The sequence below is a fragment of the Orbicella franksi genome, chromosome 11 (assembly GCF_964199315.1).
Source record: "Orbicella franksi chromosome 11, jaOrbFran1.1, whole genome shotgun sequence".
Taxonomy (NCBI): Eukaryota; Metazoa; Cnidaria; class Anthozoa; order Scleractinia; family Merulinidae; genus Orbicella; species Orbicella franksi.
The window spans coordinates 22,923,273-23,034,227 of NC_138155.1; the positions used below are offsets into that span (position 1 = coordinate 22,923,273).

At 38.9% G+C, this 110,955-nt stretch overlaps 10 protein-coding genes, 1 long non-coding RNA gene and 1 pseudogene across 17 annotated transcripts in view; 3 read left to right on the forward strand and 9 right to left on the reverse strand.

Annotated features, from left to right (window-relative positions):
• LOC145502648 (uncharacterized) overlaps nt 1-3,851 on the reverse strand; it is a 9,657-nt gene extending 5,806 nt beyond the window's left edge. For both annotated transcript variants that reach the window (XM_081481992.1, XM_081481991.1), the window contains exons 1-3: nt 2,845-3,851; nt 772-1,013; nt 300-432 (exon numbers count right to left, since the gene is read on the reverse strand). In XM_081481992.1, the coding sequence (XP_081338118.1) occupies nt 300-432; nt 772-1,013; nt 2,845-3,181 (712 nt within the window). In that variant the 5' untranslated portion in view covers nt 3,182-3,851. The remainder of the gene's footprint in view (nt 1-299; nt 433-771; nt 1,014-2,844) is intronic.
• A 3,028-nt stretch (nt 3,852-6,879) lies between these two features.
• On the reverse strand, nt 6,880-7,787 carry LOC145503024 (uncharacterized). The gene has a single exon (XM_081482450.1). It carries the CDS (start codon nt 7,768-7,770, stop codon nt 7,252-7,254), a length of 519 nt encoding a protein of 172 aa, XP_081338576.1. The 5' UTR covers nt 7,771-7,787; the 3' UTR covers nt 6,880-7,251.
• Nucleotides 7,788-7,918: 131 nt separating this feature from the next.
• LOC145503022 (uncharacterized) lies at nt 7,919-40,938 on the reverse strand. Of its 3 annotated transcripts, none has more exons than XM_081482448.1 (9): nt 40,394-40,938; nt 37,552-37,784; nt 36,970-37,090; nt 36,804-36,889; nt 35,214-35,353; nt 34,756-34,795; nt 34,240-34,333; nt 33,433-33,770; nt 7,919-7,970 (listed from the first exon to the last, which is right to left on the reverse strand). In XM_081482448.1, exons 1-8 carry the CDS (start codon nt 40,713-40,715, stop codon nt 33,454-33,456), a joined length of 1,353 nt encoding a protein of 450 aa, XP_081338574.1. In that variant the 5' UTR covers nt 40,716-40,938; the 3' UTR covers nt 7,919-7,970; nt 33,433-33,453. The 3 variants fall into 3 exon arrangements, with proteins under 3 accessions (XP_081338574.1, XP_081338572.1, XP_081338573.1); XM_081482446.1 differs by lacking the exon at nt 7,919-7,970 and adding an exon at nt 32,467-33,193 and having other exon boundaries at nt 33,492-33,770; XM_081482447.1 differs by lacking the exon at nt 7,919-7,970 and adding an exon at nt 33,114-33,193.
• On the reverse strand, nt 8,397-16,422 carry LOC145503023 (uncharacterized). Its single transcript, XM_081482449.1, has 9 exons — nt 15,936-16,422; nt 14,827-15,077; nt 13,039-13,159; nt 12,860-12,945; nt 10,425-10,472; nt 9,810-9,857; nt 9,435-9,583; nt 8,973-9,012; nt 8,397-8,521 (listed from the first exon to the last, which is right to left on the reverse strand). The coding sequence occupies exons 1-9, from the start codon at nt 16,258-16,260 to the stop codon at nt 8,411-8,413; spliced, it is 1,179 nt and encodes a 392-aa protein (XP_081338575.1). The 5' UTR covers nt 16,261-16,422; the 3' UTR covers nt 8,397-8,410.
• Nucleotides 18,369-30,202, reverse strand: LOC145503020 (uncharacterized). Its single transcript, XM_081482445.1, has 8 exons — nt 29,628-30,202; nt 27,597-27,829; nt 26,669-26,789; nt 26,503-26,588; nt 22,156-22,244; nt 21,727-21,766; nt 21,200-21,293; nt 18,369-20,550 (listed from the first exon to the last, which is right to left on the reverse strand). The coding sequence occupies exons 1-8, from the start codon at nt 29,947-29,949 to the stop codon at nt 19,817-19,819; spliced, it is 1,719 nt and encodes a 572-aa protein (XP_081338571.1). The 5' UTR covers nt 29,950-30,202; the 3' UTR covers nt 18,369-19,816.
• A 3,971-nt stretch (nt 40,939-44,909) lies between the features above and the next one.
• LOC145503027 (uncharacterized) lies at nt 44,910-49,382 on the forward strand. Its single transcript, XR_014051413.1, has 2 exons — nt 44,910-45,582; nt 47,129-49,382. It is a non-coding gene; the product is annotated as an uncharacterized LOC145503027 (long non-coding RNA).
• A 728-nt stretch (nt 49,383-50,110) lies between these two features.
• On the forward strand, nt 50,111-51,640 carry LOC145503021 (uncharacterized; annotated as a pseudogene).
• A 1,631-nt stretch (nt 51,641-53,271) lies between these two features.
• On the reverse strand, nt 53,272-73,238 carry LOC145503015 (uncharacterized). 3 transcript variants are annotated; one of them, XM_081482438.1, is made up of 9 exons: nt 65,143-65,701; nt 62,954-63,204; nt 60,269-60,410; nt 59,092-59,750; nt 58,951-59,049; nt 58,411-58,553; nt 57,541-57,586; nt 57,124-57,214; nt 53,272-56,693 (listed from the first exon to the last, which is right to left on the reverse strand). In XM_081482438.1, the coding sequence occupies exons 1-9, from the start codon at nt 65,429-65,431 to the stop codon at nt 53,698-53,700; spliced, it is 4,716 nt and encodes a 1,571-aa protein (XP_081338564.1). In that variant the 5' UTR covers nt 65,432-65,701; the 3' UTR covers nt 53,272-53,697. The 3 variants fall into 3 exon arrangements, with proteins under 3 accessions (XP_081338564.1, XP_081338563.1, XP_081338565.1); XM_081482437.1 differs by having other exon boundaries at nt 58,951-59,750; XM_081482439.1 differs by lacking the exons at nt 60,269-60,410; nt 62,954-63,204; nt 65,143-65,701 and adding exons at nt 68,796-68,937; nt 70,977-73,238 and having other exon boundaries at nt 58,951-59,750.
• Nucleotides 73,239-76,291: 3,053 nt separating this feature from the next.
• On the reverse strand, nt 76,292-85,368 carry LOC145503019 (uncharacterized). The gene is made up of 8 exons (XM_081482443.1): nt 84,932-85,368; nt 82,957-83,252; nt 81,831-81,960; nt 80,837-81,288; nt 80,059-80,207; nt 78,447-78,495; nt 78,254-78,341; nt 76,292-77,100 (listed from the first exon to the last, which is right to left on the reverse strand). The coding sequence occupies exons 1-8, from the start codon at nt 85,251-85,253 to the stop codon at nt 76,673-76,675; spliced, it is 1,914 nt and encodes a 637-aa protein (XP_081338569.1). The 5' UTR covers nt 85,254-85,368; the 3' UTR covers nt 76,292-76,672.
• LOC145503025 (uncharacterized) lies at nt 78,782-101,740 on the forward strand. The gene is made up of 3 exons (XM_081482451.1): nt 78,782-79,484; nt 95,748-95,825; nt 101,122-101,740. The coding sequence occupies exons 1-3, from the start codon at nt 79,264-79,266 to the stop codon at nt 101,123-101,125; spliced, it is 303 nt and encodes a 100-aa protein (XP_081338577.1). The 5' UTR covers nt 78,782-79,263; the 3' UTR covers nt 101,126-101,740.
• LOC145503016 (uncharacterized) lies at nt 86,056-97,813 on the reverse strand. Of its 2 annotated transcripts, none has more exons than XM_081482441.1 (8): nt 97,356-97,813; nt 94,759-95,000; nt 93,635-93,752; nt 92,628-92,725; nt 91,835-91,971; nt 90,707-90,755; nt 90,542-90,617; nt 86,056-90,018 (listed from the first exon to the last, which is right to left on the reverse strand). In XM_081482441.1, the coding sequence occupies exons 1-8, from the start codon at nt 97,654-97,656 to the stop codon at nt 88,670-88,672; spliced, it is 2,370 nt and encodes a 789-aa protein (XP_081338567.1). In that variant the 5' UTR covers nt 97,657-97,813; the 3' UTR covers nt 86,056-88,669. The 2 variants fall into 2 exon arrangements, with proteins under 2 accessions (XP_081338567.1, XP_081338566.1); XM_081482440.1 differs by having other exon boundaries at nt 92,475-92,725; nt 97,356-97,811.
• Nucleotides 98,229-106,123, reverse strand: LOC145503018 (uncharacterized). Its single transcript, XM_081482442.1, has 7 exons — nt 105,619-106,123; nt 104,302-104,519; nt 103,533-103,662; nt 102,892-102,998; nt 102,203-102,351; nt 101,771-101,877; nt 98,229-100,850 (listed from the first exon to the last, which is right to left on the reverse strand). The coding sequence occupies exons 1-7, from the start codon at nt 105,908-105,910 to the stop codon at nt 99,871-99,873; spliced, it is 1,983 nt and encodes a 660-aa protein (XP_081338568.1). The 5' UTR covers nt 105,911-106,123; the 3' UTR covers nt 98,229-99,870.
• Between the last annotated feature and the right edge of the window lie 4,832 nt (nt 106,124-110,955).

The window sequence follows — 110,955 nt, forward strand, 5'->3', positions numbered from 1 at the left end:
TCTTTGTCTGAGTCCTACTAACCTGCGAGCAGGCTCACGTTTGGGAGCACACCCACCTTCTTCGGGCTTCCGCGCCAAGTTCCTCCCCGTCGGATGGCTTCGCTTTCCGACTCGTCCTTCTCGAACCTTCTCTAGCAGGGTTGACCCAAAGGTTAGCCTGCTCGTAGGCCACATCCATACCCCTCTACCCCTCTCCTTCGAACACTTATCAATCCTCAACGGGTCATTAATCATATTTTTCTTGAAAGAGTCAGTCCTCATTTTGAATGCATAAAACACGCAAGAAACGTAAGACTCACACGTCATGTTTCCTCCCAGTTTAAACAACAGACAGCCTCGCTGAGTTTGCATTGTACTTGTGTTTCTGCAGTAAATGCCCAAGTTGATAATTCTTCCTCTCAGTAAGTGCGTATTTAATACGTTGCTGCCAACCTGTACGGAAAAATATTAATGAAGATCTGTTTGTTAGTTCATGATATGAATTATACTACTTCTAGATAGAAATACTGGCGAGAGATTACGTGTGAAAATTTCACGACATTCTGGAAGAAGAACATAAAACTAATTTCTCTAGCCACATTGACTGAGTTATATCCCCAACTGGCCATTACAGTAAAAGCAATGAAAGTCACAGTCAACGTTTGTGACAGGCACGCCTCAGAACACTTAATTTTTCGATATTTTCACATAGGAGGGATTCTTTGAACGGGGCGACAGATTTTTCTCCACAAATGATACCGAATATACATGCATACAACTGCAATTTCTTACCTTTAAATTAAAGTTAAAGTCGCCTTTTGTCAAGGTGAGCAAGTTCATCATTGTTTGAAGGTAAATACTTGAGGAAAGTCGCGAATCACTACATCCAAAATACCACGAATGGTTAAGATCCAATTCACAGCTACTCCAGGTGCTACCTATAGAAATTGCTTTCTCGTCTCCAGCTTTTAACACGTGTAAACTGGCATTAGAAAACTCGTTGACAAACAAGGTCTCCATGTCCTGCTCACAAGCTAGAAAAAACATAAAGGGGCTTTCAATCTCCGAAAATACCTTAGCATTCAGTGGCAGGTCCAGACCTTGAGCTAAGCAAGGGGGGTGGGGGTGGGGGTGGTTTTGTTTTGCCCGCCCTGCCGGCTTTTCTTTCTTCTGTGATATCTTATTTTTTTAATCCAAATTAAGGGGGCCCGGTCCCCCGGGCTCCTTCCCTAGATCCGCCACTGGCATTAAATTGTTGCATCGTATAAGCGTTAACCCTTTCAGCCTTAGTACTTGCGCTTTGCGCATTAAGCCAAGTTCTGACTAGCGACATAAGCCGACATAATTAGAAGTACGTTATGTCCTTATGTTTGTAGTATCAACATTTTGACAAAATGACATAACAGCATCATAACGACAAGACCATCTCAGCATAAGGGAAAAAAGATCTTTTCCTTATGTCGTTAAGTCGCTAGTGTGATCAAGGCCTTAATATAATGGTCAACATTTGGTCAATTTACAGGTTACCTGATTTTATGGCACCAAAATTGATCATGATTTGAAAAGATAGGCCCACGTAAAAAGCACTTTTTCGTATGTTAATTCTTTATTTTGATGAAACTTTAGGGTTAGGGTTAGACTGACCACTCCTATACTCCTGTCATTCCTAAGAGACACGTCAGTCCATAAAATCGTAACAAAATCGTAAAACTGAGTTAAAGCGTGATTTAGTTTTGACAATATTGTACCAAGTGTTAGAGAATATTGCCCTACCATGCAGACTCACAAAATTTATTTAGTCGACGCAAACACTTCCCGTGGGAAACCGGAGCGGCAAATATGAATAGAGTGGTCAGGAATGACGTTTACCGTACAATCCGCGGCAAATGACAAAACTAAACCTTCAAATTTGCCGTTCCTTATAGTCGTTTGTACACTAAAGTGAGTCAGTATAGTTGGTGTTTACTGTGGATGGGAGACCGTTTTTGTACTTTTGGGTATTAGTGGAACACTAAACAAAATCGAAGGCGGTTTTTGCCGTTTGCCATTCTTGAACTTTCTATTATCTGTGAACGGAACAGAGCCGCGTCACTCCTGTTGTTGGCTTGTTTATGGCGGAAAGTTATGTATCAGTTAGAAGTACGCATATGACAAGACTTTTTTGTTTACTAGAGAGTACAATATTGCTACGTCTTCTAATCAAATCCCTCCAAAAAGAATCTTACGGCGGAGCATGCAAACAACAAAGACCATACGTATACATGTTTCTGTCTGATAACATTACGAGTATGTTTCAAAAAACTGTTCAAATCAGTTGTTGTTTATTGTGGACAATGCGCTTAGCTACAACTAGTTAGTTCTCGGTCATGCCACTTAAAATGAAAAAAGAAAACATAAACATAAATTTAAAACATATATCTAATCAAAAAGACAGTAAAAAAACATTCAAATGTCGCATACTCTTTCACGAGATATAATTTTCAGAAACCCCACTATGTGTTTGAAATTCACACTGTATTAACACTGGAGATATGTTTCGGATGAAATATCATCCATCTTCCGCTTCGTGCGGAAAAGAATACCAGAATAGAAAATGAGCAATAAATAGTTTGACTGTGCGTGGTGAAAATAAGAATGATTAAGGATTAAGGTGCGAAACAGAATAAAGTGAAAATAAAAAATAAAATAACACAATCTATTTAAGTAAATAGGTAAATAACACAACTTATTCAGAGAAGGCTTCTCCCAAAGGATGTGCATGGCTTCCTCGATTTTTAATTGGAAGCCGGTGGAAGCTGAGTCAAGAATTTCGAAACATTCTTCTGAACAAAGAGAGCAGATACAGTAAATACTTAGTTCAGTTACCTTTTTCTCCTGGTTTGCTATATTGTTGTGATTGTAGATTTGTCCGCACATCACCATTTTCAATGCATTGCCATTGGTTTTCAAACGAAGTGAAAGTAGATTTCTCCCCGGGACATGTACAACTGCAGTTTGGAGCTCCATTTAAGGCATTGAAGACACTGCACTCATAATCTGAACTTCCGCACAATGAAGTAGGAATCCCGAAGTAGTCTATGCCATTTTGCCAGCCTGAACGTGTTTGCGGTCTTGTTCTATAGATCTGAAAGGCTTCTGATAAAATGAAGCTAGTGTTTAACTGGAACACCAGAAGTGTTGAGAGCACGATTACCCCCTTCATTAGATAAATCTTCCCAGTGATTATCAAAGCTATTATTCTGAGGTATTCTTTTTTATCAGCGCAATCAAATTGAACGTTTCACAGCAACTGAGCTCACTTAGCCCTCAGACGTAGCGGCGGACCAAACTCTTTACTGCTGTAAACCGCTCTTAAACCAATATTTTTCTCCTCAAAGCTTTCCTTTGTTCACACCGGTTTTAAAATTGTCATCCACTACTGTAATACCGCTTGTTCACGACTGTTACAACAGGTCAGTAGGTTGTATTGCGTCAAAATGACGAATCATTAGCCCGTTACGACAGAGCGCTATTATACAACACTCATGACTCAAGTGTTTAATTGATTTTATGTTTTTTATTACTCACTAATCACTGAAGTTTCAAGCTTAACTAACATACTAATAAGAGCATGCAGTTCAAAAAAAAGCACTCAGTTCCCGAGTGTAAGGCGCATTACATGGGGTGTGTGCTACTAAACACTGGGACATGCTCTACAAAATGTCACGCATTCCAGTTCTACAGAGCCATGAGAGCTATCGTGCTCGCCAATTTATGTTTTTCTGCTTCACAGAGCTCTTAAATAGATGAGCCAGCCAATATCTCGAAAGTTTAATTTGGTCACGTTAACAGGCCACGTTCGATATATCAATATTCTAACTTGGCTCCGAGGTTTTCAGGACAAACTTTTATATTTGGTGTTGTTTTCTTTCTTTTCTTTGTCATCGTAACCAAGATTTCTTAAATCGAAGTCACTCTCCAATATCTTAACTGCTTTCACTGTTATTTTTCTCTTTCGTCATCGACGTCAAATGGATCGGGGCCTACATATACGTCACAGTTGGTTCCTCCGCACTTTCTTCTATCGGAATCTTTCTAAATCTTTTTCTTCCCTTAACGGTCCTTTTTCTATTTTTACTTTGACGTTCTTCTACATGAATTAGCTGTTATTCTGTGGATGTATATTCGTTAGAGCGTAATTTTGCACGTCGAAAACATGACTTCTATGCCATCGCTCTGTGCCTGTAACGACTGCACAATACGGATGAGTTAATTTTTACATCAATGAACAATACAAGTGTTTTTGGAAGCATTTTTTGTAAATGTAACAGCTTCGAACCGTGGTGGCGGCCATAGACAATAAAGGCCAAATCTGCTTGCCTTACGACTCAGTTACTGATAATAAGTTGACGGTGCGCCAGGCGTGCATGTTTTGAAACAACAAAATTGATAAACTACTGATAAAACTGAAACCAAGTTAGATTGTGACGTACAAAACCTAAATGAATTTACTACGTACAGTCGAGCCTCCACTAACGGCCACCTCTCCACAGCGGCACTTGTTTTGGTCCCCAAGGTGGCAGTTGTAGAGAGGTTCCACTATTTATAGTTTGAAAAAGCGCCATCACTAAGAAAGTGAATCACTTTCTTTATTTCTTTTGTTTTTATGGTTTGTTTATTTCATTTCTTTATATTTAACCAGAATTTTAGAGAGCGCTGGAGACATGTACAAGGACGGCTGACGTCAAATGATTAAGTTATGTCACTTGACTGCCCTGGGGTAGATACAACTGTTTGAATTTGGCCGTTTTCTACCTCTGGACAGAATCTGTGAATTACAACCCCTCTTTTGCCTCTGACTAGAAGCAAAACATGTCTAGCTCTCAGAAAGGTAAATGGTGCGATTCTCAACCCAGGGGTCACTTGAAGCTGCACGTACAACCTGTGAGGGGCCCCTAGGGGTCTGCGGGAACAAGGGAACGTGATCATTTATTCTACGGGAACAAGGGACATTTTTGGGATTAATTTGGGATATACTCTTAAAGGGAACTTTGACAAAACGTTTAGGGAACAATGGAATTTATTTACAGGGAACAAAGAAGAAAAACTGTGTCGTATACATTAAAAGCCACCTTCACCACCCCACAAGTGCAAAAACACTGGTCCTCTTGACTTCTAAAGCTCACAGCGAGCATGAGGGGTCAGGGGCTTCACCTCATCTATAAGTGTTTCCCCCACAACAGCATCATGCACCAGCGCCGATTATGCTCCTGTCACACTAGCTTAGCAAAATGGGTATCACCGTTTTCTTAGTAATTTACTTCATGTTGAAAGGTTATGTCAATGAAAATTGAAAATCTACAATCGAAACTGTTGAAGCTACTTCATTCCAATATACATTAACTTAACTTAAATACTTGTGCCCAATATTTCTTCTAGCCCCTTACTTCCCTATAATGGTCAACTTGTTTTGAATGAAGTGATCAAAATCCCAATGACAAGAAGTTATTTATTAATACTCCATTATTTCAAAGATTACCTAGCACAAACGCGCATATATTCTCTTTCTGACTTCAGGATTTTATTTCAAATTGTAGCCTTAGCAGGCAAAAATATACAGTGGCCGGAAAAACGGCTCAATTCCCAAGTACGTATCCTTTAAAGACACTATCGATTATAATATCGCTAAATGAAGCGTTAGGTTCTCACGCCTCGGGAACTAAAATGGAATACAATTTCTCACAGGAACTCATTAGAGGCCGGAAAATACTCAAGGATAACTTAATTTAGTTTGAAAATAGACATACATTAAGGTGGTCAAAAAGCAATAAACGTCGCTTGAAATTAACTACATGTACTTGCCGGATTACGTTGAAGTTCGTTAATCTCATTTATTAGAGGACATGGGTGAAACACTACATTTGAATAAAATGTTTTTGACGATAAGTTTTTCACTTACAAGTAAGGTCAAGCGACGCATATTCTTGTTTTACAAGATTACCTTCTAACATGTAGAAAAACTCAAATTTCCGGTTTATGACGCGTGAATGAAGTAGAAAATGATAAGATACAATATCCTAACATGGGAACTACCCTTGAAAGTCAGTACCAAGGCTGCTTGCAAGGTTGTCGGTCTCAGTCAAATGCGATCTGCGCGAGAGGGGTTTTTTCACCGCTTCAGCCCATTCGCTCAGTTCCTGACCTATTACTACGCGCGTTAGTTATTTGTGCGTGTCCGTCTTCGTTATCATGCTCTCAGTCTACTGACTGGTACTATTGCTTGCGGTCAGCACAGTTCTAAGATGGACATAGCCTGAAAGTGAAGAATGATCATCGCAGTAAATTTTCCAATTTAAGCAAGTGGAAAGAAGAGGCCTGAAAAAATCAGGGCTTCAACGAGATTCGAACCCGTGACCTCCGCGATACCGGTGCGATGCTCTTCCAACTGAGCTATGAAGCCACACAATTAATTGACCTCGCTCCCAATGTGTATATATACTTCATATGGACATAGCCTGTTGCCCCTCTCGTCACCCGCCCTCTTTTTCGATTCTCCCCACTAACCGAGAGAGGACACGGCTGCCGGGACCGTCCCCAGTTGTCCGCTTATAGATTAAAGAGAGTCGAAGCAAAATGGCGAGAGTAATTCTGAGTTAGTAAAGGTGAACCTATAATATGTAATAGGTAATAGGTGTTGAAGAAACGTCTATCGTTATAGTGTTCTTTTGAGCAGCGATGTTCGTATTTCAGCTGTAACATTAAGTACCTACATTTCCGTTTACTTAAAAAGCACTTCTAAAGTATTCGTTTAGGTTTTAAAGTGTCAGTTGTCCGTCTTAGAAAGTTTAGTTACAGTAAAATGACTGAGAAATGGAGGGGACAAACACCAGGTGTCTGTCTTATGAAGGTGTCTATTAAGAAAGAGTTGACCATACACCGAAATCAAACCATTCTTCATGTTTCCTATATTTAGTAATGGCACATGCATTCTGAAATATTTGACTATGTGCAGTATCTATCCATTCAATTGTTTGCAATAAACCTAGGATTTTTTTTTTCAATATAGGCCCAACCTTGCTCTTTTGCTGTTTACTATTATCTCTTTGGTGTTTTATGATGAACATGACGGCAGTATGATAGCAGTATATTATAGTATAGTTCCTTTGACTTAAGTCACTGCACAAAATACTATTTTTAAGTAAATCAAAATGTTAAGAACTCTCTCTCGTGTCATGTTCTTTTAGTATTAGCCACTTGAATCTCCGAGCTGTCTCATTACAAGCCATCTTCACTTCATTCATCTGTCTCTGGGCCTTCAAGAACGTCATACTCTGGGTCTCGGAAACTTGCTGGGTCATAACCATCAGTCGTTTTGGCCCCACTAAGACCAGGCGCCTCGAGAACTTTATGAACCTGTTCATTTTTGCATGGATAACCAGCGTAACGATTAGGTTCCTCCAAGGTGTTGGGAACTGGACCTTCCACAATTACATTGCCATGACATCCAGGTTCTTCTGCGTCTTCTGTGTAAGGTTCGTCCAGAACGTTGTAGACTGGTTCTGGCTCAGTAGTGCCATCATTAACAGACTCCTCTGACTCCTTAACTGATACGTCCTCCAAAGCATAGTACAAAGGTTGGTCTATGCCAGAGCCATAATTTTGGAACATTACTTCAGGGTCTTCGAGAACGTTGTGCACTGGTTCTGCATTAGTAGGGCCATTATTATCAGACTCCACTGAGTCCTTAACTGATAGGTCCTCCAAAGCATAATACAAAGGTTGGTCTCTACAAGAGCCATAATTTTGGGACATTCTTTTAGGATCTTGGAGAACGTTGTAAACTGGTTCCTGTACATTTCCAGGCCCATAAATATGGTGTCCCTCTGGGATATTAAGAGCAGCGTATGCACCGTCTGAATGAGAATTGCCCTCTGAGGAGATGGCCTTTTGGTTGCATAATGGTCTTTGTAAAACCTGCTGCTGAGGTACTTCATATCTAGAAGCATAAATTGCTGAAAAGGACAGCACAGCATAAATTAATATCACTATCTGTAAGCATAATAGAAGTACAATAATTCCGTAAAAAGTATCGAGTGATTAATTAAGACACCATTTTACAAAGTCATAGTTCGCTCCAATCCTATACCTGCAGGGAGCCTTATTGATGTTGATGCTTGATTCCCCACCCCCCCCCCCCTCCCGCCCCGTTTTATGTCAACAGTCCCAGTGCTTGGAGTAGCACTGCATGATGACTGGAATAGCGACCTTTGAGGGAGACTGAGCCATTCCCAAAGTATGATATATGGTAAATGTTGTTCACAAGGGAGAACCAAACGGTGCCTTACAACATGTACAAGCTTAGTTCTTGATATTATGAGACGCTTTATGGCCGTTTTCCAGCCAAAAAGAAAGAAAAGAAGTAACCGATATGACTGATTTGTAACCAGCCTATTTAATGCATCGGCCTACATGTTAATGGTTCCTTGCAGATTTCGTAACCATTCTGTTCCTCTAACTCCAACTCTGAGTTCGTCGTCGTATTTCTTGACACTGTACATGTATCCTAGTAAAACAATTTCAATGCAATAACAAAAATATCATAAAACAATTTAGAAAATAACGCAATCATAAAAATTTCAGTATTGACTGACAACAATGGTGAGTCCTTTTAGGCTAAGGATCGAAACTCGCAGTTCATCAAGAAATCCTGCTTTTTGACAAGGATGAAAACTATAAGCACCTCAGAAGGTTGGAAACTGTAAAACAACTGTTATACATCCCAATCTTTTTCCCAGACTCTTTGCTCCCAGGAGGAGGAAGAAGTCCGCTACGAGAGGTCCATTGAGGTAATCGCATGTTCCCGGATGATGCTCATCCATATCGGAAGAACATGTAATCCTAGATCAGTTGCCTAATTCCATCATGATCTTGCAATTGACTAAAATTTTAATTTTAAACGTGTAGATGCGGCTAGAATTTGATAGAGTAAGTCAAACTTAAACTCACTTATTTACCTGGTTGGTTTGATCAGAGGTACTTGTACGAGTGTTCTTTCTGTGAGTAATAAATAATCGTGTCAATCAAGCCGAAAATCAAAACCAAGCTGCGCGTAAGCCAAAAAACACATGCCTGTTACTCTACAAGAGAGAAATATTGTAGCAATCCTTTTTTTGGCATTGTAATAAACCCAAAGTTAGTTTTCAGCAATGTTTATTGTTAACAATCCCTCGGACACTTCTTATTTAAGTCCTGTTAAAAATTGTCACTGAGATGGCGCTGGATTTAGTGTAAGCCATGAAAGTGTACAGTTTTGAAGCAAATCTCGTGCAGGTATGGACAAGTTTTTTCGGATAGATACATTGGTGTGCCACAAACATAACGATATTTATATGTTTAGAAATTCTTGTTCTCGTTTGTTATTTATGGACAGTCAACCGCGTTCACACGAAGCCCTAAATTTTATCAAATGGCCTTACCTTAATCTGCGACGTCGCCAGATAAAAAGTACAGCAACTAGTAACAACACAAGTGCCGCGGAAACAGTCACTCCCACTACGAGCCCTTGCTGCGAAGACGAGCTGACTTGATCATTCCTCTGTTTTCCTCCTGAGGTGGGTCGGATGGCCTGAGAACAGAAACGCTGATCAAAAACTGGTGAAACCAAGAAACCACTTTAAGACTACAATATTAGAGAACGGCCTAACTAGCCCCCTATCAAACACAATTCATTTAAAGCACTGTACTGGCGGCTGGTCAGTTAATTCTTTGGTAACGAACCGGGAAAAAAAAACGAAGCCCAAATTTAGTGTCCCCATAGTCGAAAGGCATGTAGCAGGCTTGGAGATTCTTACCTGAGTAGGTCCAAGTGTTGCTGATGGAGAAGCTTTATCTAAATATGTCTGTAGAGAAAAGGGTCAATTTAGAGTTTGATTTTTCTTCTTCTTTTTATATTCTTGGAGTTTATTTTCGTGATACTGTACCTTGCAGTTCTAAAAAAACACATACAGCTATCGGTTTTGAAAAAGGCAGTCCTACACATGCGTACAAGTGTGCGCTACACTATACAATGTCCAAAGGTATTATGGGTAATGGCGCGCGGTTTACTGTTGCTTGATTGAAACTAAAGTTGTTCACAGAACTCACAAACACGTGTATTCACGCTTCCCCTTCCTTTCTGCTGAAACACCGTGAACCTCAAACAAGCAACTATAAGCTGTCACAACTCATAACAAGGTCATAACACCAATCGGATTGTCTCGCATACGCTTTTTCGCTTTTGTGAGACAGCCTTTGTCGAAACAGCTGTATGCAACGCCAAATTCATTGATCATCAGCACTACCTTGTCTACAAAATGAAGGTCTTTTATCGGAGAGGAATTTAAGAACAAACCGGCCTGCATTTGTACGCATGCGTGAAATATACAATTTGTACTGAGATAGATATAGATCGGTTACAAAGCTCGTACCTGGGTGGGATCAATCGTTACCGACGCAGTGGCTTTCTCAAAATACGTCTGCGGAGAAATAGAAGGATCTCTACAGTTATTTTTTTATTATTATTTCTTTTTTGTAGTTTATTGTTTTAACTTGTCCTTTTAGATGTACATTTATAATATAGACAGGACCCTGCGCACGAGCTCTAATTGGCCCAAAACCCATGTTTTACTTAAGCAATAGACCACTCTTTCTATGGGTTGACTGGCGCAATAAACCACGAGCCGTTAGGCGAGTGATTTGCAAGCTTTTCTCGTGAAATAACTATAGAAAAAGTCTGTCAATGAGAGGAAAATTTATTGTACTTTTGTGATCGAGTTGCTTATTCTCATCAAATTCATGAGATGACGCGGCAAACCAATCACAGCGACTGAAAGAATGAAAGCACAGACTCCGCGCCGGACACGAAATCCGCAGAGCAACGCGACGGAAACATTTCACGCTAAGAAAGTTTTCAGAAAGGAATGGAAAAGGTTAACGGTGAAAGGCAAAAAGACGGGAAAATGCAGGGATTCGTACGTGGAATCGGTCATCACGAAATTAAAAGGCTGTACGAAAAGTGTGCAAGTAGTCCAGACTTCATGTGCTTGGCGAAGTGATTCAACGCAGTGTTTAAAGGTAACTTTCCAAAGTTTTGCGAATGAAATAAAGGTTAGTTACAGAAACGCTCCTTCCCAAATTTATCCAGAATTTATTTACTTATGCTCGCGCTGAAGGCTATGAAGTCAGTGTTTCTCTATATTTTGCTAAATGAAAACTATTGCTTGAAAGCTAAGCTTATGCCGGGATACCAAATTCATTTATTGTGTTATGCATGCATGCATTGAGTTTAAACTCAAAATTTCTGATAGAAAGAAATCTTTTCCCTGCTTTTTCGACAACCCAAATTGATCAGTCAAGCCAGGCTGACTTCGTCCTCCAAAGACCGTGGAAAGCACCGAAAAAAGGGGTTAAAACTTCCTTAATTTTAATCTCAAGCGTAACCGGAGTCGGCGTAAAATTTTTGCCGTGGAAAAGATAAAGCTTTATATGACGACCAACTTCTGGTCCTTTTGTTCCTTGCAAATTCCACGTATATGTTGAATGAAAAGATATTCCTGTTATTGATCTCTCAGCCAGTGAAAGGCAAAACTGTTTATTACATTTGTTATCGCTAGAGTTCCGAGTTCTCTAGTTCCCGCATGGAGCTGCCATAGATGGTTTTCCGGTACATGTAGGTTTAGCAACTCTATTGATCAATCAGAGCGTGCATAGTATCTCAGTTATTTTATAACAGAATATAAAACATACATAAAGAGTGTTTCCTTGTTTTTCGCCACATTACCTCTATATCATAAAGCAAATGAAGAAGCCTAAGCCGTGTATTACACTGTGATAAAACATTCCGGACAGTTGAGAACACTCGAGAAATGTAGAAAACACTCGCCTGCTGCCCGTGTTTCCTACATTTCTCTCGTGTTCTCAAATGCCCGTCGTGTTTTATCGCAGAGTAATACACGGCTTCTTTATTTGTTAAATAAATATTGATTGTCAGTTCTACCAAGCCTGAAAAACGAAAGTCTGTCCGGCAAAGGGATGAATTCAAGAACAAATCTGCGTGCACCAAACTACCTGAATTGGACTAACTGATAACTTACTAGCTGTTTTCAAAAGCGTCTGCATAGAAATAGTATTAATTTCCTGTTCCGTTTTAGCTTAAATTAAAAGATATCCAATATACACATTTTATGCACACTTTATTACGATATGCTGTACTTGAGAGTTTTAACTTCAGACATATCAATTTAACATTTTGTTACATCGATGCATGAATGACCTAAAAGCGTTGAGGTAAAGTGACTTGCATTGGGAAAAAGAACAGTCCGTTCTATTTTATGGAAAAAAGAACATTGCCGTGGAATACCAGACTGTAAGCCTGCGAGCGAAGAAGAACGGCCGTTTTTGTAGGCTACCAGATTGTCATCAGTGTGCACTTAACTTCACTTTGATTTATGTAACATAAACAGCGGAGCAACTACTAGGGGCGCCATTAGACATGTACTATCCCCCATACCCGATGGGAGGCTGCACCAGCACAGATTACCCCCTCCCTTCACCCCTCCACCCTCTCAAGAATTCTTACAGGCCGTGCTAACAATTCACTTGTAGAACTACCCATTGATACCTTCTCACCCTCCACCTTCCCAAGAATTCTGATAGGCTGCACTAACAGTTCGCCAGTAGAACCACTCATTTGTATTTTCCATGTGGAAAGAAGTATCTTAAACCGTGAAAATAAAGTTAATGTAACCAAACAACTGTGAACGAACGCGGCCAGGGCTCAAACCTGAACCTGGTAATTGGCACTGATGTTTAGACCTCCTTGCTCTCTTAACTTGTAATAATTTCGAGGCAATGCTGCCCTTACCGTAGATAGAGGCGTTACTACTACAGACGAAATGGTAGGATTTATCGTTGAGGAAACGATGGGTTCTGTTGATCTATCTAGAGCACCTGCCAACGTAAAAAGATAATTTAAAAACTATAGAACATCGTGTCAACCTGATATAGATTTACCGTAAAGATGAAATCACACGCGATACATACATGTAAAGCTTCCTTCTAGTTTGAATAGCAGACAACCTTCCGCGATAGGGATCGGCGGCTTGCACGTGATGCCCAGGTTGATGACCTTTCCTCTGAAAATGGGAGCAGTTGTGTAATGGACCTGTTTAAGTAGAAAAAAATTACCAGGTGATTTTAGAATCAGAGGATCACCTCGAAGTGTGTTATCTTCCCTTTTCTATTTGTCTATTAGAAAACAGCCTTTAGAAAATACTCACGCTGATTGGTTAAAAATCGTGTTTCTATAACTCGATGGAAACATAGAACTAGCACGAGCTGTTGACGTAATGATGGCGCGAGCAACGAGAATTTACATCTTGATAATCAAAGTTATCAAGTTGTTTTCCATTTTTTTGGTCGAGTTGTTTTCTAAAAGAAATAGAAAACATGTTCTCCGTGTTTCTATCGAGTTATAGAAACACTCGCTACACTCGCTCACTAGAAAAGGCTGTAGAAACACTCGTGTTCCCACAGCATTTCTCGTTCTCCCAAACGTCCACTCGTGTTTCTATAACTCGATAGAAACACGGTACATGTTTTCTGTTTCTTAATTATTATTAATTCTGGCCAGTGAAAATCGCTCTATTAATTTTTTCCCAATAAGGAAAATCTGATGGGGATAAGCTTCTGTTAGAATAATCACAATTGTAAATTCATGTAGATAATCCTTAAGATAAGTGTTTTAATGATATTTAAAATAACTAAGTCGCTTCTAGTCTTTGAGATCAATATTAAATTATCTGAATTGCAATAATAACTTCTTTTTGGCTATTTTCGTATTTTAAAGCGTTTGTGTGATTACGATAGAAATATCATGGCTGACAAATTACTCCTTGATTTTGGCGCAAAATTTCAGTGTTAATTTATAATTTTAGATATAAAATTGCAAAATTGCCATGGCAATGTTCGACACAAAATTTCTCCATACAATAAACAAGTCAAAAAAACACGATTGTTAGGGTAATTTGTCACCCATGATGTTAACGGTAATCAAATGGTATGCCGGTGAAATTAAGAAATACTTTCATTTGCGTTTTGTCAAGATTCTAATAATTTCCCTGGCCTTATCGTTATTTGAATACTTATCCGCTGAGTCCACAAATTTAGGTCAATATTCCACCACTGCGGAAGGATGGCGGAAGTAAGTATAACCTGAAGCATGGCGCTTCATAGCCCTTTTCTTTGTCAGTGAATTAACGAAAACCAACCAAGGCATGACAGTCTTCATTTCGAATGAGTAGTCTCGAATACACTCCTTTCTATAAGAATATTGTTTTATCTGGCCGAGGCTCAATATTCTTATTTTTCTGCTGATATCGATGTTAGGCTAAAAATATTCGAATATTCTTAGGTTATAACGTATGACATTTTTCAGTTTTCGAATGTATTTGGTGTCTGGATGGTGTATAAGTAATTTTGGAGCCACACTGCAGGCTATAAAGCCTGAAATGGCGCCCATAACTTCTTTCAGAAATGTTTTTGGCATTGAACATACGGCTAGTGATGTTTTTGTTGCTTTCTGACCAGGTTTGCCGTTTAGAGAAAGAAGAATTTCATACGGTTTAGTTAAAAACACATCATTGTGTTGTATTTACAAATTTTCATCAAACAAAATTATATTCTTTGCAATATCTCAACCCCGGGTTTATTCTTAAAATATCCTTAAAATTTGGCAAATTTCAGTCTCGATATTCTCCTAAAAGGAAAGAGTGTACCAGCTGCAAATCATAGTATATGTACAGACCATCGACAGACTAAACCAACTCTCACCTTAATGAAGTAAGCTCCGTTTTCACGCTGCTGAAGAAGAAACATTTCCGTTGTTCTATTGGCGTGCAGTCCAAGAGGAACCTTTTTACCAAGACATTCAATGTACCAGGAAGAACTGACGTTTATTGTGCATGAGCCGTTAGGATTTTTAAGCTTTGTTTTCCTGGCCTTCTTATTACTCACAGGGGCGAGCGTACGTAAATTGCTTTTTTCCGTTTCATCATCAAATAAGGTCGCATTTATCTCACAGCCTATTGCCAAAAGAAAAAATCGCATGGATTTAGTGGTTGGCGAGAAAGAAAAACGAGTTTTGTTCACAGAGTCTGAATGAAAACGTAACCATTGACATCTCATAACATGCAGGATCATGTAGCACCCGTAGATCCCTATCATATACATACAATCGTTATTCCACACTTCCCAGGCTAAAGTCTGTTACTCCAGTGTGGGGTAGGGTTGTTATCAATGACGCAATTGACAAAACGAATTATTATTGGATTTGAACAAAATGGAGAATATTTTCAAAAGTGAATTGGACGACCTTGAATAAGCAATGCATCCCGCCTTAAGCTTCTAGTCAGCATAATTTGTCTAAAACCCAGCCAGTCGTGAAAATCTGATCAGCATCATCGTAAATAGCCCCGTTGTGCATTTGTAGTAACTAGGAGCTCAATGAGTCATCAAACCAGTTTTGAACATGCGCGCTCGCATGCATTTAGGTAGAGAGATCACTTGTAGTATTCGAACTCTTTCATTAATTAAGTCTCGCTGTCGAGACCGCGCGTTTCGATTTCAATTTCCGGATAAGCAATATCGAAGAAAATATTAGCAGGTCGATACTTATCAGTGATGACTTAATTAAAATATGTCTAACTAAAGAGTCGACAAGAGCTAGGAAACATCCTGAACTATCCAGCGATATGTGTATCACAATGTTGCAAAGGAAACATAAACTACCTCTATAACTAGATTCAAAACGCAGGGCGAATCATCAATTTCAGTCTTGAGTTTGTTGAAGCAAAACTTTCATTGTCATCGTTATTTCATGACCATCAGATGATGAATATCAGTCATCTACTGTATTACAAATAAAAAAACAAATTACTCACCGAGTTGTTTTCGCACCTCTTCATTTTTCAGGCATCTCCATTTGTTCTCGAAATAAGTTACTGTAGAGTAACATCTTTTGGAGCAGGTACAGGAGCACAAGCAACGACTGTGATTGTCTGTTTCATCTGTGGTAAAGGATGTATTGCAATAACTGCTACATCCAGTATTTTCATGGTAGCATACTGACTGAAGTATGTGAAACGAATCTTCGCCATTTTTCAATTTTTTTCCTTTTAGAGTCCTGATAATTTTGATGGATTCTGGGAACGTAGTCTCGATGTAAAATAACATCGTTATAAAGATCTTCGCCAGTGATATCTTCATGATATGTCACCAGCGCACAAGCTTATATTTTAAAAGACAAGAGCCTTTCGACCTGAATAGTTCCGAATGATCCAGAACTAGTGAAGTTGTGAAGAGAGCAGAAAAGTTAACTTCCAGATGTTGCTCCAGCTTGTTCGCACAAGTTTACAAGATGAATCTTGACACGTCTTCCCTCCCAGTCGAAAGTACAGCGACAATTCTGAGTTCGAAACAACACTGTCATTGTTCCCTTTGTCTTCAGCAATACGCTTTGTCCCTAATAAATAATTTCAGCTACTTTCGATCCATTTTCGAAGTTGAAAATTTACTTCCGCAGGCTTGTTATAATTAACAAGGCAAGACTAATATTTCTTTACCGATAATGATTAGACCTGGTTGAACTTTGTTTCAGTCGGTAATTCTTTTCTTTAAAATTTCGTAGAGTGTAATGCAGCATTGAGTATTTTTGACGGTGATTCAGTTTAGGTCGTACTACAGTTAACTGAGGCTAGTCGTGCGCTATGTAGAAAACAATAGATCAGTCAAAACCCGCAAGTATGAAAGCAATGTGTTTGTTTCCTCTTTCTTCAAAATGACTCAGTTCTGGTCACTTCCATATTTTAATTGCAATAATAGCATTTCTATACTGCATAGACTTGTCAGAAAGAGTTTAATTCTGTAATTTCTGAATGAAACGTTTACTTTAAGCTCGGATACGATTGCATGGCGAAGTTTCCCGAACAGCACCCGACCTCATTCCTGGGATCTCTTTTCTCTAGGTGCAGCCGAAAGAAGTGAGAATCTGGGAGCCAGGTTGCTCCTTCCATAGTCAATCGGCCATTTCCGAGTTTCCTTGTGCCTCTGTTTCATAACTAATCTAGGGACGAAAATGACTTTGACTTGCATAAAAATATATGAACCTGTAGGCAGAACTCATTTTCATATGAATGGTTTCGCACTTAGACTCGTTTTGACACAGAGGCAAAAAACAACTCGGAAATGGCCTATTACATGCAGTTTCCATGATTATCCAAATATTTGAGACCATGGTAAAGCTCAGATATACAAATTATCACACGAAGATTGCCGACGATATTCAGAACACCAATTAGCGAAGGTCATACGGTCATCCAAATACAGAGGTTTCGACAAAGGTTGTCCCACAAAAAGCATAAGCGTAAGCGACGATGCCTATTGGTATTATGGCTAGTTATAGTTTGGCGCCGTGTTTGATTGAGGTTCAAGTTGTTTCGATTTTCAGCAAGAAGGAAGGATAAAGCATGAATACACTTGTTTGTGCTGCAAAAAACGACGGTCAAATGGTCACATGAGCTAGAATAGGGTATAATTTGCCGGAGAAGTGGCCAGTGTATAAATAATTTAATCTAAAATAAGGCTCTTTGCCCGGGGTTCTATAATAGAAACTGAAACTCGGAAGTGTCGACTTTGTAAGACATTGGTTTAATTTGCTTATGTTGGACTCCGAAAGTGATGAAGTTTCTGGAGGAAAATAGCTAGTCTGGGTTAGGGTAGGGGTTTTTGGTGCCTAGTCTAGAATAGGATTTCAAAATCAAGGTGATCATGGTCTAGTATGGGGTAAGGGTTTCAGAGTCCCAGTGGCACACCCCTAGCGAAAAATCTAGAGAGTACCGCCGGCGGTTTTGATGTCTGCCTTCTCTGACGTCTGTCACTGGCTGTATGACGAATTCCGACTGAATCATCTCGTAAGCTCTATTTGTCGTGATTGGCTAAATACGATTGCTCTGGGTTTGGTTAAACGACTAAAATGAAAAACTAAAAAGCTCAATTAAAAATCAGTTTATGAATTTCGATCAACTTTGCTGTAGGCAATCTTCGGTTTATAAGTCCATCCAAAACCCCTTACGAAGTTGTCTTAACCCAGAGCTTATAAGCAGCAGTTTAAGGTCTGAAACCACTGAAACCTATCTTGAGGACTTCCACCCACGGCCACTCCGCTTACTTTTATCTTTCTTTCGGGATCAGTCAAAGGGATGGGAAAATAAACTTTTCTAAAAAGTCTGATTTCGCTGTTCAAATGGAATGACGACATTTTCAAGGGTCTTTTAAAAAGTCTCTATGTTGGAGAGCGTTTTCCGGGAAAATTTCCGTTTCTGTGAAGAGAGTGAGTGAGTCATCGTTTTCAATCTTTCAAGTGTGAATGTTATGTCCACAAATATTCCAAAATTAAAGGTTTTCATTTTCCAAGGAACGTGATCCGGCTTAAGTTTTGGCTGCAGCCCAACAAAAACTGAGCACACATAACATTTCATAAAGGATATTTTATTTCTGTCATTTGGTTTGTGAAATCGCAATATTTAGAATAGAATTGACCCTTCAAAGAAACTTATACTGGTTAAAATTCAATTCCTTCCTGCCGATATGCAGAGGAACAAAATACATGCACTTAATTGTAACAGTACACCCAGAGCTAAATCATCTCACAGCAAGAGACATTTTAGTTCAATGGAACGAAACTCGTTAATTTTATACGTACCTCGGCTGACTGAAAATAAGTACAGTTTCATTAAAACGGTTTCGTTTCTCATATCACAACAGGAGTAAAATGTTACCTATCTTACGTTTGTTTCCCTTTCTCTTGGCATGATACTATAGTTAATCAGTTTTATTTTTTGGTTCATAAATTGATCTTTGATTTATAAATACGTATTACGTAGAAAATCATAATTTGCTGTAACATTCAGCATCTACATTTCCGTTTTGAATAATTTTTCTCTTTTAAAGCACTTCTGAAGAGTCCGTTGAGGTTTCAAAGTGCGCGTTTTCTGCCTTCGAGATATGTCCGTTTTATAGACAATTTTGTTACATTAAAATGACTGAGAAATGACGGGAACGTCACCAGGTGTCTGTCTTATAAAGGTGTCCGTTAAGAAAGACTTGACTGCACACCGAAATCAAAGCGTTCTTCAGGTTCCCTATGTTTAGTAATGGCACATGCATCCTGAAATATTTAACTATGCACATGTACAGTATCTATACATTCATTGTTTGCAATAAGCCTAGGATTGTTTTTCAATATAGACCCACCCTAGACTCTTCAGCTGTTTACTATTACCTCTTTAGTGTTTTATAATGAATACGATGGCAGTATAACCTAAGGGACTCTGAGAATAAACTCAATGTTCCATTACCGCTCACAAACTATTACAAAAAATAGCTTCAGCCGTAGTGGCGAAATTCTTTGGAACAGTCTTCCTTGTAACTTAAGGGAAGCAGAGTCCCTTGGGCAATTCAAACGACTACTCAAAGAAGAACTGTAAGGCACGGCATTCGTGGAGAGCAGCTTTTTATTTAAATGTTTTTCATTATATTAGTATTAGGTATTTTTTAAAGTTGACGAAGTTTGTACCGTGGATAAATAAAGATTATCTATCCATGATGGCAGTATATTGTAGTATAGTTCTTTTGACTTAAGTCATTGCACAACATAGATGAAAGTTGTACTATTTTTTAAGTAAATTAAAATGTTAAGAATTCTCTCTCGTGTCATGTTCTTTTAGTATTAGCTACTTGAATCCCAGAGCTGTTTCAATACAAGCTAGCCATCGTCACTTGATTCATCTGGCTCTGGGCCTTCTAGAACGTTATATTCTGGGTCTTGAAAACTTGCTGGGTTATAACCATCAGTCGTTTTGGCATCAATAAGACCAGACGCCTCGAGGACTTTATAAACTGGCTCATTTTTGCATGAATAACCAGCATAATGATTAGGTTCCTCCAGGGTGTTGTGAACTGGACCTTCAACAGTTGCATTGCCATGACACGCAGGTTCTTCTGCGCCTTTTGTGTAAGGTTCGTCCAGAACGTTGTAGACTGGTTGTGGTTCAGTAGGGCCATTATTAACAAACTCCTCTGAGTCCTTAACTGATAGGTCCTCCAAAGCATAGTACATAGGTTGGTCGATACCAGAGCCATAATTTTGGAACATTACTTCAGGGTCTTCGAGGACGTTGTGCACTGGTTCTGGATCACTAGGGCCATTATTAACAGACTCGCCTGAGTCCTTAACTGATAGGCCCTCCAAGGTATAATACAAAGGTTGGTCTATACCAGAGCCATAATTTTGGAACATTATTTTAGGATCTTGGAGAACGTTGTAAACTGGTTCCTGTACGTTTCCATGCCCACAGATATGGTGTCCCTCTGGGATATCAACCTCAGCGTATGCACCGTCTGAATGAGAGTTTCCCTCTGACGAGATGGTCTTTTGGTTGCATAATGGTCTTTGTAAAACCTGCTGCTGAGGTACTCCATACCTAGAAGCATTAATTGCTGAGAAGGATGTCACAGCATAAATTAATATCACTGTCTGTAAATATAATAGAGGTACAATAATTACGTAAAAAGTATCGAGCGATTAATTAAAAGACCATTTTACAAAGGTGTAGTTCACTGCAATCCTCACTGACCTGCAGGGAACCTTATTGATTTATTGATGTTGATGCTTGACCCCCCCCCCCCCCCTCGCCCCCTTTCATTTCACCAGTCCCTGTCTCCTTCATAATAGCGGCTATTAGAGTCACGCAGTGCTTGGAGTAGAACTGCATGACGACTGCAATAACGACCTCGAGAGTGAAGTGAAGTGAAGTGAAAGACTTTATTTAATGAGGGTGACCCGCGACAGCAACCCAAGCCACTGATAAACTTGGGGCCCTCAGCTTAAAATAATTAGAATGCTAAAAATATATTATTTACAATAAAATGCTAAAATACGATATTATTTAGAGAGACTGAGCCACGCCCAAAGTATGCTATTGGGTAAATGCTGTTCACAAGGGAGAACTTAACGGTGCTTTACCACATGTATAAGCTTAGTTCTTGATATTAGGAGGCGCTGCCCGGTTTTCCAGCCAAAAGAGGAAGGGAAAGAAGTAACAGATATAGTTGATTTGTAACCAGCCTATTAAATGTATCGGCCTACATGTTAATGGCTCCTCGCAGGTTTCGTAACCGTCATTTTCCTCCAGCTCCAACTCTGAGTTCGTCTTCGCATTCCTTGACACTGTACATGTATCCTAATAAAACAATTTCAATGCAATAACAAAAATATCATAAAACAATTTAGAAAATAATGCAATCAAACAATTTCAGCACTGACCCATCAAGAATGGTGAACCCTTTTAGGCTAGGGATTGAAACTCGCAGTTCATTAAGACATCCTGCTTTTTGACAAAGAAGAAAATTAGAGGTTGGAAACTATAAAAAAATTGATATACATCCCAATCTTTTTCCTAGACTCTTTGCTCCCAGTTGGAGGAAGAAGTCTGCTACGAGGTGTCCAACGAGGTAATCGCATGTTCCCGGATGATGCACATGCACATCGGAAGAACATGTAATCCTGAATTGGTTAGCTATTACCATCACGATCCTGACTAAAATTTTTATTTTAATCGTCTAGGGGGTGCTAGAATTTGATAGACCAAGTCAAACTTAAACTCACTTATTTACCTGGTTGGTTTGATCAGAGGTACTTGTATGAGTGTTCTTTCTGTGAGTAATAAATAATCGTGTCAATGAATTAAAAGGCGAAAATAAAAGCCCAGCTGGTCGCCGTGAGCCCCAAACCACATGCCTATGACTCTGAAATAGCGCAAAATCCTTTGTCTTGGCATTGTAATAAACCCAAACTTAGTTTTCAACAAGGTTAACAATCCTCGGACTCGTCTTGTTTATGTCCTATGAAAAATTGTCACTGAGAAGGCGTACAGTTTCCCTCTGCAGCAAATTTCGTGCAGGTATGGGAAACTTCTTTAAGATAAATACATGGTCGTGCCACAAACATAACGGGATTTATATCTTAAAAAATTCTTGTTCTCGTGTTATTCAGGCCAGTCAGCCGCGTTCACACGAGGCCCTAAACTTTTATCAAATGGTTACCTTGATCTGCGACGTCGACAGATAAAAACTACAGCAACTAGTAACAACACAAATGCCGCGGAAACAGTCACTCCCGCTATGATTCCTAGCTGAGAGGATAAGATAATAATAAACATAAGAACTTTATTAACGTGTCATTCCTCTGTTTTCCTCCTAAGCTGGCCTGAGAACATGAAACAGAATAAAAGCCCTACAAAAACTAGTTTGAAGAGACCACTTTAAAGGCATGCGCAACATTATTGAAGAGCAGCTTTAAACTATTTAGCCCCACACAAATACACACACAAATACGGACACCTTCGGACTTGGGGGTAGGAGCGGTGACCTCATTGCCCGAAAAAAGTTACCCAATGTCCGAAAGAGTGTTGTTCAAACGCAGTCAAATCGCAGTAAAAACAAAAACGTTCATAATTCCGACAGACGTCTAATGAAACTGTTATCATTCCAAAAATAGTTATTTTGAAACCTCGCATACTCTATTTACCTTTATCGACAGACTAGTAAAATCAGAAACAATATATAGATTTAGGCCAGCCTAAAAGCGTAGCTCCTGGGCCGGGTTGTTCAAAGCCCGGTTAAGCTAACCCAGGAAAAGGTAGAATTTTGATTTGAGTTTTGTAACTTTGCGGTGAGGTTTTCTGTATATTGTTTGGCCTTCTGTTTTGTGTTTTAATAATCACCCTGTACACAAAACAAAACAGCAAAAAACACTTGTATAGAAGAAAAACTTATAATTCGGTTAACTTTTAATCCTGGGTTAGCGTTAACCGGCTTCCGAACAATCCTGCCCTGTTAAGGTGAATTAATCAACATGACACGAGCATGGGACAAAGAAAAATTTTGAGTCCCAGACAGGAATCGAACTCATGACCTCCCGAACACCGGGCAGGCGCTCAGTTAAATGGCCTCGCTCTCCGTGAGTTCTCGTTGCTCAGTGGATAGAGCGCCCGCCGGTGTTCCGGAGGTCATGGGTTCGATTCCTGTCGGGGACTCAGAATTTTTCTTTGTCCCACGCACGTGTCACGTTGATTAATTCACCTTAACATTTCATTACCGAGCTTAAAATTCACCATCTTTATTAATTTATCAATCCTGCCCTGTTTCCAACGAGTTAACCTAATATGAGCCCGCGATCCAATCGATAACCAGCACTTAGTCAGCGGTCAACTTTAAAAATAACACGTGCCCTCGAGGAGCTGTAAACTTGAGCCCGCGATATGGTCACCTGATACTGGTCAGCGTATACCTTGTTTTGACAGGTGTCAGTTGATCATAACATGGATGTCCAATATCAAAAAAGTACAAGGTAAACCAAGGCTGCATGTCTGTCAACCTATTATTTGGACTATGGCCGCCATGTTGGGCAACTCCGCCGTCGTCGCGCGTACGCGCCCACGAGCAATACCGCTAGCCATGATAACCATGAGAAAATCAACTCATGGGTTTACTTTCTTTCCTATATGAGTATGGGGCTTCGCTTGGCGGCCCTTCGGGCCGCCGGTGCTCCGCTATAAAAGAAACAGTTAGTTCTCCTTTGTACGAAAAGTTCGAGAAAATTTTAAAAAGGCTCTTTGTGGAGCGACCCTGGAGCCATTCAAAACGGCTCTTTTCAGAGCCACCATAAAAACAAAAGTCTTGGACTTCGTTCACTTCAATTGTTTTGTCATTGTTTTGTTGATGGAAATAATACCCATATCGTGGATTTCCACGATAATATATATGGCTTTTCCAAAACAGAATATAACTGCAACGAACGAGATATTACGTTGAACACGAGAAGAGGTATTCCATATCTACAAGGAACCATGTATTATTTTGTTCATTATAAAGACTTACTGATAACGACGTTTATGAAGATTTTTCGAAGATTTCCGACCACTTTCCGAAGATTTCTGAAGATAACCGAAGATTGCCGAGGACTTTCGAGGAAGATTCGAAAATGTTTCGATAACACAACAACAAATGTCGAGGAAAAGGTTGTTGTTATTCATCGTGGTGGATGCAATAATAAGATCAGACCCCGACACAAACAACCACCTAGGATCTATGGTTTGCCGAAGATCCACAAGGCCGACACACCGCTTAGGCCAATTGTGTCGTGTGTCAACACCTTTGCATACGACCTGTCTGCTTTCTTGGCTAACGTATTATCTCCTCTTGCAGGTAACTCGAACTTCACAGTGAAGAACTCAACTGACTTCGCCTCCACCATCGCCAGTGAAGAGATCCAGGACCACGAGATCATGGTGTCTTTCGACGTAGAGTCACTGTTTACCAACGTACCGATCGAGGGCGCCGTACAAGCCGCGCTACAAAAAATGGAGAACGACGCAGGCCTGGCTGACCGCACTACACTTACACCAGTTCAAATCGCGGACCTCTTGAATTTCGTATTAAGATCTACGTACTTCCAGTACAACGGATCGATTTACGAACAACGAGACGGCACAGCCATGGGGAGCCCTGTATCCGCGGTTATTGCTAATCTCTACATGGAGATATTTGAAGAACAAGCAATAGAGTCCGCACCTTGCAAGCCTAAGATCTGGAAACGCTACGTAGATGATACTTTCACCATCCTGGATCGGGATAGAGTTGACGTCTTCCTGCAACACCTGAACAGTCAACAACCATCAATCCGTTTCACCATGGAGATCGAGAACAACAACAAGATCGCCTTTCTCGACACGTCAGTTTACAGAGAACCTGATGGCCGCCTTACCACCAGTGTCTACAGGAAACCAACACATACTGATCAGTACCTAGCGTATGATTCACACCACCCTCAGTCAGTAAAGCGCGGTATTGCGAAGTCTCTGTACGACCGGGCTAAACGTCTCGTCACCAAACCATCAGTAATCGCTGGAGAGAAGAAACATCTGCCATCTGTACTTGTTTCTAACGGATATCCCTCCTCTTTTGTACAGAAGATCACAAAGGCACGAACAGCCCCAAGAAGAGAGCCTGTCGCGGAATTCAAATCCACCGCCGTTTTACCTTATGTCCAAGGAGTTTCGGAGTCTCTCCGCCGCTGCCTAGAACAACAAGGCATTCGCACCGTCTTTAAGTCCGACACGACACTTCGGTCACACTTAGTGCGACCAAAGGACACCGTCAACCCGGCTAAACAAGATGGTGTTGTCTACAGGATTCCCTGCGAGTGCGGCAAAGTCTACATCGGGGAAACAGGGAGATCTATGCAGGAGAGGGTCAAAGAACACGACAGGGATATACGACTCGCCCATACCCAGACCTCCGCCGTTTCTGAACACACCCACGAGACCGGCCACTATCCTATCTGGAATGAGGTCAAATTTATTGATCGAGATCCTCACTGGTACACACGTAGGGTCAAGGAAGCTATTCACATAAGACTTCACCCTAACAAAATCAACAGGGATAGTGGAATTGAAATTCCTGAAGCATGGATACCCACGATCAAAAAACACAACAACAGGAGAACGGTACAACAGCGGACCACTGAGGGAACAGCTACTCGCCGGAACAATGGAACAATAGGAGGATCGAAATGCACCAATCACAGCCGACCTTTGTGATATAAATGATACCGTGCAATCAGTCGACCTCATCGCCTGAAGAAGACTAGCAGTAAGCAGTCGAAACGTCGCGATCTACATCTCAAGTGACTACATCGTGAGACAAACGATAATACACTTTATTACAACAACAAATTTAAGTTTAAGGGTCAAACTTGATATCAGTGAAGTCATCGATATCTTCACTAGTGAGGATATGGAAAATACGCCACCAGGGTCTCGGATGTGGTTTCGTATAAATTTTATGAGTGGCGTATTTTCCAGCGAAACACCCGTGTCTACATAATAAAACGATTTAACATTTGTTATATCAATGCATGAATGACGACCAGAGCGGTGAGGTCAAATGACTTGCGAAAAACTGAATATTCTTTTTTAATTTCCATTTTATGAAATAACGATCGCCAGGAAATGCCAGATTATCATGATTGTCAGATTGTGTACGTATCACTTTGATTTATGTAACATGAAATGGCTACGGGCGCCATTGCATGTACCACTTCCCATCGCCGATGGAATACTAGATCAGCACAGGTTATACCCCCCGCCCCTCCTAATCCTCGCAAGATCTCTAATAGGCTATACAATAAACAATTTGTTAGTATAACTACCCATTTGTACTTTCCCACGTGAAAAGAAGTATCTTGAAACGTGAACGTAAAGTCAATGTAACCAAACAATTGTGAACGAACCCGGTCAGGGCTCAAGCCTTGACCACGTGATTGGCACTAATGTTTGGGGCATGTTGCTTTCTTAACTTGTAACAATGTCGGGGTAATGCCGCACTCACCGTAGACAGAGGTGTTACTGCTACAGATGAAGTAGTAGGATTTATCGATGAGGAAAAGATGGTCTGAGTTGATGTAACTACAGGACCTGCCAATGGAACGAGATAATTTTAAAATTCCCAAACAACCTTTCATGCAACTGTATGTATTAAATCACAGGATACATACATGTAAAGCTTCCTTCTAGTTTGAATAACAGACAGCCTTCCGCGATACTGGTCCGCGGCTTGCACGTGATGCCCAGATTGATGACCTTTCCTCGGAGAATGGGATCAATTAGCTTATGGACCTGTTTCGGTAGAAAAAAGTATTAAGTATATTTTGGATCAGAAGATCGCATTGAGGAGTGTTATTTTTCCTAATCTCTTTGAAACCATGTTGCCTATTAATTAATGTCATTCTCGACCGATGAAAATTGCTCTACAAAATAGTCCAAATAATTAACGAGCTGGTAAAACAGCAAGAAAGTAATGAATCGATGCGACCGATGGAGATTAAGAAGGATTCCAAAAGACAAACACGCAAAAAATAAGGCAGTATTTTTCAAGATGCACGATCGTGAAGTAGCTAGCTCCTTTAGCACTTCTTCAAGTTGAGCTGCATGTAGTTACTAACTACTTATTAGCCGAGAGTGAGGTCTGTACGGGAAAATTCCAAACCGAGACCCTGCCGTATCGACCGAGCGAAAACGAATTTATTACATTTTTTTTTTTTTTTTTTTTGCTTTGTTTTCCAGGCCCGTAATCGGCCTGTGGACATTGAGGGGAAATAACTGACCCCTTGAATAATATTGGCCGTATAATAAATGAAATAACCCATTTATTTGAATAAATAACATGCCACACGTAATGCATTTTACTCGCTCATAACCATAGGTACAAACAAAATAGGTAGACTCAGCAGTATCGTCAGCGACTCAGTGTTAGGACGATGTCCTGACAAACGGCGATACTTAACAATTCCTCACTGCGCATGTGCTTATGCTTATGCGCTAGCGAAAACCAGTCTTAACATGACAGTCCTCATTTAGAATGACTAGTGGCGAATATCAACAGTAAAAGTCTTACAGAGCAACAAGAACTAGCACAGTTCTCACCTCTATAAAGTATGCATTCCGTTTAGCACGCCGTTGGAGAAGAAACATTTTGGTATGAAGACCAAGAGGAATCCTGTCATCAAGACATCCGATGTACCACGAAGAACTGGAGTTTATTGTGCAGTTGCTCAAACGATTTTTGAGCTTCGTTTTCCTCCCCTTAGAAGTGTTAAGCGTGCGTAATCGGTGTTTCCTTTTTTCGCCACCAAACAAGGTCGCATTCAACTCACAGCCTAATAATGGCATGGAAGAGAGACAACGTTTCAAGTTGTACTGTAATTTTACAAAATAATAATTATGCCGAGAGCGACGCCTATTTATAAACCCAGCGCACAAGAGACTGTAATGAAATTGTTATCACCCGCGCTTGTTGGATAGAGTGGTTTTCAATTGAGTGTCCTTAAACAAAAACCAGACCATACTTACCAATTAGACTACTCATCCAATCACAAACCGCAGTAAAACCAAAACCAAAGTCATTGCCTGATTAATTTCGACGTCAAATTGAAAACCGCTGAAAGCCAACTCGGCGCTCCGCACCTCGTTGGCTATCTATCATCTCATATCCAACGCACGCTCGTGGAATGATTGTTAATTATAATATATAACCGTAGTTGATAACCCAAAATAGCTATAGAGCCAAACCTGTCGGATGACCACCATTTATAATAAATGAAACTATACACAAGTCAAGTAAAATCATCTAAATGTTAGTTGTCTAAGTATAAACAACTTATAATAATTAAGGGGGACAGAAAATAAGGGTTTGATGCCCGATATCGAGTCTTAGTCCTTCTCAAGTAATTTATAGGCATGGTACCCAGTTCTTCCGCGGATAATGTTCATTTGAGCGTTGCGGAGATGAACAAACTGGAGGATAAAAGTGGGTATCCGCCCCTAGCCTGGGCTGTCCACGTAAACAAAATCCGAGTCACAAGATTAATTGGCCATTTCTGGACCAATTATATTTCTGGACAAACAAACTGTTTTAAATTATCATCGGGAAAACTGACGACCAAGACAAATGATAGACTGAACTATTTTCAGGAATTTCCTTGAAATATTATTTTGCAAAGAGGCCAAGAAATCCCAGAACATGGACAAATCCTGCAAAGTCTTCACTCAGACATGTTATTTTCTTACCGAGAGAGTTATATTGTTCAAGCAGATCATTGATTCACCACATCTTATGACGCACGCCACCCGTACAGCCCTGTTATACATAATCTCTATTCTACGCTTCCGTAATCAAAAGTTTTTGACTCCAGTGTGGGGCAAGTCTGTTTTCAATGACATACTTGATGGGAAGCACATTCACCAGAGCCTGTAATTATTTGGATCATTATCCTCTTCGGTTTTAAACACAATTAAGGTTTGTTCTGCAGTCCATTCCTTATGAAATATTTCAGAAGTAGATTGGACGACTTTGAGCAAACAGTGCAGTCCGCATCAAGCTTTTAATCAAGAAAAATTTGTGTAAAACCCGAATTTATTCAAAACTTTTCTCCCTAGCCAGTCATGTGAAAATCTGCTCAATATGATCATAAAGAACCCTGGAGTACACTTGCAGTAACTATGAGCTCAATGAGTCATCAAACTGACAATTTGGAACACGCACGCTCACATGCATTTAAGTAGGAAAATCACTTCTAATATTCGAAATCTTTCGCCAAGTCTTAATCGTAAAGAAGCTTGAGATCTCGATTTTGAAAAGTTCGAAACCGTTATCGAGTCTTACTACCGCGCGTTTCCATTTCAACTTCCGGGTCAAGAAATACCAAAGAAAATATAAGCGGCCCGATACTTATCGGTGATGAATTCAACGATGTCTAAATGGTGAACCAACAAGACCTAGGAGGCACCTGAAAACTATCCAGCGAAAAAACAGAAACCTTTAATTCCTCTGTGACTGAATTTCAGTCTTACGCTTGCTGAAGCAAAAATTTCATTTTCATCGTTATTACATGACCATCAGATGATGAATATCATCCATCTACCATCATGATAAAAAATGGAAAACAAAATACTCACCGAGGTGTTTTCGCACCTCTTGATTTTTCAGGCATCTCCATTTGTTCTTGAAATAAGTTACTGTAGAGAACTTTTTGGAACATGTACAGGAGCACAAGCAACGATCGTCATTTTCTGTTTCATCTGTGCTATAGGATGTATTGCAGTAATTTCTACATCCAGTACTTTCTTGGTAACAAACTGAATGAGGCATGTGAAACGAATCCACGCCATCTGTCCAGTTTTTTCCTTCTAGAGTCCTGATAATTTCGATAGATTCTTGGAGAGTAGTGTCGATGTAAAATAAAATTATTATCAAGACCTTCGCCTGTGATATCTTCATGATATGTCACCAGCGCACAAGCATATATTTTAAAATACAAGAGCCTTCCGACCTGAATAGTTCCGAATAATCCAGAACTAGTGAAGCTGTAGCGAGCAGAAAAGTCAGCTTCCAGATGTTGCTCCGGCTTGTTCGTACAAGTTCACAGGATGAATCTTGACACGTCTTCCCTCCCAGTCGAAAGTAAGCGACAATTCTGGGTTCGAAACAGTACTGTCATTGTCCCCTTTGTCACGCTTCAGCAATACGCTTTGTCCCTTATGAATAATTTCAGCTACTTTCGATCCATTTTCGAAACTGGAAATTTACTTCCTAAGGTTCGTAACAAGGCAAGACTAAGATTTTTCTACTGATAATGATTATACCTGGTTGAACTTTGTTTCAGTCGGTAATTCTTTTCTTTAAAATCTCTCAGTGTTCAATACAGCATGGAGAATTTTTTTGCAGTGATTCAGTTTAGCTAGATGAAGCTCGTCGTGCACGATGTAAAGAACAATAGATCAGTCAAAACCCGCAAGTATGAAAGCAATGTGTCTGTTTCACAATTCTTCGAAATGACTCAATCCTAGTCACTTACATATTTTAATTGCAATAATAACATTCTATACTACGTAGATTTTTTAGAAAGAGTTGAATTCTGTAATTTCTCTATGAAACGTCTGCTTCAAGCTCAGATACGATTGCATGGCGAAGATTCCCGAACAACACTCGACCTCAATCCCAGGATTTCTCTTTTCTAAGTGCAGCCGCCAGAAGTGAGACTCTGGGAACCAGGTTGCTTCTGCCATAGTTCATATGGCATTTCCGAGTTCCCTTTGCCTCGGTTTCATAACGAGTCTAAGGACGAAACCATTCTTATGAAAATGACTTTGATTTGCATGAAAATAAACCTGTAGGTGAAACTCATTTTCATATGAATGGTTTCGCACAGAGGCAAAAGGAAACTCGGAAATGACCTATTACAAGCAGTTTCCATGATTATCCAAATATTTGAGACCATGGTAAAGGTTGGATATACAAATTATCACGCGAAGATTACCGGGGATATTCCGAACACCAATTAGCGAAGGTCGTTCGGTCATCCAAATACAGAGGTTTCGACAAAGGTTGTCCCACAAAAAGCATAAGCGAAAGCGACGATGCCGATTGATATTATGTGTGATTGAGGTTCAAGTTGTTTCGATTTTCAGCAAGAAGGAAGGTTAAAGAAGGAATACACTTGTTTGTGCTTCAAACAACAACGGTCAAATGGTCAGATGGGCTAGAATAGTGTATAATTTGCTGGAGAATTGGCCAGTTTATAAATAATTTAATCTAAAATAGGCTCTTTATTTGCCCGGGGTTCTGTAATAGAAACAGTACTGAAACTCGGAAGTGACTTTGTAAGACATTGGTTTAGTTTGCTTATGTTGGACTACGAAAGTGATAAAGTTTCTGGATGGAAAATAGTTAGTCTGGGTTAGGGTAGGGGTTTTTGGTGCCTAGTCTAGAATAGCGTTACAAAATCAAGGTTATCATGGTCTAGTATAGGGCAAGGGTTTCAGTGTCCAGCGGCACACTCCTAGCCAAAGATCTAGAGAGTACCTACCATAGTTTTGATGTCTGCTTTCTCCACGCCTGTCACCGGTTGCATGTCTTAGCTTCGAATTCTGACTGAGTCATTTCGTATGCTCTGTTTGTTGTGATTGGCCAAATACGATTCCTTTGGGCTTGGTTAAACGAATAAAATGAAAAACTAAAAAGCTAAATTAAAAATCAGTTTATGAATTTCGATCAACACTGCTGTAGGTAATCTTGAAAGGTCTTTTTTTTTTTCATTTTTGCTTATAACACCCCCCCCCCCCCTTCCCTCCGGATATATGCCCCTTCCGTTTATAAGCCCATCCAGGTTGTCTTAACCCAGGGCTCAGAAGCGGCAGTTTACGATCTGTCTACTAGATCGCATTGGCTTGGTATATATTAACAGAAGTTCTTTTTATGTGTGTACGATTCGGTCTGCCATGCACAAATTGAAGATCAATAATTTTCTCAAGCCAAAAACGCGACTCTTTAAAAAGATTTAAAAAACCTCCGCGTTGACAACGCACTGAAACCTATCTTGAGGACTTCCACCCACGGCCACTCCGCTTAATTATATCTTTCTTTCGGGATCAGTCAAAGGGATGGGAAAATAAACTTTTCCAAAAAGTCTGATTTCGCTGTTCAAATGGAGTGACGACGTTTACAAGGGTCTTTTAAAATCTCCACGATGGAGAGCGTTTTTCGGGAAAATTTTCCGTTTCTGTAAAGAGAGTGAGTGAGTCATCGTTTTCAATCTTTCAAGTGTGAATGTTAGGTCAACAAATATTCCAAAATTAAAGGTCTTCATTTTCCAAGGCGCGCGGTCCGGCTTGACCTTCGACGGCAACCCAGCAAAAAACTATCGTGTGAGTACACACAACATTTCATAACGGATGAATTCTTCTGCCATTTTTTTTTTTTTGAAATCTTTACATTTAGAATTTAACTGACCCTTCAAAGAAACTTATACTGGGGAAAAATCTATCCTGCGGATATGTTGGAGGAACAATACTTACACTTAATTTTAACAGTACAGCCAGAGCTAAATCATTTTATAGGAGAAATTTTATTCAAATGGAAAGAAACTTGTAAATTGAATTACTTATAAAGTATGTCGGCTGATTGGAAATGGAAAGGGTTAAACCGAAGTATAGTTATACATGTAAGCTACGGTTTAATTTAAACGGTTTCGTTTCTCATCTGATTAGATATAATGTAGAACAGAAGTAAAATGTAACTTAGCTTACGTTTATTTCCCTCCTTTTTCGATCGCATGATACCATCGTTAATCAGTATTTTTTTTACTGCTGACATCAGTCACCATATTAAAAGTAAGTGTAGTTTTCCCAAAAGTCAAAGAATTACATACAATTTCCGTCGTAAACTGAAAGAGACTTTTTCATGTGTAGAATCGTGTAGCAGGAATATAATAATATGAGAGTCAGAGGTTGGTCTATACTAGGGCTATAATTTTAAAAAATTACTTGAGTAAATTACTTGGAAAACGTTGTAAACTAGTTACTGTGCGTTTCCAGGCCCATAGATATGGTGTCCCTTTGGAATCATAGCGCAGCGTGCGCACTGTCTGAACGAGAGTTTCACCCTGACAAGATAGTCTTTTGGTTGCATGATGGTCTTTGTAAAACCTGCTGCTGAGGTGCTTCATATCTAGAAGCATAAATTGCTGAAAAAGATATCACGGCATACATTAATATCACTATTTGTAAGCATAATAGAGGTATATAACAACTCGGTAAAAACTATCAAGTTATCAATCGAGACACCTTTTTACAAACTCATAGTACGCTCCAATCCTATATCTGATTGATGTTGATGGTTGACCCTCCCCCTCCCCCTCCCGTTTCATGTCACCAGTCCCAGACTCTTTCGTTATAGCGGCTATTATGAGACACTGTGATTTACCAGCCAAAACAGAAAGAAAGATCAATTTTGTAACCAGCCTACTGAATGTATCGGCCTACATGTTAATGGCTCCTTGCAGGCTTCGTAACAATTCTGTTCCTCCAGCTCCAACTCTGAGTTCGTCTTCGTATTCCCTGATACTTCAGGGTCTTGGAGAACTTTGTAAACTGATTCCTGTGCCTTTCCAGTCCCATAGATATGGGGTCCTTCTGGAATATTTAGCGCGGCGTATGTACTGTCTAAATGAGAGTTTCCCTCTAATGAGCCGGTCTTTAGGTTGCGTGATGGTCTTTGTAAAACCTGCTGCTGAGGAACATTGTATCTAGAAGCATAAATTGCTGAAAAGGATATCACAGCATAAATTAATATCACTATTTGTAACAGTAAGCATATTAGAGGTATATAATAACTCTGTAAAAACCACCGAGTGACTAATTAAAAGACCATTTTACAGAGTGATAGTTCACTCCAGTCCTCACTTACCTGCAGAGAGCCTTACTGATGTTGATGCTTGATCCCCCCCCCCCCCTTACCCTCGTTTCATGTCGTTAGTCGTAGTCTCCTTTATAATAGCGGCTATTAGAGTTACGCACGAACAGCGACCTCAAGAGAGACTGAGCCACGCCCAAAGTATGATATTGGGTAAACGCCAGTCACAAGGGAGAACTTAACGGTGCCTTACATAACGTATAAGCTTAGTTCTTGATATTATGAAACTCTATCTGATTTTCCAGCCAAAAAAAGAAAGGAAAAAGAAGTAACCGATATAGCTGATTTGTAACCAGCCTATTGAATGTATCGGCCTACATTTTAATGGCCCCTTGCAGGCTTCGTAACCATTTTGTTCCTCCAACTCCAACTCTGAGTTCGTCTTCGTATTCCTTGACATTGCACATGTATTCTAGTAAAACAAATTCAATGCAATGACAAAAGTGTCATAAAACAGTTTAGAAAATAATGCAATCAATCAAGTTAATTACTGACCCATCAAGAATGGTAAGCCCGCTTTTTGATGAGGATGAAAATTAAAAGCACCTCAGAAGGTTGGAAACTGTAAAACAACTGTTATACATCCCAATCTTTTTCCTAGACTCTTTGCTCCCAGTAGGAGGAAGAAGTCTGCTACTAGGGATCCAACGAGATAATAACGTGTCCCCGGATGATGCACATCCACATCAGAAAAACTGAACTTGGTTACCTAATTAGTTACCTGAATTCGTTACATAAGTCCATCACGATCTTGGCAACAAAAATTTTAATTTTAAACGTGTAGATGGTGCTAGAATTTGAAACAGTAAGTCGAACTTAAACTCACTTATTTACCTGGTTGGTTTGATCAGAGGTACTTGTATGAGTGTTCTTTCTGTGAGTAATAAATAATCGTGTCAATCAAGCCTAAAGTCAAAACACAGCTGCACGTAAGTCAAAAACCAAATGCCTATGACTCTGACATGGAGCGAAATATTGTAGCAATCATTTTTTTGGCATTGTAAGAAATCTAAACTTAGTTTTCAACAATGTTAACAATCCACGGACTCGTCTTGTTTATGTCCTATTAAAAATTGTCGCTGAGAAGGCGCTGGATTTAGTGTAAGCCACAAAAGTGTACAGTTTCCCTTTGCAGCAAATCTCGTTCAGGTATGGGAAACTTCTTTAAGATAAATACACAGTCGTCCCACAAACATAACGGAAGTTATATCTTAAAAAATTCTTGTTCTCGTGTTATTCATGGACAGTCAGCCGCGTTCACACAAGGCCCTAAACTTTTATCAAATGGTTACCTTGATCTACGACGTCGACAGACAAAAACTACAGCAACTAGTAACAACACAAATGCCGCGGAAACAGTCACTCCCGCTATGATTCCTGGCTGAGAGGACGAGCTGGCTTCATCATACCTCTGTTTTCCTCCTAAGCTGGCCTGAGAACATGAAACAGAGTAAAAGCCCTACAAAAACTAGTATGAAGAGACCACTATAAAGACAACATTATTGAAGAGCGGCTCTAAACTATATAGCCCCACACAAATACACATAGGCGTACGGGCACCTTCGGACTTGGGGGGAGGAGCGGTGACCTTATTACCCGAAAAAAATTACCCAATGTCCGAAAGAGTGTTGTTTAAACGCACTCAAATCGCAGTAAAAACAAAAACGTTCATAATTCCGGCTTACGTCTAATGAAACTGTTATCATTCCAAAAATAGTTACTTTGAAACCTCGCATACTCTATTTACCTTGATCGACAGACTAGTAAAATCAGAAATTTATAAAAGAAACAGTTAATTCTTCCTGGTAGGAAAAGTTCGAGAAAATTTTAAAAAGGCTCTTTGTGGAGCGACCCTGGAGCCATTCAAAACGGCTCTTTTCAGAGCCACCATAAAAACAAAGTCGTGGACCTCTTTTACTTCAATTGTTTTGTCATTGTTTTGCTGATGGAAATAATACCCATATCGTGGATTTCCATGATAATATATAAAGCTTTTCCAAAACAGAATATAACTGCAACGAACGAGATATTACGTTGAACACGAGAAGAGGTAATCCATATCTACAAGGAACCATGTATTAGTTCATTATAAAGACTTCCTGATAACGACGTTTATGACGATTTTTCGAAGAATTCCGACCACTTTCCGAAGATTTCTGAAGATAACCGAAGATTGCCGAGGACTTTCGAGGAAGATTCGAAAATGTTTCGATCACACAACAACAAATTTAAGTTTAAGAGTCAAACTTGATACCAGTGAAGTCATCGATATCTTCACTAGTGACGATATGGAAAATACCCCACCCGGGTCCCGGATGTGGTTTCGTATGAATTTTACGAGTGGCGTATTTTCCAGCGAAACACCCGTGTCTACATAATAAAACGATTTAACATTTGTTATATCAATGCATGAATGCCGACCAGAGAGCGGTGAGGTCAAGTGACTTGCAAAAAACTGAATAGTCTTTTTTTAATTTCCATTTTATGAAATACCGATCGCCAGGATTATCAGATTGTGTTCGTATGACTTTGATTTATGTAACATGAAGTGGCTATGGGCGCCATTGCATGTACCACTTATCATCGCCGATGGAATGTTAGATCAGCACCGGTTATACCCCCTACCCCCCCCCCCCCCCCTCCTTCTAATCCTCGCAAGAACTCTAATAGGCTATACAATAAACAGTTCGCTAGTATAACTACCCATTTATACTTTCCCACGTGAGAAGAGGTATCTTGAACCGTGAACGTAAAGTCAATGTAACTAAACAATTGTGAACGAACCCGATCAGGGCTCAAACCCTGACCACGTGATCGGCACTAATGTTTGGGGCATCTTGCTTTCTTAACTTGTAACAATGTCGGGGTAATGCTGCACTTACCGTGGACAGGGACGTTACTGCTACAGATGAAGTAGTAGGATTTATCGATGAGGAAAAGATGGTCTTAGTTGATGTAACTACAGGACCTGCCAATGGAACGAGATAATTTTAATACGCTAGATCAACCTGTCATTCAACTGTATGTATTAAATCACAGGATACATACATTTAAAGCTTCCTTCTAGTTTGAATAGCAGACAGCCTTCCACGATACTGGTCCGCGGCTTGCACGTGATGCCCAGATTGATGACCTTTCCTCGGAAAATCGGATCAATTGGCTTATGGACCTGTTTCGGTAGAAAAAATTATTAAGTATATTTTGGATCAGAAGATCGCATCGAGGAGTGTTATTTTCCCTAATCTCTTTGAAACCATGTTGCCTATTAATTAATGTTATTCTCTACCGATGAAAATTGCTCTACAAAATAGTTTTTGCTTCCAAATAATTAACGAGCTGCTAAAACAGCAAGAAAGTAATGAATCGATGCGACCGAGGAAGATTAAGAAGGATTGCAAAAGACAAACACGCAAAAATAAGCCAATATTTTTCAAGATGCACGATCGTGAAGTAGCTAGCTCCTTTAGCACTTCTTCAAGTTGAGCTGCAGTAGCTACTAACTACTTATTAGCCGAGAGTGAGGTCTTTACGGGAGAATCCCAGACCGAGACCTTGCCGTATCGACCGAGCGAAAACGAGTTTATAACAGTAAAAGTCTTACAGCGCAACAAGAACTAGCACAGTTCTCACCTCTATAAAGTATGCATTCCGTTTAGTACGCCGTTGGAGAAGAAACATTTTGGTATGAAGACCAAGAGGAATCCTGTCATCAAGACATCCGATGTACCACGAAGAACTGGAGTTTATTGTGCAGTTGCTCAAACGATTTTTGAGCTTTGTTTTCCTCCCCTTAGAAGTGTTAAGCGTGCGTAATCGGTGTTTCCTTTTTTCGCCACCAAACAAGGTCGCATTCAACTCACAGCCTAATAATGGCATGGAAGAGAGACAACGTTTCAAGTTGTACTGTAATTTTACAAAATAATAATTATGCCGAGAGCCACGCCTATTTATAAACCCAGCGCACAAGAGACTGTAATGAAATTGTTATCACCCGCGCTTGTTGGATAGAGTGGTTTTCAATTGAGTGTCCTTAAACAAAAACCAGACCATACTTACCAATTAGACTACTCATCCAATCACAAACCGCAGTAAAACCAAAACCAAAGTCATTGCCTGATTAATTTCGACCCCAAATTGAAAACCGCTGAAAGCCAACTCGGCGCTCCGCACCTCGTTGGCTATCTATCATCTCATATCCAACGCACGCTCGTGGAATGATTGTTAATTATAATATATAACCGTAGTTGATAACCCAAAATAGCTATAGAGCCAAACCTGTCGGATGACCACCATTTATAATTAATGAAACTATACACAAGTCAAGTAAAATTATCGAAATGTTAGTTGTCTAAGTATAAACAACTTATAATAATTAAAGACGATACAGAAAATAAGGGTTTGATGTCGCATATCGAGTCTTAGTCCTTCTCAAATAATTTATAGGCATGGTATCCAGTTCTTCTGCGGATAATGTTCATTTGAGCGTTACGGAGATGTATAAAAGGGAGGATAAAAATGGGTATCCGCCCCTAGCCTAAGCTGTCTACGTAAACAAAATCCGTGTCACAAGATTAATTGGCCATTTCTGGACCAGTTATATTTCTAGACAAACAAACTGTTTTAAATTATCATCGGGAAAACTGACGACCAAGACAAATGATAGACTGAACTATTTTCAGGAATTTCCGTAAAATATTATTTTGCAAAGAGGCCAAGAAATCCCAGAACATGGACAAATCCTGCAAAATCTTCACTCAGACATGTTATTTTCTTACCGAGAGAGTTATATTGTTCAAGCAGATCATTGATTAACCACATCTCGTAACGCACACCACCCGTACAGCCCTATTATACATAATAGGGACTTTAATCAAATCGCTACGGCTGGCGCTGATACGGCTGCCGGAAGTAAATTTCCCCTAAAATGAGACACTGCGCATGTACGTCGGTTGCATCCAGCCGTAGCGTGAAATCTGACTACGTGAGTCGGGATGTTTTGCTGTAGTGGCTGCTACGTCGGGTTTATTTCGCTCCTCTGGCCCTTTTCAACGGACATCCGGCATTTTAAGAATTCCATTGGATACTATATCCTTTAAAGTCAATTTAAGTCAAAGATTTTGTCAAGGTTGCCTCTCATAAGCTTGTCAACCCGTATCCTGAATTTACGATAAGTTTTGGCGAAGGTGTTGGAATGGCGAAGTGAGTCAAGTGAAATATTCATGTTCAGCGCGAGGTTGTTTTTCTTCCGTTAAGTTTGCTTTGAGGGTTTAGTGAAGATGTTTTATATCTGGATAACTATACGATGCTATTTTGCTTCTTTGAGTATTGATATATTTGTGTTCTTCACTCGATATTCTTTGAGATATTTGTCTCTGAAATAATATATTTCATCCATCAAATTGTTATGGTACAAAGTGTATGGCATTCGCTTTCGCGCAGAAATAATCTGTTCGTCCTAGGAAGGCGAATAACGGCCATCGTCCATTGAGCGAAGCCATTTGGCTGTGAGAAACTAAATAAAAGAGATTTTAAACTCCTTAGCCGATGTTTCTTTCATCTTTGAATTTCGCTTTACTAGCTAAACTTAAAATTTGGCAGACCACCGAGACGTACACTCCCCAGACTTTTTCAGTCATGGCACCCGTAGTAGCACCAGCCGTAGTGATTTGCTTAAACTACCTAATTGCTATTCTACGCTTCCGTAAGCAAAAGTTTTTGACTCCAGTGTGGGGTAGGTCTGTTATCAATGACATACTTAATGAAAAGCATATTCGCCAGAGCCTGTAATTATTTGGATCATTATCCTCCTCGGTTTTAAACACAATTAAGGTTTGTTCTGAAATATTTCAGAAGTAGATTGGACGACTTTAAGCAAACAGTGCAGTCCGCATCAAGCTTTTAATCAAGAAAAATTTGTGTAAAACCCGAATTTATTCAAAACTTTACTCCCTAGCCAGTCATGTGAAAATCTGATCAATATGATCATAAAGAACCCCGGAGTACACTTGCAGTAACTATGAGCTCAATGAGTCATCAAACTGACAATTTGGAACACGCACGCTCGCATGCATTTAAGTAGAAAAATCACTTCTAATATTCGAAATCTTTCGCCAAGTCTTAATCGTAAAGAAGCTTGAGATCTCGATTTTGAAAAGTTCGAAACCGTTATCGAGTCTTCCTACCGCGCGTTTCCATTTCAACTTCCGGGTCAAGAAATACCAAAGAAAATATAAGCGGCTCGATACTTATCGGTGATTAATTCAACGATGTCTAAATGAAGAACCGACAAGACCTAGGAGGCATCTGAAAACTATCCAGCGAAAAAACAGAAACCTTTAATTCCTCTGTGACTGAATTTCAGTATTACGTTTGCTGAAGCAAAACTTTCATTATCATCGTTATTACATGACCATCAGATGATGAATATATTCCATATACCATCATGATAAAAAATGAAAAACAAAATACTCACCGAGGTGTTTTCGCACCTCTTGATTTTTCAGGCATCTCCATTTGTTCTTGAAATAAGTTACTGTAGAGTATTTTTTGGAACATGTACAGGAGCACAAGCAACGATCGTCATTTTCTGTTTCATCTGTGGTATAGGATGTGTTGCAGTAATTTCTACATCCAGTACTTTCTTGGTAACAAACTGAATGAGGCATGTGAAACGAATCCACGCCATCTGTCCAGTTTTTTCCTTCTAGAGTCCTGATAATTTCGATAGATTCTTGGAAAGTAGTGTCGATGTAAAATAAAATTATTATCAAGACCTTCGTCTGTGATATCTTCATGATACCTCACCAGCGCACAAGCATATATTTTAAAATACAAGAGCCTTCCGACCTGAATAGTTCCGAATAATCCAGAACTAGTGAAGCTGTAGCGAGCAGAAAAGTCAGCTTCCAGATGTTGCTCCGGCTTGTTCGTACAAGTTTACAGGATGAATCTTGACACGTCTTGCCTCCCAGTCGAAAGTAAGCGACAATTCTGGGTTCGAAACAGCACTGTCATTGTTCCCTTCTGCAATACGCTTTGTCCCTGATGAATAATTTCTACTTTAGATCCATTTTCGAAACTGGAAATTTACTTCCTAAGGTTCGTAACAAGGCAAGACTAAAATTTTTTTTTACCAATAATGATTATACCTGGTTGAACTTTGTTTCAGTCGGTAATTCTTTTCTTTAAAATCCCTCAGTGTGCAATACAGCATGGAGAATTTTTTTGCTTTGATTCAGTTTAGCTAGATGAAGCTCGTCGTGCGCGATGTAAAGAACAATAGATCAGTCAAAACCCGCAAGTATGAAAGCAATCACTGTTTGTTTCACAATTCTTCGAAATGACTCAGTCCTGGTCACTTACATATTTCAATTGCAATAATAGCATTCTATACTATATAGATTTGTTAGAAAGAGTTGAATTCTCTAATTTCTCTATGAAACGTCTACTTCAAGCTCGGATACGATTGCATGGCGAAGATTCCCGAAAAACACCCGACCTCATTCTCAAGATCTCTCTTTTCTAGGTGCAGCCGCCAAAAGTGAGACTCTGGGAACCAGGTTGCTTCTGCCATAGTCAATACGCCATTTCCGAGTTCCCTTTTGCCTCTGTTTCATAACGAGTCTAAGTACGAAAATGACTTTGATTTGCATAAAAAATGAACCTGTAGGTGGAACCCATTTTCTTATGAATGGTTTCTCGGAAATGGCCTATTACATGCAGTTTCCATGATTATCCAAATATTTGAGACCATGGTAAAGCTCGGATATACAAATTATCACACGAAGATTACCGAGGAAATTCGGAACACCAATTAGCGAAGGTCATGCCAGGGCTTCCATGATAGAAACTGAAACTCGGAAGTGACTTTGTAAGACATTGGTTTACGGATTGCTTATGTTGGACTAGGAAAATGATAAAGTTTCTGGATGGGAAATAGCTACTCTGGGTTAGGGTAGGGGTTTTTGGTGCCTAGTCTAGAATAGCGTTACAAAATCAAGGTGATCATGGTCTAGGGTTACAGTGTCCCAGCGGCACACCCCTTCCCAAAGATCTAGAGAATACCTCCTGTGGTTTTGATCAGTGTCTGCTTTCTCCACGCCTGCCACCGGTTGGATGTCTTAGCTTCGAATTCTGACTGGGTCAGTTCGTTAGCTCTTTGTTGTGATTGGCCAAATACGATTCCTTTGGGTTTGGTTAAACGACTAAAATGAAAAACTAAAAATCTAAATTAAAAATTGGTTTATGTATTTCGATCAACACTGCCGTAGGTAATCTTGAAAGGGTTTTTTATTTTTGCTTATACCCCACCCCGGATATATGCCCCTTCCGTTTATAAGCCCATCCAAAAACCCCTTACGAAGTTGTCTAAACCCAGGGCTATAAGCCGCAGTTTACGGTCTGTCTACTAGATCGCATTGGATTGGATTTTATTAATAGAAGTTATTTTTATGTGTGTACCATTCGGTCTGCCGTGAACAAATTGAAGATCAATAATTTTCTCACGCCAAAAACGCGACTCTTGAAAACGATTTAAAACGCCCCCGCGTTGACAACGCACTGAAACCTATCTTGAGGACTTCCACCCACTTCGCTTAATTATATCTTTCTTTCGGGATCAGTCAAAGGGATGGGAAAATAAACTTTTCTTAAAAGTCTGATTTCGCTGTTTAAATGGAGTGACGACGCTTTCAAGTGTCTTTGAAAATCTCCACGTTGGAAAGCGTTTTCCGGGAAAATTTTCCGTTTCTGTGAAAAGAGTGAGTGAGTCATCGTTTTCAATCTTTCAAGTGTGAATGCTAGGTCAACAAATATTCCAAAATTAAAGGTTTTCATTTTCTAAGGCACGTGATCCGGCGTAACTTTTGGCTGCAACCCAGCAAAAACGGAGCACACAAAACATTTCATTACGGATATTTTATTTCTGTCATTTGGTTTTTGAAATCGCTATATTTAGAATAAAATTGACTCTTCAAAGAAAATTATACTAGGGAAAATTCAATTCCTTTTGCCGATATTCAGAAGAAAAAATACTTGCACGTAATTGCAACAGTACAGCCGGAGCTAAATCATCTTACATCCAGAGACATTTTAGTCCAATGGAACGAAACTCGTGAATTTGATTACTAATAAAGTACCTCGGCTGACTGAGAATAAGTACAGTCTCATTAAAACGGTTTCGTTTTTCATATAAGAACAGAAATAAAATGTAACCTAGCTTACGTTTGTTTCTCTTCTTCGCATGATACCATAGTTAATCAGTTTTTCTTTTCTTTTTTTTCTTTTTTTTTTTTTTTTTGCACAGCTGACATAAGTCACGATATTAAAAGTACAAGTGAATTTTCAAGTTCACAAAAAGACCACGAATTAACATTACAGTCGTAAACTGAAAGAGTCTTTTAGCATTGTGTAGCAGGAATGTAATGATTTGAGAGTTTTAAACGCGCCTAAAACACAATAGATTTTCCCTCTTGTATTGCATGATACCACTGTTCATTTAATTTTCTACTGAAATAATGATCGCTACTATTATAACTGATTGAATCTCCCTTAAAAATAATAACTCCCTTTCCTTAAACTAAACGAAACTTTGTCCTGCAAAGGAATACTTAGAGGTGAAAATTTATCTTATTATCTTAATGCAATGATATCCTTGCATGGACAATTGCCTTAGATGCCTTGGGCAAAAATTTAGCCTACTCACTCAGTATGGTTAGACCAACTGCAGGTTAATTTTTTCACTATTCATTATTTTAATTCAAATAAATTAAGGATGAGAACACGAAGTTTCAGTTTTTCATCAAATAAATTTGTAAGATTCTCCCTCTGAGTTGCAAAAGGTTATTTAAGGTAGCCTACACTGCATATTAAAATAAGAAGTCTAAATTTCAATTCGGAAAATTTTGAAAAAGAGAAACAGCATCAGTCGAAAGTAATACTCAATAGATTTTGTTTGAATGGTCACGCTAAAGAAGGTAGAAACACATTAATTGACTTTAGAATTAATCATAAGAATGAGTGAGGTTTAGGACAATTTGCAGGTTTTATGAAGTTGATCTTTTTCAGTATGATGTGTTTGGAGGGAATTAATATTAGTTTTTCTACAAATATGGTACCAACGCTAGAGAAATTATATGTTTAGCGTCATGTTTGAGTCAAATACGAACATCTTTTATCGATTGTTTGATCAAGGGCGACCCTGTTCTTTCGAACTAATTGAAAACATCATGCAAGTGGTGATCGAAGTCGTCAGTAATAAGTACACTGGACAAGCTTGCTAAAAACAATTCAAACCCACAGTCAACACCAGTTAATTATGACAAAATCAGTTGACGCCGTCAAACTGTCCGCTTACTTAGAGGTGTCGGTTGTACATGCAATTCCAAAAAAGGCCTTACAGTTCAATTTTTCATAATAGAAAAGTACATTATTATTTACATCAAAATTAATTACACTTCTTTCATATTCCGTTTGAATAAACAATGAAAACAATGACCTTGCTAGCCATGCCGTGAGGTCTGTGTAAATGATAACAAAAAAATGGTTGAGCATATTTCATTTTAACTGATTGTCATTCATGCTGGTCTAGAAGTGTTATGAGACCATTCCGAAGCGTTTTGTACTCAATGGACTGCTATAAAAAACAAAAAATTCGCATGCCTTTATGTCTGCCAAGTATGATGTCATTGACAGAAATTAATATATTATCAATTATCTTAATCAAAGGATCACATAGACAACTCGTTGAATTATGGTTCTATTACGTTATCTTCAGTAAAAATCTAAATGGAGGCATTTCATTGTTTTTTTGTAGAGCTACGGTATACGTTGTTTTATTGACTTCACTTTCAGTCTGTACGGCTTCGATTGTTTGCTGCTTATCTATGCGATAAAAACTCGGATCTTGTATTGAAATATTCTGTTAGTGCTTTTCTAAGCATGAGCTGAAATGTGTACTTATCGGTCAGGAAGTGTGGTCACAAAACAAGGAAGTGTCGTGCGAAGGGAAAACTTTGCATCGATATGATCTAAATTATCTATAATACAAACAATCGAGAAAGCTTTCTTTGTCAGAAATCCGGCCGTTCTAATGAATGGAAAGATAATCTCCACTCAATTGACTTTCAAAACAACAGTCTTAGCAGATAAATTGACTTTTGAAAAATCAGTTATAGCAAAGAGTAAATTGTGGACTTATTTTGTGAAAACTGTACATGGCTTTGTGTACAAGAGTATGTCTAAGTCAGTTTTAACGCGCGTTTTTGTCGTTTTCTCCTCTCGAGAGTCCGGATATTTCGCTCTGTGGTTCGAGAAAAGTATTTACATAAGAACTGTCAAAACAGCAATTTATTTTCAATTACGACTTCATTAGACTTCAATTCCGGCCACGCGGAAATTACAAAGGCATTCTTTTTGTTCTTAGAGGGATAAAAAACGTCTGCCTTAGAATTGAGCATCTCACAGCTTCACTTGTCCACAAAGAAGGAACTCACTTCTACACAAATAGGAGCAAGAACAGACCTCTAATCTCAAACATTCAAGATGAACTCCAAAGTTATCCTCGTTTTTGCTCTCTTAATCTTCGCTGTTTCTTTTGTGCCAGAAAGTGAGGCTTTCACGGCTGGAGGCGGCGGTAACATTCCAAGAAAGCGAGAGTATGAAGTAAGTTCTTTAAGTTAATTGTTTCATCTTGCGGTCCTTGGTTATTTTAATGTCTGATTATCACGAGATTGCGTATTTTATGCTTTACTGTCGACTAAATTCGTTTCACATCAACTAAACGAGAACTCTTAAAGTACGTGTATGAAAAAATTGTTCACCCCTAGAAATAAAAACCTTTGAATTCAAATAAATAAGAAATCAAATAAATTTTTAACTTAGCTCGAAGAATAATCAAAGCAATTTTTGTTCAACTTTCAGTGATAACTCAAACCTTCATGAAGAGTGTTTAGTTCTGTAGTTTTGTAATAGTTTTTAATAGTTTTTTTTACCACGGTTAAAACTCTAAAACTCTATTGACAAATTTTCATCCTCCGTTGCGTGAGACAAATTTTGTAAATCGATAGGTTTGCCGTTTTCACGAGATCATCATTTCTTAAACTTAAGTTGAGTCGCTTTTACAAAATTAGTAATTTTGATTTTATAAATTTGTTTTTAAGTCTGAGAAAATAAATCGTTTCGACGATATTGAATTAAAAGCAGTCGCAGATGATTAATATTTTGTTTGGGAGGTTCACTGGAGTCCCTTCGAAGAGATGACCTGTTTTCGTTAGGTTTTGAGGGGAAGGTGAATTTATTTTTAGAACATTATTAGTCGCATCATAATTTTTTGAAAGCTAAATCCTTTCAACGATATGACCAGCAAATTTACCGTGAAATTCCCACAGAGAAAGAATAAAATTGATCGTTTTATCTCCTTTTTTTTCTTGTAAACACGTTTTAACACTGTTCAGCAATAAAGCAATGCAATTTGTTGATAACAATCACTGAACATATCACTTCAAATGAATATTAAAAACCTGCGTTCTCTGTTTAGAGCAAAAGGTTACTTTCCCATTTTCAGTTGTTGTTGTTGTTTTTTTTACTTGACCAGTGTTTATCGTTAAGCTGTACAAATTATCGTTGTCAAAATCTTTAAGTTCTGATTCGCCATGAACTATAACTAGGCCGCGCCATTGAACGGAATCTAGCCTGGACAGCGAAGAGTGTAAAAGATCTTGAATTAAATACGTATGCACAATTCATTATCCAAAATCAAATTTAGGCCTTTTTTAAACATCAGTTGAATGAAGGAGCGATGTCTCGATGAACAAAATTCTCTTCCTATCGAAGGGAATAAAATAGCTTGGGGTAGAGATCAGAGACACTAATAAAACAGGAAAGGAGCAACGAAGGTTGTTATTAAATAAGGTTGAGTCCAATTACAAATGGCGCACTTGAAAAATTTAAGCGACATATTTAAAAATTTAACATCTGCTTAAAAGTTCTTTTACATCAAGAAAAATTACCTAGAACTTTCTCTTTTGGTTAAATTTAACTCATTAGTTTCATTCAGGTTGTGTAATTAAAAATAGGTGAGAAGTGCATGTATGTACACTGTTTGTTCGCGCGCCCAAACAAGCATATCACTGCGCATTTGCCAACTGACTGACAGCTGCTCAAATATATACCTCATGTAACGCCTCACAAAATATCTTTTCTATTTCAGCACCAACTGGCCGGGAGGGCTCTCTGTGCGGCAGCCAGGAGTCACTGCAAACGGGAATTTCTTGACGACAGTGAATGAACCAATCCCATCACATGGAACTGATCTGATTCCTTACAAGCAGCGACAAAATTCTCTAGCTCTGGAGTCGGCCTGTCATTCGTTATTGAAAAATCGTTAAGTAATGTAACAAATGCTATTGTAAATGATCGAGAAAATGTTTAATCGCAATTGTGAAATAATACAGGCACCGACGAGGCCAGAATAAACCTATTTTTGAGCGCATTTTGCTTGTATTTTCTTCCGCTCTGGTGTATTTTTCTTCGTTCCCGTTCTCGATCGAGAGTTGTTCATTTCTCAAACCGCAAAAATGGTTGAATAAAAGGCTTGTAAATATTTCTTCAAAAACCATGGGTCTCTCAAAATTTTCGTCGAATTTCAGGGGTTTTGTAGTCTCGTTCTTTTACCGTTTATATGCTTCTAACAGTCTCTCTTTTTCTCACAAAGCTGTCTCAAAGTCCTGATTTTTTGAAAAACTAATAAGAAAGTCGCAAAGTCTCGATTCGTTTGTTTGTTTTATAACTAACGTCTGAACATCTTTCTGAATAGAATCTGAATGTCTAGCACTCTCATTAAAAACACTTTGAAGTCTCTGTCTCGCAATTTGAAAATTCAAATTTTTCTCGGGTTCACAAAAGCTAGTCTCGCTTTCTCGCATAGTCTCTCATTTACCATCCCCTGATAAACACAACCGAAATATGAATCACCCACTTTTTAAATTTTATAATTCCATTGTTAAGAAGTTTCTCTACAACTACATTCAGATTACGATTTTAACGATTGACATAATTTCATCCCACATATAATGAATTTTCCTTACTTCAAATGTGCATTGAGATCTTTTTGAGGTATTTTATGGCTTTTGTATTGGTATGTTCATCAAAACAGTTTAAATTCAAATTCGCGACTTTTAACGACTTTTAAATCTGATTTTCACCAAATCCTTTCACAAACACAATTTCCTCAAAACATGAAATCTTGTCTCCCACCTCCAGCGTCACCAACGCGGAAAAAGGCCCCCAAAAAACACCTTTTGAACCATTTTAAACCCCAGGGGTTATTTAAGACTCCTAAGGAGGTTGCGGGCTAAATTCCGGGTACTCTTCACAACAACTAAGTGAAAGAAAATCTAAAAAACTGCACATACGAAAAACAGGGCGAGGAAAACTAAGCTGTAATATGTAAAAGGCATCGAACGACATTTTGTGTCGGGGGGACATCCTGTCTTCCAACATTGTAGGTACCCGAGAGGGCAGAGGGGTGTCAAAGAGTTGAAGAAGAGGTATATCGTAAATGGTGTCCACATCTGACCGGGGTAGAGTACATATACCTCAAAATAGCTGACGTTCATGGATTTTCACCATATAGGTTTGGCAGGATGCGGGATAGGAGTGAAAATGGAGGTGGGATTCGGGATGACAGAAATTTTATTGGCCGGATGCGGGATAAAAATACTTCAACGGGAGCGGGATTTGCTCATTTTAATAGGCAGGATGCGGGATAGTTTTAAAATGGATGGCGGGTTGCAGGAAAACAGAAAGCCTCACGTTACAGACGTCACGCGGAGAACTGCAAGTCTGACTGAGCGGGTTCGGGATAAACTTTCTGACCGGGTCGGGATAGCGGGATTGAGGCAAAAATAGCGGAAGGATGCGGGATTTAAAAAGTCTATGTTAGACCCTCTTCATAGTTTAACGCTGTCGACGTGGTGAGGGGAAGGTTTGCCTTAATTAATGGGCCAGTTTGTATTCAAGTGTTTCTTTGTATTTCAGTACCATAAATAAGTGTACTGCCCATTTTGAGCAAAATCACAAAGAAAGTCACCACCCCAGGAAAAAAAACTGATGTCAGTGTAGGTTAACGGTATTTTCTCACCTGATGGTCGATCCTACCAGCGAAACAAAAAAGGCGGGAGATAAAATTAGCGCAAACGCAAAGGGGTACAGTGTGGGTAAAGGAGAAATTCATTTAGGGTTTGGCATTTAATAGGGATTATGTGCATAGCATAGAGTCGAACCTTCACTAACGACCACCCCTCTACAACGACCACTTGCTTTGATCCCAGCAGACAGTCAATATGCTCACTCTTATTTTAAGCTCTCTACAACAGTCACCTCTCCACAACTCATTAACTGTACGTGCTATCAAGTTCAAGCATATTCAAGACGTCACCAATATGTTATTTGTGGTATGGGCACGTTAATTTCTTTTCACCATTGTGCAACCGTGTGAACGAAATATGAATTTCAACTAACGTATTTCAATGTCCAAAAAGGTCAACAAAATGAGCAAGGTTTAACTGTAAATTTAAATAACAAAACCGTGATAAGTTGTGGAAATCAGAATCACTATTTGCAGGAAGAGCTCACAAACGAGATCTCAGTTTTATTTAATTATAATCTCGATTGGCGCCCGTAAGAAAATTAACCAAGGTAACGGAAAATACTGCGGGGAAAATCTTGAAAATTATGGTGTGCAACGGAATATGAATGAACTCAAGTTTTCCTTCTCAAGGATCATTTGATAACAAAATTAAATATAAGGAGACGGTCTCAGTATAATTTGATCAGCGTCGAAATAGAAAATTAAGTAACCTTTTCAATACACTGAAATATCTCACGATTACATTATAGCTGCTTCAATAATTTATACTTCCTGCACCGAAAAACAAGTTTTCCCTTTAGTTAATAATTTCATAAAGAATAGAAAAGTATATCTAATATATTCTGGCTGCATTTTTATTGTTGAACACAATTCTCCGTCGGACGCTCCTGGGAATTATGTTCCATTCAGCAAGAAAGGATCACCGTGACGACACGACCACAAGTTTTATTGGCATGACCAGAAACCATGACAACATTGTAAAAGTATCGGATATTTTTAAGAAAAAGCTGTGACGATATTCACATAACTTGCCTCGCCAAGATGCAGGTGCTTTACATGTATAAGGTTTGCTTGTTTGTCGTCATGTCTGTTATTTTATCTTATTATTACATTAGTTTCGTCGGAGATGCTAATGTGACATTGAAGGATGCCGACGACTTTAGTTTGAACAAGAATATTTCTTTTAAGATGCTACAGCAAGTAAAAGATGCACTGGAGGAAGAACATTCGCCTAGTATTGGCTTTGACGACGATTTGACGTCAAGAGCAATTCAAGTTGGTAATCGTGCTCGCTTAAAAAACGTTTTCAAGAAAGCTTTAAGAAGTGAATACATCAATCTATTGGTCATTGGAGGGTCTAACAGCGCGGGCGGACAATCAGGACTTGACGAGAATAGTTTTGATGGATTATATTTCAAAGTGTTCATGAAATGGTGGAACAACATCTTTAGCAAAACGATCAAGTCCTTAGTGAAAGAGACTCATTTAACTATCGGAGCCACTGGGAGCCGTTTCTTTGCGTTTGCTACGAAACGTTTTAATTATTGCAGAAGGTGAAAAAATCGATATTGTGTCAATAGAAATCTCAGCGAATGATTGCAGATTTCGGACAGCGAAACATTTGGAACAGTTAACCCGACAACTGCTTACGTATCCTTCAGCACCCCAGCTACTTTATATTAATTTGGTAGCTAATCTGGGCTACCAGAGCAAGTCGTTTAATACGACGTGCAGAAACCTAGAGACTATTGGACAAACAGAGCTTGCGCGCCATTATGAGATTACGTCATTCAGTTTGAAGGAAATACTTTGTCGCAAGAACAAAAAAAGTCGATGGAAAGTAATTTAAACCAACATGACTGGTTCCGAAGGTAAACATATTGGCCTCAGGGCACATGCTCAAGTTGGTTTCCTGAAGATTAAACATATGCATGTGAGCAACGTTTCAAAAGAACTTATTGATGACGTGTAGGATGCTGCTGATCAAGTCGATGGAGGAAATGAAAGCTCTACTTTACCGAAGTTCTTGCTTATCGAACGTGAAAGCGAGGCTTTGAAAAAGCCATTATGCTGGACTGGAAAAATACCAAATGTTTTTAGAAACCTTCACCATCCCAATCTTCAACTTGAAGTTATAAACAACAGAAGCTTTTCACCGTGTTTTCAAGTCCGCGGAAAAAATTGAAGGGAAAGAGCGTGTCCAAAGAGCTTCGTACTGACTCTCAGCGAGGGTGGCATGGGTGGAAAAGTTCAAGCACCCTTCAGCTGACAGTTTCCTTACATCACGATCTGCGATAGTTTTACGTAGGTTCTATAGCAGAGGCCAGGCTGATATATGGCTGGATAACAATAAAGACAATGCTATTAAGACCGATTCAAACTGGAGACTGGATCGGTATTAATAATAATACAATCGCAACAAGAGTGAACCCTGGCTACCACACGATCATGGTCAGAACTTTACGGGACGGGGTGTTTATGGTCTCTGGAGTGCTTGTTGGACCCCCTGACTTTCGATTAGGGAAATATGCGTCAGACTGTAAATGAGCAATGAAAGTGAACTTAATGTCATTATTTCAGATACATTAGAGCCTGATACTTGTAGATACTAGACACAATCTTAACTGTACTGCAGAAATCTCTTCATTGAGGCAACAAGAAAGTTATTTCAAGCTGTAGTGAATAGTACGGTACCCTCCAATTAGCCAATCTGAAGCCGTGTTTACTTTCCTGGTATCCTGCGATATCACCTGGCCGAATTTGGGTACGGTAAATACTTAATCGTACGTTTTTGGTACTCTTCGACGGCATATATCAGGCTCGTTTGGTCTCGCCGTGGGCATTTTGGCTAGATTAAGTCTCGCCAAAATACTACCCATGGCTCGACCAGACACGCCTGATATGCGGCCAAAAAAATATAAACTAAGATTGTGTCGAGAGATGAGTTGATAGTTTTGAAAATTGCAAACGCTTTAGCAGGCTACAGACAAAGTCATCAGCTATTAACTGCTATTGGCGAGGTTATTTTAATCAAGTAAACAACGATTACTACAGTTGCTCAAGCGGCCAGCAAAGGTCAAACAAAAGTAATCCATTGATAAATTTCTTACTTTCTTATGTACATATATTTTTATTTATGACTAAAACAATTAATGAAGTTGTTTATCTCGACTAGAAAAAGCGGCGTATTTGTTTGCATGCGTAGTTTGTTATGCATATTTTAGATTTTTTATATATTGTAGTTCAGTTTCTATGACTCCACCTTAATTGTAATCAACACCACTAAACTGTCAGAACGCATTGTTCGTCTCAGCATCAAAAAGTATTGGTGGAAACTAAACAGACCTGACCTTATCTCATTAGCGAATAAGCCACTGTTAACTTACGTAACATCAATTTTCATGGAAATTTGCATTTTGAAACAGTTATCGGGCGTTCTTAAACACACTGAGAGTCACAGAGCATTGTTTTGAAAATAAAGCATTGTGACTGAGGGTTTTGCCATTGAATGTTATTGAAACGAGTTCCGAATATACTGTATGAAACCAGGGTGGTTTAAATAAATCGTCTATGATCGTTATGTAGCTGAAATATTTGTCTCGTTATAAATATTTCTTTGTCGTTTTAAATCTAAAAGTAAGATTACAGCTTCGGCATCAAAGATACTACCATAACCACGATAATGAGGTTTCGTTTTATAAATATACCGTATGCGATTATACGTGCTTTATCTTGGGGTAAAGATTCGATAAGATCTTCCCAATTTTTTTTTTTTTTTGTGGGGGGGGGGGGGGGCGAGGTGGGGTTCGTTCCCCGTGTTCTCTGAGCAGATTACCCTGTTTCAGTTTTTCTGAGCAGATATGTCCGTATATTTGTCTCCGGCTCCTCCTCCCCACAACAGAAAAACGAAAACGAACTCCAGAAAACGAATTCCAGTGTTTAAGGGACTGAGACGGTTCTGAATACATGAACTAGAGCAAAAACGTTTATCCAATCCCTTTCGAGGGAGCAATATCAAAACTGATGCACGTGTCCTTCAAGATATTTAGGATCAGTCCAACATGTTAGGAACAGTAAAAGTTAAAGTAGTTGTAGTGCAGTATAGTCCCGGTGGACTCCCATATAAAAAGGACCGCGGTGCTAAAGGGAAATTTTAAAAAGAACCCCTAAGAGGTTCCAAGATTCTGTTTTGTGGACATATTGTTTTCCGTTCAATATCTTAAAAGGCATCGCGAAAGCTTCCACTGTGGATCTTTGGAGGTTGAACACCCAAGCTTGTAATTCTATTTGTCGTCATTGCAGCAGCTGTTATTGTTTTGGAGCTAGGGGGCACTGTTTCTGTTGTTTGTTCTATTGCCTTCTTAAAGGGTTTCAAGCCAATCATGTGAGACCTTACGAGAGCTGCAACATGACCTGAAAACTCTAAAAGGTACCTAAGCCTCTTTTTTAACCCCTTCAAGGTACGACGAGCACCCTATCATTTTTAAATAGGATTCCCTCCCGGGAGTATAGTACTGTTGTAGAACACTACAGACAAGGTCTATCAAAATATGGATAAAACCTATCGCCTGATAAAATCTTGTTTCCAATGTATCCTTAATTTCACTGTCTAAGATATCGCAGCGCCGTTAGCAAGTAGTTTCCTTGGAACCTTCCTCTGCAGTGTCGCCGTCTGGTTTTTTCCTACATTTAGGATCACGTTTAATTCCCTTGCGGCGGGAATTCCGATACAACCGCCGTAGGATGTTAAGAACTGGGTCCTGAGTCCTGGGTCCTGGGTCCTTCGTAGGTCCTTCGTAGTTTTTAGGGACCTCTGAACCTTCAAGATGACGTTCCTCCATAATGCTGCCTTCTGGTTCACTTTCACGTTGAGGATCACATTTAGAACCTTCGTGAGAATTCTGATGTGACCTCTCTAAAGTGCTGAAAACCAGCCCGTTCGGAGTGATTTGTACATAATGTTTAGGGACTTCTGATCCTGCAAGATAACGTCCCTCCACAATGTTGCCTTCTGATTCACTTCCGTGTTCAGGATTATGTTTAGTTCCTCTGACGGAGTCCCGATACAATTTCTCTAAAATGTTGAACACCGGTCCGTTGGGAGTGATTTCTACATATTGCTTAGGGACCTCTGAACCTTCGAGGTAGCGTCCCTCCACAATGCTGCCTTCTGATTCATTTCCACTTTTAGGATCACATTTGGATCCTTGACGAGAATTAGGATGTAACCTCTCCAAAGTGCTGAAAACTAGCCCATTAGGAGTGATTTGTACATAATGTTTAGGGACCTCTGAACCTTCAAGATAACGCTCCTCTACAATTGTGTCTCCCGGTTCAGTCCCACGCTCGGGATCATATTTCGATCCTCTGACGGAATCCCGATACAACTTCTCTAAAACGTTGAAAACTGGGTCCTTCGGGGTGATTGGTTCATAATGCGAAGGAAGCTCTGAACCGGCAAGGTAACGTTCCTCCACGATGCTGCCCCCTGATTCATTGCTACATTTAGGATCACATTTAGAATCTTTTCGGGAATTGCGATGTGACCTCTCTAAAGTACAGAATACTAGCCCGTTGGGAGTGACTTTCACATAATGTTTAGGGACCTCTGAACCTTCAAGATAACGTTCCTCTAAAGTTTTGTCCACTGGCTCATTTGCACACTCAGGATCATGCTTAGATTCTTTAACGGAATCCCGATACAATTTCTCCAAAATGTTGAAAACTGGTCCGTTCGGAATGATTGGCTCATAATGTTCAGGGACCTCTGAGCCTTCAAGGTAACGTTCCTCAACAATTTTGTCCTCTGATTCATTTCCACATTTGGGATCAGATTTAGATACTTTGCGAGAACTGCAATGTAACTTCTCATACCTTTTGAAACCTGGTCCGTTTGGAGTAATTTGTAAATAATGTTTAGGCACCTCTGAGCCTTCGAGATAACGTTCCTCCACAATGCTCCCTTTTTGTCCTCTTACGGGATCATATTTAGATCCTCTGCGGGAATCCCGATACAACTTCTCTAACATGTTTAAAATTGCGTCCTTCGGGCTGATTTGTACATAATGAGAAGGGAGCTCTGAACCTTCAAGATAACGTTCCTCCACAATGTTTCCTTCTCCCTCGACTCCTTCGCGTCCACATTCGGGATCATTTTTAGATGCTTTGACGGAATCACGATACAATTTCTCCAAAATGTTGAAAATTGGGCCGTTCTGAGTAATTTCTACATAATGTCCGTGGAGCTCTGAACCTGCAAGGTAGCGTTCCTCCACAATGCTGCCTTCTGATTCATTTCCACATTTAGGATCATGTTTCGATTCTTTGCTAGAATTGTGATGTACTTTTTCTAAAGTGCTGAAAACTTGTCCGTTCGGGGTGATTTTTACATAATGTTTAGGGACCTCTGAACCTTCAAGGTAGCGTTCCTCCACGATGCTGCCATTTGGTTCATCTCCACCACATTTAGATCCTTTGCCGGAATTCCGATGAAGTTTCTCCAAAATGTTAAAAAGTGGTCTGTCCCAGGAGTTGACTTCTGGTTCATTTTCACATTTGCGATCATGGTTAGATCCTTCCCGAGCATTTCGAAATTCTAGAGTACTAAAAGTTACTTTGTTCAGAGAAGTTTGAACATAATGTTCAGGAACCTCTGAACCTTCGAGATAGCGTTCTTCCACAATGTTTCCGCCCTCTGGTTCACTTTCACATTTAGGATCATTGTTAGGTACTTTGCGGGAATTTCGATATACTTTCTCCAAGGTGCTGAAGACTAGCCCATTCGGAGAGACCCGTACATAATGCACGGGGACTTGCGAGCCGTCAAGATAACGCTCCTCCAAAATTTTCTCCTCTGGTTCATCTGCACATTTAGGACTATCATTTCCATTCTTGGAGGGATCAGAATAAGGGACGTCTGATGAGCTGAAAATTGGTCCTTTTGAAGTGATTTGTACATAATGAGCTGGAACCCTCGAGCCTCCAAAATATCTTCTGTCTAAAACATCATACACTGGTTCATCTGCATCTTTAGGAACATTATCTCGATTGTTATCGACAGACGAAGGCCTCTCCATTGAGCCGAAAATTGGCCCGTTTGGGGAGGTTTGTAGATAATGAGCAGGAACCTTTGAGCCTTGAAAATATCGTCTTTCCAAAACGTTGTATATTGGTTCATCTTCACATTTTGGATCATCTTTGGAACTGTTGGAGACCTCAGAATTAGGTTTTGGGGAGGAGCCCCGGAAAAGCTCCCTTACTGTGCAGTAAATTGGTTCTTCAGGTCGGTCCGAGGAGATGGCACTGGATTGACCATTTCCATCTACACCTTCCGGGTAGGGTCCCTCCAAGACGTAATACATTGGGTCTTTGTTTTTATCATTTTTATTATTATTCTCTTCTGGTCCATTGTCTTCCGTTGCATGGTCTGTTGGTGGTTTTTTGTTTGTAATTGGCCTTTCAAGAACGTAATCAAACGGCGCTTGGGTGTTTCCTGGGTGACGTTGTGCAATGTCTGCTGGAGCATACCAGCGGCATGGTGTGTCTTCATCCTCTAACGAAAGGTTTATCTGGGAGAGTGGTGCGTCGTATTCAGGGATTTCAAAAGGTGACGCATTGAGGGAATCTGAAAGAAGAGAAAGAATTAGCAAACAAACAAGTCAGATTACGCGTGCTCTGCGTTACATAGACACATTCTGATTACATTATAGTTTAAATAAATTGTGTAAGACCCTATTAAGCTCTAGGGAGGCTTCGTGGATTTCAATAGGGACCTAAAGAGAAGGAAATAGGGAGGGAATCCATGTTTTAGATCATAAATCAACTTGAGACAAGGAGCGGATATCTCTGCAGATGATACATCTAAAAACGGAAGTTCCTGCAAAGTAACTGTTATGCTGTTCATACGGTGCATTGCAATGTAATTTTGAACACGGAAGGGAGAACTGCCATACGAGGCTTATTAAAAGGCTCAAACAAATCGGGATAGAACTGGTGCATGCAAACCTGGTTTATGCAAGATTGCGTAACAGAACGTCTGAGTATCAAGAACTTACATGGATACTTGGACTCCAATGTATTGCAAGAAGCTCTGTCACGATCAGGCGGGTTTGCTCGGTCTATTTGTGGGCTCATCACCAATGTGTCCTGCGACAGATGCAATTGATACAGATTAGAGCCAAACAAAGCGCACGTGGTCATAAGAGCCAAACAGAAAAATGCCGTTGTCATTCTTAGTCCTTAAAGGAACTCAGTCGCGGTATTTTGTTATTTTGGCCACTTACAAAATCACGTATAAATTGAAAACCTGAAAATGATAGTTGACTAAGACAGCAAAACATTAAAGAGATAATAAAAAACTTTAAAGAAGCAAGAGTGGTTAAAGATAGGAAAATGCAAACAACGAACTTGAAAAATTTAGGCTTAACTTTCAAGATGTACAAACCGTGACGTAGCTCCTTCAATATACTTACCATTGTGGTTTCACTGATGGTGTCTGATCTCGAACGCAGCCTCTTGCTATAAAAGCAACAGTTGGAATAAATTAGTCTATTTAATAACAAAGCGTAAGGTAAAGTACTCTTGTACCCTGGATGGGAAACAAATGTATTGCAAGTTTCCCCTCGAGCACTTAATTAATCGATGAGCCAGTCAATCATGACCAGTTACTTGATTGTAATGATATCCCTCGTTATACCTCCGCACTAATCAGTGATACCATTCTTCCTTTCTGGATACTAAATTAAACAAGGAAGATATATTTGCCTTCAAATTCAAAATTACTACTAATGGGGCAATTCTTAGAATTCCTTTTTTTCGCTTGACAGCAATAAATGACAACTGCCACCACTATTCTCGTAGGTTCGCATTTTTTCAGACTTTCCCCCAACATGATATGGATTTTTAAACAAAATAACAATGTTTCAACGTCGAACAATGAGATCTTGATCCCACCCGACACACTAAACTTAAAGTAGCGACGTCCCTGTTTGTACATCTTGAAACATTTATCCTAAATTTTTCGTGATTGTAATCCGTGTTCATCTTGTCCATCCTTAACCATCCTTGTTCCTTTGTGGTTTATTGCCATCTCTTTGGTATTGCTCTACCCGCTTAGGTACTACCTCTAGGTTTTCTTCAATTTAAGGGTAGTTTTGTACGCGGCCAAAATAACTCAACATAGTGTGACTGAGCTCCTTTACACGTCGAAAATTTGGAGTGCCGTGCCCAAAAATGGTCAGCACGGTGCCAAAAATGCCGTGCCGTGCCGTGCCGATTTTTTTAGCGCGTGTAGATGGGATTTCAGTTTAGAACAGTAGTATCTATAGCCTTTTCAAAGTTACCTTGAATATCGACGGCGATACACGAGGCTGACAACAATGGCGGCTACGATTACGAGTGTAATAGGTATTACAGCGATGAGTCCCGCAGAAGAAGATTCTTTGTCTCTACTTCTTTCACGATCCTGGCTGAGAGTAGGGGGGACCTAGATGAAGAAACAACAAAAATGACAAAATTGTTAATAATTTAACGGAGGTTGTAGGAGAAATTTTCAATAGAAAAAAGTGCTTTTTCAGTAACCTGATGCACACATAGGAGAAAGCTTGGGAGAATTGAAAATTTATAAAACGAAAGATGGAATCACGCGCAAGAGTTTTTCCAGACTTCCTCGTGTGCTTTTATCAGAATAAATATGTGTAAGCAAAAAGTGGTCACTTATATTAATCAAAGGCAACAAAATTCAATGATACATCTTCCCAAATTGACAACCAGTTAGTTCACGGTATTATGAGACGAAAACGTGATAATATCTAGAAGAATTTGAAGCTATAGAAATGAGTCCTACTTTTTTTCATTTATAATACTATATTTCATTGTCTTACATTTGATGCTAAGCCAGTCTGGTTATTGTGGGATGTCTGCGGCAGGAGAATGCGAGGTGTCTGGGAAGTACCAGGACCTTTTGGTGGCATTTCTGAAATCTCAGAGTCAGTCGGTGTGGTATCGGGCTCCGTCGGCGAAACTTCAGAGGCAGTCGATTGAGCGCCGGGCACCCGTGGTAAAACTACGGAGGCCGCCGACAAGGCATAGGATGCTGTCGATGAAATGTCGATGTCAGGCTGTACATGCGGGGTGTTACGTACCAATGGTGAAACTTTGGAGAGGATTGCTTGCGTTTTAGAAGCACCAAGTGAAACTTCGGAAGTTGTTGCTTGGGTGACACCCCGAGTCATTTGGGTAGTGGGTGCTATGGGTGACATCTCGGAGATGGATGGTTGAGTAGCGGAGGTTGTCGGTGAAATCTTCGTGACGGTTGGTTGTGAAACTGCCGATTGCGAAGCGGAGGCTGTTGGCGAGATTTTGGTTGCGTCCCAGTTGGTTGAAACTACGGAGATGGTTGGCTGGGAGATGGAGTCTGTGCGTGAGATTTCGGTGATAGCAGAGTTGGTAGCAGAGGTCATCGAGGAAATTTCGGTGATGGTCGTTTGGGTTTTGAGGTATGTCGAAACCTTGGAGATAGCGAGGGTATGTGATGGACTGACAGACATGATGGCACTTGAAGCGTTTTGCTGAATGATTGAAGAGTGCGAAGGTGTTATCCTTGAAGTTGACAGCACTCTTAAGGATTTTTCCATTGAATGTATGGTTGAAGATCTTGTCACAGTCGCGTTGGTTACAGGGCCTATGAAGAGATGAGCATGCCAATGAAATAAATACTCCGGCACGGTTTGCGCTTCTTGAAAAGTTCAACCTAAATTTTTCAAGTTCGTCGCTTACAATCCCTGTTAATCATCTCCATCCTTGCTTAACCATCCTTGTTCCTTTATGGTTTATTATTATCTCTTTGGTGTCTTTCCATATCTTAGCAAACTACTATTTTCAGGTTTCGTTCAATTTAAAGGTGATTTTGTGTGTGGAAAAAATAACTCAGATTACCTTGATTGAGCTCCTTTAAATGTCAACAGCAACAATTTTCTTTGTTATCACGAAATCCAATGAAAAATCATTTTCTTCCCGTAAGGACTAATGAACGTGCCAAATTACGCTTAAGTATATATGTAGCAAATTTTACGCCTTTTAACACGGTGTGTACAAAATTCTTAAAAGTGGTTGTTCACCAAAAACAACAACCATGACAACAACCACGCGCACGTGGGTCCCCGGGGGGAGTATGATGAGATGCTGATCGGTGTTACTTACATATGGCATTTCCTACAAGCTTGAAAAGAAGGCAGCCTGAATCAAATCGGACCCGTTGTGTAGTCTGTATCACTCTGCAGTCCATAACCAAATTCATTATCTTCCCCCGGAATATATTTGTACCTGGTACATTTTTGTTTACCTGTGAGAAAAGCAAATTTATATGTAAGTTAACTTACAAACTTATACAAATCCTTCCATAGTTAGCTGTAGAGGAAAAAGTACAAAATTATAGAGTCCGCATTGTTTTCTTGGTTCTAAAATTGCGGCTCAATGTCCGTTTCTTTATTGCCCAAGTAGACTTGTCACAAATTGCAATGAGACTAAAATACAACTCGATTTAACGGTACAGTTAAAGGTACAGTTAAATATTTGTACCTGGTATATTGTTGTTTACCCAAGAGAAAAGCAAATTTCTATTGATTTATAAACTTATACAAAATAGCTAGCTTTACAGTCAGTCCATCATCTTTTGAAAATCTACAGAATTTTTCTTTGTTCGGAAAATAAGACTACTCGATAAGTGAACAGTTTTCGGTGGGTCATTTTCGGATATTATTAGCCATTTAGTTGCTCCATCAAAACTAGGTAGACAATAGCCTACGTTTGGCGCGAAAATATGTTCAAATATTTGACCGCGGACATTGTCGGTTGTGAGAAGCGATCAGTTTTCCGAAAGCGTAGCTCGAGCAAATATTTTTCGCAACACACGCAGTTTTGAAAATTGGGGAATATCCCTTGGATAGTCCCCAGTTTTACTTGGGGCATATGCATTCATGTGACGTGTTTAGACCAATCGTACGTAAGCGAAGATATTTGATGGATTATAAACAATTATTTGAGGAGGTTTTTGTGATATCCAGAATAGTCAAGGTCAAGGTAGGGGTTACCAGCCGAAGCCGAAGGCTGAGGCTGATAACCCTTACCGAGACCTTGATTATTCTGGATATCACAAAAACCGAATCCAATAATTGTTTTATTATACATTGACGGAAAAGAAATGGAAGTCATGTTTTTGCTTCTTCACTGACGGCAAGCAACACAAAGCGCGCGAACTTGACATGATTACCCTTAGAAATCATGCACCGTGGTCATACATGACATGATTACCCGTGACCTTGAGTGTCCTTGACATGATTATTGTATAATCTGCAGTTATGACGTCACAGGCGCTGATTTCGAAAATTCACTGTACGCTTTCGGCCAATCAGAAAAGAGATAGTGGGTTCAATGTATAATAATAATCAATATCAGTGTCCTCCTATATACAAAGATTCTTAGTCACGACCAAAATGTTTTTGATTATCCCTACATTGTTAAAAATATCCTTGGATTACCGCGCGCATCAGCAAATAATCATTTACCATATTGAGAAAGCTTCCTATTGTCACAAAATCTCTGCAAATCCTTAGAAAGTCAACAGCTGTTTTTACAGCTGTGCAATATCACACACAATTTGCAGATGACAAATCGAGCAGTAAAATCTCACTCAGAATTATATCTTTTCAAACCAACTTCTTTTAGTCTGTCAATTAAAATTCATAGTTTCTCACACGTTCGAATTTGTTACCCTTTTTTCTCTATGAGATTTATTTGATTATCCCTACTTTGTTAAAATATCCCTCTTGGATTACCGTATCAGCAAATAAGCGTGAACCATTTGTCATACTATCTCTGCAAATTCTTAGACAGTCATTAGCTGTGTTTTTTTTACAGTAGTGCAATATCACACACAATCTGCAGATGGAAAATCAAGCATTAAAAGCTCACTCAGAATTGTATCTATTCAAACCAATTTTTTTTAGTCTCTCCATTAATTTACATGGTTTTTCACACGTCTTATTTTGTTACATTCTCTCTCTAGAGGCAGTCTTAAAAAGAAAACAATGTGAATACTACTTCATGAGGTACCCTGAAGTTATCTCACTACTAAAACGTATTTAGCAAACCGTCTCCTCAAAATGACAGGCTAAAAAATTCTGAAATTTTGTTCTCCATCGTGTTTCTTTATCACATTACACAAACTTCCTGGGATTTGAAAAAACGCCCAGAGAAAGTCCCAAGTGATCCCAAAAATGGAATTCCACCAGTCACAAAAAAATGCAAAATGTCATTCTACACGTACAGTATCACAGAAGCTGCAGAATGAAAACACTTGGAACCTCTTGAAACCAAAGCAATATCCATTTGCCTTGCTAATTGCCATTCTTGAAATATTAGCTCCGTTAGATTACCACATAAGCCACGAGGTTCCCTTCAGTTTCTATATAAATGCTCGAGCCTCCTGTCTGTCTTGCATTGTATGGATATTGTAGCTTTTGAAATAGATTAGGAGTTTATTGTTCTTGGAATAGGATAAAGCAGGGGCGGATTTAGGGGGATGGATTGGGTGGCTGGCCATCCCCTTTTTGAAGAAGCAAAATAAAATTGTGAATATTACAGAAGAAATGAATAGAAACACGTTGGACATTCACTTCATTGTAATTTCTGCTTTGTGGTAGTGCTATACTATATGTGGTGTAACAACTTTAAATTAGTTTCCAATGCCTAAATTGAAACATCTTGGAGGCATGCCCCATTGATTTTACAACTTCAAGGTATCATTTATCCCTACAAACCTCTTGAAAAATTGTGGATCCGTCTCTGCTAAAGATAACCCAAGTTCATTTGAAAATGTGCACTTACCCTTAGGACGTATGGCGCATTTGAGTCTCTGCGACTAAGCGTGAAAAGTTTCACCGCAGAGTTGTAGTAATTTCTTAAGGAAATTTTCGAGCCCCTGCATCCCAAATACCAAGAAGAGCGAATATCCAATGTGCAAGTCCAGAACTGCCAGAAAACAAACCACAGTGAAATTTCTCTCCGCTCACCAAAGGCTAGTGTTGGTAAGCGTTTGTCTGCATTCTCCGTAGTAAACGAAGTAATAAAACCACAGCCTATGAATTAAAAATGATAGAGATGTTGTGTTTATTCTTGCATAATATGCGTAGTTAATATAACGTTTGCATACAACTGACCGTCTTCACAGATAACGAATCTTGTTAAAATTGGCGACCTATTATTAGACAAGTACGTTTTTTAATTCGGCTTTGTTCGTAATCTATTAAGATCTTATTCTCCGCCTCTTCAATGATCAGCTATCTTTGATTATGAAGTTTTCTTGTTATTATTTCTCTACCTTGAAAAAGCTATGCTTATGATTACTATTTCACTAAAGGTTCCTTCTGCTTGGAATTCGTAACGGAAATTACGCACATAACAAAACACAGTATGTTGTCATAGCAACAGATAATTTTTAGGCCCCTTTGAACTTTTGTTTGCAATCACTGCGGTTTAGTGAATATATGAAATATCGTATAGTTGAACTGCGAGAGAAAGATATGCCACATGAAAGAGCATTGCAGTGTGAACGCAACTTAGGCACTCATGAAAAAAAAGCGAAATTAATATCATGCTTGAACGGGATTCGAAGGCATTAACTCTGCGATATCAGTGCCTGACCCTAATCAACCGGGCCATGGGTTCGAATCCGCTATTGTCGTAACAGTGCATGCCTTATGAAATTCGTTCGAATTCACAACTGGGATGATCTTTCATATATTATATTACTGAGGCTTATTGACTTGAAAAGTCTCGTAACGAAACCAAAATTGGGCCTCGTTTAATTACCTTGAGCAATCTATTAGCTTTCCGTGTTCTACCTCAATCAAATCTATACTTTGTTTTGGTAATTCCACAAGGCAACACTGGCAACAAACCCAATATCTTGCACGTTATTTATGTCCATCGACAGAATGTCAATAAAAGAGACGTTCGTCGCAATGTTCTGCTCAAAATGTTTCATGAGGAAAAATTGAAAAAACTACAGCAAAAGAAATCTTAGAGCTCTAACTTACTGTCATATTTGATTCCTTGACTGAAATAACACTCTGCCTCGATGCGATCTTTTGGTTGCTGTTTTCTTTTTCGGGGGGTTTGGGGCATATTTTCATGCTTAATTGCATAAGTTTAGTATTGATTCACAGAAAACCGAAGGGTTAAAACAACGCAAATATATCTCGGGACTTCAAACTGTTAGGCGCTAAAAATGTGTTACAGCACAAATCAAAATGGATTCCAAGAAAGAATAAATTCAGCTTTTACACAGTCAAGATTAAAATTGTGAGTTTTTTCTTGTTCTATAGTAAGCTCTCTCAGAAAAACCATATTGATTAGGAAGAAATTTCAAATCAAGCTTTCTAAAAGCATTTCAATATCATAGATACGTTTTGCTGTTGGCAGATCTATGATGTCGATAGCAACAAACCGATCAAAGTTCATTTTTCTAATCCGTTAAGGGGTTTTGTTCTGAGTTTTTCAAATTGTATATTTTACGAAAAACCCAATGTTGATCTTGTCTTACACTAAAAGCAATTCCAAAGAGTTGTTTTCGAGTTCATATGAGTACTGTTTCGAGATGAAAGAATTCTGATATCCTTTTGCTGACGTACTGAGTGCCCAAAATCGGTTCTTTAGACGCAAATTCTTTCCAAATATGAGCTCACCGATTCTTAACATGCAAAACTACTTCCATTTATAATACGTCTTCACCTAAAATACGCTTAAGGTTCATGAAAACCGACATTCTTTCAAATATCAGGGCTTGTGTACGCTTTCAGATTTTTTAGTGCATTCTAATTTCGGCCTAAACCGAAAAATATGAAGTTCCAAAAATGCGCCCTTTTAGAACAATACCCTTTAAATATGATACCACCCTAAAATTAAATATGTCTCCAAGTTAAAGGGATCCTTTTCTGAGCTCAAACTTTCGTTCCTACACTTTCCATTGAAAGCCAAGTAATGTGAATTTTTTTTAATAAACAGTATTCTCTTACCTCGATTTAATTGTCTCCTCAGTTTTCGGTTTTCAACGCACGACCATCGCCAATCGTGAAAAGCAAATGTCGCATTTCTGGCAGGACACATACAGGAGCAATCGCGAGCCCTATCCACTGCGTAGAAAGACTTGCAATCGCTGCCTGACTGGGCGCCATTTCGTTTGCAAATTGAAGCAGGTATCTTGAAAGCGTCTCTGCCATGGCTTGCCCTGGTTATCACGAAGGCCTGTACTGATGCAAAGTTGATGCAACACTGCACAATCAGAGCCAAAAATATTATCTTCATTTCTAATTTGATGAAATGTGGAAAGCTCCAACTGCACTCTTGTTGTCCAGAGCGACAAGTGATCTTGAGTTCCCAAGAACTGATGACGTTATTCACTGAGAGAATTATATCTGGTCTGTCGGTGTCACTCCCTAAGTTTGTAAGCTGTCTCGCACACGAAATGGAAATTCCAATTTACTTCCTCGGTTGTGCTCGGGAAACGTATGTTGTCAAAAGATCGTGTGCATTCATAGCACTAATGAGAAGAAGTCATTAGCGGTCAAGTCTAAGTTGAACTGGAGACGAAATTCCTAACAGTCTTAGCTAGTGGACCTTTATCACTGAACCGATATTATTCTTTCTAAAAAGCACTTGGCTTTCAAGTCGTTTTTTTGACATCATGTAGGAAGATACAAAGAAATGAAATATAGATACTAGCATTACTACATCAATAGCAACGATCGCAAGACATTCTCGGTAATTAGGTTAAAAAGTCCCTCTCTTAATAAATCCGTTAAGAATGACTACATTGTTGCACTATTGAGCTCAGAGTACGAGGAACTTTTCTGGAGAAAAAAAGCGCAGCTTTCTGGTCCGGCGTTTATTTTTAATTGGTCTTCACAAATAAACAATAAAATAGAAGTCACCCCACTTAGAGTGTTTTTATGTATTCCATTGGTGCGGTAATTCGATCGTTTTAATGTTTGAAGAAAAAGTTATTTCTCAAAGGTGCAATACTTTGCACAGCATGCAGTCAAATATTTCTGAAACTCTTCTTTTTGAGAGTTGGCCATATTGGACTCCCATCATACATTGCTAATTATAATTAGAAATTTTCAAAGCACCGGTCGCTGTATCGTGCACGTGCGAGTGTTGCTTTGTGCTCTTGCTTATTGCCCGCGCGCGAATAAACAAGCGAGACTTAAGCTTATATATTATACGAGTAAAACTCGCTAAATGCTGCGGCCCCAAATGACGACACACGAGTTTTTGATGGCATCACCTGAAAAAGTCACTTACACCCCTTAACAAACATGAACAAAGATGTTTACCAGACGTGGAAAGGAGCACGTTTGTTTAAATATTAACTGAAGTGGGACTATTTTCGCAGCGATAAATTTTAAGTGAATATGGTGTGGGGTCATATTTTGCCACCTAGCCATTATCGGTTCTCAAAATTTCGCGATTTTTCAAAAATGCTTGCACCTTTTCAAAAGCGTTTTGGAACTTTAAATTGATACCAAATTGCACCTGGTCATCTCATTTTTGCGGATAGCTTTCTAGTGAACATAACTTGAGGACTAACATGAAAGTTCGTGACAATAACTTTAAACATCTTGAAAACCCTTCCACAGCTAATGGGAGGCGGTGCCGTTCTTAATAGCAGACTTTTCCAAGTTTCACGTGTAGGATTCGTATTGTACAAAAAACATTGCAATAACAAAAAGTAGGAGTGCATCGCTTTGAAGATTTATGACGTAACAACCGATCAAAATGCTGCATGGAATAAATACCAAAGAGGAGTCAATCGAAATTTTAGTGCAGTTACTAATCGGAATAAACAGATAAAGTCAATCTTCTCTTAAAATATCGAGTTGCTCTTGAACAATTGAGCGGTTGGTAATACAGATAAAGCCGTCGGTATTACGTGGGTTCAACCGTATATATACCGTGTTCAGATCTTTTTTAGCAAAGCTTAAATGCTGTAATTTTGCGCAAGACCCCAGAATCTAAACAGTTCAAATTCTTGAAACTCTTTTTAGTACCAGGTCAGTTTACATTGACGCAGAACTCGAGTGGTAAATGTACATCAACTCCGTTCCGTGAAGAAAAGATCTATATCAACCCATAAAAAAAATTGATGATCAAAGTACTTCTAAAAAAACTATTTATTTCAATTCCCTTTATACGACCTCTGATACATGTATAGCAACAACTAAGACATCTGTTTACTTTGTTTTCCTTCACCGTTCAATTTTTAGGATACGTTCAAGACTGTACATTATTAACACCTCGATATTTCTTTAACGTGTTTTCGTTTGAATCTCATCTGAACGAACAAATACAATGGTTGTTTATTTGTTTATTTATCTCCTTGTCTATTCTATCCCTCTAAACCATAATTATTGCCATCTGCTAGGACTTATGGGTAAAGCTCCTACTCAAGAACGTTATAGATTGGTTCATTGATGATGTTAGGATAATCACTGAGTTTCTTTGTGTAACTCTTCCAAAGTGTGGTAAACTGGTTCTTCTGGCGATGTTGCATTATAATGGGCAGTTCCATCTGAATCTACAGGTTCAAGATAAGGTTCCTCCTCTTGGTCATTAACACCATCTTGCTCAGGTCCATCCTCTCCTGGCATTGAAAACTCCTCGATGAGTTTATAAACAGGTTGTTCTTTAATCTTTAATCTTTGATCTTTAATCATTATTTATACACGGTAAAAAATTCAGGTAAAATAAAGTCTAATAAAATGTCTAAGATCCTAAACCTAAAATTCTAATCCTAATATTATATTAACTTACAACAATATTTTTCTAATACGTCTAATAGCTGGAAAATAAGCTTGGGACTTTACATCTTTACATCATAACCAGGATTCTCCAGCGTTCTGTAAATGAAATACAACGAAACAAATACATTTAAATATCAACAATAACAACAGCAACAATTTTTTTCTCCGTTATCACTCAATCCAGTGGAGAACCATTTTCTTCCACTAACGATTAATGGAATTTAGCGAAATTATATCGCAGCTGATACGGTCTGTAAAAAACTATTTAGAGTGTCTGTTTACCAAGAAGTTAACAAAAACGCATGATTATTTTTTTCTGCCGGAGCAGAATAAAGGACTTCCAAAGCTTAGATTTGACATAAATTCTGAAGATCATGCGATGGTTCTAATGCTAATTCTGGGACATTGGTAAAACATCAAGACATTATCCCCTATTAGGATGATACTTTTCCTAATGACATCACTTGTGCCAGCTTGGCAACTCTAAGGGGAAATAAAGAACTAGATTGATATTAGTACCCCGCGGAGGGAGACCTACGTGGGAAAGGTCGGGGATCCTCGTCGGAAAATTTGAATTAAACCCTAAACGAGACCAATCCGGTTGTGGTTCGAGCAATAGTTGACTGCTAAAGGATTCCGCTTTAAAACGGACAATGACAGCGTTTTGCATTATTTCCTCGAGTGCAACCTTAAAATAACCTTGACGGCTAAAAATAGTGGCGTTTCGTCCTGAACGCCCCACATGTAAGTGAGACCAAAATGCGTGCATGTGATTTTCACCACTAAGAGAGACGAAGAGCATCTTCAAACTTTTCACATGGGAGTTCCCCCGTATCCCGGATTAGGTGTTGATCTGTCGAACTTACATGTGGTATTTCCTTCAAGCTTGAAAAGAAGGCAGCCTGAATCAAATTGGACTCGTTGTGTAGTCTGTATCACTCTGCAGTCTATAACCAAATTGATTATCTTCCCACAGAATATATTTGTCCCTGGTATATTGTTGTTTACCTGTGGGAAAAGTAATATGCTATTAAAATTAACTTCCACAGTTCTGCTGATAGCGGTATATTGTAAACCTAAATGGACCTTTCCATAGTTGAGCTGGGAAACGAAAAAAAACAAAACAAAATAATTGAAACCGCAATGTTATCTTGGTTCTAAAATTGCAGCTCAATGTCCGTTTCTTGATCACACATTTATCACAAATTTCACTGAATTTCACATCTTCTCTTACAATTTGATTTAGCTGTACCTTAAAATCGCTGCATTTTGATAGCTAGCTGTACAGTTAATCTATCATCTTTTGAATATCTACAGAAATTTTCGTAGTTCGCCAATGTGTAAAGATACTTCACAAACTCATTAATATCTCATCAAGTTTAAACAAGTGAAATCATGACCATGACGGTGTTTGGATATCTGATCTTAATTAGCACAAATTTTTACGATTTTATCTATCGTTTTCTCCTTAGTTTTAGTTTCAATTGAGAAAATATATCAAACACTCAAGGCGGTTTTTGACCACATTTCCCAACACCTCAACGTTCTTCAAAAATACTCCTCTGCGTGTCGTATTTTTAACTCCCCTCTGGGTGTTTGGAAATATGGTCATCTTCGGACATCGTTGACCCATTTAAGTGTTCCTATCATACTTATTTATTATCAATGTCCTCGTATATAGGAAGACACTAAGCATCGACCAAAATATTTTTGATTATCCCTACATTGTTAAAAAATATTCTTTTTGTATTACCGCATCAGCAAATAATCGTTAAACGTTTTGTTAAAGCTTCGTTTTGTTACGATATCTATGCACGTCATTTTTTTGCAGTTATGCAATACTTCACACAATCTGCAAATGAAAGATCGAGTAATAGAGAAACTCACTTAGAACCATATTTGTTTAAACCAAGTCTCTCCAATTCATAGTTTCTCACACATTTGAATTTGGTGCCCTCACTGTCTAAGAGAGGTCTAAAAACAGCCAGTGGTATACTATAAGAGGTGCTCTGACTATCTCGCTGTTTAAACGTAGTTAGCAAACCGTCTCCTCGACATAACAGGCAAAAAAATTCTGAAATTGTGTTCGCCCTCTTATTTCTTTATCATGTTTATTACACAAATTTCGTGGAATTTGAAGAAAAGGCCTAGAGAAAGTCTCAAGTTAGCCCAAAAATTGAATCGCTCCAACCACAAAAAAGTGCAACTGCAAAAGTTTCATTCTACCGGTACAGTATCACTGAAGAGGCAGAATGAAAACACTTGGAACCCGTTGAAACCAACGCAACATCCATTCACCTTGTTAATTGCACTCTTGAAGTATTAGCTCCGTTAGATCACCACATAAGCCACGAGGTTCCCTTCAGTTTCTATGTATAAGTCTTAAGTGTCCTGTCGGTCTTGCATTGTATGGATATTGTAAGAAGTTCAGGGGCGTATTCAGGAAGGGGGGTGGCTGCTACCTTGGAGCTGCAGAATCAATGGGGCATGTTCCTAGAATGTTGCAATTTGAGAATTGAAACATAATTGAAAACCATTTCACTAGAAATTCTAGCAATGCCACAAAGTAAAAATTACAACGAGGTATCTGTCCAAGGAGTTTGCCTACATTTCTGCCATAATATTCATAACCTCTTTCAATTTTTTTTATGTTTTAATAATAATAATAATAATAATAATAATAATTTGATCACCTGGTATGTTAAAAAGCGCACTATAAATCAATAAATTATTATTATTATTATTATTATTATTATTATCATTATTAATACTAGTAATGGTTTATTAACAGAGTATCCATACAAAAAAATGGCTCTTCATCTGTTACTACCTAATAAATTACAAAAACCACAAAAACTAAATCCAACTAACGAATAAATAGAAGAAACGAGTAGACGCTAAATATATGCACAAGGTAAAATGTTTTGCTTCTTCAAAAGGGGAATGACTTGCCACCCAATCCAGCCCCCCTAAATCTGCCCCTGAAAGCTCAAAGCTCTTGGATTAGGCTAAAGATAAGCCAAGTTCATTTGAAAATGTGCACTTACCCTCAGAACGTATGGAGCACTCGAGTTTCTGCGACTAAGCGTGAAAAGTCTCACCGCAGAGTTGTAGTACTGTCTTAAGAAAATTTGCGAGCCCATGCATCCCAAATACCAAGAAGAGCGAATATCCAATGTGCAAGTCCAGAACTGCCAGAAAACAAACCACAGTGAAATCTCTCTCCGCGCGCCAAAGGCTAGGGTGGGTAAACGTCTGTCGGCGTTCTCCACGGTAAACGAAGTAATAAAACCACAGCCTATGAATTAAAAATGATAGAGAAGTAGCCGAGAAGCTGTGTTTATTCATGCATAATTTTCGTAGTTAATATAACGTTTGCATTACAACTGACCGTCTTCACAGATAACGAATCTTGTAAAAATTATAGTGACCTATTATAAGACAAGAAATTTTTTTTTCATTTCTGTGTTCGTAATCTATTACAATGTTCTTCTCCCGTGAATGTACAGATAATTATACTTTGATTATGAATTTTTCTTGTTATTGTTTCTCTCCCTTGAAAAAGCTATGTTTTCACTGAAGGTTTCTTCTTCTTGGAATTCTTAACAAAATACATTATGTTTACATACCACCAGACAATTTTTAGGCTGCTTTGATTTTAGGTTCCAGTCATTGCGGTTTAAGCAAGTGAATATATAATATCATATAGTTGAACTGCGAGAGAAAGACATGTCACATGAAAGAACATCGCAGTGTGAACGCAACTTGGACACTTTCGGAAAAAAAAAGCGAAATTAATATCAAGCTTGAACGGGATTCGAACGCACTATCTCTGCGATATCAGTGCATGACTCTAATCAACCGGGCCATGGGTTCAAATCCGCTATTTTCGTAACAGCGCATTCCTTATAAGTTTTGTTCACAAAAGGGATGATCTTTCATACATTACTGAGGCGTATTGACTTGAAAAGTCTCGTAACGAAACCAAAATTGGGCCTCGTTTAATTACCTTGAGCAATCCATTAGCTTTCCGTGTTCTACCTCAATCAAATCTATACTTTGTTTTGGTGATTCCACAAGGCAACATTAACAACAAACCCAATGCCTTGCACATTATTTATGTCTGTCGACAGAATGTCAATAAAACAAACTTTCGTCGATATGTTCTGCACGAGGTGTTTCATAAAAAAAAAAAAGTAAACATAAAAAATCGTAGAGCTCTCACTGTCATACTTAATTTCTTGACTGAAATAACACTCTGGCTCGATGCGATCCTCTGGGTGCTGTTTTCTTTTTTGGGGGGTTTGGAGCATTTTCATGCTTAATTGCATAAGTGCAGTTTTGATTCACAGAGAATCGAAGGGTTGAAGCAACGCAAATATATCTCGGAACTTTTAAAATGTACGTTAGACGCTAAAAATGTGTTACAACAATTTGCTTAATTTCGAATGCAAACGAAAACGGATTCCAAGAAAGAATAAATTCAGCTTAAACACAGTCTAGATTAAAATTGTAAGTTTTTTCTTGCTCTAGAGAAAGCGCTTTTTCCACCCATTAAGCTCTCTCAGAAACACCATAGTGATAGCTAGAAATTTCAAATAAAGCTTTCTAAAAGCATTTCAATATCATAAATATGTTTTGCTGTTGGCAGATCGGTGATGTCGATAGCAACAAATCGATCACAGTTCATTTTTCTGATCCGTTTAGGGGTTTTATTCCGGGATTTTATCAAATTGTACATTGTACTTTTACACTAAAAGCAATTTCAAAGAACTGTTGTCGAGTTCATATGAGTACCAGTAGCCTGTTTCAAGATGAAAAAATTCTGATATCCTTTTGTTGACGAACTGGTGCCTAAAATCGGTTTTTACAAGTAAATTCTTTCCAGTTATAAGCACACCAATTATTAACGTCCAAAATTGCTACCGAAAATAAGAAGTCCTTCCCCAAAATACGCTCAAGGTTCCTGAGAACTAATATTCTTTCAAATATCAATGCTTGTGTACGCTTTCAAAATTTTTGGGGCATTCTAATTTCGGCCTAAAACGAAAAGCATGAGGTTCCAAAAAATGCGCCCTTTTAGAACAATACCCTACAATTATGATGACAACCTGAAAATAAGTAAATCTACAAGTTAAAGGGTCCCTTCAGGGGCGTAGCTAGGGGGGTCCTGAGGTGCCCGTGACGCCTCCCCCCCCTTTTGTAAGCTTTTTTTAAGAAAGGAAACAACCTACAACAGGCGGCGAAAACGACATGACATGTACAATCTGGTGAGTACCCTTACTTTGACACAGTGTGACCCCCCCCAACTCCCCCCCCCGGCTACGCTCAAAGTTTTGTTTCTACACATTCTATTGAAAGCCAGGTAATGTGATTTTTTTTTTTAAAACAAACAGTATTTTCGTACCCCGATTTAATTGTCTCCTCAGTTTCCGGTTTTCAACGCACGACCATCGCCAATTTTGAAAAGCAAACGTCGCATTTCTGGCAGGACACATACAGGAGCAATCACGAGCTCCATCCACAGCGTAGAAAGATTTGCAATCGCTGCCTGACTGGGTGCCATTTCGCTTGCAAATTGAAGCAGGTATCTTGAAAGCGTCTCTGCCATAGCTTGCTCTGGTTATACTGAAGGCTTGTACTGATGCAAAGCTGATGCAACACTGCGCAATCAAAGCCAAAAATATTATCTTCATTTCTAATTTGATAAAACGTGGAAAGCTCCCACTGCACTCTTGTTGTCCAGAGAGACAAATGATCTTGAGTTCCCAAGAACCAAAGAACTGATGACGTTATTGACTGAGAGAATTATATCTGGTCTGTCGATGTCAACCCCAGTTTGTAAGCTGTGTCGCACACGAAATGGAAATCCCAATTTACCTCCTCGGTTGTGCTCGGGAAATTAAAGGTATATTGTTAAAGGTCGTATGCATTCATTGCACTGATGAAAATAAGTCATTAGCGGTTAGCTTCAGGTTGAACTGGAGACAAAATTCCTAACAGTCTTAGCATGTGGACCTTTATCGCTGAACTGATATTTTTAAATATATTTGACTGCTGTGCAAAGTTTGCATCTTTGAGAAATAACTGTTTTTTCGAACATTAAAACGATCGAATCACCGCACCAATGAAATACATGTACATGGAAACATTCGACGTGGGTTACTTTCTAATTTATTGTTTATTTCTGAAGAGTAATTCAAAATAAATGACCAGAAAGCTGCGCTCTTTTTCTCTAGAAAAGTCCCTCCTACTCTGAGCTCAAAAGCATAACAATGTAGTCATTCTTCATGGATTTATTAAGAGAGGGACTTTTTAACCTTATTACCGAGAATGTCTTGTGGGCATTGCTATTGCTGTAGTAATGCTTGTATCTATATTTCATTTGTTTGAATCTTCGTCCATGATGTCAAAAAACGACTTGACAACCAAGCGCTTTTTTGAAAGAATACTCTTCTTTTTGAAAGTCGGCCATATTGGACTCCCATCATGCATTGCTGATTAGAATTTGGAAAGTACCAGTCCCTGTATCGTGCACGTGCGATTGCTCTTGTTTATTGCCCGCGCGCAAATAAACAAGTTAAACTTTAGTTCATATTTTACAAGTAAAAGTCGCTAAATGCTGCGGCCCAAATGACGTCACATGATTTTGATGGCATCACATGAAAAATTCACTCACACACCTTAACAAACAGGAACATAGATGCTTACCAGACGTGAAAAAGTGTACGTTTGCTTGAGTATTGACTGATGTGGGACCATTTATCGCAGCAATAAAATTAAGATAGTGAATATGGTGTGGGGTCATATTTTGCCACCTAGCCATTATCGATTCTCAAAATTTCGCGATTTTAAAAAATAAAAATGCCTTTACTTTCTCGATGGCGTTTTGGAACTTTGAATTGATCGATGTCAAATTGCAGCTGTTCATTTTACTTCTGCGGGTAGCTTTCCTAGTGAATATATTTTGAGGATTAACATGAAACTTCGTGACATTAACTTTAAACCCACGAATACATAACCCTTGGAAACCCTTTCACAGCTAATGGGGGGCGGTGCCGTTTTCAATAGAAAACTTTCGCAAGTATCACGTGTAGGATTCGTGATGTGCAAACAATCATTGCAATAACAAAAAGTAGGAGTGTATCGCTTTCAAGAGTTATGACCCAACAGCTGACCAAAATACTGCATGGAATAAGTACCAAAAAAGTTCAATCGAAATTTAGGAGTTACTAATCGGGATAAACAGATAAAGTCAAGCTTCTTTTAAAATATCTAGTCGTTCTTGCACCAAGTGAGCGGTCGGTTATTTAGATAGAGCTGTCGGTATTACGCGTGGGTGTTCGTAAGGACGAGGTTCGTCCATATATCAAAACAAAACTGTTTTCTCTTTAGTTACTTAATTTTTTTAGCAAAGCTTAAATACTGTAATTTTGCGCAAGACCCCAGAATCTAAAAGGTTCAAATTAGTGAAACTCTATTTTGTACCAAATCAGGAGTGGTAAATAATGTACTTCTCAAACTCATCAATAATTCATCAATTTAAAACAAAGAGAATCACAGCCGTGAAGGAGGTTTGGATAACCAGTCTTAATTAGAATAGATTCTGACGAGACAGTGATATAGCTCTTTTGTTCACTGAACAGAGTTGATGTAATATATCAAACACTCGAGAGAGTGTTTCATCGCGGCTATCCAAACACCTCGAATTTCGTCAAAAATACTCCGCTGCGCGTCGTATTTTCAACTCTCTTCTCGGCGTTTGGATATCCCGATGAAACACTCTCTCGAGTGTTTGATATATTACATCAACTCTGTTCAGTGAACAAAAGACCTATATCAACTCAGCAAAATGAAGATGATCAAATACTTCATAAGAAAACTATTTATTTCAATTCCCTTTATTGGCAGGTTTATATATATACGGCCTCTTAAATGCTGTAATTTTGCGCAAGACCCCAGAATCTAAACAGTTCAAATTCTTGAAACTCTATTTAGTACCAGGTCAGTTTACATTGACGCAGAACTCGAGTGGTAAATGTACATCAACTCCGTTCCGTGAACAAAAGATCTATATCAACCCATAAAAAAATTGATGATCAAAGTACTTCTAAAAAAACTATTTATTTCAATTTCCTTTATACGACCTCTGATACATGTATAGCAACAACTAAGACATCTGTTTACTTTGTTTTCCTTCACCGTTCAATTTTTAGGGTACGTTCAAGACTGTACATTATTAACACCTCGATATTTCTTTAATATGTTTTCGTGTGAATCTGACCTGAACGAAGCATTACACAAATGGTCTGGAACCATATTTATTGCCTTCTGTTAGGACCTATGGGCAAGGCTCCTACTCAAGAACGTTATAGAGCAAAAGATCTATATCAACCCATAAAAAATTGATGGTCAAAGTACTTCTAAAAAAACTATTTATTTCAATCCCCTTTATACGACCTCTGATACATGTATAGCAACAACTAAGACATCTGTTTACTTTGTTTTCCTTCACCGTTCAATTTTTAGGGTACGTTCAAGACTGTACATTATTAACACCTCGATATTTCTTTAACGCGTTTTCGTCTGAATCTCATCTGAACGAACAAATGCAATGGTTGTTTATTTGTCTTCCTGTCTATTCCATCCCTCTAAACCATAATTATTGCCATCTGCTAGGATTTATGGATAAAGCTCCTGATCAAAAACGTTATAGATTGGTTCATTGATGAACTTAGAATAATCACTGAGTTTCTTTGTGTAACTCTTCCAAAGTGTGGTAAACTGGCTCTGCGGGAGATCCTGCGTTATAATGGACAATTCCGTCAGAATCTACAGGTTCAAGATGAGGTTCCCCCTCCTGGTTATTAACGCCATCTTGCTCAGGTCCATCCTCTCCTGGCATTGAAAACTCCTCGATGAGATTATAAACGGGTTGTTCCATGCTAATAGGTCTAATAGCACGAACAAAAGCTTGGGACTTTGTATCTTTATCATAACCAGGATTCTCCAGCGTTCTGTAGAGTTGTTCTTGGATATTTCCGTGACCGTTGAGATTCTGACCGTCAGAAAAGTTCAGAGGAGCGTATGTGTGATCTGCCTGAGAGTCATGGTCAGAAAATTGTGTTTCGCTGTTAAAATGTGGCTCTTCATAGTTTGACGCATAAATTGCTGAAAAACAGAACGATGTCAAAGTTACTGCGTCTTTCAATAACATGCGGACTCTAAAATTCAAAGCTCAACCGACAAATGCGTTTTTCGCTACCGTCAATCAAATGTCCGGCGGCTCCTCCCAGCTTCCGACTACTGCCGAACACTGTTTCGTTGCCTGAACTGTGCTCAACGATTGGATTACCTCGCGCTCGGCAGTAGTCGGAAGCTGGGAGGGGCCGCCGAACATTTGATTGAGGGTAGCGAAAAACGCATTAATTTTGTCGGTTGAGCTTTGAATTTTAGAGTCTGCATGTTATTGGAAGGCGCGGTAATAAGTCAATATAGGTAATCGTCTGAGTCATGTGGGGGGTCTCTGGTGACGTAATCTATTTTTAGCAATTGTGCGCGACGCTATTAAGGATAAGTGAGTGATATTAAGAAAATATTCAAATATCACGAGTAGTGTTAATTCTCACGCTCGAGTATCAACGCGATTACTCATTTATTATATGACTGCGAAATTACGAACGAGCACGCGCCGTAAGAACACTGCAGTCCAATTAAAAAACTGACAATAAATTGGCCTGTTCTCAGCCAATCACAATGACGTAATTTTTCAGTCATAAAAAATAAATAGATAAATAAAAAAAATATAGCAGAGAAAACTCACTCTACGATAAACGACAACTCTCTACTATAGTTTTATATGACTCCGATAGATCCCTTGATTCATTAACCGCAGTGTATTTATATGGGTTATTTCATATATCTACTTTGGTCATGTTGTTTTATCATGCTTTTGTTAGTATTCCGGTGGTTGTAGTTGTTGTTTACATTGTTTTTTTGTTTGTTTGTTTGTTTGTTTGTTTTTGATGTGACCGTTTTTCTTCTGTTTGTTTCCACTGAAATATCGATTGCGGTTGTTGTCATTTTATTGTTATTGTAGCTAGAGCGCTGTTATTGTTGCTGTTAATGTTGTTGTTGTTGCCTTTGTAGTTGTCCATGTGCTGTTATCGTTGTTGTTGTTGTTGTCGTCTTTGTAGTTGTCTTTGTGCTGCTGGTGTTTTCGTTTGGTTGTCGGTCGTTGTTTTTGTTGGGGTTTTTTTATGTATTCCCTGTTTTCGTTGTTTGGTTTTTTTTGTTGCTGTTGTCAATGGCGCCGTTTACTTACGTGGCTTTGTAACCTCTACTTCTTCGTAAGCGCTATTATCACCCAGCTGGTACCCTGAGTTTGTTTGTGAGCTCATAATCACCGTTGCCTGAAACAATTGCAGTGCAGATTAGAGAATGACATGGAACGCGACCAATAGGGTATGACAAAATAGATTGCAGTTCATATTACTAAATATATCAAACTTTATTACCTTTCCTTTTTCATTGTTGGTCCTCGAGGAGTGATTGCCCCTGTAGAGACTGAAAAATTTACAGATCATGAATATACCTACACACGTTCATGCTTGATTAGCAGGTAACTATAGCTCCCTTTGAAATTGTCCCATTCTGCTTCATTCATAGACAATAAAAAATAAATAAATGAATAAATAAATATAAATCAAAGAGGTCAGTAAATAACCAAAAACAATACCTTCAACAAATAAAAATTCACATATTTACACAGTTATGTTAGGAATTTTAAAAAGGTTGTGGAGTAGGTTGCAACTTTTTGAATATTATTATGTATTTAATGAACGTTTTTTACACCTAGTTGTTCAAAGAGTGTAGAAGTGATTATTTGTAGTGAATATAGACCCTTTTCCTTTTGTGTGCATTTAAATTATCCTCACTAAACTCGTTTGGGAGTAAAAATTCTTTTGAATTATCAACTCAAAAACGAGGTTATTCAGGCTTATTTTAATACTAACCATAGCTAGAAATCTCGGACAGCAGTGGGAGATGCTAAGACTTGATCTGCCACTCACAGAAGTTAAATTCGTGCGTGGCTGGCAAGAAACACGCAATTGAACAACATGGCGTCACACCGAGCAATGCGTACTCGTGGGAAGAGATAGATCGGGCTTTTCACTGATTCAAAGTTTAGTGGGGCATTTCTATAAAGTAATTTATTTGAGTGTTTGGCAAACGGCCAATACAGATAAATTTATGTTTGACTGTGTTCAGTTCTGATTCTTTGCTTTGATTTTTGCGTCCCGTCGTAGCGCCATCGAGAGAGCACAGTCTCAGATGCCCCATATATTTAATTTTTGGAGGCGAATAGACTTAAAAAGAGACTGGAACCTAGAAGCCAGGTTACCCAGCGAAAAACAACACGGCAGGTCAAGGAAACAGCAAAGAAGTGTACTACTTTTCTGGTGGATTTCGCTGTACGGTTTTGCAGGTTTTGGGTCTCGGTTAAACCAAAAGACAGTCAGTGAACATTTGGGACTTTGCACTGGAGTAAGGAGGTAAGTGGGATGTTAAATCTGTTTTCTCAGTAAATCTCTAAGTCGCGAGGAATTGCGCGACTCGCTTTTTCTTAATCTGGCGTTTTCAACTGCGCGTACGTGTCCGAGATTTCTAGCCACGAAAAGAATTTATAATTGGCAGCCATTTATGAAAAGGGTCTACAAGATATTGTACAATAAAAACGCATTTGGTAAGGATGTTGTCAAATGTAAGGACAAATCATGCTCTATCATTGTCGTGAGCTGTCTTAAGGTGGTTCTCCAGCCAAGCTACAGGTGTTAAAGCCTCGTAGTACATCGAAGTAAAATCAGTGCTAGTGCCATTCAACCAGAAGAGAGTTATAAAATGATTTATCTTAAGTCAGAATGCATGTAGGTCATTTCAGAGTTACCATGTGCCTCTGTTTCAAAACGAGTCCACGTGCAGAACCTTTCATATGAAAGTGAGTCTGATTGGCATGAAAATGCAGGGAACTTATGGGGGGAACCATTTAAACAAATTAATGGTTTCGCACGCGAAAAGTCATTTTGACACAGAGGCACAAGGTAGCATGTGAATGGCCCATTGACTTACTTTATACGGCGGTGTCGATAAACCAAGACACTAACAAAGACAACAACTGCTAAAAGGGAGGCAGGAAGCCCCACAACAAGGCCCAAGCTAAAAGATGTTGAATTATTATCTGCTCTCTGTGCGCTGCCGGGGCTAGGACGGGCCGGGACCTGGAAACGATAAAATAAAACGCATTCGCTGCCAAAATTGAAATAACCTTCTACGAAGATGCTTTTTGAGTTCGTCACGCGTTTCATAGGAGGAAAGATTGTGTGACGAGGTAAAGGAGTATGCACAGGAGGTTAAGAATTCGAGAACTAGTTGTAATCTCATTACCAAGCTCCTCTTTTTTTTATGTGATCCTCAAAAGGTAGTTGAATTGATTGAAATTTAATAATGCCATTTCTCTCCAAAGCTTGGCTCTTTCGAAACGCTATCAAATCTTATTGGCGATATGCATAATAAATTCAGTGGAACTTCTAATAGTATACTGTGAGCTTAGTTACTGCTCTTCGGATCAAAACTCTTACGTTCACCTTACTATAGTTTTATTAAAAACAGACATTACGTCTGTCACAACATATTCAAAGTTCTGTTTCACTTAGTCAGACTGGATTATTGGTACAGTAGAGTAGATATCTGCTGTTGTAAAGATATATGGTACATCTCCAGTTATTCGCAATTTTTTAGCTAAAAATAGCTGACGAATGTAAACGGTTACTACGATAAGTTTTTATCGCGCCCTCGAGTTCGGCCAGGAAACATAATCTATCTTCTTTTGCAATCACTTTTTCCTTACCTCAAAGGGGGAGACTGTCATCGTATCTTGCGTCGTCGGTGAAGGAAATAAAGCTTTTTGTGGAGTATCGGAAACGGTCGGTTGAACCTCGGAGACAGTCGTTGTAGTATTGGTGGTGGTCGGCGAAGTACTGAAGACTGCAATAGAGACGGTTGTTGGAACAACAGAAACAGTCGATGAAGTATAGGATATTGTCGGCACAATATCGGGGACAGTCGGTGGAGTATCGGAAACTGTCGACGAAATTTCGGGATCCGTTGATGGAGTATACGAGACTGTCGTTGAAGAGTCGGAGGCTGTCCGTGGAATATCGGTGACTGTCGGGAAAACGATAGAGATGATAGGTGAAGGCGCTGGTGTCGGGCTGGTGGTTGTTGATGGAGATAATGTCAAAGTTGCGTATAGCGACTTATTTGTGACTGACGGCTGTACAATGGAAGTTGATATAGGACCTTGAATGACAAAACAACAGCATGATTATGTTAAGCGTCGTTTAACTATCAAAAAAATATAATATATTGATACAATATGGAAGCCTGGGGTTACCTCCTTATATGGGCTATATAGGTATGTGCGGCCCCAAAGGGTTTGGTCTTTTAGCCGTATTGGTCAGAAGTGGGGTATCGATTTTTGCCATTTTGGTCTCATGGTATGGTTTTTGCATTCTACCCTTGAATTGGTTATGCTTTGTAGAAGAATCTACTTTTTCATCCCTATGGATAAGACCATAAACAAAGGCCCTTAACAATGTCTTTAACATCGGTCTGAACTGAGTAACTAGCTGATAAGGCAGGTCTTAAACAGGGTATTTATTTAAAGGCCAGGTCTTAATTAGGGTATTGAATTTTTGGTCAGGTCATAAATAGAGTATGGAAAATCGCAGATTTTTGTCTTAAATAGCGTAAGGGTTTTAAAAACATTTTCCTGGGAGTATTCCCCCTTCCCCCCCCCCCCCCCCCACCGGGTGGAAGCATAAAAAGGAAATTGCACTTACATGTGAGTTTTCCTTCATATTTGAATAACAATCTCTTTCTTATAATGATGGTTTCACTATCAGAACAGCTGATCCCTAAGTTGATGATTCGTCCTCTTAAAAACTCGGCATCTGAAACACCCTCGTTAACCTGTAAACAAAAACAATAATCTGAATCAAAAGCTGTTCTTAAACGATATAAGATTTCCTTGCCTAGGTTGGACACAGAATACACTTTTTAAGTATGAAAATTAAAAAAAATATATGAGGAAAAACTGCATTTTAAAACGATATTAAATTGCTTATATGAACTAATACCAGTTAAACTAACTCAAAAAAAAACTTGGAAAAATATTGTTATAATAATCACGGAAAGCACGTTTTAGTATCATTTAAACCCCTTTTCAAAATTATAAAAATAGCTATATTGGGAGTTTATTGACAACTGCCCTTTGCAACATTCGAAAGTTGATATTTTTTTCCTTAAGGCATAGATTGAATTGATAACAAAAGTTCCGTGGGTTGTTGAACTTATGAGAAAGAGGGCATTGATCAAGCTAGCCAAATGTATTTAATATAAGAAAATCACACCAAATAAAAAGCAAAAATGTTATATTAGTGGACTATTGACATACCAAGGCTTCTTAGCAGTGCAAAGTGTGATAATGCTTTTAGCCTGCGAGCAGGCTCTTTGCGTTTAAAGTTTTTTCAAACTACACGATGTATTCAGGGGCGTAAGTAGGGGGGTCCTGGGGTGCCCGTTATCCCCCCCCCCCCCTTTTGGAAGCCTTTTTTAAGCAAGCAACCAACAACAGGTGGCAAGAACGTCATGACAATCTGGTGAGTACTCTCACTTTGGCACAGTGTGATCCCCCCTTTGAAAAATCCTGGCTACGCCCCTGGTATTTGAAGTTCATCTCACATTAAATAGCAAAACATGTCTTGGATGAAATCTCATTCATCGTCAGTTGCACAAGAATACCAATTGAAAATGACCAATAAATGGTTTAACAATGTGCGATGAAAATAAGAATAATCAAGGATTAATTAAATACAAAAAATGTGAAAATTTTGCACTGATATTGATATACTATTGATAGAAACAATGACGAGATTTTATCATGATGATTATTATTATTTTTATCACCTTGATAACGAAAGGAATATCTTGATTAGTTTTCTGGATTGTAAACAGGCTGCTCCTGAATGGAACTTCTGAACCATCACATCCGATATACAAAGACGTGTCTTCATCTACAACACATTGAGGCCATGGCGCTAGGGACAATGGTCTGCGGTCGCTAATGTTCAACATGCGCAGTTTATTGTCATTGTCCTCATCATCATTATCGTGATCATCATCATCATTATCGTCATCATCATCATCATCATCATCCTCATCCTGATCCTCACCAAAACCAGTGTACGTCAGCTGGTCATATCCTACGAAAAAATGCATTACGAGTGATTTAAGCGCCTTGATGAGGCTAACTTAGATACGTCGTGAGGAACGCCCCTCAGGTGTCCCCTCTATATGTGTAATTGAAATGCAATGTTCACGTGTTCACTTGAAGCTATTTGGTCCAGTTTTCTCTTTATTGAAAAGGGTGTTTGTCTGTTGCCAGGACTACAAGTCAGTGCCTCCTTAAGGGAAGTGTTATCCTACTGTCTGGCTTCGTTGAATGTGTGTTTTACTGTTTTGTGAAATTCGTTTCATGGAAAAAACTAAGGCGCATTTCTTGACTGAATAAAAGCTCTTATAGTTTAAAACATTCAAAAAAGCCTTGGCTACTATTTTTTTTCTGTTACAAAACTATATTGTTACCTTCTTAGCAGGACAAATTAAAAGATCGGTAATTTTCACTCTCACTTTTTTTAATTAAACATTTACGCTGAGTAGCAATATCAAGTCCTTTTAACATAATAGTTTGATATTCTCAGTCATTCAGCTAAAATGGATTCAACCGTAAATGTATCATTGAAATCAAGAACTCTTAACTGAAGGAACTCCTTAACAGACCCGTACGAAATCGTCTAAATCTAAGACTACATACGCTTGTTTAATTATTTATTTATTCATCCATTGATGTGTATCGAGTTGTTATAAAAGTAATTAGGGAACTCATAGCGCAATATACTTGCGAGTTTATTATGGCTCTGTGGCGGTTTAATATCCTAACTAGTTGATCTGAGAAGTTTATTGCTCAGGGAAAACGGAACAACAAATTAGAGTAAACTAAACTTTGAATAACTTATGTCTTTGTTGAAGTTGGAGCTAAATGACTGAGGTTAAATATGCAGTAAAAAAACATTCGATAAATTGACGTATTAATTAAGTATTAAAGCATTTCACTCATTTCTCTCATTGTTGCGCATCTAATGAAACATTTCGTGTGCTTTTTATGTGTCCAATCATTGATTGAATAATAAGAGCTTTTCGAAGAAGCAGTACCCCTGCTGATAGTTTTAGTACATAAAGAAAAGACGATGATCCGAGAATGTTCATTGTGTCGAAATTCACTTGGCAAAACTCGAAGTTATATTTTGGTATGAACTATACCGTCATCAGACTACGTTATGCACACGAGGTAGCTATTAAATACGGTGTTAACAAAACATTACGTATGAAAATTAGATACTCATAAGTGTGCAAATGTTTGTATATTGCACTCTCTTTGTCAGAGATAGCGTGTTGTGCAATCTACTGTATATCTTGAATTCTGACAGTTTTAATTTCCACCTGATTCTTGTAACAAAGAATACTTTACACAGTTAGTCAGAACCAACACCACAGCAATTAGACTCTTCTCCTATAAGGGACATACTACATCAAACGCCTGACATCTTCCTTCAACAAAGGACTCAAATCCAACAGAGAACTTTTCTCATGAGTATTACTTTTTGTTTTGTCTCTTCATTGTTATTATTAACACCAAATTTAAGAGCTACCATGCTTGCATATTCTAGTCTGATGACGGTTTTGTTCTTTCCGAAATGTAACTTCTGGTTTTGCTGATTCTTGTCTGAATTTCGACACAATGAACATTTTCGGATTATCATGATTCATTCTTTAAGAAAATCAGCTTCTAAGTCAATTAAGCCGAAGAGGATTATTTACTCACCAAGCAAGATACGGACGTTATCATTCTTTAAGCATCTCCATTCATTATTACTGAACATCAAAGTTGCATCCTCGTCGGAGCATGAACAAAAGCACCTTTCACCATGTTCACTTTTAACATCAGCGTTGAATCTTGCACAGTTTATGGAATCGCTTTTATCTTGATCACACAATGATGGAGGGATCTTGAACGAATCTGTGCCTTGCTGCCATCCGTCGTCCCCATCAGATCTTACTCTGAAAATCTCAAGATCCTCTGATATGGCGATAGCAGTGAAGTACATATTTATGATCAAAATAAACTCGATCCTAAACATCTTCATATTTCTGAGTGATGTGTTAACCTCGCGAGTGAAATTTGAAGCGGCACCCTTAAAAATATATGAATTACTTGTCCTTTGAAACAAAACGTCTTTGCACCGTCATGTTGGTGTCACTCCTTCGCCCAAAAACTCAACACTTATATTGCTTTTATTCTTATTATATAAGAACCATCTTTGTCAACCTTGATTGTTCTAAATTACAGTTTTGAAATTACCCAACGAAACAACCTTAAATGATACTTAATGGCATCACGTTAATACAAGGTTTACCTCACGGGTGGTTCTTAATCGATTTATGTCTTTGTTTATATATTGTTTACTTGTTGACCGCAAAGAATATTGCAGTTGTAAGCTATACCATATCCTTAAGTTTATTTCAGTATGAACACTTTTTAATAAAATTTGATGAGAAAATCGCGTTTGAACACACGTATATACTATTTAAACTTCCTGGTACATATAATGTTATCGAACTAACGTGAGGTTCGTATTGGAGAAATATTGGTCGAGTTCTATTTTTTGCAGGTTTATGAACCGAACAGCAGGTGAGGTTCATAAACTTGCAAAGAAAAGAACGAAACCAATATTCTCTAATACGGACCGAACAAGTTAGTTCAATAAAGAATTTATTATAATGGCTCTTTTTAAAATCTGCTGCTACATTGATGTGTCTCGGCGATCCATTCTAGGTAAGAAAACCATTGTGTTTGCGAACTTTTAACCGAAATTGTGCTCCAAACATGAAGGTAAAAAGATTTCCACTAACCAAAAACTGATTATTTTTTTCGCAATGAATTGAAAATTGAAAACGCAATTCGCCGAATTAATTCGTGACCGGTCCATCTTAGCAGTCCATATTGCGAAATTCGAACTGTTAAGGTGGCCGAACACAGTTTTCTCGCGCGCTTTTGCTGATGCAATTGAGCGCGCGCACAAGGATTGCAAAGAGCGATCATTTTATTTACTCAACACCCGCACTATCTGTGCTATTTTTTCTCTATTATTGAACGCAGTGTATTGATGGCTTTAGTCTTTTATTACAAAGATATGTTAGAAAAGGTAGCGACGCAAAGAAACCAGCAATTCTCAGCTTTCTCTTTGTTACCGAAAGAACCCAGTTAAATGCAGCGCATGCGCAGTTGCTCGAAAAATTGAGACCGATTGCTTTTGCAGAAACTTGCGGATTTCTGACGATCCAGTCGTTAGAATTTCAAGAAATTTGGCAAAAAAATAGTTCAGAAACCGCGTGAATGATCTATCGCAAAAAATCTGAATTTTGACGTAGGGAATTTTTAATAATATAGAACATGCGGTGAAAACGATTTACGGCGAATTACGAAAATCGCCTATGTCAAAATTTTATTAGAACAGTGTTGACAGAATGGATTTAATGTCAATTCGTAGTGGGCAAAAGATGAAAAAAATCTAACGACTGGATTGTTTTTTAAATAAACAAAAACCATTTTTTAAGCCTTGTTTTTAACCAGCCCCGTTGCCATGGCAACAGCACACACCTTAGCCAAAATGCGAAAATAAACTTTTCTGTGGTTAACCTTGACTCTTGCAAAAAACGAGCGCCAAAGCATAAATAGCTTAAAAGTAATGGTGAATTAGGCGTAGGCTCTTGAAAACTGTGTTCGGCCACCTTAAGGGAACGTAAACCAATCAGAATTCAACGTAAATGATTACGTAAGTAATTAGAGGTGATATAAGCATGCCCTGAGTAGCCCTTAATTCATATTATGCAATAGTTTTTGATCCACTCTAGGTAAGGTAAGCGTATATTTCCGTTTCTTATGTCGCGTTTGCAAACATTTAATTTAAACTGTCCTTCAAACATGAAGGTAAGTAAGTAATCAGAGGTGATATAAAGATTCCTTGAGTAGCCCTTAATTTCATATTATGCAATAGTTATTATCTGGAGTATTTATGTAAGAAACCAAACTTTCCTACATGTAAACAATGCAACTAACGGGCTGATGCATCTTACACAAAAACAACTTTTTTAAATATTCATTTTGAGCTATTTCGATTTTGAGATCTAACTAGCAAAATGAAGAGGGGAATGTCAGGGGCCCACACCGCCATCTTCAGTACTAAGGCTGAGAGTCAACCTTTTCGTACCTTCTTTTTCTTTATTTTTAGAAATTAATCTGCTTCTGTCTCCCGGGAGTTTTGTGCTCTAACTTAAAAACGGTCAAACACAATACAACGGTTCAGTTCACGGCCTTCTGAGAATGTAGCCCATAGGGCCTAGCAACAAGTTCTCAGCAGTTCATTTTATTGTCGCTATTTTGTTTCTGCCCATTGTGAGTTCCATATAGCATTGTCAGTTTTTATATAAACTGAAGAAAGTCAAACTTTATATTTCAAGCAAGGAACTCAACAGAAGGGGCTTCACGGTATAGTGTTTCAATTAGTTCTTAAGAGAACCAATCATTGGTGAACACGTTGCTATCATTTTCGTGACAGTGTATGTTACTATAGCAACAGTATGTTGGTGTCCAAAACCAATTGTTGGAGTTGAATCTATTTTTATGTAAGCACATTCCTTTGTTCCAATAAAAAAATTTACATGAATCTTGCCACGTGAGGGAAAACGCTCTATAAACTCGAGAGATACTTTATGACCTGCGAAAGCTTTCCCAGAGGGGAAACAAAGTGGTAATGCTAAATTGAAAGGTGTAGTAGCCACTGTAAGTTATGTTTTGCAGGATTTCTGCTAACATGATCATCGATTTACATGGATATGTGTATACACGAAACCGTTTTTATTTCAGTTGAATTAGTAAATAAATTAGTGGTGTTACAACAGTACACTGATTGGCCTTGAGTCTTCACAACAGCCAGGTCATTATTCTTTTATTGTTTATCAGTCGACATTTTTGTCTGTTAAATCTGGATCGGTTCGTGTGTTTTCTTGGGGACCTCTGGGTCAAGTCATCTACTGATATCTTGAAAATGTTTCGCGTTGTACCCTTTATCATCTGCTCGGACTCCAAGGTAAAGTTCCTCCACGAGAACTGAGCTTTACATCCTCGCAATGGCCCAGTTCATTCTGTTTAATTGTTTCTCTACCTTATTGTTTGTCTGTTTACTCTGGGTCGAATTACACATTGAATCTTTTATGTTGCTGTATTCTTTATCATCCACTGGGGCGCCACGACAAAGTTTCTCCTCGAGAACTGAGCACTACATCCTCATAATGGCCCAGTTCATTCTGTTTCAGCGTAGATGGCCATCGACGAATGGTAACACTACTTGTTTCGCTGTTTACTTTGGAACGGGTCCTTCGAGAACGTTTTACAGAGGTTCTTGAACATTTCTGGTGCCGCATCCTTCAACATCTGCTGGGATACCCAACAGATGAAAAGACTCGTCCTCGAGTACTTTAAAAGATCGGATCATTGACGTATTCAGGAATCATTGGGTTTCCTCGTATCTCCAGGTTTAGATTTTTCCATCGTGTTGAAAACCAGCTCTGCTGAAGATATCATGGTACCATATTGGCTAGGTCTTTTTGAACATTCCAGATAAGATTCCAAAGCATTACACTCTGGTTGTATATCATTTTCACGACTCTTGGCAGGTCCATTGGCTCCTGGAACTGACAGCTCCTCTACGTGATTGTACACAGGTTGCCGTACACAGACTGGACCTTTCTTTTTAGGCCTCAGTTCCTTGTCTAAATCAGGATCTTTATAGACAGCAGTACACACAGGCTGTTGAATACCTTTGTCAGGACCCTTCACAGGTCCCTTGGCAGGTCCCTTGGCTTCTCGAACTGGCAGCTCCTCAACGTGATTGTAAACAGGCTGCTGTACACAGACTGGACCTTTCTTTTTGAACCTCGGTTCCTTGTCTAAATCAGGATCTTTATAGACAGCTGTATACACAGGCTGTTGATTACCATTGTCAGGAGCCTTAGTTGGTCCCTTGGCAGGTCCCTTGACGCCTCGTACTGAGAGCTCCTCCACATGATTGTAAACAGGCTGCTGTACACAGACCGGAACCTTCTTTTTGGACCTCAGTTCGCTGTCCATATCAGGATCTTTATAGACAGCTATACACACAGGCTTTTGATTACCATTGTCAGGAGCCTTGGTAGGTCCCTTGGCAGGTCCCATGGCTCCTCGTACTGAGAGCTCCTCCACATGATTGTAAACAGGCTGCTGTACACAGACCGGACCTTTCTTTTTGGGCCTCAATTTGCTGTCATGATCAGGATCTTTATAGACAGCTGTACATACAGGCTGTTGAGTACCATTGTCACGACCCTTGGCAGGTCCCTTGGCTCCTCGCACTGACAGCTCCTCCACGTGGTTGTAAACAGGCTGCTCTGCACAGACGCGACCTTTCAGTTTGGACCTCAGTTCGCTTTCAAAATCAGGATCTCTGTAACCAGCTGATTTCAGGCTGTTGTCATGTCCATAGGCTTGGTTTACCACAGGAACGCTCAGATGAGCATCAGACTGTTGGGTACCATTGTCATATTCTTGGACAGACCCCAGCGGAGGTCCTCTTACCGACAGCTCCTCCATTTGATTGTATACAGGTTGATCAGCACAGACCGGTCCTTTTGTTTTGGACCTCAGGTCGCTGTCACAATCAGGATCTTTATAGACAGCTTTATAGGCAGGCTGTTGGGTACTACCTGTGTCGTCATGGCAATGAGTATCGAGTCCCACAGGAAGGCTCGAGGAAGCATACTCAAGGCTTGGGTTGGGGGGAAAAGGGACTACGTAAGTTGACGCATAGTAATTTGCTGCAAAGAAAACAATGAAAGAAATAGGACTTAAAAATAAACTCTCTCGAGAAACGGTTCCTTAAAATAAATGGTGTCTTAAATGAACCTCTTGCTTTCGTTGAAAGGTCTTCTCACGAAACCAGTTTTGTAAAGGGACGAAATAAAACACAAAAAGGAAATAAAATGAGAAAGGAATTTTTGTCCAGCTGTGCCTGTCGTTATTCCATCGTTCTGTGATCACTCTTTATATCAACCTCCAATAAAGTTCTTGATAGGAATTCCTGAGTAGAAGAGTGTTTGTACCGGTTCAATATCTCAGTGCAGCCGTTGTAAACTAAATTTTTTCCAGTTTAATTATAAATTGCCATATAACCAGTAGTCTGAATTTCAGAAGAGACGGCTGAAATTCAGACTATATAACCAGACTTTCCTTTCCTTATTCCTTTCTTCTCCACTTGTCATGTATGGTTCTTATCATATGTGCATTGTCATTAATTATGTGTTGTTCTTCTTATTGTTGTTGTTGTTGTTGTTTACTCACATGCGTGCCTGATATCTTGCGCTCTGTGCCCACTCTCTGCTTCTGAGCTTGATTGTGCGTTCGCCGATGTTGTGTTCTGAGATAGATACAGGTAAACATTAGATAGGACAGATGAACAGTAAGACCCAGCTGCACACCATAATTATGGTGACTCAAACTCCTCACCTCTCTTTTCACCCTTTTCAAAGCAGGAAGCTTGGGCTTCTTCAATTTGCTGTGGACAAAATATTTGAAAATGATGGTCAAAAACAAAATATCAACGAACGTCTGCTAACATAGTCGGTATGTATAGCCCTTTGCATCTACTTGCATCATTTAAAAATAGCGTTAGTTCACTTGTCACCAATTTTTGACAGAATCACCTGACACAGCGTCCGTTACCTAGCAGTTTGTTAGTAGCGTGACCTGGCCCCTTTAATCAGTTCGTATGTCACAGAATCACCTAAAGAAGCATGACATGGCCACTTTAAGACCACTTTGTATGTAACTTAATCACCTTCAAAGTTTCAGGGCACAATCTCAAGACCAGAACCATCTAACACAGAGTTCGTGACCTAGCGCCCTCGTAGCGATCTTGTTTGTAGCGTGACCTAACCCCTTTAATCAGTTTGTATGTCTCGGGATCACCTAAAATAACGTGTAACACAATCACCTGCAAAGTTTGAGGGTACAGTGCGGACAAGACGCAAAAAGCGCTTTCGAACGATTGTAACTACAAACAACACCAATTTGATAGACAACATCGATAAAGAGTATTCTCAGGTTCAACTGTGCTATTATTACACGACTAAGTTAATTCAGAGGGCCAATAACTGAAATCAACCAATCAGATTGCTTCGTTACCGGTACAACATTCTCTATGATTTGAGCGGGTACAGTCCTGAATGATCCCGCACGATCACTTTTGAAGATTTTCTGGCATTGTTTTGACTTAAGTCTCTGAAAGAATTTGCTTTGACATAAACCATTCCTTTCCTCATTATTAAACTCTCTTTCCCTTCTGTTTTGTTTAACATCAGACGTAAGTATACGCCTAGTCGGCTCCCAGTCAGAATTGTGCGCTCGAAGTTTCCAATGTTTTTTCAGTCCGTGATCGTGGCATTTTTCTAAACATTTTCAGTCTCGCGTGTAAAAACGTTTTTTTAACCAATCTCACTCGGGACCGTACTAAGAGAACATGGGACCTTATTGCCAAGATTTATCAAGACCGCTGGGGTAGATATTCTAACAGTACAGCCCTCGCGCTCAGTGAATAAGATATATTCATCTTTCTTGAAGTCAAAGTTCACATACTTTAGATAGCCGCGTCGATAAGCAAAGAAGCCAATGATGATGACAACAGCTAATATGGAAGCGGTAAGTCCAGCGATGAGGCCCTGGGACGAGCTTGAATCATCTGCACCCTGCTCACGGCCAGGACGGGTGGGAGCCTGGAGACGAAAGAGGAAAGATGCATAAATTACTACCAAGACTGAGGTACCTGAATAATGTATTGAGAAATGATATTCCTCTCTTTTCCAGTCAATTCAAAGCGGCTAATTGACAGCCCAGCAATAAGTGAAAATTTTGGTGACATTTCATTAAAGTTAGCTCAGAACGTTTTTGATACTTGCTGTTAAATCAAACACTTCATTCATCAGTCTCTAAGTAGGAGTCAAGTTAGAGAGTTTAGTATATTGATATGGGCCTTTTCTGATATTTGACTAATTCAAAGCTACTTTTGGAAATAGATACGCGTGATTTAGTTCATTGAGAGTGCGGCAAAATAAAGAGATCTTATAAATGTCAAATGCAGATAAACTAAATTCTAAATAAACATTGTTTTCTGTGGTTTAATTTAGTGTTAAATAAATTTCAGAGAGGCCCATGACTGGTTCGTATATTCTGCAAAACGTTTAGCCAGCGGTTACAGCTGATAATGCAATAGACGTACTATCAGTCGAACGTCGGAGACCGTCGGTTGAACATCGTTGACTGTCGGTCGAACATCGGAGACTGTTGGTCGAATATCAAATCCGTTCGGCATTGCGGTGTAGACCACAGGCATGGAAAGTGAGGCACTGCGTACAAGTTTCAAATCAATTACCGTGTTTCCAGCCATGCCTGTTCCTTTGGATGGAAATAATTTCAAATTTCTTTCTCCTGGCTTTGTTGTAACTTTGGGTGGTAAAGTAGGTGCTAAACCTAAAATAAAAATATCAATGCCATCGATATATATCTAATCAGCGTAAAATGCAATATACCTTTTCACGATTTCTGACGCCATCTTGCTTGGGGCCAAACATGACAAAAATCAAGGTAAATGTATTAGGAAAATGGAGAATCTAAGGTCTAAGAACTCACGGAAAATTCGAGTTCTGAAGTATTCGCGGGAAAATTAAAGACATTTGTATGAAAAATTAAAAGTCCAATTCTTCCCTTACAGCAAACCTTTGTTCTTCAAATTTGGTTAAAAAATCTTCTGCTGGGTATCTTTTCCTTGTATATGTAATTCATAAAATACTCAGAACATAAGTCAATAGTATTGGGCATCGAACTTTTTTTACTTTTTCCATACATTTACTGTAATTTTTGCTTTGTTTGCCCCCCAGGCAAGATAGTGTCAGAAACCGTGAAAAGGCCTATCACTCAATCTTTTTGCTTCGGGGGACGGGGGGGAGCGGGGGGGGCTCTATGCAAAAGGAACGAGGATAGTCGTTATCTCGTGTGGTTTTACACGTTCAAGACGAAACGCTATATCTAAGGGCTTTTACCTTTAAAATATCTTTTAAAGCTTTCAAGGTGATAGTTTATATCGATTAGGCATCTACAAATGTCTTCAAAGATACATAAGCATCGGATGACGTCTTAGATGTCTTCAAGGTCACTAAAGCTCCGAACGTTAATTTGTCTGTTTGTGTCGGGGTGATTTCTCCTAGGGTTCAAATAGAGCTTTAGTAACGCCCGGATTGTTCTCCTTTAGACGTTTACTAGAAACTCATTAAGTGAGCCTCTCAGCTTAAAACTACTTTAATACGGTCACCGCCGTTAAAAAGAGCAAAGATTAGTGGACTATAAGTGTTCGGATTAACAGGGCTTAGTACTCGAACTTACATTTGATATTTCCCACATATTTAAACAGCATCCAACGGTTAACAGGACCATTGCAAACCACTCCGAGCTTGATGATTCGTCCCTCTAACAATTTGGTGTTTGTTGCGCCGCCGTTAACCTGCAACGTGTAACAAGAGAGGAAGGTTGTCGCTATGCAAACCCTGAAGATTATGCAAATGACATTAGAAAAGAATTTACACGTGTTCTACCCTATCACCCTACTCGACCCAACGAGTAAGTCGGGCTTGATCTAGTTGTCTGCGGCCCCATACCCCACTAGGGGCAATAAGGATTGATAATGATGATGATGATGATGATCTAGCTGTCTGTTTCTATTTTCGCCTGGTCTTGGACTTGGTCCAGGCCAGAGTGATTCCCCATAACTTATTACCATGTCGTGAATAACAATGCCCAGGGCAGAAAATTGCATTATGCTGGAATCAGGCCTCGTACCTCTCGGATCGAATGAAAACGACAATTTACAATGAGGTTATGATTAAAGTTTGCTCAAATCCTAGGGTCGAAGGAAGCATACGTTACATTGGTCTCGGTGCTTAACTATACTATGGCATGGAACGACAAGGAATATAGTGTCATTTATGGGATCAGAGAAATCCATTGCAGGTTATCCCCCTCCCGGCCCTCCCCATCCCCCACGGACTTTTGTAAGGTTACCTTAACTATTCCAGTAAAAACCCACGTGTAAGAAACTATAATTTATTTTTGAAGTTCTTGGTTTTTGTATTTTGGGGTAGTTATTGGCAAGTTAGGCTAAGTAGGTTGTTATTTAGGCTCTCAATTTCTATGAAGGACATATAGTTGTTGATTACTAGAAAAAGAAATAAACTTGGGTTTGGTCCTTGAATATGCAATATTTATTCACAACTGTATTATGTATTTTCTTGTAATATAAATTTGCAATCTCAAAGTCACACTCCCTGGTTAAAATGTTTATCATAATTTAACTGTAACCCACATATAAGAAACTGCTTGATCTTGCTTGACTAAACAGGTTCTTCTATTTTTGTATTTTTGTGTTTATATTTCTGTGGTAACTTCACAGATCATTTAAACCATTAGGTTCTTAGACTTACTTAGGTTGTTACTCTAAAATCTAGTCTCACCCTAAGAAAATAAGGAGGAGAATCTCTAGGATCCCCATCAGGTACGATAGAAAACAGGTTCGTGTTGTTGAATGGAACTTCGGAACCATTACACCCAAAATGTCTTGAGGATCCCACATCAACTCGACAATTTTTCAGACTCGAAGGTAAAGACACTCTCTTGTAGTTGTTGATGTACACAAACCGTATCGGATAGTTCAGTCTCTCGGTCTCAAACAGGATATAGTGTGTTGGATTATACCCTATGGAATGAATGAAAATCATGCGTTGAAAAAATGTGTACCTCAAGGAGACTGATTTGGCTAGGCAAAATATACTACACCTTCTAAAAAATCATTCTGTGTTTCATCGGTCTCTGCTTTCATATTCTACAACGTTCGCAACCAGTCAAGAACATTACAGTAGAATTTTCCGGAAGGAGAAACCTCCGGAGCCTCCTTTTGATATCTCCGGGTAAGCTATGGGAGGTGTTCCCTTACTAGGATTTTTAAACATAGAGTCCCCGTTATGGGTAGGGGAAGGAGGTCTGAGTATCCCTGATATCGTGTTAATTTTTGGTCGAAATATCCCGTACCCGGTAAACATCCTGCCCAATTTCAAAAGCTAACAATTTTCTTACTGGATATCCCGGAAAATCTGTTCTAAATATCCCTTATCCGATTAATGTTCCCCATGAAAATTCCGTATCCCGTAACATATTTACCTTAGGTTCTATAACCATTTCGTATCCAAAAAACCTAATAAGGCCTCAATACAGAGTAGTTCAGAACAATGAGTTTTTGTCCTGCTATGTGAAGTGTCCTTTGAGGGGTTCGCTCCCATACTGAAGGCAAAAACTGTGGTACTAATGAATGGCCGTGCAGGACCGTTATTCAGTATTCCATCATGGACCCCATATTGAAGGTCAGAAAAAATATGTATGGCATTTCTATGTGGTCAGAGGCATGATTCAGGCGCTTTATTGGACGTTTTCCTTGCATTCCTTATAGGACAAGACAAGACAAACGCAGTGTTCGTGAGACCAAGAACGAGACCATAACTAATCGAGCAGTATTGCATTCATTGAGGTAAGCACGTAGTTAATTGTATCCTAAAATACCTAAAGTGTTGTCCTGTACCAACGGAGGAGGATCTAGGGAACTCAAGTGGCAGATAATTGTCAATTTCATCCCCACCCAGTCCTTTCCCTCCTTGTGAAAAAGCAAGAAAAAGGTTTACTTCATTTCCCCATGTTTTTGAGCAAGACAGATTGCATCTTTCCTTAATTTTAGATCTCGTTTGTGAGCACCACTTGACTGACCACCGAACAATATTAAAGTAAAAATATGAAAAGCACGAAAATCTTAAATCTTTCGAACGAGATATCATCACAAAGTGAATTTTTAAAAAAAAAAATTGAAAAGGCATTTCCGATCCAAGATTTAAAGGGGCCCGATGGTTCCTATTGAATATGCGTCAAGGATGCGAGGGAACTTTTGCTTGAGCAATAAATAAACTCATGAACTACAACTTTTGCTATCTTCGAAAGCATTTAGATATCTCTAAATCTTGGTAGTAGATTCTTCTAAAATTCGATAAGAATATTGGTATAATGATGAATTTAGAAAACACTTATCGATCATTTGGCAGATAAAACCAAACACGTACAGTATGACTTGAGGCTATAGAAGTTTGGCTTTGTGTCCAAGCTTTGAGCTGGAGATCGAAGTACACTAACGTAATCATTTGAATATCTAGTAGTATATCAAAACCTCAAAGACTGACTCCAATTTTATCATGGCAATGCCATACCATTCATTTAAAGTTGTTGGACTTTAACTTAGATGCAGGCTCTCCAAATTCAAAAGCCTTTAACTTCGATCGTTTAGAAAATAACATTTTTAAAATAACTCCGCTTCTTCTTTAGCACAATAAGACACACCCAGTCTACTTCTGTGTATCGGTTTAATGAAAGCTCAGATTGCTGATTAGTTCTTCTGGTATCATCTGCGTTAATCTTCAAACAAGAGCCGGTTTCTTTTGAAAAATTCATGCTAATGAGATTGATGATCCCACGCAAATTAATTAATTAATTAATTAATTTAAAATCTCGAAGTCTAAATTGAAAACTGAGGACCTTTTTTAAATGTTTCGTGAACCTTTAGCTAACATAGTTAAAGGATTTATGAGAATCACCGTTTTCTCCCAGTTCTTTACGAGAAACTGAAATAGAACTTCGTTTAATCTGGCCATCACAGGGCCACCAAACATGACAAAAACTAGTCAGTCATATTTAGGGCGTAAGAGTTCTTAACACAACAATTGGCTGGCCATTTCTCTTAGCTAAATGGAAAGAAGCTGGGCTTCAACGAGGGGTTGAACGATATTATAAATTTTAACAAGTTTCCATGATTTAATTTACAAGATCTAATTGATTTGATGTAACAATATCGACCTTCTTGCGTGAAATCGCTCCGATAAAAATCCAAAGAATCCAAACAAGCTAAAACTGTTTTCCTGGGGAACAAAGCTATGTTTTGAGATAATCTTATGGTTTAAGTAAGAATTAAGTATATTAAAACTCCGATGAACTATTAATACACCTGTCATTTACTAACCAAACAGTTGACGAGCCTGGAAGTTGTTTACGCATCTCCAATCACTCCTGTCGAACATGAAAGTGGCTGCACCGTAAGGGCATGAACAGTGGCATGCACTCTCTCTATGGGCGTTGAAATGAGCACAGTTCATTCCCCCTTGGTTGCACAATGAGGGAGGGATCTTGAACGAGTCTCTCCCGAACACCCATCCATCCTCCCCAAACGGTCTTGGTCTGAAAATCTCGAAATCCTCTGATATAGTGATAGGCGTCAAGTAAATCAGAATTGTTACGGTAAATTCGATCTTCAATACGTCCATTTTGCGTAAATATCAGCCTCACTAGCAAAGAATACCGTCTTGGAAAAAAGTCAGTTATCGCGTCCCTTCATCGTTGCACAAACGTCTTCTCACAAGAAACTGAAATTCAGTCCTCGATGCGTTCAAATATGTTTCTGCTTTCGATTGTTTTCATTGCACTTCGAGAACTGTCTGTTTTTATCGTACCTTGTAAGTCATTGAAGCCAATATGGGCATTTCCTCATAGCTACCAGCCAATATAACTCGTAAACACAAGATCTAACTCCCTTTTTAGGTAAAGAGCTATTCAATCAATTCACTTTTCCAAGTGTTTTTTCGTATTGTTTGCTGGTTGGGTGCATATTGCAGCAAATACTCCACCTGTTATTGCAAGGCTTTTTATTTTTATGGAATTTGAATCACTCACTGATGAGCTTCGAAGAAAACTGAGCACACTAATACACCCAGTGACAGATAATGAATTCAGTCTAGCGTCTTAAATGCACCACGCTTGCTGGTTTACCTCTATAACCACAGACGCAAACACACATGGGCGTCACGTAATTAAGAAAGAAAACATATCCAAGCGTGGGAAAAATCGCTCGATTCAAACCAAGAGTTCTGTATATGACGTCAACAGCTGAAGGGCTCTTCCCAAATCAACCGACCAATCACTTGACTTGTTCCTGTCCTCTCTTACAACTGACTGATGGGCAACCCTTACAACTGTTTCATCAGTAAGAAACGTCTGGGTACCCATCTTGTCTGCGATGGTGCTTACCACTTCGCTCCACTTTATCCTGATGGTCTCAATGGGGCTAACTGGTTAACCACAAAACAGGACAAACATTTAGTCGTTAGGCGTAAAAAATGTTTAGCCACGAAAGTGAAAGTCTCAAGATCTCTTGTCAAACTTTTTGTGTATTGTCTTTTGGTTTGGTAGTAAAAGAAGAGTCTGGAGTCTTTCACATACTCGTCGACTGCACTCCAATTCTGAAAACACAACTACGAGATCATTTCTTCACCGCACATTTACTTATTAAAGTTAGAAACTATTTACAGTCTCTTTATCAGCTATAAAAGCAGCAAGTCTCGTCTAAACACTAGGAGGCCGGGATTCGGAGAATTCGAGACAGTTATGCAAACTCGAAACGCAATCGTGAGTTTGCATAACTTTCGAGAATTCTCCTAACCCCGAGTGTTTAGATGAGGCTAGGTAAACACGCAAAAAGTCCTTTCTTGCTTTTATATAAAATATTTCTCAGAAATGCGCGCAAATCTAAAACGTCACAACCGTGTTTACATACTCTCATCTAAACACAACTATCGACCAATGAGCGCTCGCGTAGTATCTCATTTATTTTATAATAAGCAATTACCTACAATCTTTGTAACTATTTATTAGCTACATGTATTCACTATCTGTTTACAGTTTTTTCCATCTGTTTATTGTCTCAGTGTTTAACACAGTAGTCATCTCGCACTTGTTGTCGATTAACTTACTCATCGCTGAACTAAATATAGATATCTTAAATAAAAAACACCACATTTGCAAACACGATGTAACGACCAGGAGTACGATATTTCCCATACTTCTGAACTACTTTACAAATTTGTTCGTTCCTTTTGTTTTTCATGGTTTGTTTGTTTGTTTGTTTGTTTGTTTGTTTAATGGCTTGCTCGTTTCTTTTTGGGTGACCAAAAAGCAAACAAGGGTTAAATAAATTAAGTACCTTAAATTATTTTCTTCAATTTTGCCCATCCATTTCTGCTTTTGTCTTCCCTATGTTTCCTTAGAGTTCTTCACAGTTTCAAGTTGTTATTGCCATTTTCCAGTTGATTTTATAAGCAGTCGGTAAAAGCTGAAATTGCTTAAAATTGGCTGACCTAGTCCCTTACAGAAATATATATTTACTATTATACATGTAGGTATCACCTAATTCTCATACCTAACATACAAAGAAATGTATGGTATAAGTAAGAAGAGTTCATATCTGGATTTTCGGGATAACAAAACCCTCGCCTCCTTCTACAGCCTACGTAGCAGGGGTACATGTATAAAAGCACGCGGCGAATGAGTGCGAAACAATAAGGAGCAGGAGGAAGGGATGAGGCAAAAAGATTCCTTTTTTTCCACCCCCTGCCCTCTCCTCGTTTATTGCTCACCCGTCCCCGCTTAGCCCTAGTTTTTGCTCACCCCAGGTGCGCTCGTTCGCTCGCTCGAGTCTCCTTTTCTTAAGCAACTGCGTACAAAAATGTGTTACTGTTATTATCCTGTTGCTTGGTATTGTACAATGTGTCATTAGCCGTTTCTTCTGTCTTTTCCGGTTCAGGCCCCTCCAGGACGTTATACACAGGGTCTTTTTCAATGCTAGAACAAGCCTTTTCAGTGTCTCTCGCGCCCTTTGGTAAAGGCTCCCCCAAAACGTTGTACACGGGAGTTTCTTTGTGACTAGGATCAGAGCTGTTGGGTTCATCCTCGGTTACTGTGTCAAAGACCTCAATCAGGTTATACACACGTTGTTCCACGCTCAAAGGAACATGATTCTGTTTTACTACATTGGAAGCATAATCATAAGGGCTGTCTGAGGTGTTAGTATTTAGGTCCTCCATCATGTTATAAACACCTTGTTCCACGCTTAAGGGACCAATGTTACGGGACCTTTCTGACGAAGCAGGATCGACATATTCATAAGAGCTCTCTGAGATGTCAGTATTTAGGACCTCAACCATGTTATAGACACGTTGTTCTACACTTAAAGGACCAACATCGCGGGACCTTTCTGACGAAGCAGGATCGACATATTCATAAGAGCTCCCTGAGGTGTCAGTATTTTGACCCTCAATCATGTTAGACACACGTTGTTCTACGCTCAAAGGAACATGGTCGTTGTTCCGTTCATCGGAACCATGATCACAAGGGCTGTCTGAGGTGTTAGTATTTAGGACCTCCATCATATTATACACATGTTGTTCCACACTGAAGGGACGAAAGTCGCGGGACCTTTCTGACGAAGCGGGATCGACATATTCTCCTGGTTTGCCACTGCATTCTGAACATAATTCGTCCACGGTACTGTAAAATGGTTCCTCTCTGTCGAGACCGTTATTATCAAGTCCTTCAGAGGTACTGGGTGCGCGAGGGGAACGCAAATGAGCCCTTTCGTCTTCAGATCCACCGCCGTTAGGGACGTCGTAATTTGAACTGTATATTGCTAAACAAGAAGAACAAATGTGAAAACTATTGTATTTGACTAAATTAAAACTTACAGTACAACCTCGTTTCCAAGGCCAATTTTAAAGGGAAAAGCCCGGAAATGAGGTTGTTTACAATACTACAACAGCCTTCCCTCCCCCTCCCCTCCATCTTCCTTACCCCACCCCGTCGAAAAATTTAAATGACAAACCAATGACTATGACCTAATCAGACTGCAATATAGCCTGTCATACAGGAGTATTTTGACGAGCGAGTGCATTTGTTAGCAGGTGAGGTCCATCCTGGATTCAGAAAACAGAGGAGGCTTGAAGTGAGAGGAAAAAACCCTCTTAGGAAGTAGGAGTGAGGCTTAATGTCGAGCGACAAGGGAGGAGCAGAGGTCTCCAAGATGGCTGTCAGGTAAGCGAACAACTTCATCTAACTTTCAACCGCATGGTAAAGGCCTACGCATTGGACTGTTATGATTCCATTTACTTTTGGTAGTTCAAGGAAGGGCGTTTATCGGAGATAGGGTGCTAATTAGGGATGGGACGTTTGTATCTTTTTGAACACATACATTTGAATGGGGTACAACACTATGCAGTGTAACACTATGACACAAAACAACAACAGATACTTTCCCTCAACAACTGTACGTAATAATAGGGTCTTTGATAGTCATAATGTTCAATAATACGTTCAGATTATAAAGCAGACATTCGTCTAGTCAGTCTACTCTACGTCAATGTCTTGAATGTTAGTTTTGCGATGGGGGGGGACAATTATTGGGATGGAATGCATATTGGAATAGGGGCGCTTACAAAAAAAAAAGCTGCACTCAAGAAAAAGAGCTTATTAGAAAGGGGGCGTTTCGGATCATTACCGGGTATGTGTCAAATGCTGCATGTTTGTGATGTTACACGAAAGAATCACACTTACCGGATCTATAGGTACTGAGTGTCTCGTAGCCCTCATTTTGATCACGAGGCTGGGATCCTGAGTCTGATTGAGAACTTTGAACTTCAGAGATGGTGCGAGGATGTTTTCTGCGAGGAAAAGCCACAAAGTTTGTTTGTTGGTTGTTTTTTTTTTTTAAAAAAAAAAGAGCAGTTGTGCTTTGTTAAAGCATAACTATTCCCAAAACGTTTTGAAAATTTGTTTAGCAAGTATGGATCTGAGTCCCCAAAGGGATTCGAAGCCATAACCTCACAGACATGGGTCGCATTATTGTACCCTTATTGTACTGAGCTGAAGGAATCTTTCATGGGGGGAGAAGCAGCGTAAATGAGGTAGATGCACATACGCTGATATTGAGAAAAATGTCCCAAATATTTGCGACAAAGGTGTAGATGTATATCAAAGTATAGTTACCTCGCACTGTGCCTTTGGTAAATTATGATTCCAACCAAGAGAACAATAAGAATAATACCGACTGTTACTCCCACAGTAACACCCAGAGATGCCGGGCCGCCGTCATCGGCAATGCTTTGGTCAGCAGCTACATTTGGAGGAGTAAAAACCTGCAAGGAGAAAAATTAAAAGATCGGCATTCGCTTTTAAGATGATACAGTAAATCAGGGTAAAAAAAAAGTTACTGGAATTTTGCCAGTTTTGGCAGGTGACAACTGAAAAGAGAATTAAAATAATCGAGAGCCAGAAACGAGAGAGAAACCTTAAAGATTATTTGCATTTTTTAGTACACAAAACAGACGGGCCAAATATCCGCGTTACACAAATAAATAACTTATATTTGCCTCAAGGTGAAGCAAATTGTTACTGTTTTACTTATCGTTTCAAACAACTGAAATGAAAAGTCGACATTTAAGATGATGGTCGCTTGGCCATCTCCTGTCAACATTAAAAAACCACGAGATAAGGAACAAATGTTACCCCTTTGGTTGTTTATTTACTAACATTTCAAAACGTGGTATGAGATATCAGAGTTTAAGGTCATATCTTTCTTGACAACGCAGGATTTTAAAAAAATGATAACACGTGGAATTACTGACTCTAAATCAAGTTTATTTTCTTGCTTGCATTGCTATGTTAACAAAAGGTACCTGAGTTGGATTCATTCCCAGGCCTGCCTCTGGTAGAGCAGATTTTAACACCATGTCGACCACTGTTGTTGTTGTTGTTGTTGGTGGTTGCGTTACTGTCATAGGGCCTATGTATTAAAGTAGCAATACCATCAAATCTCTAAATTATGATTGGATAACCGATACTTTATGGAAGGGCATCACAGTTTCTATAAATGGCCAAGAGAGACTTTCCGTATATGACGAAGTGCGAATTTAAGTTTCCATGTTTGGCGACTGTTACTCTCTGAAAACAAGATGCCGGACGTTACTATATTGTGCGGATAAGAGTTAACGTTTTGGTCGTTACAGGCTCAAGATGGCGCTGCCAAGAGGTCTGTGAATAGCTAAGCTAACTGGATTGTTGTCAGTTTCACTGGTAAGGTATTTTTCTTGAATTATAAAAGTGCTAAGTTAAAAGCTTATGTGATTGTAAGTAACATTTTAATTTGCCTTAATACCCTTGGTATGGTGAATGGTGTTGAAAGTTCCTCTCAGTTCGCGTTATTATTTTCCAATGTCGCTACAGTAAATATAATGGTACCACTTGCGTTAAAATTATAGCGGAATTTTAAGGCGTGAATGCACAGCAGTTTTTACGTGCAACCATGGTAAAAACTTACAGCTGGTTGTTCCTTTCAACTTGAACAACAGGCAGTAGTTTTGATTGGTTTGTTGACCCTCCGGGCTGCAACTTATTCCCAGGTTGATAATTCTTCCTGCGAGTGGGCTGTTTGTGGGAAGATCGTCAACCTAGTTTGAAACATGACAAAACATTAATATGAATAATAATAAATTATAAATTATAATAAATTAATACTTTAAGAGGAGGCCTCCAATTACCTAGAGGTGGTTTCAGGAGGATCCTCCAAAATTTAAAACTATACATTAAATGTCTAAAATACAGAAAGTAGTAAAAGCTAAAAGCTTAAGATACAGCTAAGGTTTTTGGGTTTTGGATAGTCTTAAACACGAAGGGGCTTATATCCGAGGGGGCTTTTAAGCGGAATAAAAAAAAACCGTTTTTCAATAAGCTACAGCAGTGCTGATCGAAATAAATTCTTCATTGAATTTTAAAGTTCTAAAACATCATTATAGATTCATTTCATTTTAAACTAAAAGAGGCCTTTATCCGGGGACTTACAGGTAGAGTGACCTGTAACTGTGGAGGGGGGGGGAGGGTTATAAGCGCTAGTTTACGGCGGTATAGACAGAAAAAAATGCCAGACGAAAACGTGTCGTCGATCGGTATGCACCTCAGACGCAGTCATCAGACCCAGCCCACGTTAAATGTTCTGATAAAACTTTCCCTAAACGGAGCAAACAACACTTATTGTAATAATTACTGAGTCAAAAACTACGACTTTTTCCACACATTTTGCTTGTTTTTACCTCAAGCTCATTATTGCGAGGGTCTTCTTCAATATCAAACGTGTTTTCCATTGATGCAACTGTGTCTTTATTTCCATCGCAGTCCATGTACCATGAAGAAATCGTGTTTATTTTACAGTTACTTCCCGTCAAATCTAATTTTTTCTTGTTACCACTTCCCAGCAAGCTCAGCTTATCGTCATCTCTCTCCTTATCAAAGAAAGTTGGCTGGCTACACCCTGAAAAATTTTTCAAAAAAATGAATGTTATTAAGTCGGAATCCACCAGAAGTTCGAGTAACAAGTGAACAAAAACTTTATACCAAGATTATTTACATTGTATTGCAAACTTCTGTACGACTATTTTAAATATTTCGATCTCAAAAAATTTCATTTCTAACAACACCAAACGTCGAAAACAAATTTTGAACTTCGTATGAAACACTTGAAAGTACTAGTGAAATGGAACTGATGATCAAATTTTACCTGTGTTTGCACAATTTCTTTTCTCGCGTTCCCATGGGGAAATTGTTTTCGGTATTTAAGAAAATGAAAACAGGACTATAAAATACTTAAAATTATTTTGGTGCAAGGTTTTTGGCCATTAAAACTGAAATTGCTCCATTTCCTGTTAGATTTCGCCTTAAACATTTTGAAGGCGCCATTTTCTTCCTTGAATTTTTGATATTGGGTTATGTTTGTCTAACACGTCATTGGTAGAAAACAAAACAAAGGCTGACACGAAAACAAGTCAAATGTCTTCACGTATGTTCATGTTTACAAAAAGTAAATTTAAGGGAAAAAACTTTTGCTGAGGTAGTATTCACTCGATTCTCTTGATCCCCTTCCGTTCCCTCACGTTTCAGCTCTCGTGAGAGCCACTGGTAGCACTCTTAATCTCAATATGTATTAATTGGATAATATTTGTTAGAAATGAAAAATATACGTCATTACGACAGCGAGCTACTAATCTTCTTAATCTTATTAATACTTTGAAAGATATCACGATATCGTAAAGAGAAGAAACACATAAAAAGGAACTAGAGTAGAACTATAACATCGCTATCTTATACATTTTTCTAAGTTGTAAAGCATGTTAGAGAAACATTAAGCCCGCAGTTATGTTACTGAATGAAATCCGGCTTAGACACAAAATTAAAACATGCTTCAAATCGTCAACTTTTGCCAGCGAAGGTAATTCTGTGAGCCCTTATCAAGCTTTGAGAGCTACTGAATTAAAACAAGCTTGCTCATCTGTGATTGGAACTGTTACAAATTTCAGGTAGCTTAAACTAAAAAGATAAATTAGATGGCTGATAGCCTTAATAGCAGAGCTTACCAAAATGCGTTCTTGTATCTTCATCTCTAAGGCAAGACCAAGACTGCTTGTAAACCGAAAAGGTCGCTTGCTTGTCACGGCAGACACATTCACATCGTTTACCATTCGCTGCAGTGGCATTATATTCACCGCAGTAATCGAAAGCATTGTTGTCTTCGTCACATTTCGTTGGCGGAATCGTAAAAGAATCCCACGGTGTTCCCCTGACGATTTGAAAATTCTCCGAAGAACAGACCTCGGTCAGAAGTAGACAAAACAGCGCTATGGATTGCTTCAAAAGCAAAATCTTCATCTCCGCCGACAATGATGGTTTTAACGCAAATTGAAAATAAATAAAGAAGTGTATAAAAGAAAAACGGCTACGCTTGGACAATTGCAAGCTGTTAAGATATGCCGGAGATCTGATATGTGCTTCAACGCTCGTCGAAATTTGAAATGAACTGAAGAATGGGTTGAAACCTTGCAGTGACGATTGAGAGTATCGCAGGTAAGCTAAAACTGGTCATCTCTCAAAACTGAAAAATATTGGACTTATTGTTATCTCTTCAGGTTCGTGGTTTTTGATATTGGCCTAAGCAAACTCTATATTTACCAGCAAATGGCAACATTTTGTGGGGCTATTTTGTAAGGATTGACGTAAAACGTTCCATTTCCTTCCTTTGCAGCGATATTGCAACTTCAAGTAATCAGTGATGGATGTCGCATCTAGAATAAGTTAGCCACAGATTTATTAATTTTTTCGTTCGTTCTCTCTCTTAATCCTCCCAAATCTTAACCAATCTCGTTCCTTTTGCGTTTATCTTAGTTTCCTGGAATCAGTTTGCCTGCTTAACTGTTCTTTTGTACGTTTCCTTCGTTTTAAGGGTGAATTAAAAAGTTGTGAAAATGACTTAATATGCAATTAATAATTAATGTGCTCCAATATATTATACCCAAGATATGACCACCTCGGAGAATATAAGAGGTCATTTGCATTAATCCTTTGTGAAGACCCTTGAAAAGCCGCCAAAGGTATTTCGGAGCGGAAATTGTAATTTCTCAATTGGCTCAAATCAGGGAAAGATATGCGAATTTATATGCTGGTTTTTAAGATATAGATATTGCGTAGTTATGCTTTTACTGTTATTTGTTAACTTAAGGATATCGAGGATGTCAATTCAAATAGAATAAGTTCATTTACTATAGATTATGTCAGCGTTTTTAACATACAAGCATTTTACTTGTCATTGAGTTTTAAGCGAAAATGTGAAATTGAAAAACACCGCATGCGTGACTGCCACGAAGTATTGTGAAAACTAAAACTTGATATTGTACCTCAAGATACAAGATGTGGGTTTCAGATCTATTTCCCGCGGAAGAAGAACTAATGATTTCCGTTTCAATCAAAAAGGTTCTTTTTTCCTTGAAAAGAAGTGGCAAGCTAACCTATCTGCCTTTTGAGAACATTATGGTGTGATAATGTTACTTCTGTAATAGAGATGGTCAATTTCTATAAGCATGCGGATTATCATAATAAAGGACATATTTATAGTTCTTCATTAAAATAGCGCCATTGACGTAATCGCTTAAGCGCCTCCTCTCTGCCACTTCATTGAAATATTGAGTCGTCTGAAATTACACTTTTTGTTGAAATAGAAAGTGCAAGTTGAATTAAGCTTTTAGATAGTTTCAGAGGTGCGAAACGAAAACAACAACAAACACATTATTCACCCAGGAAACGTTTTAAATTTTGAACTCGGAGTTGCTAAGTGCAATTCATTTCTTTGTGAAACATTTAGAGGCGACATTTTTCAATCTGAATATCTTTTCTGTGTGCGAGCAGTTTAAATTCTAGCTCTCTAAGGCTCCTTCCTTTCTCCGCCGGAGAAATTTGAAAACGCAGCTTTATTTCTCCGGTTAGGCCTACTGTCTACACTAATCCGTCACGAAAACGGAGCTCTTCGAAAACGCTCTTCAAACCGGAAGAATTTGAAAACGCTGGCTTTGCGTTTTCGTGGGGACGGAAAACGTAGTGAAAACGGAGCTTTTCAAAACGATGACGTAACGATAATGTAATTTTCCCTGATGGAGTTTTCTTCAAACACAAATCCAAATTGACCGGTGATTGTTGCGTTTTCAAATTTTTCCGGCGTAGTGTGGACGGAAAACATTTGATGTGTTTTCAGGATGAAACCTCCGTTTTCAAATTTTTCCGTGTATTTGGACGGGGCCTGAGCAGGTCGTCTTCTCTTAATGAGGTGTTTTTTGTCTTAAATTCACATCTCCATAAGTCATATCGTCTACAAATTATGTGTAATTAATTACCGAGGGTATAAACTTTAGGGAACAGCTGTATTACATGGTAAAATTGTAATTTAAAGCCACAAAAGTTTGACATTTTGCAGGCTTAGTACACGGTCGCCTACCCTGTGAACAAGCTTCTTCTGGGAAGTAAAGACCATAAAAAAAGAAGAGAAAACCTAGCAAAAGAAAGGAGACGAAGTGGCAGGAGGTAAGAGATACAGAAAGCGTTCAAGGTATAGTCAGTCAGAAATAGTTAAGGTGGCTGGCAACAGTTTCCAAATAAACACTTTCCAGCAATTATATTTTGACGGATCAATCTTATACTACAATTCTTTATCAAGTGATGTCAGGTTTACAATATTTATATCACTGAAATGCCACCCAGTCATTGATGGACAAGTTTTGGCTATTTCATAGGATAACAGGTTATAAATAAAATAAAAATAAATACTGTAGGACTCTCTAGTGGCACTTCCCACGGAGAGGCTTGTCTTCCACTATTTCCAGATCGAAATGGCATTTAGATGTGTTGGTTTCCATAGCAACAGATAACTTCTTAAAAGTACGCTCAATTTTACTCTTCAGTGCTTCTAACTCAAAAACAATTTCGATAACCTTTATTTTTTTTTTCTACTTTTGAATGCTCAGCATTTTTTAAGATGCAACATTTAGCAACGTTTAAAACATTCTGTCGGGAAGGTTCGAAAGTTCACCGCTGGAAAGTGCGAGAAACTGTTCCCAGGCACCCTAAATAAAGGCATGTAGACTATTAAAGTTACAAAAAAAAAGGCATTATAGTGCTTATATGTTATTGAGACACCAGTCTCCAATCCATTCTTGGATTGTTACATCATCTTGGGTATTAGCACTTAGAATATTTCCCACGGCGCATTTACCAAAATAAGATTAGGCTGTTAATAACAACTACCTTGAAGGGGCCGATATGAACCTAGTAATTAAATGGCCTGCCTCAAAATAAATTCGCAGTTCGGAAGGTCGCTGGTTCGACCCCTGGCGGAGGACTTCATTAAAATTTTTCCTTATCCCATCTCAGGTCAAACTAAATAAGTTCTTTTTTGTTAAACGTCTATCCAACAGTGGGTTACAGTAAAATCTCAATAAAGCCACTCCTTTCCTCTTCTTAAGCCCCCCTGTTCCCTGTTTCTTTATGAGAGTAAACCTGTATCACCAAGACTTGAACATAGCATGGCCCAAACGAACAAACAAAGCATGTCCAAACTAAAGCAAATTAAACATAAATCTCAAGATCAGCATTTGACTTAATAAACAAACATTACAAAGGATTATTTCTTTTCAATTACTTTAGCCTACACTGACCTTCATCATGGGCTATGAAAGCTTTCCTCGTGCAGTCCCCCCTGTTTGCCCCTATTCGCATCCCGCGCTTTAACCTTAGCTCCCTCCTACTTTCCCCGTGTAATCCCTGTAAATTTCCCATGCGTTAACATGTCCATCGTTTAACCTCATGCAATTCCCGTAATTTCTGCGCGCGTTAAATCGGGTTTTCCGTGCGTTTTACCACGGGCATCCCGTGAGCTCCGCTACACACAACCCCCTGTGTTTCATCGCGGGTTCCATGTGAGCTTGCTACTTACTTGCTCGTGCTATCACTGTAGTTTCTGCTATACCTATGCTCTTCAATTACCCCCCTTCCACTTCTCCCAATTTCCTTCATTTGTTTACCCTGCGTACTCATTTGCGTTTCCCACAATTTCTCAATGAGTTCCCCTAAGGTCGTCTCATCATTATACGTCATTCGCCAGTTAGGTGCCCTAATGCGTTTGTGTTTCAGTTATACTCCAACTGCTAAACGGAGAGCAGACGTATGAGAGGCACAGACAACAGTCTGAAATAGATTGAAAAAGTTTAATAGAGACAAACTATTACTGTTACAAGAAAAATAATTATTAGTCAAGAGTATCTATATATTAGACGCTGCCTCGTTCTCGGACGTCTCTGTCTTTCTTCAAGGAAAATGAGCGCGCAAAGGAAGAAACGGGGTATACCAGTATGCCATGTCTATTTCACGCTCAGATTTTTTTCATGGCACATCATTGTTGACAAAGCAAAATCAAACTGCCACCACTACATTTTAGATGCATATATATGAACTTAGTTTAGAGCCTAAGTCACTATATCAGTCCTTGTAGTTCAGTTGTTAAAGCATCCGAATGAAGTGCGAAAGGTCGTGCGTTCAACGCCCCTAGGGGAAGCGCTATTTTTTTTATCCAATGCTCGTGTTACAGTGCGTTTACTGAAACCGGGGCCACCCAGACAATGAAAACCAATCAAATGGCACATCTGAAACAATAGATTCCAACATTTTCAAATCCAGGAAACTCATTTTTCTATCCTCTATAAAGAGAAGGGTCAAACCTAAGTTACCGTAGAGTTCCCAGATGCCATTCCTTTCCCTTTGTTAAGCCCCCTTCTTTTAAGCTAATAACTAATATGTGAAAACTTTGAGGAAGCATGGATGACTTTGTACATCGAGTGGAAATTCAAACAAATCTTCGCGAAAGTAAGAGTCGGCAATGGACTTAATAAACAAACTTTATTTAAATGCAAGGCTAATAAAAAAAACGGTTGTTTTTGAAATCTTTTTTAATTTGGCCCAGAATTAGGGACACTTTGCATAAAAGGAGCCCATATTGGAATAACAACACTTATATATTAAGCCTCACATTAAAAATCCTTTGTCTCAGGCTTAGGATGTATCGGATTTTTTTTCAAACCTAGGCGCAATTTGTGGAAGTGCTTATTAGTCCTGCCATTTAGTGTGGCATAAGGATGAACAAATAGTGTGATTAAAAAAAATTAAAGTATTAATCGGGTATTGTACACTGTGTTTACATGCTTAGATGAACGCTATCGAATTCCTTTTTGAAATGAAGGAGAGGAATAGAATCTAAAAACTGTAAAACAGTGAATAATATTTGAAAAACGGCCTTTTTTGTATACTTGGCTCTTGCGGGTTCACGTAGACTCTATAGAAACAATGAAAATGCAAAACGTTCTCAATGCAAAGCGTGC

Excerpts from the sequence above, each read along its gene's own strand:
- LOC145503019 (XM_081482443.1), bottom strand. The coding sequence starts at position 85,253 with ATGAAGATGTTTAGGATCGAGTTTATTTTGATCATAAATATGTACTTC. Across the intron at positions 83,253-84,931 it reads TAACGTCCGTATCTTGCTTG|GATATGACCAGCTGACGTAC; the intron begins GTGAGTAAATAA and ends ATTTTTTCGTAG. Across the intron at positions 78,496-80,058 it reads TATCGACACCGCCGTATAAA|TCTCTACAGGGGCAATCACT; the intron begins GTAAGTCAATGG and ends TAAATTTTTCAG.
- LOC145503024 (XM_081482450.1), bottom strand. The coding sequence starts at position 7,770 with ATGTCCCAAAATTATGGCTCTTGTAGAGACCAACCTTTGTATTATGCT.
- LOC145503023 (XM_081482449.1), bottom strand. The coding sequence starts at position 16,260 with ATGAAGATATCACTGGCGAAGATCTTTATAACGATGTTATTTTACATC. Across the intron at positions 10,473-12,859 it reads TAGTAACGCCTCTATCTACG|ACGTATTTTGAGAAAGCCAC; the intron begins GTAAGGGCAGCA and ends ATTTCTCCGCAG. Across the intron at positions 9,013-9,434 it reads TGGCGACGTCGCAGATTAAG|AAAGAACACTCGTACAAGTA; the intron begins GTAAGGCCATTT and ends TATTACTCACAG.
- LOC145503015 (XM_081482437.1), bottom strand. The coding sequence starts at position 65,431 with ATGAAGATAATATTTTTGGCTCTGATTGTGCAGTGTTGCATCAACTTT. Across the intron at positions 60,411-62,953 it reads ATGCGCCATACGTCCTAAGG|GTAAACAAAAATGTACCAGG; the intron begins GTAAGTGCACAT and ends CTTTTCTCACAG. Across the intron at positions 59,751-60,268 it reads GCTTGTAGGAAATGCCATAT|GCCCTGTAACCAACGCGACT; the intron begins GTAAGTAACACC and ends ATCTCTTCATAG.
- LOC145503022 (XM_081482446.1), bottom strand. The coding sequence starts at position 40,715 with ATGAAGATATCACAGACGAAGGTCTTGATAATAATTTTATTTTACATC. Across the intron at positions 34,334-34,755 it reads CCTCTGATCAAACCAACCAG|AATACATGTGCAATGTCAAG; the intron begins GTAAATAAGTGA and ends TTGTTTTACTAG. Across the intron at positions 33,194-33,491 it reads CTGCAAGGAGCCATTAACAT|CAATTTATGCTTCTAGATAT; the intron begins GTAGGCCGATAC and ends TATCTTTTTCAG.
- LOC145503016 (XM_081482440.1), bottom strand. The coding sequence starts at position 97,656 with ATGGACGTATTGAAGATCGAATTTACCGTAACAATTCTGATTTACTTG. Across the intron at positions 93,753-94,758 it reads CTCCTCCTTATTTTCTTAGG|GTTAACGGCGGCGCAACAAA; the intron begins GTGAGACTAGAT and ends TACACGTTGCAG. Across the intron at positions 90,756-91,834 it reads TATCGACGCGGCTATCTAAA|CAAATTGAAGAAGCCCAAGC; the intron begins GTATGTGAACTT and ends TTTTGTCCACAG.
- LOC145503020 (XM_081482445.1), bottom strand. The coding sequence starts at position 29,949 with ATGAAGATATCACAGGCGAAGGTCTTGATAATAATTTTATTTTACATC. Across the intron at positions 27,830-29,627 it reads AGAGGTGCGAAAACACCTCG|GCTGTGAGTTGAATGCGACC; the intron begins GTGAGTATTTTG and ends TGCCATTATTAG. Across the intron at positions 20,551-21,199 it reads CTGCGAGGAGCCATTAACAT|CAATTAATGCTTCTAGGTAT; the intron begins GTAGGCCGATAC and ends CATCCTTCTCAG.
- LOC145503025 (XM_081482451.1), top strand. The coding sequence starts at position 79,264 with ATGCCCCATATATTTAATTTTTGGAGGCGAATAGACTTAAAAAGAGAC. Across the intron at positions 79,485-95,747 it reads CTTTGCACTGGAGTAAGGAG|GACAAGACAAGACAAACGCA; the intron begins GTAAGTGGGATG and ends CATTCCTTATAG.
- LOC145503018 (XM_081482442.1), bottom strand. The coding sequence starts at position 105,910 with ATGAAGATTTTGCTTTTGAAGCAATCCATAGCGCTGTTTTGTCTACTT. Across the intron at positions 104,520-105,618 it reads AGATACAAGAACGCATTTTG|GGTGTAGCCAGCCAACTTTC; the intron begins GTAAGCTCTGCT and ends AAAATTTTTCAG. Across the intron at positions 102,999-103,532 it reads GTTGAAAGGAACAACCAGCT|GCCCTATGACAGTAACGCAA; the intron begins GTAAGTTTTTAC and ends TTTAATACATAG.